A 114013-nucleotide genomic window follows, 5' to 3' on the forward strand; every position below is an offset into this window, starting at 1 on the left:
CAATATGTGCGGTTTAGTAATTAATTACGACGTTAATTAGTGATTTTTATTATTGTTTGAATGTATGGTTCGACTTCTTGTGCAACTAATGTCCGCCTCTAGGAATAATCCAGCTGAAGGAGTAGAACTATATAATCTGCGATCAGGCGATTTATGAAAATTCCCGGAAACTTAAAAATTATCACCTCGTAAATGACACCATCTACCCGGGCGAGGTTCACAAACTGTGCAGATATGCAAAGCGCAGACGTGCCTCATCGTCTTTTCTCGCCTGTCGTTCACAGCAGTCCATCCCCCGTAGTGGGTTGAGCCGTACAAATAAGCACCAAGTCAAACCAAACCAAATTGCTGTGTCGTTCGATAGGCCCTTTCCGACAATGGAAGAAAAGGCGGCTGACGATACTAATGTATTGGACACCGAACTCTCCCGTACCGTCGACACCTCTCGCACGCTAGACGCCTCTCGCACGCTAGACGCCTCTCGCACGGAAGAGTCGTCGCGAGGAAAGCGAAAGCGCCGTCGTTCGAAGCTAGGTAGGAAACGCCATGGCGACACAACCGCTGCGGCCGGTTCAGTGGTCAAGGACACGAGAGGCAGGGATCTCCGGGAACAGTCTTCAGTTACATCTACCGAGAAGAGCTGGAGCAGCAAGCTTGAAACCACGGAGAAGTCCACCAATCCAGAAGAAGCCAAAGAACGGACCCGGGACAACTCGGCGCCGGTAAAGAAGCTGCAGGGTGCCGTGGAAGGCGCTCAGGACCCCGAAACGGATCGCGCGGCTCAGGCTCCATCCTCGTCGGTTACCGTCGGGAACGCGGAGGTCCCACAAACGAAAGCGGTGGAGTCTGCGGCTCGAGGCCATGTTGCCCAAACGCCGGAGGTGAGTGCATGCGTTATCATTGATTAAATGTATATAAATGTATCTGTGGAAGTATACGAGAAAAGCCCACATTAGTTTCTTGCAAAGGAACACTACAGCTCGCACGAGAACGTCAGGCCTTCAGCTTTCTCACAGTCTATCTCACGACAATATCTAATGAAATCACGAATTATCATGATGAAATTAAATTGTGCCAGCGTAATTTGATCGTATGCCGCTGAAGGCTACATTGAAAGGAAGTCACGTTGATAGTGAATTTTCATAGCGTCAAATCAGTGACACTCATTAAAAAATTGAATTTAATCCCTGGTTCAAAGGACATGCGCATGTTAATTATTCCCAATAATAATAATAATAATAATAATAATAATAATAATAATAATAATAATAATAATAATAATAATAATAATAATAATAATAATAATAATAATAATAATAATAATAATAATAATAATAATAATAATAATAATAGTCAAGGCATTTATTTCCCAATTTCTCGAGGAAGTTTTTCGGGCCGCTAATACCATCCACAAATCTACTTCTACCTATCATCCGCAAACCAATCGCCTTACTGAGTGCTTCCACCCTACGCTGTCTGACGTGATTTCTATGTACATCCGTCCTGACCACACTGAGAGGGATAAAATTCTTCCTTTCGTGACATTAGCATATAATACTGCTATTAAACGGACTACCGGCTACAGCCCTTCCTTCCTTGTGTATGGACGATCTCCTTCCACCATATTCGACAGAGAATTATTTTTAGCACCTTCTTCGCCTAACGCGTCGCTTCCAAAAGATTTTGCTGCCCGAGTTGCACAGTGCCGTCAAATCGCCCGGCAAAGCATGGAAGCTACCCAAGCTGAGCGCAAACGTCACTGCGACAACAAATCCCGTGACCGAAGTTTTCACCCTGGAGACCAAGTCCTACTTTGGACTCCAGTCCGCAGTCCAGGCCTCTGTGAGAAGTTCCTTCAACGCTACATTGGCCCATACACTATTGTGCAGCAAACATCCGCAGTGAACTATCTCGTCCGCCCAGTACACTCCGTCCCTGACCGGTGCCGCCGGAACGCCGAAATTGTTCACGTCTCGCGGACGAAGCCCTTCAGTCCCCATTTAGATAATCACCAATCTACGGCCAGGCTGGCCGCTTCCATGACGGGGGGAAGTTAGTGTAAGCACTATTACCGTACTTCGTCGTTTTCATTTCTACATAGCCATCATCATCTTCCCTGTTCTACTTCTTCGCGCATGAGCTGGGGGGTTGATTTTTTTGTGGAACAGCGCTGGACAACTTGGTCGGTCTCGGTATCATCATCATATACAGTGAAAGCTCGTTAATTCGAACTTCAATAATTCAAATTTATGGATAATTCGAACTGTACGATTTGGTCCGGCCAAGCTCCACAGAAGTCTATGTATAAAAAAGTCCGTTAATTCGAACGCGAGAAGGTTCCCTCACGGATAATTCGAACTACGCTCTCCTGGCACACGGCCAGAGAAACGCGCTTACTGCCTACACACAAGGCTGTATTGCCTCCGAAACGGAGAGAATGGCGAGAGAAGGCAAAATCGGAAAAAAATCTAACCGACGCGGGGTCAGCCAGAAGGCAGCGGCGGCTGCCGCCTCTCCGTTCTACGATACCTCCGAGCAGGCACGTACCCAGGGGGGGGGGCCGGGGGGGCCCGGGCCCCCCCCGAAATCAAGTGGCATAGCCCCCCCCCCCCCCCCCTCCCCGCCCACGCCACCACTCCTCACACATTCCTAAAGCGCCGCCAGATCAATGTTGAGACTTGGCAGCTGTTCATCGGTCAGCATTATGCTGCCTTTTTCACTCCTTTTCGACAGAGAGAGAGAGATAGCACTTTATTTACACCCGTCAGAGAGTATGGGTGATCGGGTGAGACGCAGCTCTCCCTATCACCGTCTACCTCCCCCCTAGACGTCGGCCGGAATCAGTTGACTTCCGGCGGCGGCCTGGGCTTGACAGAGAGAGTGTAAGAGTGGGGTTGAATATTTTTATGCAGAAGACGAAGATAATGATAAATAGCCGGGCAAAGGAACAAGAGATCAGGATCGCCAGTCGGCCACTAGAGACTGTGGAGGAGTATGTTTACCTATAGGTCAATTAATCACAGGGAACCCTGATCATAGGAAGGAAATTCACAGAAGAATAAAAATAGGTTGGATCGCATACGGCAGACATTGCCAGCTCCTGACTGGAAGCTTTCCATTATTATTGAAAAGTAAGGTGTGCAATCAGTGCATTTTGCCAGTGCTGACATACGGGGCAGAGACTTGAGAGCAAGTTAAGGACCGCGCAAAGAGCGATCGAACGAAGATTGCTAGGCATAACGTTAAGAGAGAAAGAGAGTGGTTTGGATCAGAGAGCGAACGGGTATAGACGATCTTCTAATTGACATAAAGAGGAAAAAACTGTAGCTGGGCAGGTCATGTAATGCGCCGGTTAGATAACCGTTGGACCATTAGGGTTACAGAATGGGTACCAAGAGAAGGGAAACGCAATCGAGGACGACAAAACACTAGGTGGAGCGATGAAATTAGGAAATTCGCGGGCGCTATAGAGTTGGAATCGGTTGGCGCAGGACAGGGGTGATTGGAGATCGCAGGGAGAGGCCTTCGTCCTGCAGTGGACACAAAACAGGCTGATGATGATGATGATGATGACGACGACGACGACAATTATGATGATGATGATGATGATGGAGGTGGTGGGCCCCCCCCGAAAAAAAATCCTGGGTACGTGCCTGCCTCCGAGACTTCTTGCCCGTTTCGAATCTCGGAGGCTTTTGCAAATCTTGTACAGCTGCTAATGTTCTGTGGAGATGGCACGGCAAGCGCCAAAACACAGCTAATCAAGTACGTCGCAGCTGCGCTTGCAATCAAGAACCAACGAATCAGGGCCTTCGCCACCTTCACATGTTCAGCGCCTTTGCCTCGGCAGTCTTCATCGGTTGTGCACCTCTGTTTTCAGCTTAGGAGGTATCGGCCGTCGTGATTCATTGGGATGGTGTTAGGCCTCGGCTAACGTTCGTTTCGGTGGACATCGGTGGTGTGGCACAGTCGGAACCAGAGTTTCGACTTGAAGGTGGCGTGTGCCCGCGGCACACGCCATCACTTTCTGACACGCCAAGTTTCTGACATGCCCTACTGCTTCCAAATCACAGTGTACTGTTGCTGTGCCTCACTTTCGTTAGTTCGAACTGAAGCGGCTTCCCTTTGCGGTTCGAATTAACGAGCTTTTACTGTATATATATATATATATATATATATATATATATATATATATATATATATATATATATATATATATATATATATATATATATATATATATATATATATATATATATATATAGAGAGAGAGAGAGAGAGAGAGAGAGAGACAAATGCGTTAGCCTTACGTCACAGCTCTGCTGTACCTCTGAGGTTCCGGATCCCTCATTTAAACCCCATTCACCACAACGCAAAGTGTTTAGGAGCTCACTCGACATACGTACGGCCTCTTCGAGGAGCGATGTGCAACCGACGAGATCGATATGCTTACTCTTGCTTACTCAGACTCATCGGCGCTCATTCATGTTCATACCCTTGTCCAATCATACTTTGCACTCATAAATTCTGGTAAATCAATTTGGAGCGAGTACGAGTCTGTGTACTCATGAGTGGGTACGTTGCAACCCTGATCTCTACTGAATCTAAGGGCTTTTCATTATCAATGAAAGGCATATAGACGTCATACTTCACAGATTTATCACCCATCATCGTCATTAACAACAACAAGCACAGCCTTTTTCGTAAACTCAACTTTAATGCTGACCAGCATTCCCGTTTAGTACTATGTAAATCGAGAGCCTGTGGTGTATCTTATGGATTTTTTTCTCTCACAGGATAACACTCAGCGGTGCCGGTATTTCAACGACGTGAGCACGACAGTGGCCCTGACGGCGGGCTTTGCCGCCATAATCTTCATCATAATCTTTGGACGTAACGGCCCCAAGCCCGGCGGGTATCTTACGTGCTACACCGACAGCTGCAACCTCTTCGCGCAGAGGCTACGCGCGTCACTTAACGCATCCGCTTCCGTACCCTGTTACAATTTCAAGGAATTCGTCTGCAACGGGTGGCGACGCCACAACACCTACAGCGTTCGCCAAAACATGACGCTTACCGCACTTGACGCGCTAGCGGCTCTGGCCAACAGTGTCAGTGTGCCAACCAAAGGCCAGACGACTGCCCAGAGAGGCGCAGGCTTCTTCCGCAGCTGCTACGCTGTCCTCAAAAACGACAAGAATGACATCGCAGTAGTCAAGAAGTTGCTGAGAGAAGCAAAGGTCGAATGGCCCCGGCGTCCCACGCAGCCGGACGTATTGCACACGCTCTTCTATTCGTCCATTCGCCTTCGATGGAGCCCCATCTTTAACATCGAGATAGAAACCACGAAGACTTACGCAACGCGGGTCTTCCTGATGCCGTATGAGGATTTCGACCTCGTGGCGCGCAAGTACACCTCCCTGCAAAGATCAGATGCAGCTGAAAGGCGTGCCTATTTCGATGTCCTCGCCGACGAATTTGGTGCGTCTGCAGCCGACCAGACGGTTGTCAGCTTCGAAGAAGTCGAGAACACCCTGCAGGTCATGCTGGATCCACTCCTGGACGCCATGCTGAAGGAGAGGAAGCCACTGGCCATCAGCACCGCATGGCTGTACAGGTCGGGGGCCGATCCGAGCAAAGCGCGCTGGCAATCGGTGCTCGCCTCGTACGGCGTTGAGGTCCGCGAGACGGTCATCTACGAGACAGAAGCCATATCGTTCGTTACGGAGTTCTTCACCCTGTGGGAAAGGTACGGCGAGGCCATGACCGAAATTCTGGTGTCTTGGTGCACCGTGCAGGTGGCCGCACTGTACGCCAATCACCGGCTCGTCACCAACTATTACGGCACACAAGATGCGGCGCTCTTTCAACACGGCGCCTTCTGTCTCAGCAAGGCTTACCTCATCGCGGGTTTCTCCGTGTTCGCTCCGTACATCAGCGAAGAAATGAAACCACCAGCCCGCGGCGACGCAGAGGTCATCGCCCTTTCTGTGCGACGCGCTTTCCTCAAGAGGCTCATGAAGTGGCAACACTACGAGCCAGAAAGGATCGTCTTGGGTGATTGGGATTCTGTGTCTGTCGTCTTTAGCCCTTTTGACAGCGATGCCACGAGCATCGGGAACGGTAGTCGTTCCTACCCGGATATGGGGGAGTCCCTGGCGGAGAACTGGAGAGACGCCGCGGTGCCGCTCGACGTCATGCGATCTGACATGGTTTACGCCGCTCTTAAGCACCTAAAACTGCACGTAGTGCTCGAGTACGACTTTCTCCTCCTGCCATTCGCCACGGCGTTTCCGAACTATCATCCCAATGTAGCTGAAGCCATCAAATACGCCGGCGTTGGTAAGGAAGTGGCGCTAGCACTGAGCGATGCTTTTCTGGACACCTATGCACGCTTCAAGGAAGCAAAAAAAGATATTGAACGTGCCTCCACTTGTATGGCCGGTACGCCAGACTTTGGCAGCAACCTGGAAGCGATCGCGCTTAGCGTCCTTTTCGACGCCTTCAGGAGCGCTTTGGATGACAAAGATGTTCGGCTCGTAGGGCTCAACGACTACACGGCGTCGCAGATTTTTTTTATAGCATCGTGTTACGCGAAATGTCCGGGACGTTCTGAAGGCACTCACGAAGACTGCAATATGGCATTGAGGTACGTCGATGCCTTCGCTGACGCCTTCAGTTGTCCTCAATTAACGTATATGAACCCCGCCGACCGCTGTCGCCTCTTCTGACACCTGCTTGGACTTGACTGGTGTGCAAATTGGTTCTCGAACTTTGTGCATTGCACGCATCAGTGTTGTGTGACTTTAATGCGGTGCAATGATGCGGCAACGTCGAAGAAGAGTCAGTGCGCGGGAAAGAAATACTTTATAATACTGGCGAATGTGTTTTGTCAAGCTGAACGAAATGCTTTTCCGGCTTCGGTTTTTAGTAGTCTCCGGCCTTGCAATATTATGCGCCGCCGGATTGAGTGTTTTAAAGTATATCGCATAACCGAAGGCAGGCAACCCCATTCCGTGCATCCAGTGGCTCGTTGAGAAAACATGTATTGTACGGACATTAATTCTGATCTGACACATACGTGGCATAAACTGGCAACTGCTGCTTATGTCACCGATCTGCAGCTTTGCTGCATACACGACAAAGAGAACCTTTCCAGCGTGTGGTTGGTGTCAATTACACTGTATAACGTGAAAAATAATGGGATGGGGGGGGGGGATAGGGAGGGATGGTGAGTGGGAAAGGGGGCAGGTGTTTGGACATTAATGTGCTTGTTGATTAGCTGTAGTCTTACCGCATTCGTTCGTTCTATGTCATAAAGCTCTCATAGCGCGTATCTACATGCAAATGTTCGGCAGGCCTCGTATTGAACGAACAGTGTCTGTCGAATGACTGTTTATTAAGTCTGATTATTGGTCTGCTAGAATATAGCTTCCTGTCGATAGTTAAACACATTGGACTGCAAAGGGAGATAACCGCCGTTGAGCCAACCAGAGTATTAAATAGTGGGATGTGATTTAAAAAAGCTTGCATTGGCAAGACAGCTTCGGAAATCGGAGGGAGACAAGTACTTGCCATGAGGCAAATACTCCTGAGGTTATGGGTCCGAGTATTGCGATGCATATATGGCAGGGTGCGCGAGACGGTTACTTGAAGGATCTCTGCCAACACCTTTTTGTCGAGCAGTGGCCTTGACGACGACGATGACGACGATAATGATGCATTCATGGGCTGATACGTTCATAGACATAAAAAGGCACAGAACACTTTCCTAACCGTTCGCACGTTGATCTACACCGACACTGCTTGCATATGCCAGGTATTTCAGCGAACACTTTCAAATATTTTTAAAAATTGCCTGTGGCGGATAGCACAATCATAGTCCATGCGCGGGTATTACAAGAAGAGGCGGTCATCACTGGTATAAACAATTGAGGTGCATAATTGATCAATTAGGTTTTAGCTTATTATCTTATGGCACATATTGCAATTTACAAATTCTAGCCGGAGATTTCGCAAGGCGGATCCACTTCTAATTAATTCACAGGCTGACACCACTTTCGAGTTATTAATTCCCAAATTGTGCGGATAAATGCATTTGCGTTCCAGTTAATTTTGTACTTCAATGCATAAAGGTACGTTTTGTTAAGAAAGTAAGAATGACAATGCATTTTCCCTACAACTTTGACAGCGCATATCTCACAAATGGCATCATCCACATGATTCTATTCAAGCGGGTATAATTTTGCAGTCTCACCCACTGGAATCTGTAAATTGCAATATGTGCCATAAGGTGATTAGCTAAAACCTTAATTAGTGAGTATTTTGTTTATTATTCCATTATGCATTTCAATTCTTCGTGCAACGAATGTCCGCCTCTTCGAGTAGACTAGTCCGTGGACTGGAGTTGTGCTATCTACCACAGGCAATAAAAAAAAGTTTGAAAGTATTCGCTGGAATACCCTCTGGCCTCTATATCAACTCCCTGTGAACATTGCGAAGCAACTGAAGAAAGTTTAAAAATCGGCAGACTTCCGCAATTTCTCTGACATTGAGCTCGTTCATTTCAGTGAAACAGCAGGAGGCCGTCGTAGCTGATACCGCTCTCTTGTGAACTTCTTTGCGACAAACACTTTAGCTCCTCGTCCACTATAGCATTGCGTGTTGTGGCCTCCTAAATGCATACATAGATGTCACCACTCACAGAATCTGTGGGATAAAACGCAGCGAAATTACCAAGCGCATGTTGCGTGATAGCGGAATTTTTAGCGCTTAGCCCTATTAAAGCTGCACCATTGCCGCAAGGCCACGAGTTCGAATCACAATGGCGTTATTTATTTATTTATTTATTCATTATACCCTCAGGACCAAAGGCATTACAGAGGGGAGTGGGTAATAAAGCTTACAAATACAATAAATACAATAAAGTGAATTTTGTTAAAGCATAATTTCAACATTCTCCAAATTAAAAAGTTGTTAGTGCATCACGAAATCGTTGATTATCTTCAATGGCTTCGATATCGGGAGTGAGGCGGTTCCATTCGACAGAAGTCTGGGGAAAGTAGGACTGAAAACAAGCTTTAGTTTTGCACTTTTTGATGCCAACCTTGTGCCGATGATCAATGCGATGGGAGATGTATTCTGGTGGTGAAATAACATCGTCATGTAGCGTGACGTGATGATATACCTTGTGGAATAGAGTGAGGCGACTAATTTTACGGCGAGATTTTAAAGATGGGAGAGAAACGTTAGTTTTCATGGCTGTGATACTTGCAGTACGGTTGTAATTTGAAAAGATGAAGCGAACGGAGTTACTTTGTATTAGTTCGAGAGAAGATAGAAGATTTTCATGCCCAGGGTCCCATATAGATGACGCGTATTTAAGTTTAGGTCGTATTAGTGATTTATAAAGTAGGAGTTTTATGTACGAAGGAGCAGCAGAGAAGTTGCGACGTAAATACCCTAACATGCGATTAGCGTTATTGGTAACGTATTCAGTATGGGCATTCCATGTTAAGTTTTGTGATATATGTACGCCTAGATATTTATATGATGCGACGGAATCAAGAGGAATGCCATTAAGAATATAAGAAGGGACAGTGTTAGAGCAGCGAGAAACACATGAATTTACATTTGTAAATATTTAATAGTATGCGAAATATATTTTAAGAAAATAAATATTTAATAGTATGCAGTTAGTATGCGAAATTTTCTTTTAAGAGGAAGCTTTAGCTCGACGCCAGCTCCAATTTGTCTATTAAAATACATGTACAACGGCGAAATGCTTGCCTGACACAACCGTGGAATCGAGTTGAATGATGTTTATTGCATTTGAAAGAGAAAAAAAATTGTAGCAACTCTAGCAAGGAAAATTAGACTACGACTTGGAATTTTCTGATAAACATTGCCAGAAAGTGCTAAGCTAGAAACGAACAAAGAAAAATAGAACCATGAATTCTACAAATCAGTAACTCTGCACCAAGACCAGATGTCGCAGTTCTGTAAGCTACGTATGTTAGAGGCACCGCTTGATCTTCCGACAGCGTTATCGATTACGACTTCAGGTCGATAATTGCGCCTGTTGGTTCAGGAAGTCCATGGCGAGAATGACGTCTCGTGAACACTGTTGGAGGATAACGAAGGTGGCAGGGTAAGTCCGGTCATGAACGGTAATTCTTGCTTTGCATATTACAGTCGGCGTAATGAGGTGTCCTCCGGCGGTACGAATTTGAGGGCCTTCCCACGTAGTCTTAACTTTTTTCAACTGGGCGGCGATGTGTCCACTCATGACGGTGTAATGAGCCCCTGTGTCAACTAAGGCGGTGACTGCGTGACCGTGGAGAAGCACGTCGAGGTCGCTGGTTCTTTGTCTTGCGTTACAGTAAGGTCGTGGCGTCGGATCACGGCTGCGTCGCGTTGACCTGTGGCTAGAACGTCGCGTCGTCGTCTTTCATCAGCGTGTTCTTGGCTGCCAGACTTCATCGGGACGGCGGTGTGTCGTCGTTGTTATGTCGTCGAGGTAGTTTTTTCGGTGCATTCGTCGGCGGCGGAGGATCTTCGTCAGTTCGATGAACAGCGACCGCACCTGAATCGGTTGCTGCTTTTAGTTTTCCGGATATGGGCTCACGGACCGGCCCCGGGCTGGGCCAGTGTATGGACGTCGCTGCGGCGATAGGTAGCGGCCTTGTGACGGTGAACGGCACGGTCGTCGAAAGTTCCACTGAGCGGCGGCTAGGTAATCAGCGATGTCACGTGGGCGCTCCCCAAGCTGTGGACGCGGCGGTTGACGGCGAACCCTCTCAGTCCCAAGTCACGGAATGGGCATCGGTGATTCACATGGCCGGCTTCACCGCAGTGATAGCAGAGCGGGCGGTGGTCGGGGGCTCGCCAAATGTCGGCATTTGGCTCGCCAAATGTCGGCATTAAAGGGCCCTGGCGCGGTCGTGGAGAGGGGCCTTGACGGCGTGCGACGGCCGCGTAGGTCATCGCTTCTCGCTGGGGCTGCGGTAAATGAGGTTGCACCTCAGGAACTCCAAGCGATCGCTGAACCTCATCTTTCACGATGTCGGCGATCGAGGCCACTTGAGCCTGCGACGAAAGCAGGACCTTGCGCAGTTCTTCGTGCACAATGGCCCTGATGGTCTCTTGGAGTTCGTCGGAACCCAGACCTTGGATGGCGCACTGCGGCGTGAGCCCCTGGCGGTTATATTGCCGGGTGCGCATTTCCAGACTTTTCTCGATCATCGATGCTTCTGCAGAAAACTCAGCTACTGTCTTCGGTGGGTTACGAATAAGTCCGGTGAAAAGTTCTTGCTTGACGCCCCGCATAAGGAAGCGGTCTTTTTTCTCCTCCGACATTTCCGGGTCGGCGTGCCGGAATAGACGGGCCATCTCCTCCGTGAAGATCGCGAACGTCTTGTTTGGTAGCTGCGCTCTGGTTTCTAGTAGAGCTTGGGCTCGCTCTTTTCGCACGACGCTTCTAAATGTTTGCAAGAGGCCGCTTCAGAACAGGTCCCACGTCGTTAAGGTGGCTTCTCGATTCTTGAACCAGGTCCTGGCGGTGTCTTCCAATGCGAAATAGACATGTCGCAGCTTGTCGTCGCTGTCCCAACTGTTAAACGTAGCGACCCTCTCATACGTCTCCAGCCAGCTTTCCGGGTCCTCAAATGTTCAACCGCGGAACATCGGTGGCTCCTTGGGCTGCTGCAGAACTATTGGGGCCGCTGCGGCTGCCATTGAGGCTCTCTTCTTGATCGTCTCTGGACGATCTTCTCTGACAATCTTCTTGGTCGTCTCTGGTAGAATTCCGTGTTCCGGGGGCAGCTGCTGTAGCCGGCGGCTTGCTCGATGTTCCTGGACGACTATGGTGTTGTCTTTGTGGTTCGGGTTTGGGTTACGGCTTGTCGGGGGCGTCCGGTACATGAACGTAAAGCACCTCCACCAGATGTCACGTAGTAGTGACGGCGAAGAAGACAGCCAAACTGTGATTATAGAAACTGGCGTTTTGTTGGGTGAACTTGTGCCCTCAAAAGCAGGTTACACCGAAAGAACAAATATAGCGGCGAATACACTCGGCGATCTTCGAAAATCTGATCAGCGGGTCAAGCTCGTCGGCTTTTATACACCCGCAGTCGTCGAATGTGCCAGAGTAATCGCTGGGATCCGCGTGCCTTGCACACAGTTCTAAACCATTAGCGTCGCGCATACATGCAACCAGATTACGCAAGGTTGGGTGATAACAGACAGCGGATAGAACCATCGATAACGTTCCAGAAACTTCCGAAACATGCAGGCGCCTCCTGCGCTGTGCGATAACATTTGTTAGGTGGTGAAACGTGTCGCCCGATAAAGACAAGTATACGTGTCGGCGATCAACTACGGGCTTTCCAGAAGGTCCACGATTGTGCCATAAGGCTGGGCCTGATGGTGCCGACGTGGACGGGGGCGGCCTGGATCTGAAAAGACCGGGCTTCAGGACTCTTAATAAAGTTTTGTGAATGAATGAAATGAAATGAAAGAATGCATCTTCATTTATTATTATTATTATTATTAATTTGGTGTTATTACTAGCGGCGGAGTGCTCGAAGCATGCTTCACCTCCACTCTGGGTCGGCCGGGTATATCCCTGTCTACGGGATCGGCAGATGCAATTTTTGCACATCCAGAAGGAAAATGCACGGATACCAAGCCATAAACACGTTCGCTTTAAAACTGTTTCAGGGGCCCTTTAGGGCATAAGTACTCAGATAAGGATGTCCAAATTAAAGAGCTTAACTATGAGTATCAAGAAACAGTTTCTATGCGATATCAATATCAGGCTTAAGACGAATACTCAATCCTTCACCGTTACGTTAATGCGCCCCCTTCTTTAATGATGCCTACTCACATGAGGAATGGAAATTCATTACAACGAAATCTCCAGTAATTTTCCAGGACTTCCTACTTATAAATTACATGGTCACAATATTAACGGTTTATTTTCCTGCGTTTCAGATTGGGGCTGTCCTGGTGCTAGCATCGTATGCGACGTTCTTTAGCACAGCCGTTCTTTAGCATAGGTAAGCCGTTCGGTTTGTGCACAAGCAATGGAGAACACAACTGCTGTCACTGCCTTGCAAATGTATCCGCAAGTAAGACAAGACACTTTCCATCTAGCAGTTTGAAACTTAAGTTTTTGTCCATTAATTGAGTGCATGAGGAGGGCCGAGGGAAAACCTGCGTAAGCAGCCTGAGAAGCTCCTTGTTCCCTAACTACATCGGCAGCAGCTGTCAGCATATCCCAATAGACATATCAAGGCATCGCAAATAGAAACATATAGCATATAGAACATAGCATATAGAACATGTATCTTTTTCGTAAGCAATAATTCATTTTTTTTTAATTCGAAAGCATGCCCTTAGGCATAATACAAAAGATGTTAGAAATACACGAACAGATTCGACTCGTGCAAAAAATCTAGAAGTGAACGATGATGGGGTCCATGAATCCAACGTTCAAGGTCGGGTGGGCGGCCAGGCCGAAGGCCTGTTGCCCGGAGATGGCGGAGACGGCTTAGATGAAGACCTGGGCACGTCCATAATAGGTGTGTCACTGTCACATTTTGGATTCCTGTGTTGCAAAATGGGCACGATGAGCCGTAAGGACCATGGTATTGTTGTGGCCAGAGAGCGGTCACAGACGGGGTGAGCGCGACCCCGACACGTAGCCTCCTTAACGTAACCTCCTCTCGGCGGGTTAACCCGCCAGGGAGGTCTGACCCACACGGAGGTATGAGAGCTCGTGTGGTACGTCGGAGGTTTTCCTTTTCCCGGATCAGTCGTCCACAGGCGTCTTCAGGAAAATGTGGAAGTGGGTATGTTGTAATCTGTGGGTGGGTTGCCATATCTGCTTCAAGGAGACTCGGCAGGGCTGCTCGAGGCACCCACTGGACGCGTATGAGGATATTCGTAGTGGCAACAAGACGGTCAATGCTATCTGACAATAGGGTGGACCGAGATACCCTACGTATGTCGTGGATGGCTTGAGTCGAGTCTGTGCGAATGATGAGTTGAGAGTATCGAGCATCTTGAACAGTAGGTAGCAACGCGGCCAAGCCGTCTCGTATGGCAGCAAGCTCGGCTAGGTAGGCCGGTGGTGCAGGATCGGCAACATACGAGCACGTTTGGCCTGCCTCTGGTATCAATGGACACACGAGAGCTGTGTGAATCACGGTGCCATTAACACTGGCATCAGTGTATGCTACAAGAGTCGTATCGTCTTGGTTGTCATCGGCGCGATGAAGGCGGGAAACATGGGCATTCGCCTGACGAGGAACCGGGCTATACAGACGACCAAGAGGCTTATTGTCACTTAATTGTACCCTTTCCCACGGAGCTACATCGGGTCTCGTAGATGCTGGATTTTCTATTTCGTGCCCCATGTACCGGGCCAGTGAAGCAGCCGAGCCGAAATATGATGGCTCTAGGGTGCGCGCGCACCGACGTTGGTGTACGAGGTCGTCAATAGTGTTGAGTTGGGACTCAGCCTGTAGAGTTGGCAACGGAGTGAGACGTGGTAATCCCGTTATGGCCCGCATAGCTTCATTATTAATGGCCTCAAGGCGAGCCCATTGTGCCTTCGTGAGATGATGAAACTGGGCTCTGTAGACGAGTCGTGGTTGCAATACAGAACGGACCAGAAGGCGAGCCATGTTGGTGCTCGCTCCGCCAGATTTCTTCGCAATCCGACGTATCAACTGCATCGTTTCTGCGGCCTGTTGCTTTGCATTCTTGACCCATGGTCCCGCAGATCCGGAGGAATCCATTTCAAGGCCGAGTACACGGAGAGTTGCAGCCTCGTGTAATGGTCGCTGATTCACAATAATTCATTTTATTGCTATTAATCTCACAGAAAATTGAAGAAAATGAAGGCAATACGTTACTCACGTTTACCTAGCATTCTCTGTACTCAGGGGCGGTGGACCCTTGGCAGCCTAGCCCCGGCGACCAACAGCAATAACCGTTGGACAAATAAAGTTTATTCCATCCTATCCTCTGTACTCAGTAAACATGCAGACGCATTATCACTATTAAAAATTGCATATGCTTTACACCCCGTTCTCTATTCAATAAAAACACAAGTTTATAAATAGTGTTGGACTACGAAGTGCGCTTTATCTAATAATCAGAGTAGAAAGTCCCGGATATTGGGCAGAAATAGAGCAAGAGAGAGCCGGGCTGATTCGTGGTGCTAAGTAGATGGGGTTAAGCAAGTCGATCACAAACCAACGGCAATAGTTTATAGGTAGCTGAAATATCTACGTCGCAGCAATTTAATTACGGTCGATCGCAAGGAAAAGAATACTTATATAATTTACAAAATCGTGAGATATAAATGAGCGACAAAAGACATGTATATACAGTAAACCGACACTACATCGTGATACATAAGGGATCGTGCCAAAAAAAAAGGAGAAACGTAATGGGCAGCGAAAACTACGTGACCAAATTGCAAAAGCGTTCTTGATCGGGTGAAGTGTAATTTTCCGCCAGGAAGGCAGCCAGTCTCTTCAGTATCTGAAGGCGGCTGTACGAGCCATAGCCGCACACGTCGTTGAAGTCCTCGTACTGAATGTTGTCGGCAACAACGTTGTAGTACAAATCGGTGACGTTCCGCTTGGTCTGGCACAGCTGCATAAAAGAAGGAACAAATAATTGCGTTGTTCTCACACAATGGGGTATCACAAACGTGGAGCATTAGTGGCACACATGTGAACCAAAATAATGGTTGAATATGATTTCCACGGGACATTTCCCAGTAATACGCCCATGTAACTTATAGTCCAGACATTGTGTTGCCAATGCCTGTTCTTCTCGTCTCGCTCGACTTTGCGCTGGTATCATGCTGCACAAACCTAAACCAACCTAGTATACCATCTAATAGCATCAATCCTTATTATCAATCGGTAGTAACAGTGGACTGATATTTGCTATTTGGACTAGATGGTAGATTCTAAGTTCGTGAGAATAACTGATCGCGTGCGAGTGCTTGAGTGGTCTATTTGATATTGTCGCAGATCACAAAGTACAGGGACTTTATTGCGGCAAGTCGCCGTAACGAGTTGTGCTCAAAATGGACGTGCAGGATGCAGGCCAGCACAAAGGAACTTCTTTGTCTTTTCTTTTTCGTGCTCGTACTCTCGAGCAAGTCGTCTTTGTCGCCATCAGGGTGTAGCTGGCACAAATTGTGACGCTGCATTACCCTCCCTCCAGAGCGAGCATCGTCGCGATGCTCATCAAATGGTAGTCGCTAGACTCGATAAACAGCTTTTAGGTGTCCACATTATTCAGGCAGATACGGCTTCATACGCACCACGTGCACTATCTCCGCCACTTGTGGACGGCGCTTGGAGCTGCATGAAGCATCACCCACGACCTCGTATATCACGTTGCTGATATGGCGCAGAACCTTGCAGGGTCCGAAATATCGGCGTAGAAGTTTCTCAGAGAGGCCTCGGCGTCGTACCAGATACCAAACCAAGACTTTTTCTCAGGGTGTATAAGCGACAGATTGGTGGTGAACATTATATCGTCGAGCGTCACGTTCTTGCTGTGTAATTATTCTGACGAGCGCGAGCTGTCTTGCTTCCTCGGCGCACCAAGCGGATTCTGCGGCATCTTCTTGTGAATCATTGTAGTCATGAGGCAGCATAGCTTCAAGCATCGTAGTGACTTTTCTACCATGATTCAAAGCAAACGGCGTTGTTTAGGTTGTTTCCTGGCGTGCCATATTATATGGGAATGTGACGTGCGGAAATATTTTGTCCCAATTGTAGCGCTCCACATCGACGTACATGCAAAGCATGTCTGAGATAGTCTTGTCGAGGCGTTCTGTGAGCCCATTCGTTTGTGGTGATAGGCTGTCGTCTTCCGATGCGCTGTGCCACTGAGTGTGAGCACAATGCGAAAAAGCTCAGCTGTGAATGCGGTTCCTTTGTCGGTGATGACGACCGCTCAAGCACCGTGTCTCAGGACAATGTTCTCGATAAAGTACCGTGGCGTTTCAGAGGCAGTGCCGCTCGGAATCGGTTTGGTTTCCACGTATCGGGTGAGATAGTCCTTCGCGACTATGATCCATCGGTTGTCGCTACCAGATATTAGAAAAGGGCCGAGAAGGTCTACTTAAATTTGAGGAAACGCTGTTTTCGGTACGGCAACGGGCTGCAGTAGATCAGCGGGTTTAGTCGACGGTACTTTGCGTCACTGGCACTCAAGGCAAGTTCGAACGTAATGTTTCACCTCTGCTGCGAGCCTTGGCCAGTAGGATGTTTCTTTGAGTCGTGCCAATGTTCATGTGTAACCAAGATGGCTTGAGATGGCTTCATTATGGCAGGCTTGCAAGATTTCATGGCGGAGATTTTCGGGAACTACTAGCAGATAGCTCTTCCCTGTTGAAGAGAAGTCTTTCCTGTACATAATGCCATTACGCAAACAGAATGAAGGTAAACTTCTTGAAAATAATCTAGACACATTCATAGCCCATCGGTTCAAGAACTCTATGAGTAAGTTGAGCTCCCGGTCGTCTTCTTGTTGGCGAGAGATGGCGGCCGCATCAACAACTCCTAAGAGACCTGCGCATTCATCCTCGTCGGCGCTCGGCGGTGCAATCGGTGGTCTCGAGAGGCAGTCGGCATTTGAGTGTTGCCTTCCCGACTTGTAGACTATTGTCAAGCCGCATTCTTGAAGCTGTAAGGTCCAGGCGTGCCAAACGTCCAGAAGGATCTTTCACATTGGTCAACCAACAAAGGGAATTGTGGTCGCTTACGACTTGAAAAGCGTGGCCGTATTAGTACGGACGAAACGTTACGACTGCCCATACGACAGCCAGGCATTCCTTCTCCATGGCTGAGTAGTTGGACTCAGAACTTGACAGTGTTCTGCTCTCATAGGCAACTACTCTCTCGGCACCGTCTTGCCACTGAACGAGAGCAGTGCCAAGACCCACGTTGCTTGCATCTGTGTGGATCGCTATTGATGAATCTTGGTCAGAGTTAGCGAGCACAGGCGGAGTTTGTAGACGTTGCCGTAAAACGTTGAATGCCGCTTCTTGCTTCTTGCTTCTTTCTCCCCATACAAACGCAACATCTTCTTTTGTGAGGTGGGCGAGTGGGGAGGCGACGTGAGCACAATCCGCGATAAATCACTGGTAATAGGCGCAGACACCCAGGAAACGTCTGACTGACTGCTTATTCATTGGCCGTGGGAACTTTGCGACGGCTGCAATTTTATCCGGATCAAGCATAACACCATCTTGACTCACGAGATGACCTAGGAACTGAAGTTCTTCAAACCCTAAGTCACATTTTTCTGGTTTCAGTGTAAGCCCCACAGACCAAATGGCGTGAAGAACCGACAGCAACTGTTTTGGGTGTTCTTCGAAAGTGGCAGAAAAAACAATTACGTCGTCGAGGTACACCAGAAAAGTCTTCCACTTTAGACCCAATGGGACAGTATCCATGAGCCTTTGAAACGTGGCTGGGGCCGAGCATAAGCCGAAACGCAGTACCTTAAATCCGTAAAGTCCACTAGGCGTCCCAAAAGAAGTCTTCTGTCAATCGCGCTCATCCACCTTTATTTGCCAGTATCCACTTTTAAGGTCCATAGAAGAGAAGTAACGCGCATGCCGTAGCCTGTACAAAGAGCCATTGATCCGTGGCAACGGATAAACATATTTCTTCGCAACGTGATTCAACTTGCGATAATCAATGCGGAACCTCAACGTACCATTTTCCTTTTTTACAAGCACTACAGGTGATGCCCAACGGCTCTTTGATGGCTGTATTACATAATCCTGTAGCATCTTCTTGACCTGTTGCTGTATTACCTCACGTTCTTTCTGAGCCACACGGTACGGGTTTTGTCGAATGGGGCTTGCTGTCTCCTCCGTGATGATGCGATGCTTTGTCAGCGGTGTTTGTCCTACTCGCGACGTAGATGAGAAGCAGTCCCTAAATTCATCGAGCAGTTCCATAAGATGGTGTCGTTCTGTTGGTGGTAAGCCCGGACCAGCGTCAACAGCGGGTGTACATGGTGTTGCACGAGCCTTGGCTTCTTCGTGCATGGCAAAACAGTCTTGAGCATGGTAGATTTCACCTAAGTATGCGGCAGCGGTGCCTTTACTGATGGGCCGACGTTCGTTCGTGAAATTTGTCAAGAATCCTCCGCACGCCCGTCGACTAAGCTGACGATGCCACGGGTTATGGCTACACCTTGGCGGAATAGAACGGCAGTCACATGTTCCGTTTCTGCGTCTTCGTTATACTGTGTGCCGCAACTGACGGAAACATGTCTGCATGATAGCGGCGGAATGCAGACGTCCTCGTCAATGACACGTAAGGCTCGGTGTTGGGGTTCTGTGCAATGAGTCGTGCCTTCTTCAGGGAAAAATGTTACTTGGATTTTGGAGTTGGCTTTCTAGAAACCATTCCAACTGCTGTGGCGCCTGGTTACCGGTCAACAAAAGAAAGGTTGGAGGACGCGTACGCTTCGCCTTTAGGAGTGGAACGCGATAACATTAAAAAACCCATGACTCTTCTCACGCTACCCAGCAACTACACCATATGTAATCGTAATGTTTACCGGCGAACGCTGGTTGAGAACGCTATTCACGAAGGCGAACTTTCTGGTAGAAACGTCTTTCTTGCGTGGGCCGATCCGGAGGTTGTGCACAGCCGCGCCAGAAAACTTTCATAATTTCCAGGTTTATGTTATTGCTTCGCACATTTAACATTTAAGTCTCAGAAGATTTAACAGAAAGGTATGCACTGTCGATGTTTTGTTGCGCATTTCTTTGTGGGCTGTCATTCTCAAACTTCCGAGGAATAACTTTGTCAGAAATATAAGACAATTAAGGAACGAGTAATGTTAGTGATTGAATGGTGTGGCAATATAACCCGCATATACCTCCTGTAATATAGGAAGGCATGGCATATACATATACCTAAATATATGTTACCGGGATGTTGGGAGTATAGAATATTATGTTTACAATATATATACTAAATGAGTCTGGCTGACCACCGACAACCAGAAGCAGCCAGCGTCTCGCGATCGTCTTCTTCCTCTCTTCGTTCATTTTTCCGTAACAGGATCTCCGGGTGGGAAAACGCCGTCTTGTCGCATGGTAGGTAAAGAATTGCGAGCGAAGTATGGCTTCAGCCACGAAACGTGGACGACGTCAACAGGCGTCGGACTTGAGGATGTATTAAACTGTACCGGCGCAATCTCTTAATTCACGTCGTTAAGTTGACGTAGGACTTCATAAGGCCCTGTGTAGCGAGAAAGAAGCTTCTGGGAGAGGCCGACCCGATGAGATGGTGACCAAAGGAGCACCCAAGCACCTGGCGCGAATTTAACATCGCGATGGCACCGGTCATAACGCTCTTTTTGTATAGGCTGCGAGGCTAACAAATGAGATCGGGCGACTTGACTTGCCATGTGAATGCGATCAATTACTCACGAGCGTACTCAGTTGCAACATGTGGCACAGAAGGGAGGATGGTGTGAAACGGCAATGTGTGGTCGCGACCATACAAAAGATAAAAGGGCGAATATCCTGTGGTGTCATGTCGGGATGAGCTATACGCGAACGTCACGTAGGGCAGCGTGGCGTCCCAGTCGTGGTGATCGTTGGAGGCGTACATCGGCAGCATCTCTGTGATTGTTCGGTTGAGACGTTCCGTAAGACCATTCGTTTGTGGGTGGTTTGTGGGTGGTTGGGTGGGCGTTTGTGGGTGCCATTGTGCCACTCGCTGGTGGAGCCGGCGTTCCCTGGCTGCTTCTATTTCGGGGGCACAGGGAAGAAGTTCTGTTTGGGAACGTCGTCGCTTCCTGTGTTCAACCTCTTCTGCTTACGGAGTTGGCTTTCTAGAACCAATTCCAACTGGTGTGACGCGTGGTGTGGGGATTAATTTGAATGTGAAACCAGAGGTTATCCTATTTGGAGAAACCGAAGTTACTCGCTTCTGACCAAGGCTCGCTCCTTATACTTCGTTTTCCGTTTCTTCCTATTGAAAATGACTTTGGGTTCAAATTCTGTAGTTGCAGGATTATTTGCACGTAAATACGAAATCCACCCAAACTGTTGGCACGTTGCCAAAGATTGATACTCGCTAACCACGCTACCAGATCTTAGGATCGTCGTATAGATCTTAGGATCGTCGTAGAGGACTGAACTCTTTCGTTCTAAATTCGTCTTTGTTTTTTTAAATCGAGATCAGATATGATGCCAGGGCAAAGTGGGCAGGGGACGGCAAAGGAATGCTCTCGCATTCAACATACTTATTCAATTTAGTGAAGACTCCTCAGAGCGATTCTCCTGCAGTGGAGCTGCGATTGTTGCGCAGGCAAAATATTTTCTGAGCGAACGCATGGGCATCACTTATGCACAATAGTCTCCACTTGTTAAACAAGCATGTATTGTCTTAGGCTGCCTAAACGTTTGCTGTATCGATTCAGGTGAAGCAATATATTAATTAGCCAATGTCCTAACGTTCGGTCCACTTCAAAATAATATGTGGTTGTGTATAGTAACCCGCTTCGCTCCATCACGAGCTCTACATTGCCATGTGCATCTGCCGACGTACTGTTTATTTCTTTTAATATTTCTATTGTCATAGTGCGCCGCATATGATGACCTTTCTGCGCAGCTATGAATTATTAAGCTGAAATTATGTTGATGATGGCATTTGTAAACTGTGTTTCCGAACATACATGCTTAAACAATCTCCACCATCTGTTAAACTCCTAGCTTATTATTTTCTAATTCGACCGAAGCTCCAGTAGGCCTGCATTGCCTGAGACCCGTACTCTCAGTGCAACATCAACAACTGTCAGGTTTCCTTGTCCGAAACACGTCGAGGTATGAAAAAAGAGCGGCCCACGGGAAGCGTATTCGGTGCACAACCACAACCACCGCTGTTACTCTCTATGTTGAACCGATTAGAATGCCGCCAAGGATGACAGACAGCAGGCAACATCGGGAGGCAGCGACAGACACGTGCTCTAACCACGCACGGCTGCCGCCATGCGTTGTCTGCGCTACTTTCGCGTCTTAAGCCCAAGTGTGTTCAATGTTGATTTTTTTTATTTACAAATACCTCACAGGCTCCATGTAGGAGTAATATGTGAAGAGGACTAGACAACAATTTTCAACAAGAACAAGGAAACAAACAAAATAAATTCAAGAACAAGGTATTATACAATGGCAAGATGTAGCAGATATTGTGTAACATTGTAATAATATAATGACCCTCATGAGTTTTTCTTCTAAGCACAGACCAGGCCCTCATCTACACTCTCTACTATTGCTATCTAGGAACCTACAAAATGTATAACAGGAAGCACCTGATGACAGTGCGGCCAGACATTAGCGAGCACTCTCACCTTGAAGCGAAGTGTGGAGGCACTGTCGTAGGTGTAAAGCGTAAAGTCTGGCTTGACATATGAAAACATGGCCTGGAAGGTGCTATCGATGCTGAACGTGTCATTGTAGTTCGGGTCTTCACAGGCCTGTTGAATCAGAACGAGATTTTTGCTCAGAAAACTGTGAGAAATGAAAATATTGTCACGCGCTAATAAATGATTCCGAAAGATAAGCTGCTAAACACTTAGTTGCGCGTATGAACTGTCCAGATTGGTATACAGGGGGAGGGAGCCTAAACGACTCGCGCATGCGTCGTGCGCATGAGCCACTTCTCCATACATTTCTAACCAGTCCGCACGCTGCGACACCAGACGAACATAGCAAGCTGTCTTCTGTTGGAGTAGACAGTGCCATAGTTAACGGGCAAGCGGAACAATAAATCGACATATAGTGCTGAATCGTCACTTTGAAACACTGTTTGCAATCATGTGGAGGGAATAAAGTCGCTTATGCTGGAGGGCACTAGGCCCAGACTCACTTGACTTCTATTTCGCGCATAAGTCTATGCACCGATATGTTTGCGCAAAAAAGAAAAGGAAATTTGAATGTACATTCTTGCAAGTTTTTCTTCACGCATAAACAATGAGCTTGATGCGAGTTGACGGTGTAGTAATCTCTGACGACTGAATGATGGTTCGCCTCCTGTCTCATTTTTTGCACCTTCTCACGCTTACCACGCCTCAATTCACGGTAAGAATAGTGGTTTTGTTGTTACGCTGATGTAAATTTTTGGTACAATCTATGTTGAGCTAGCAATCTAGATTACTGCAAAATAGAAACGTCCATTTTTACTGTGATATGAGGCCAGGCAAGCAAGAATAGACGCAAAAACCAAACTTGGGTGCCTATAAACAAACCTTTATACTGCGACATAAGCCTCTGGTTAGCCTCTGGAAGGGCGCCAACTCTCTCTGTCTGATTTCTTGTGAACGAGAGATCAAGTGTATTTGGCAGCGTCTATGGGGATGTGTTCTGTGATCTTTTATATTGCTGGCATCATCTTCATCTTTCTTGATAAGACCTCAGTAAGGACGGCGCATTTTATTCATAAGGTTCAATTAATTAGGTAAACTTCGATGCCTCCTATTTTTTATGTAAGCACACCGTTAAACTTGACTATATTGTTTTGCAAAAATCCAGGAAACTGATGGGGAAATTTCTTGCTCACATTTTGCGAAAACGGGCTAGGGAGCTCGAGCGCATTACTTATAAGCAGTAGTGCCAGTTTGTTGGGCTCTACTGAAAACCATAGCGCAAAAGCCTTTGTATAAGTCGTGATGTGTGTTCTGTATGAAGTAGCCAACTGATCAGATAGTGAAAGCGTACGCTTCGATTTCCACCTGACACGTAGAAACAATGCGTGTTTTTGCTGCATGCGAGCTTTTGGGCAATGCCTGATTTATTGACGGCTCTAACATATTGTCGAAATCCATTGAGCCCGAATCACTACGATGTTCGCGTTTTGTTACTCATGTTTTTTTCTGCACACTTCAGCGTTACTAATTCTGCTTCGAATATAAATATCACAACGCGGATACTTTTTGTTTACACCTTGCTCAAGCAATATGCGAATAATGAACGTGATAGTAAAAGTGATAACTTAGATGACTTTTAAAAAACCGTTTTTCTCTAGGAGGCTGTTTCCCTGCTATAATAGCAATTGCACAACACTCTTATGAGATGGCCCGATGTGCCAAAAATTTACGCATTATTCAATGTGCCCATAGCTTTAATATACCAACGCAAAACTTCATTTCAAACGGTCTATAAACACACACACACACACACACACACACACACACACACACACACACACACACACACACACACACACACACACACACACACACACACACACACACACACACACACACACACACACACACACACACACACACACACACACACACACACACACACACACACACACACACACACACACACACACACACACACACACACACACACACACACACACACACACACACACACACACACACACACACACACACACACACACACACACACACACACACACACACACACACACACACACACACACACACACACACACACACACACACACACACACACACACACACACACACACACACACACACACACACACACACACACACACACACACACACACACACACACACACACACACACACACACACACACACACACACACACACACACACACACACACACACACACACACACACACACACACACACACACACACACACACACACACACACACACACACACACACACACACACACACACACACACACACACACACACACACACACACACACACACACACACACACACACACACACACACACACACACACACACACACACACACACACACACACACACACACACGCACGCACGCACGCACGCACGCACGCACGCACGCACGCGCACACACACACACACACACACACACACACACACACACACACACACACACACACACACACACACACACGCACACACATACACACGCACACACACACACACAAACACAACACATACGCCCGCATCCGCATAGCTACCACTTTGCTGTTATCTAAACGATCAAATTTCTTCACTATCTAACGCATGTTTAGTCTGGACTGGTTGGATTATCTTACTGCATCACGCACAAGCGCGCACAAACATACACTCACGCACATTCACGCGCGCGCCCACCACAAATGCTTAAATTAACAAACTGCGCAAGTCAAATAATACTTACCCTGACAACCTCACCATTGCGCTGCTCTGTCATTATGCTGAAAGACACATGCTCGCGTACTGACGCTTAAACGGCTCAACGTAGTACATAACCTGCATTCGTCAATGTGCTGCATTCGTCAATGGTGCCCTAGCATAGAATCACGTGATGCAAATACATATGCGTTCACTGAGGCAGTGAATAATGTGAGCTCGAAGCAGTGGGGTCACATATAGACCTACCAATGAGAAATGCTTTTGCGTCAGGAGGAAAATCAATTAAACATTGCTCACACTTACTTCGACAATGCTCGATATCTGATCTCGCCGGGGGACATCTCCTCCCGTTGCCGTCGCGCACTCATGACCGAGAGAGTAGTTTCCGGGAGTACCTGCAAGCTTGTCCGGGTACTTGGGTACATACCACCGGCCACCCATACCCAGGGACACGGCAAACGCAGTTGCAGTGGCCCACTTGTTCTTTAAGGTCGCCAGGGCCGATATGACTCTGACCTGAGATGAGCCAAGGCGGTGATACAAGTCGACGTCAGGACGAAGGTAACGTTGCAGAAGTGGTGAGCACCTTTGTCTCATCGCCACAGCGCAGTACGGTTGAGGTCGCGACAAAACGTGCGCACCGTTAAACTAGATGCGTCTGTTATAGAATAAAGGCAACGAAGGCCCGGCGATCTTCTCAACGGCAGGATGTACAAATAACAGGATTGCTCTTCACGGAAACTAGAGAATTCCTCCGTGTTCACGTTTTCAGCGAGTCAGAGAAGCCGTAGCAGCACTGTGGGCCAATCAGATTTGACAAGGTGACAAACTTTGCACCTTTCGACGGTGTTCCGGAACAGAATTTTATGTCAGACGTTGTCTACAAAAGTGGTATACATGAAGCACGCACGAGTCTACTAAGCATACGTAGAAGGGATAATGGCCCACCAGAGTGCGTTTAGACGAAGAAAGCAAGAAAGCGTGCCGAGCATTTGGCAAGTGTTTCCAGTGACAGGCTCAAAACCTATGGACACTAGATTGCTTCGGTGAAAGTAAATGGCGTGGCCGGCTGCGTGCCGCCCAACAAATTGCTCACGCTCAAATTGCTTCCTTTTGAACAACACATGGGTATGCACCAGGCGCATAATCAGTGTGTTACCCGGTTTCTTCCAGGTGTAAACGCTTCCTTTCGTGCAGTTATTATTCATTATAAAATAATGACCAATGAACAGCTTAGATGTGTCAGACGTAAACTGAAATGCATTTATTGCCAGGTTGCGGTTTCTTGCAAAGTGGACATGAACCTTCAACTTTGAAAGACTAACGGTTGGGCTAGTTGCTTTTGCAGTCATCATTCTGGAATTTATGCTCTGAAACCACAATCAGTGTTCATCAAGCTGCGTGTTAGGAAATATCATTGGGTCGAATTAACAAAGCTTTGCTTTCACGAGGGTTGCACGACATTGTCTTGTATATTTCGATAGTTTTCAAGCGTAGATTGCTTCAAGCGTACAAGCTATCTGCTAGTGATCAATCTCTAATTCATTGCTTTTATCAACATGTCGTCGGTGTGAGACGCGTCCATTCTATCGGAAATTTCTTTAATGTTATTGCCAATTCTATAGCGAGAGTTTTTTTAACCAAATGGCGCGCGCGACGCCAATATTGTTGTACTACATTCACGGATACTCGTGATCACCAGCCACTACGATAGAATCTGCGATGATACGTGCACAATAGCCCACAGATGTGATGCGTCAGATCAGGTTTGATGATCGACGACAATGCTCACCGCCAACATTGCGACGTCAGTGTTGCTTGTCTTGTTGGTCAGGAGTTTCCATGCTGTTATGGCGGTGTTGGATTCTTCGCAGTCACTATAATATATCATTGTGATTGGCTTAAACCAATCAAAGTCAGCCGACTGGCTCGAACTTGTTTTGACTTTTCACGTGTGTACTGCTTCAATCTTGTCACTGCTAATAAGACAGGCAAGTTTCTGGGATGTGCTCAGGAGATTGTTGAACCATAGAGCGGTCAGGGGTCTCTTGTGGACTGAGAAAATATTGGCGCAAGGAAGCCAGCCACGTGGGCCTCAATGGCGGCCTCTAACCGTGAGCAACAAATGATCATGTTGATGGAGGCAATGCATTGCATTGCCTCCATCAACATGATCATTTTGTGGGCACAATGTACTCTCCTCCTGTGTCCAGCCCAAGGAGGATATATCCTTGGTCCAGCCCCGTAAACAAACGCTTACATTATTTTCTGAGCTAACCCAGAAAAAAAATGAGCTAAAATAGGCTACTGCAACACAAAGCTCGCTTCAGGTGAAACCATATGTCGTGCGTGTGATAATGCTGTTATGCACTGGTCCTCAAGTAAATCGATGCTTCGCACTAGACATACTGCTGCATCGTCAGCGACCACAGCAGTGTTGTACTTTTCAAGTGACACGAAACGAGATGGCAATCAAGGATCAAAAGGGAATGAAGAAATTGCTATGTGATGCTCAATCTGTGCATATTTGCTTAGAAAAGCAAAAGACGCGTTTATGGGAACGAACTGAAGGAATGTACTCTCTAACCACATAGAGTTTATGGAGGTGCTGTAACAAAAATGGGCTTGTGAAATCTTAGCAAGCGAATACTTTATAGAATCATAAAAGGCCAGTTGACAATAGCAAGTTGACTTGAAGATATATTGTGCCACAAGAATTTAGTTGAATTTGGGGAGGATGCGAATAGTTCTGGAGCTTTCCGTGTGTTCTTTTGGCTTGGTAACACGTGTATTGTCGCGGTTGGTGGCGAGATTGACCAGGCGTAGCACAATTTGAGGTAACTCAGTTCCATAAGTTTGACTCGCCTTTGTACGGCACTGAAACCAATATTGACTACTGGGAGCAGATGCAGTAAAAAACAACAACGACAACAACAAGGCAGCCACTTTCTGAACACCTCATTAAACATCCGAATTACTACACAATCAGGTTTGTTTTCTAAATGATTAAATTACGAAGTCTTTCCATGCGACTATGATCTAAAGATATCCGCATGAGCAATAAAAAGAAGGAATTGAATGTTAATGGCACCCTAAAATTGCTATGGTTTTAATGATACACTATATTTGTACATACATACATTTATTTACTTTTTAGATGCACCCATTCTAGTCTGCAAAGCTTCATTAGGCACTTAAAATTTTGATCAAGTGAAATCACTCGTAAGACGCATTACAATAGGTTTATCACGTAAAACAACAAAGATGGAATCCTAGCCAAAATCCCATTCGCTCTATACGACCTGTCAGTAAGAAAAAATTTACACCAAAGTTGTTCCTAATAGAAACAGCATATTCCGAGAGAAAACAAAATGTGCATGTCATCAAATATATCAAGTCGTCATACTCTTCTTTTTTGTTTTTTTGGCTGCCTTTTCCTATTTGGGTCAACTATAAAAAGTGTTATGGACAAAACGAGGCGCTAGCCAACCAAACTTACCAAGCGAATGGGGTATGTATTATTCAAAACAAAAGGCTCGAGTAGCTCAGTAGAGTGCAAGACTGGAGGCACGATGCGACAGTCCTTGATCCTGATGTCGCTGTAGGCTACGTATCCAACGGCAACAAGCAGATCTACGGAATAGGTCCTGCAAGATAAAGGGAAAGCACCGTGAGCTGTTGATGTCGATGCTCTCAAAGCTATTCGGGTTATTTTTCTTGCACTTGAACTTTGAAAATCGATAATTTGAAACTGTCTATATGCTGATCCGAAGCAAGGAGATGGAAGATAAGGATGAACAAAACATTCCATTATTCAATGGTGTCCCTAAGCATCCTGAAATGATACCTATGAACTAAGTGCGCATAGTGCCTAAGAATGTAGCGGCATTTTCACATTGAACATTCTTTGCGAACATCCGAGACCCAAAGTCGTGGCTGTTTTCTTCTGAACTCGCTCCAAGAGGTGTAGTAGTTCTCGAACAACACTGTACACATTGTTCAGATATTTCAAAAATTGTGTCTGGGTATATTCGAGAAGAAATTTATATTATTACGGATGAATTAACATCCCTGAAATCATGACACTAGCACGAAAATATACCACAGTAAGTATGATGACGCATTGTTCGCTGCCAAATTACTGTTGCATTGCTGAGAATAGCTGATGCTTTGAGGAGAATAGGAAAATGGAGCGAGTCGGTAGCTGCTCATGGTTGCAGGGGTAGCGCTGAAGTGACACAGACCGAAAGAATAGAAAAAAAAAACGAGGAACAAGCATTTGCCCTGCAACTACGAACTGATGCTTGCTGATGGCATTCCTACCTCAAGCAGTCAGCCTAATTTTAAAAATTGCGTTATGTACTCAGAATTACAGTTTGAACAAGATACGGTAAGCGTTTCGTTGTTCAATATACATATATGTTCACGGGTCTAGTATGATCCTTACATTAGCGCTTCCGCGACGTCAGTGGCCATCGACTCATAGATCAGCGGGTAGTGAAGTAAGGTGTGGCTGGGCCGATACTCCGGGTCCACCTTGTCCCTCATTAGTTTGGAAATCATCTGCGCCAGTAACAAGGAATAATGGTTACTACATCTCAGTGGAATGGGAAAAGCGTCAGAAACTTGCATCATAAACGTACATACTCAAATTTTCCAGAGGCTCCCTACATTGCTTTCTCATTTTGAGGCAATACATTCAATATCACAACATACATACACAAAACTACGGTGTCCTGAATTTCGAGATAACAAAAGCAGCAATACTCTATCTGTTCGAATGATTCGCGGGAGCATGGGCTAAAGAAGGAATACGCAAGGACGTATAGTCCATCTCACAGCAAGGCAAGGTCCTCCGCGTCGAGTTAGTCAGCGCTCGCTTTCAGACGTGGCTTAATCGGTTGAACGCCCGCATACCCGGAATCATGCGAGCCTCAGCGGATGCAACTTCGAATCAGGATAGCGCGCGCGGAAAGTATTTTTTTACAGTAACGTTTTGTCGCAGCCTAACGCCAAATACACCGCATCGCACTGTGTAAGTGGTACTTTTGTTTGTTTGCGTTCTGTGGCGTGCATACCAGGTGTCCGCGACCTACGATTGCTCCTCACAGAAGCCAATAAAATCATCTAAAGTAGCCCCTTCCTTGTAAGGTTGGTTGTGCTTTTATGGGTATTATATCGTTTCACAGCAAAACTGTACGTGACCCACACCTCGGGATTTCTTCGTGACATGGTCCATCAGCGGAACGCGCTACGCGGCGAAGCCAACTTTCTCACGAACGCCCTGTAGCTCTCAATCTATATTCGAAAAAATCATTGTGCAAGAGCCCGTTGAGATGACTCTAACATTACGCCGGCTTTCATTCACTTCTCGCAGTTATTAAGTTTACTGCGGAGTTGTAAACATTTCGGAATTGCCGTCTGCCGTCAATACACGGGTTTTTACGGGAAGGTCAATGCTACAAAAAACTGCTGTAACTGGTGCTTCGCCCATACTATCTCAAACCAAATTTTATGACGTTTGACTGCTCAGACGAGTAAAAACTGTGGGGATATTTATCTCAGCCTGTATCATGGATGACTGTCAGTCATAGTTTGACACCAATAGCATGATGCGGCTGCTTCGGCATTCCAGCTGCATCACAGACCCACTATGAAACTGACAGCCCTACGCGTCTGAGATGAATCTTTATTGCACACGCAGGTTTATTTAGAAGCGATGACCATGTCACACCATCACATGTCGCGCCAAAAAGAAAGAGAGAAAATACGACTGTTGTCAAACATATGCACCTATGTAGAAGGCCTGACAGTACAGGTTTTCATTTGTGCACTCCAGAAACACAAGAAATACACAGGCTCTTTTGCGGAAGTTGGCTGTATTATGCACATATGGTCTGCAGGGCGGTGTAATTATAGCACTAAAAGATGCTTTAGAATGTTTGAGAACTGTCAACTTCGGTCACTGCAAAATAGCACTAAAACATTTCCAGTTCTTCCGGTAATAAACACGAATGGAATGTGCACAGAAGCTGCCAACTGATATGTCTTATTTTAAAAAATAAAAAAAATTCAGGTTCAATACATTTTTGCTACTTCACCTGACGGTCCTGAACATATCAAATCTTCACGTAAACGTTTGACGAAGCTCGTAAGAGGGGCCCACACGTAATGTCTTGCTCATGCATCCTCCTGTCATTGCCCCTGGTTGAGTTAAGAAGGAAGTTTGTTCGACCACTACCAAGCCACAGCACAAAGTCATGGTCTTGCCGTTCGTCGTCATATCATTGTGATCATTTTAACATCGTGCTCCCATCTGCATCACGTTGTCCTCACATCGTCGCCATCACAGCATCACCGTCACTGACGCGTCTTCATCTCTTGTTGTAATGCAGCCGTGGCACCAGCAACGTTGTCATGACAACGGCGGCTGACCATTACATTATGACAATGTAATGGCCACCCGCCGTTGTCACACCATCGTCATCGTACTGTTGTCAACGCTTGGGAATTACCAACCCATGATCGTTATGTAGTAGTTGTCATACCTTCGTCCCCGCTCTTTGCGCACAATTGTGTTGTATATTCTGTTCAAGATGTTTCGCATGGCATACGTAATCATTAAGGATGGGTTCCACCTTAATTTAATCGAAAATATACTTCTTGAAATGTCGATCTCATAAAATTCTTGATAGAATCGACACATTAAATGAAGGCAAGGAATACATTCAGAATGCTATATTCACTTGGTGAACACACAATGTTTTGATTCAGGTTCAAAGTCGGGTTTTATAGCGCCAATAAAGTAAAGAAAGAAAACGTGAACGTCCCAAGCACAACTTCCATGTCCTATAAATTTGTAACGAAGCCGACTGCCAGTTGGTATGCCATTTAGTCAAATTCCAAGGCGTCGCTTCGTCTGGTCTTATTTAGTGCGGCCTCACAGAGTGTGCCATCCGGCGGCGACAACCCTATTTTTCTTGTTGTGAACTTCTAAAATTGCTTGCGATGAGATCTGAATCTTTTTCACCGAAAAAAGGAACAACACACGTGGAATTGGTGAAATATAATAGCACGTTTTATTGCGGAATAGCCAAGCTTGTCCACCGTAGACGGTGTACGAAACGTATCCGGAAGGTAAAGTAAAGGTAAAGAGTAAATACCAATATTAAAGCCGGCACATCACTCCACACGGATTTCATCTTAACGGCAGAGCGCCTAGTACTATCAAATCTACATGTTCAAAGCACATACCATAATAATGCCATTAGCAATCGTTGTGAGTTTCTCACACCTTGCAGTAAGTTTGTGTATTTACCTTTTTACCGCCAACGTGGGTCATTGGATGCGTGCCACTACGTGTGTTCTGCACATCAATTAACCTTTTTGACGCCAACTTCGGTCACTGAGTATGTGTCACTGTAGTGCACTATCTGTACTGACAAAAAAATCCCTTACACTACTCCGGTGCTGTGCGCAGTTCAGTCCATGACCGCTCCATGCGTGCAATCCAATCGAAACCACGCACCAATTTGGCAGCCGCAGCGCTACATGTCGAAGCTTGTTTAGCGGGAAGCGCGGGAGAGAAACGCTGCTGCCTACACATCTTACACATGACGCGTTTCGGCGGTGGCAATACGGGATCTCGCTACGTTGGTTCAATGCTAATCGCATTGACGTCAACATTCATCGTGGTATGGGTGCGGCTGAAATTGTTTTCAAGGGAACCATCCGACCTTTCTTGTGCATGGTAAATAAAACATATTAGATGGAAGACGTTTCTGTCGTTGGCATTTTAATCAAATATTGCGAACTTGGGCGAAGTAGGAAACGCTACAGTAGCACTTTACCCACTGCCTATACACTTGTAAGGTGTGAATGCTCCTCTGTGAACCTTTCGTTTAAGGTGTTAGCATTCATAGGGTGCTTCACGTGTGTTTCGATCCCTCTGTTTTAAGCAACTTTCAACAACAAATCTACACGATTTTTCACTTGTCCCCATGATGACGCATTGTAAGACTTTCGACCGCATTTCTTACTGCTGCCGAGCAAATGCTGTATTACCAGAAGCCGGGATCGCATTCGCTAAATTTTATATAGCGAACGTCAAGCACTTATCGCAATAAAATGCTCACAGACCGACAGACAGACGACAAGTTCAGTTGTGCAATTCACGTTTTTAGTGAGCACAGTGACTTGGGCTTCTGAGAACACGGGAGAAAATTTCAACCGTCAACCGACGCATGCCTTCATAGACGCTTGTTGACTCGCAAAGCAGGCCTGAGTCCACCGGTCACAAAAAACTCTGAATTTTCATGCTAGTATGTTGTTGCAGCGCGTCATTCCAATCATGATCTGAAGCGCGCACTAGAACCTTCAAAAGAAGCAGTTCATTTCTGATTCCACGTCAGTATACCAAAGAGGTGTTTTAAAACCGAAAGGCGTTGTACGAAACACTGTTTTCTCCGCTACTTAACGTCACGCGAGTTACGACATCCCACAGGAAAGTTCGGCTTTGGCTCCGCATGCAACAATATTGCTGCCTCGATTCGTGGCCATTGCAATAAACAGCATTTGAATTCTAAGATTACCTATAACACAGATTAGCCAGGTTTCGACGTTGCTGGGATTGAGCGTTGAAATTCAATTATGAATATCTCGAAGTAGGTGAGACTTTCAAGGTAGGGAATAAAGTAAGACTGCGATAAAATGTGATTGCCTCCAACTTTGCCATATAAGCAACTGCTTCCAAGGCTCCATCTGAAGGTTATTCAACATTTCATGTTAATTATTCTTCTAATACTTACTTTACTAGCACTCAAGGTATATCGGCCTCGCCGAAGGATCTACCTGGAACACCGCCACGCTCCCTACGCCCATAGCTTTTCTTATTAAAAAATCAGTATGGTTAAAAACTGTATAACAAACAAATCACTGCACCCCCTGCCACAATGCAAGTCACCATATTATTTACGCACTGCATGCCCGATTTGTTAAGTATCAAGACCTGCAAACCCAATGGAGTTTCGTTAGTTCAGGGAGATCTCAAATTACGAGCGATTTCACACCCTGCTATTGTGATCGCACCGCATCGCTACCTCAATTGTTCCACCTACGCCGACAGTGCATGCATCTTCCTCAATATTCATACAACTATAGTTTAGCACATAGAAAGTAAGATGTCTAGAGGCGGATGACAGCTTGACAAATACAAAGTTACGAACAAGTCCTCAACATTGCAACTGTACCTTTTGCCACAAATTTAGTATTGAGAGCCTCGCCCTGCCGAATTTCGGGAAAATTTTTATCAACACTTCTGTGCAAGCTCGTAGGCTCTTGTTGCCTAAGGCATGAACCCTTTCTCTCCCTCAGCTACTCTGCATCATTCTGTGCAGCCCAGGATCTGACTCTGCTCTGGGGTCAGTGGCTCTGAGGTAACAAGAGTGGACTCAGTGGCACAGGCAATATTTTTGCGAACGAACGAACAAACGGACATTATTTATTCATTTAAGTATTATCATTAAAACAGTGCAAGAAACGTGACGTACAGTGCAAGCACTATTGAGGAGCCGACAGGCGGTATTGGAGCTCCAGCAAAATAACTTTTAGTATGTAAACAGTTCAAGTGGTGTCTGCAGAAATAAATCTGTCGTTTAGTGTAATTCCTTACGAAGCACTTTTCGCAAGTTTGATGGAAGTTTCTCAAGAGCAACTTCAAATGCAAAGCTTAGAGCAGTTCTCAAGGTAAGGTGTGGTAGTCCAGTTCATGTTCCTATGTTCCAGCCCATGTCCCAGCCTACTTCACTTCCCTCGTTTCGTACCTATCCGTGAAGCAAAATCCATGTTTGTTGATCACTTTATGGAAATTACACAAGTATGAGTTTCGTACAAACCTGAAGGCCTTTTGCTGATTGCGTGATGTACTCGATAGTATTGCCTTTCGCTATTATTGCAGGTGTGTTGACTTGTCCGTAGTGGTAGACCCGGTTGGACCACAGCTCATTTAAGTACGTCTTCGTTGTCTGCTTCGCAACCAGAGCAGTCATCCGCATGTCGTTTCTGCAAAAACTTCAGCGCCAAAAAGGACGTCATTTTGTTGAGATAAAGTTGCTTGTTCCAGTAAGAATACGTTCATCTGGGTGGCTAAATAATATATTTGCAGATGACTGCGTTAGGTATCGCGAGATAAATAACCCCAATGATGAACTCGTTATTCAATCTGATTTAACCAAAGTTTCTGAATAGTGCAGTAGATGGTTAATGTCGCTTAACATAATTACATGCAAGTGCGTGACATTTTCACGAAGCACTATACCTCAGTGCATTCATAATACAGAAATAAGGGCATCAGACTCGGGCGCGTGTCTACATAGAAATATCTCGGTGTTTACGCATCTGATGACTCGTCATGGTATACTCACGTTGACTACATCATACTTGGTGCAAATCGCACTCTCGGTTATATCCGACGTAATTTTTTCCGAGCTCCATAGCGCCTAAAATTAATCGTTTCATTCGTCCGAAACTCGAATACACGCGCGCAGTTTTGGATCTGGCTCACCGCACTCTCATTCAATCTATCGAATCCCTTCGGCATCGATAAGCCCGTTTTATTATCTCTAACTATTCACGTACCACCAGTGTCTCGCAGATGAAATGATCACTTAACTTTTCTTACCTTCCAACTCGGCGCTACATCTCACGTCTTTGTTTATTCCACAAAGTATTTCGTCCCCGTTCTTTAAATCAGCAACTCATTTTACAACCAATGTACGTATCATCCCGTAGCGAGTACAGCGATAAGGTCTCTGTTCTTCATTGTCCCATTGACACGTCCCTGCTTTCTTTTATGTTAAGCATTTGTTCTGTGTGAAACCACCCTGCCTATTCTATCGCCACCTCAGCCGATGCATCATCAATCAAGACCACTGTAACCGATCCTCTTTGTAAATGACTCGAATGTTCCTGTTTTTTTCCTTGTCTTTTTATTTCCGGCTGTTTCTGCCTGCTTATGTTATTTGTCCTTATAGGCTTGAATTCTTTTGATTTTTTGTAAACCATATACTCACTCCCTCTTTCATGCCCATTGTGCCCTTAGAGTACAATGATAAATCAATCAATAAATAAATAATAAATACGTCGCAGCTAAATCAGTGCGCATAACGCGAACACCCGGCAATTTTGTGACAAGAGCGCGCAATTTCATTTACAGCAAGCTGCTCCACCAGTTAACAACATCCATTACGACGCAGACACAAACGTCCTCGAACCTCTCCGCCCTTCCATATTGTTATGAGCTGCTAAATTCAACAAACTGACTAAGTGCTTGAAGTGAGTTGCCTAGATTTAGGTGACTCGAGCTCACCTCAATTGACAAACGCTGACTGTTAATACCCGAATTTGTATGTAGCGTTCGGAATGCGTGGTTACCAATTCTTTTAGAGCGCAACTTGCATGCTCCTGCGGTCAGCGTCGGCGTAATCGAGCGAACGAGCGCAGGGAAGGTTGAAAAAAATGGCCAGGCTTAGCATGGTTAAGCCAAGAATGCGTTGCATACTGCGCGAGTTGGGGCCCAGCTTTTCCTCCGGCTGTCGTGACGTCACGTCACGTGGTTGCGCTAAAGGTCAATGGTGGCTGCCTGGCCGCGCCCAAGGGCTGAACTGAGTGATTGCAATATGCAACGCATAAAAACGAACTCGGAGAGCAGCGAAGAGAGGGCAATAGCGAACTCGAAGAGTAAAGCGGAGGAGGAAGCTGCAGTGAAATCATGAGGCAGAAAGCGGAGAGTATGGCGAAAGGGTGAGGAAAAAAAAGCAGAGTGCCGCACTGGATCACGAGATCGCGCTGTAACAGCCTGTGCCGTAGTGCATGGATGACGTCATTGCTAGGGCATGTGGCGAGCGCTGTGCGAACACGTTCACCGATACAGTACATGGAAATAAAGCGCTGACGTGTGTTTCAGCCCCACATTTCATGTGCTACTTCGCCGGCGCCGCCACCGCTAGAGAATGAGCATGATAATGCGTTCCGCGCGAGACAAGTGTTCCCATGTTCACGCATTTTTCTGAACAACGAGTGACGCAACAGGTGGAATTCGAAACACCTGAAGAGCTGCCGTCGAATTTTGCATTAGGGAGTGCCGTAAGCATCGGTGATTTTTTCCTTCGAACTTCTTTTAAATTGAACAAGCTTTCTGTCATTGTGTATGAGAGCTACGCCTGAGTGAACACTAACGTTACTTTCCTGTCACTTGCGGGTAACTTGCTTGTAACTGGCCTAATTCTATATAACTTTACAAAAAATTTATCAACCTACTTTTTACGGTATTTCCACGCGTGACAGGAAGTTCATCCACTGTTCTCGGTGAAATACAGGAATTCCATTTTTTTCTGTTTGGTGAAACTAAAGGCCAGGTAGCGGGTGACATGTAGGGAAAGGTCCAAGTGGATGGGTTTATGGCAGGGCTTAAGATACATTATTAAAGCAAGCCCTCTGGAGGATAATGAGTGCATTTTACAAGCTGCGCAAAATTTATGCAGCAGCCCTGACGTAACTAAAAACGCCACCTAGATGAAATAAAGCACAGACGTAGAAAAACACCTGCCCAATTTAGGTGCAGTGTTCAGTGTTTGTGAATTGAATGCAAGTTTATATTTAAAAAGTGCTTAACATGTCCTCGAAGCTGTTACGTGATTTTTTTACGCTACGATGCCCAGTGTCCCGAGGCACCCCAATACGTTATGGACGTTACGTACACAAAGTATTTTGGTTTATTATGTCGCCTGCAATAAGTTGTATAATAAAGCTCTCCAGAGCATATTGTCGCAGTTCATTCAACACAGATTATTCGGCTTCGGGAAGTGTCCTTGTACACTGCAAGCACATACAAACAACGAAAGCAGCCTATATCGCTCTCAAGAATCCAGCCCTAACTAAGGAAATATAAAATGCTCCCCTGCGAGTGACGCCGACGCGGTGCACTTTGGAGTATCTTCCTTAAATGTCGATTGCACTACCCCAGCCACATAGGCGACTGGCTGCAATTAGAGGTGTACTACATGGTACCATTTTTACTTTCCATACAGTGCCTAGTATTTCATTGGTGTTACGGCCCCCGAAGAACTCCGCGCGTTATTCGAGCAGCTGCATTATCTGTTTGGTTCATCCTTTTCCTCTGCCTTAAGCCGACTGCAGACCGATGAAATCCAGGCACCGCTCCCGATTTTTTTTTTTTTTTTTGCGAGCAAGATCACCATACCCCGTTTTGCTGCTACGTAACGGCAGCACATTTTTTTCTAGGACGAAACACGAAGATAATTTTGATTACTTCTAGTCAAGCTTTTCGACCAATACTGTAGCATAACATTAAAGTGTATTTTATTTTAAAAGTGTACTTATTTTTTTATTTTAAAAGTATATTAAAATGTATTTTTTCCCATCATTCCTACTTAAGAAGCGCTGCCATTTAGCGGGTGAAAATCAAGTTATGGAATTTCTACAGCTTCTGAAGTAAGTGAAAACACTCCTTTGTATGTGGGTGTGTTGATTCTGGTCCTACTGCCGTCTACTTTAACTACGGGCATCTGATAGAAGTAAACTGACTATTACAAGAGAATCGGTAATTAGGAAACGAGACTATATTGCTAATAAAAAATGCATTGAAAGCTCAATGAGTGACGCAGTACGATGGCCATATTGTGTGATGCTGAGGCAATACCATGGTTGGTGCACTCACTCGTGGTCGATTCCGATGCCGTACTCCGTTTCGTTGTGACTGCTGGCTGTCTCCAAGAAATACTTGAAGTCAGGAAGGTATGGGGGACTCAGCGTGTTGCCGCCAGTCACGAAGAGAGAGTTGAACGTGGTGATGGCGCACACTCCGTCGGCGGGAAAGACGAACGTTTCGCGGGAGAAACCGTAACGCAGGGTGCACAGCAGCCTACCCACCAGCAGCGATTTTCCTGCGGACGACGCACCAACAGCACGACGTAAGCCAATGGAGTCTTTTCTCACCAGAATAGAGAAATATTTTGCCTACCTAGACGGAGCGAGCTAACGTTCTCATATAATATTAATACTACATACCTGATGTATGCATATACAGGGTGTCCTAAGTAACCTGTGCCGATACATTAAAAATGAAAAGCGCGTCGGAAGCGAATTGAGTCGAGCGCATACTATTCCACTGGCCTGTAGTAACTCAGGCAACTTTCTTGTTTTCCAAATAACTCACTAGTTGTTTGATTACCCAACCATTTAGTTATTGACTGAGGACCCCAAGTAAGATAAGCAGATTTGTAGCGCACCTTCAGAAATCACCGATAGAGTTGTTTCCTGTGCGATACGCCTCACGTAATCCTCTCTTCCGGGTTTCAAAGAAAGCCCGCAAAATATGAAAAAAAAAACCCCTTGACGGAGCGCTTGCGCAGTGGTATCGTGCTGCTCTCAAGCGCGCGTTCGGTTTACAAGATCGGCTGCATCGTAACTGTAAACTGTGAACAAGTGTCGATTCGATAGGTAGATTCATTTCTTCCCATATGTTAAGCTAAGTAAATGCGTAATTTCTGCCATTGTATTATTCTTGGACATCGAATAACCAACCTGGGTGATCCGAACACCTGAAAGTGTTGTACTAATGCGGACATGCGCATTGAAGGCTAGACGTGTGAACGAACTATATCTGCAGGCGCAGTTCTGTTTCGCTGTGATCCAATGACATTATTTCTGGCGATTTTTTTCTTTCGTAGCCAGGTGTCTTATTTGTTGAAATGTCATACACAATTTTTCATTGGTGCTTGCGTTTTATACCACTGCTAGTAATCGCATGCAGTGTTCTAACCATCAAATCTCCCGCTTTTGTTTTGTTTTTTGTTCCCTTTATGGGTTTTGAGAAATTAATTGATTGCATTTTTGACGAATGCAAACAATACACGTGCTGACAGCTTTAGAATGGAGAGTCGACTGGTTTTATTAAATAAAAAGGCAAGTTTGCTGAGCGGCTGGGGTGGCGCATCAATCGGGCTTCCGCCTCGGTTCCAAGAAAAACCAGGGGGCAATGACCCCTACCGCGAGGCACGGCGAGGTAAACTGGATCACGGAGCAAGGGTCAATGACCGAATCGGCAAGTAACGGTCTTCCACTCATGTCTGCGATGAATGGTATCATCCATGCGCTCGAAGTTAGCGGTAGCATTGCAGAGCCCGAAAGGCATAACCTTAAACTCGTTCAGCCCATCGGGAGTGATGAAAGCTGTGTTTGGGCGCTCAGCCGCAGCCATGGGAATCTGCCAATAGCCAGAGTGGAGATCCAGAGCCGAGAAGTATTCGGCACCTTGCAGACAGCCAAGAGAATCATCGATCCGAGGCCATGGGTAGACGTCTTTTCTTGTAATCCTGTTTAGGCGGTGATAATCGATACAAAACTGAACGGCGCCATATTTTGCCCACCCGAACGACAGGTGACGACCAAGGGCTTTGAGAAGGCTGAACGACGCTGCGCTGCAGTATGTCGTCCACTCCTTCCGTGACAACCCGGTGCTCTTCTGCGGAAACGTGATCCGCACGCTATCACAAGGGGGCATGGGAACCGGTGTCGGTAGCATGAGAGACACCTGTTGTGCGACTCAAGCATGATTCGGTGCAGTCGAACGAAAAAAACAACTCGTTCAGTAGAGTAAGAAGTTAGGTGCGATGAGACGGTGAAAGGTCTACGGCGACGGCGTTGTCGAAAACTGCTGGAGGCGGTGTTGATGAGACGGGAGTTATGGCGTCCAGGTGTAAACGTGTGGCGCCATCGTGAACGTCAAGGTCTTCAATACATGTGACAGCTTGCACAAATCCTAAAGTCTCACCGCGCAGTATGGTAACTGGATACCGGTGTGGTTTACAGATGGGTATCAAAGCGGATTCAGACCTAACAGTGAGGATGGCTAACGGTATAAATAAGTCCTTGCGATGAGCAAACGTGTCAGATGGCGGAAATGCCACTGTTGAGTCTGGCACGCCATTACAGAATAAAATCACAAGCACCGACGTCTTCGGAGGTAGATCAGTATCAATTATCAATGAAGATTTTGTGAACACTAGGGTTGGTGCCGAAAGGGCCACTTGCGCGCGAGAGCAATTGATGATGCCACCATGACGTGACAGGGAGTCCCCCTCGAGGATGAGATCATGAAAACAGGAGGGCAACACAAAAAACTTGAGGACGTGCGAAATGTTCCGGGTGACTACACGGGCTTTGCATACAGCTGTAGGATGACTGTGTTGCGCGCTAGCAGTGCGGAGTGCCATGCGAGATGCAGAGTTCGCGACTTCTTTCAGCTTGCGACAAAGATTTTCATGAATTACAAAAACGGCGGCCCCGGTATCGATAAGCGCTTGGGCGGATACTCCCTCCACATGGACGTCAATGACATTCTGCGGTGAAAATTGAGGCCTTAGAAAGTTCGATGAGCTTGCAGTTCTTACCTCCGGAACTGCGCTAGTCAGTTTCCCTCGGCAGTAGGTGGCCGACGACGCATAGGTGACAGCGACCGTCGACGTGGAGAAGAACGGCGACTGTCTGAATCGCGGTCGCGATCGCAGGGTCCCAGCGGCGAGTCAGTGGCATCTTGGCATCGCATCTCAGCAGCAGGTTTTGGCGCGTAGGGAAACTGGTCGAAGGCGTCTCCGTGCGAGGACATGTTACGACGACAAAAGCGCACAACGTGACCAGCAATGCCACAGGCGAAGGAAATAGGCCTATTGTTTGGCGTGCGCCACGCGTCGGCTGGGGTGACTGCCGTGGAACGGGAGCAGGGGGAACGCGGTGCGTTGGTGTTGGGACGGAATATGACGGTGGGGGTGGCCATGCGACAGCGGCAGCATAGTTGAACGCGGAGGTGTGTCCCGCGACTGGTATTCGGCATAAGAGAGCGGTGCCGTCACAGGAGCTGGTGGGCGAACCGGGGCAAGTGCGTGAGATATTTGGGCACGAATGGCTTGTTGCACGGCCGTAGTCAGTGTTGAGACTGGCTCCTGGGTGGGAGGGAGCCGCGACAGCTGGACGGCCACTTCTTAGCGAATGAAATTCTTGAGCTGAAGGATGAAAGTAGAAGGATCGGTATGGGGCCAGCGGCAAGTGCAATGGCCGAGACCGAGTCAGCCTGTGGGATGTTTGGCGGGCGATGTTACGTTGGCGACGCAATTCACCGAAACTGACACAGGTTGAAGAGTACGGCAACGCTGGTTGCACTCTTGGCCAGCAGCATTTGAAATGCGTCGTTCTCAATACCCTTCAGAATATGGTTGATCTTCTGGTCCTCCACCATCACTGGATTAACATGGCTGCAAAGATCCAACACATCTTCAATATAACTGGGGAAAGTCTCGCCCGGTTGCTTTGCTCGCTGGCGTATACGCTGTTCGACGCGTAGCTTGCGTACAGTGGGGCGGCCAAGCACTTCGGTGAAATTTGTCTTCAATGCGGACCAACTCGGGGGGAAATGTTGGATTCGTGATTCTTAAACCATATGCTTGCGACGTCAGCAAGGTAAAAGATGACGTTATTCTCTTTAGACACGTCGCCCTACTTATTGCGAGCGCTTACACGTTCGTAGGAGGAGAGCCAGTCTTCCACGTCATATCCTTCGGTCCCGCAAAAGATGGTCGGGTCGCGCTGACGGAGAACGCCAGTGCAAGTGACAGGGGCAGCCATGCGTACAGTCGGTGCGCAGGTCGCATGAGGTCGCAAATTAAATAGTTTAATGTGAACTCAAAGAAGCACGAGGATCGCTGTTTGACTTCATCCACGTAAGGGTTTGATTACTCCTGCAAAGACGAGTGTATCACGTGACGCGGTTCTAACCAACCATGGACGCCAGTGTCTCATGTATACCGAACCTTACAAGTTTTTTGTTCTGGTTTAAATTTCCTATTCGTTCTTTTTTTTTCTTTGTAGTATAGTACACACTGTCGCCTGATATATTGAACAAGTGGACACGGCGGCAAGCGGCACTATAGGTGGGCATAATAAGTGGATACTCCCATACGCTCGCCAACACTCACTCGCATTCATAGTCGCTTCCATTCAAGCTGACCGACACCAATTCCCGCTGATACTCGCCTCCACTCACCGGTACTCAGTTAACACAGGCTTGCATGCCTTAACTCTGTAATATGATGCGCAGTCTGATGCCATTAAAGGTCCACTTCGCCCTGCGCTGACCGAGTCACGCGCATGCGGTCAAAGACACGCACGGATGTGTTCGCGTCTTTGTGTGTGTGTTCCTGTGTGTGCGCGCGTGTGTGTGTGTCTTTGTGCTTATATATACTACGTCCACTCGCACTCGATGGCTCTCACTCCTGCTTATGCTCACATCCATTCATACTCTTAGTCACTCACAGACACTCTAGGATGAAGCCTGTGAAATGAATGTGTAGCGTGTATGAGGCATGGGTGTGCGGTTGAATGAATACGCTGAGCTAAAGCGGGAACTTCGCTCATTCTGCACAGCTCACGGGGTGCCTTGGTAGTTCGCGTCATCGTCGTCGGGGTTGTAGCCGGGCTCGTAAGGGTGGCCGTAGAATTCGTGGTCGTCGTCGGACTTGGCGTTGTCCTATGGCTCGTACTCCCGAAGGCTGGCCACGTGTGTGTTTCTGTGTAGGAAAATAAAACAAAAATTGTAAATGGGGGCACTCTTGTATATATGAAGCAAATTGTGCGGGAACCATCGATGATGAGTGTCAAGGTAATCAAATTATATAATACTTCTTTCATTATTGAAGCTATTCGCTTCGTTAAGAAAATGGCGCACTTGAAGGCATATATTTGTTACAGTGAAGATCTTGCGTAGCGTTTCTTCTTTCATTGCATAATCTCGTAGAGAACAGGATCCTTAACAAGTTCATCTAAAACCGTAGTGTATATCGCTACGCCTATAAGCCGGTTTTTCGTGTGGGCGTTGTCTTCAGCGGTGCTGACTCCGGCGTGGACGGCGACTGCCCTTCCCCTTTCCTATAACGCCCACCGGGTGAGGGAGCAGCGACAGAAGAGGAGCGGGGTGGCTTTCCCGAACGCTACTATCTCTGCATGCAGAACTTCAGGCGTCTCAAGCTCTAAATCGCGATCCGCAAATTGGTTTCGGCAGTGCACATGCCCTTTGCACGGGTGCCTCTTCCAAGTGATGAAATTACGACTACCGTGAAAACGAGCGCTAGAGATAACGAAACGCATTCCCTTTTAAATGTTGTGTGTCATAAATTGAAGCTTATGGAAATATCAAGTTATTGTCACGTGCAATTGTACGGCCGCGCGTATAGACATACAAAAGAATAAGATCATTAAACCTTAAACGGTTTTCCTTGCAGCATATGGAAGAGCTTGCAAGCTCTATTAGGACACTAAGCAGCTCGGCGGCAGCAAAAGTAGCATGCTCGGTCAGGTGTCACTAAATAGAATAATGTCGCTCAGAAGTGGTCTCTATATGAAAAGCATCACCAAGGGCTATTGGATGATCCAGCAACAATGGGGATAATGCTCGAGCTCGCTACATCCATAGATTTCAATCAGACATATACGCCGGCCATTCTACGTGTTCATATAGATGTGACGTACGGTGTCTGCTGCATCAAGCGTGTTCCGCGCAATAGCGCCGAGATAGCACTGAATGTTATCCACGAAAGAAAGCAACAAAACCACATTGGACCACGTACACTATCAGTCGATTGATTTACATGGAACGCAGCGAGGAATGTTTCTTATAAATGTGTAAAGTTGAGCGGGACTCAAATGCATTGACTCAGTACGCCAATGTCCTGAACATTTCACACATGCGGGACGTACCGTAGCCAGGCTTCTCTCTCGCGCTTCTCTCTGAACACGCTGCCCCATCTAGCGCCACCACTTCGAAGTGCTTGCGAATAACTGTGCATGACCTGCGAGATGGCGTAGCCTCCGCGACCATAAAGATTCGTACAACAATTACTAGAGGGAACTATGTCGCTGCAATTGCTTAGCCACCATGAGAATAACGGGATGTATACGCATTAGTCTAATCTTCGTGCTTGTGGTTTCAAGCGTTCTTGCGGGTTTCTTTATTACGCTTTATATGCCTTAATTGTCCTAAATTTCAGGGCAATCTATACTTTTCGAAGTGCAGAAGACGCTGCGAACACGCAGAATGGCTACTAATTGCAACGATGTAGCTTGTCGAGGTAGGCCAAATCGACACGTGCCAAGCGTCTCAAGGCACTGGCTTTCGCGCAATAAATTCATAAAGGCATTTTAGGTCGTTTGTCGGTGCATGGGCCTGTGGCGTAATAGTTCCAATATCCGGCATCTGTGCTGTTAGTTCTGCGTTCAAATCTTGTCGTCGGACAATTTCAATAATGTTTATTATAGCAATTGTAACACATTACCTTGCTGAAAACGTTCACAAAGCCGTTCAAAGCCAGAAGGACTAGCTTTAGGCTAATCTCATGTACTTGCCATAATTAGGGTCCTGGATGAACAGTCCCCATTGCAGCTCCCGTAGACACTAACGCTAGGGTTCCCTCTAGTGGTTATGGTATGAAACCTTATGCCCGAGACTGTATCGGTGGCGCGCTGGTGCGTAAAAGCCGTGTACAGCAGCAAGGCTTCTCTCTCGCGTTTTCTTTTAGCCACGCTGCGGCAACTTGTGCTGCAACCGCGAAGTCAGGGCGCTGTCTCCGACATGCATTGCACGTACGTGCTTGCGAACACTAAGAATTAATCCTTCAGTTCAAATTGGAACTCATAAGTGCAATGTGCTAAGGCGCCCGGCTGCTGTGCTTGGGAACACATGTGTCGTTGGTTCGATTACGTCCGAGAAGAAAAAAAAATGAATTTCTTTTTTTTGTTGTTGTTGTTGAAAAGCGCCGTGAATGAGGTTAGACGCACAGCCTTCGGATGCGGCCCACGTTTCTAGACTGCCTCTACATTAAGACCTTTATATAAAGATTTTTAGGCTGCCTCTATATTACCTGCATCTTTAGAGTGAAGCCTCAACGACGAAACCCTAACAGAAAGATCAAGAAACAGCACGCCAAGCAGTGCTTCTGCGAGGGTAAGTGCGCCAAGCTTAAAAACGGAGCTTGATAGACAAATATGTACCTTGAACAGTGCTTGTGGGCTAAAGAGTTGCCTCTAAAGAGTTCGCGGTTGTGATGAATTATATTTTGTGTCGGCATGTAGTGCAACCATAGTTTGTCGTTTGAAGAGTAATTCTTTCCAATGTAAAGAAATCATTTTTGTTGTGTTCACACACTTCTTACAATGTGCGATTGTTGGGCCCCGCATGAACCACCACACCGAGTCAGCGCTGTTAGCCTCGCGAAACTAATGCTGTATGCGCTCTAGCAGAAATGATTAACAAAAGTAGACGGCTGCTTGACCTTTGTGTACCTACACAACAATTGCTGCACGAGGGCGAACTGGAAAGCATTGGCCGCTATTTTTTACTTGCCAACATAAAGGGCTTACAGGTAATTACAGATATGCGTACTATTCTAAGTACCTTATACTATTTCACAAAGTTTACGCTGTGGTTGACTGTCTCCCAATGTAGATTGAGCATCGGCCCGTTAGTATCCAATAAATCAGGGATACACTTGTATGGGGCCTTTTCATTACTGTGAATAATGGTGCTGGGTTGAACATAAGCTGCAGTAATGGCGCCTCGCGTTGCCGCGTCTCGTCGGTCGACCTCGAAAAGTCGCAGCTCCCCTGTGGTAGCGCAGACAATGCCGAAGATCCGTGGTCCCCGGCCTGCAACACCACCGTAATTTTGGTGGCTTGGCGGAACGGCTGTCGCCGATCGTCAGGCGGCGTCGATTGTACTTTTGCTTGCCGCGAAGAACACACTCGTCAGTTTGCACTATCTTCCCGGGGCCAACGAGTGAGGGTCACGCCTGCAACTCGTCCCTCACGACCACACGAGCATAGTTCCTCCGGTCGGTGATGGCGCGCTCCGACAAAGGAAACAAGTCGCCGGTCATCTCCTTCAACAGCAACACTTCTACGCTTTTGCTCACGCAGTACGTGAGCCAAATCAATTGCCGCCTGGAGGACGTTCGGACTTTCGGACGTTCGTTCGGACGTTGGGACGGCCGGGGCGGTCCATGTTGTCGAACTCAGTTGCTTTGCTTCCCTGCCGGTGCAGTGCATTGGTACCGTATGACTACGACAACTATTTTCGGCACCTCTTGCGCCGGAAGGCAGCCCGGCGTCCTTTCCGAGTCTTCCTGTATATTGTGACTACTTTTCCTTCGCAGGTTGGTTGGTCCGGGTTGAACCCTAGGTCCATACAGATGCCCCAGTACTCCGATGACGCCGTCGAACCCGGCCTGGCGCTGCAGCGCGGTGGACGCATAGCGCTTGAAGCCGGAGCGAGCCGAAGTGATCGCACTATCTCTTAATGCGCACCCCGGCCACTCCTATCTGCGCTCACAAAGCGTAATATGCCTGTCACGCTGCTCCACAGATGAGGGTCTTCGCCTAACTCATCACATTGTCATCACACTGACGTTTTGGAAAGGAGAAAATGACGCTGAAACTATCCGTCGGTCATTTAGGTGGACAGATCCAGACAACCATATTGACGCTTGCTGCCGCTGGATGCAATGACACAGGCTGCTGCTGCCACCATGTTCCCGAGTTCCACTCGGCGGTGTTTCACAATGTACGAGTGCGCCGCGAGTTCGCCTGTCAATCAAAACCATACGTCACACTCCGTACGAGGCATGTAACTCGTATGCCCGCACTCACCATGGTTGGGCCACGCCCAACTTATTTTCGGGAAAAGTGATGCGGTGTTGAGCTGCGAGGCATATCTTGACCGCCGAAATAGAACACGCACAACGCACTGTCGTCGGTGATGCGCTGAGCACCACTATCAAAAGCAAAGCGTAGTCTGTCGCTGGCTTATGCAGCTATCTTCTCGGGCTTCGATGGCCCCGGAGCACGGTTTCATTGTCTGCACTGTGGCGACATAGCACACAACAAATAATTATCGGCACGTTACTGTAGCTGCTTGCAAGGCGTCGATGCGCCGTGGTGTACGACGATGCTGAGGAGTGCGTAGTGTTCTCGAACGACAACGTATCGCAGCTGTATTTTGAGATGGCTACTCCGCCACCAGTGATGCTTCGGAGCCGCTGTGGCGCCAACACGGTCAGCTTCGGGAATCGCTTGCTTTTAAAACCAAGTGCGATGGAATTTCTTCGTCACAGGCGCTGCGCAATAAACACTTGCACCACCTCCCTCCGTTCGAAGTCTCATTTCATAACTTCACACACGAGCACTCACAAGCCTAAATATCATTGCTGTGGTGTCGTTACGATACCCCTCTGCAATCGTTGTTAGCTCCGGCAGAGGCAATCGCCAAGCACCTTGGATTGCGAAATAGACTCAAATACTGCGTGTATGCGCACGGAGGCACCTTCACTGGGCAAGCGATGACATGCGAGGAAATGTGTCGCTGAACAGCACGCTCTCCTTCGTATTGCATCGAGGAGGCATAGTGTGCACAAACTGATCCACTGCGCTGCATACGGAGCCTAGAATACTACACCACCGCTTTGAATCGACAACCGTTGCTTGTTTCTCTATGGGTAGAGCGTTGTTTTTAGTTGGTAAATCGGCGGCCTTAATAGCCTCAGTGAAGCTCCTGCGGTTAACAGATATGTCGCGGCGCTGCCTTCCCATTCCCCTAAAGGATAAGCGATGATCAGATTATTGTCAAGACTGACCATATTGAGAAGAGCGCAGCAGCACCCCTGGTGACTGCTCGCCGTATGAACTCCCTCGTGTGTGCGACCCTCGAGAACGTATCTGTTTGTGAGCTTCCGCCTCACTGTCGCCACTCGAGACAAAAAGTGCAAGCTTTAATAATTCGCTCAATATCTGATTGTCAGAAATTTATAGCATTCAAAACAAAAAACACATTGTTTAAGAAAGAAAAATCTTTAATATTTTAGTTGTGTTTTAACGTATTCGGTTGAAGGAAACTGTGGATGCAAGAATCTCCTGCATGTGCCCTGTTCGCATTCGGTGGAGGACAGAACGAAAATGTCCGAAAGAGGACGTATGCTCTTGCGTCCGGGAAGGGCCAGGCAAGCGGCTCATTGCAAGTGTGCATATAGACAGCCGGACAGTCATGTTATTGCTGAATTGGGACAATACGTTGACAACAATTCGGGGCGCCGGCGCGTTTCTTTGCGCAGCCTTAGACGCGGAAGCGGTCTGCTGCGCAGGGTGCGATTATGTCGTCATATGCGAGGTTTTCTCGACATCTTTTTTTTTTTTGCCGGCTGTTTTTCCGCATTCCATGCCAATCACTGCCTGCCATGTACCAAACTCGGGTAAAATTTGGGCGAACGAGAAACTCGGCGTATCCTGCATAGCACCTCTGCCTTTGGTTTCATAGTTACAAGTTTATGCACGATCTATGTTATATGTTAGAATTAGTGTTCTGTCCTTTCTTCCCTGCTGTCCCGAGCATCATTGTTTGTTTGGTGTATCTAGCTCCATACGTTCTGAGTACTTCTTGTTAACCTGAGCCCATACACCGTCAGGATGCGCACTGCTTCTACCACAAGTTAGAGGAGTTTCTCACAAATACAGTACATCATTAAACAGACTGGTAACCAGGTTTCATGGCTCCCCCATTTTTAGTGTAATGGACCGCTACCGGTCAGAGTGTCCAATCATGAAGTGCTAATGCGGAAAACGCGGTGGAACATTTTTTTATCCGAATTTTTCAATCTGCAGCGAGAATTTAGTCGTTCATTGGATATATGCTGAAAACGGTAATAGGTGAGTGCAATAGCGATTATACGCTGGCATTACAGGAAGGCAGACGACAAGTGTAGCCACAGCTGTGACAAAGTATGATTTTGTTTATCTAGTTGATTTCCCTGCGATTCATGTTTTCCGAATGGCTAAAGTATTTCTGCGCTAATAGCTACGTGTTTTCGTGTTTTCCTGTCCAAGTGCTTTGATATTTAGCTAGTCAAAATGAAACCAATCGGTTCGAAAACCAAACGACGCATTTACACGTGATACTGTGTTCAGGCGTGCTGCCGTACCCACGCGTGCGATTTTAGTTTCCGAAGCATAGAATAAGCCTCCTCTGTCTACTAATGTACCAACTGCAATTTTAAGCAACATTTATGCTGCATTTAATACCAGTCGACTTGCATATAGTATCTAGCAGACTACATCCGAAGTAGCAACATTTCGCCGCCAGGCTTCGCCACTTACTGGTTTTTCAGACATTCCTTGCCAATTTGAAATTATAGTTCCTACTAAATCGCGAACAGCGTGCTGGATTCTGCCACTATAAATCGTGGTCATTTCATTTCTATCAACGTCTCGCAACACATTCTTGCCAGTTGTCAGGCCCTTTATTTCCATTTATTACTACCAAGACCTCCCTATAGTAGGCAATTCAATGAACACTAACGTGACATTCTAGTAAAAAAAATGCAGTCGAAGGGATTCTAAAAAGAGAGGTTATTTCTGCTTTGTCAGTAGGTTACATTTCTACAATACCTGGAGTATCACTCTTATCTGTTATAGAAGAGTAGAAGAGGTTATCTAAGCCAGAAAAGGCAAAAACTATAGGCACTTGGGGACTCGCCCTAAATATTTCCACGTCAAATCGCCGCAACCTATTAGACTTTGGCGGCCTTTGCTCATGCGTATTTATTCCTTTCTTTCGGTAAAAAAATGTCCGCAGTGTAATTAAAATGAAACAAAAAATAGTCATCTTTCTACTGAAATATGACATGTTAAACATTCTAACATTTAACAACACCCAAAATGCAGCAAAATTACTCTGGAATCCACGACGCGACACTCACTTTCGGGCACCGCGACTTCGGCATGTAAATAAAAAAATTGAACTCGAACCTTCATTTCTTTTTCAAATAAATACACTGCAACACATAAATTTACGCAGATAGAGTTCTCATTGAATGTTTTATCCGTCTTAAGTGGTTTACGCTTTGTTTGAGTTTCCTTAAGCAGAAAGCTATCAATTTATCCGCTGATCCAGCAGCCTGCTATGTAAATGCGTCGTGCCGATGTACTCATTTTTCATAGCAAAAGCCCGTGCGCCAGGAACAGGCTTTCACTTCTCTCCATTGCTGAGGTTGGAATAGAGTATTATGCGGCGAGGTCGTATGGTCCGTGACTGCAGTGGCCATACCTGTAGCAGTATTCTTTGTTATAGTCACACCTTGTGGAACCGCCAGTCTGTCGATATTGGGACCCACTTCGTCGGCCATAGAGATGTCCATTTCGTTGCCACCTGCAAGGACACCATTGATGACAAAAGATGCGCGAAAGCACACGGGCGGCCCTACCAGCAACACGTCACTTTGGTTTAGGATCGCCGGCACGCTTGTTTTTAACTAAGGATAGAAGCAAGGCGCTTTTATCTAATTTATATTGAAAAAGACGGATAGACAAACAACCACACAGGCACTCATCATCATTTCATAAGGCACAATGGTGCGGAATTCGCAGAATGAGGAAATTAAACGAAAACAATAATTAACTAATTTTGTTGTTGATTTTGTTGTTTGTAGCCGTGAGTCGAGCGAGTACGCGTTTGTCCTTCAAACATGAAGGGAATAGACAAGAACGGCACCGAGAGCGGCGCTGCTGCGCCGGCGTTGAGAGCGCCGCATGCGGAGCAAAATTCTATTAGCGGTGGTACCCCTCTCCCATCTCTCGTTCGCGCTGCCTTGATTGCCTCCTGCACTGCGCGTGTTTGGGCACGTTTCGCGCCGCGCGCGGTGTGTGCGCGTGGACATTTCCTTCGAAGGGCGGTGTACAGTCTCTCTCACATTTAGGGGAAAACTCGAAGCGCAGCAGCTCGCGCAGATGCTCGAGGGCGGGATCTTGAACGGCGTCGTCTGCTACGGCGGCGCACGCTGGCCGCATTGTCGAGAAACGTTCTACTGTCAGGTGCAGGGCGCTGATCACATCGTTACTGCGTGAAAGGAGCCGGTATTCTTTGCTAAGCGTTGCGCGACGCCCACTGATACGCCTCGAATGTAAGTTCATCGCTGCATGGCAGTCATAGACGACGTACTGATTCCATACATTCTTGACGGCCCGTTTCTGGAAGGCGACTATATATTCTAACGCGATAGGACGCCGATCCACACTGCTCGTGCTGTGCAAGAACTGCTAGAAGAGCGCGCAGTCACTCTCTTGGAGCGGCCGCCTCAATCCCCGGGCGCCAACATCATTTAAAATGTCTGGGGCTCGTTGAAAGTATCGCTGGCGCAACATCCCCTCTATCAGTCGCTCGAGGATAGGCTTCGATCCACCATCGTCAGTGACTGAGACGTGCAGCGAATGAACACATCCCTGATCAAGTCATTCTACACTTCACTGCCTTCCAGGATGAGCGCTGTCATCGCTGCCGCTGGGGACATGACGAGATACTAACTGAAGTTCCGAGCGTGACGTGTCCAATTCCCCACCGGCGGGCAGGGTCTGTCTAGTGTAGCGAATGATTATCGAGAAAAATCACTTCCAGCTCATTGTCTGAACCTAAAACTTTCATTTAATCGTATCCGTTTGTTTCATCGTGTTCGACTCCCATTGTTGAGTGCTGTTTTCTTTTCGAGCCAAACAAAGACTGAGCACGTTGCGCGCACATCTTGGTGCGTTTTGTCGCTGCTCATTACGGTAGCACACACAGTGAAGAAATATACGTGCACACGTGCAGTACTCCGGCCTTTCGAAATAACAAATGAACCATGCTGTCAAAAGAAGTTTGTGGAACTCCATTATCGCCAATGAAGGATCAGAGTTTGGCGACGCACAACGTTTAGTAAAGAATATCAGCTCAGTTCCCGCAGTACCGATAAAATCGGTGCACTGCCCCTGACAGTACCACGCTTCCCGAAAATGCGGCCAGCGCCCGCCGCCGTAGCAGACGACGCAGATCACGACACCGCCCCTCAAGCGTGTGCGCCTGCTCGAGCTGCTGCCGCCGCACGACTCCATTGCTTGCCGCATCGCGATGCAATACGTTCCGAGTTTTCCCCTTAGTGTGAAACAAACTGCACACGCTATATTTGCCTTTAAGAAGATCGGTACGCTTGACGATTATTTTGATGGCTGCAATGCGGCGAAAGGGCAGCGTCTGCTTAACCATGTAAGTGACGCTGAGCAGGTAATTGGAAACGACATCGTATGTGCCGCCGGAAAAATCGTCAGCACATACGATGCGGCACATACATACGGCACCTACGAGCTAAAGTCATTTTTGCAGTTTCTCACATTATGATTACCCGCCGTGGTTGCTCAGTGGCTATGGTGTTGGGCTGCTGAGCACGAGGTCGCGGGATCGAATCCCGGCCACGGCGGCCGCATTTCGATGGGGGCGAAATGCGAAAACACCCGTGTGCTTAGATTTAGGTGCACGTTAAAGAACCCCAGGTGGTCGAAATTTCCGGAGTCCCCCACTACGGCGTGCCTCATAATCAGAAAGTGGTTTTGGCACGTAAAACCCCACATATTATTATTATTTCACATTATGATTGCTACAAATCCGTGTTGTATCTGATGGCGACAACGGATTTCTATCGACACTGTGCGGAAATAAACAAGATATATCGCTGCATAGCACAAGTACGACATGCGCACACAACTTTAACTAGTACGTCTCCTACAATATGGAATAGAGGCAGCAATGTAGACAGCTTGGCCATTTTTTAACAGTACTCAAGAGACGGAAGTTGAAAGTATTATTAATCATTCCTGCTTCAGCAATGCCGGCGCGACCAAGACGCGGGTGTGTATCGTCCAGTAACCCGATCGATCGGTGCAGTGGTGAAGCGGGAATGAACTCCGGTCATGTTCAATGCATCATGCACATATTCAATTTCTCGGCACGCGTGAACTTCGGTTACTGCTAGCGCATACAACAGACGTGGTTTCCATTCTTGGGCAGCGCACACACAAACGAAACACGAGAAAGAAGACAGGACAAGCGCTCGTTGAACTTAAAGTTTTTATATGAATAAAAGGATTATGTACCGAGTAACTATTAAATTCACGTGGGTTACATATAGAAACCGTCATACACTCAGGAGTGATCAATGAACGAGCTCGCTTCGTTTGCCAGTTGTTTACTTCGCTCGGCGCACCGCAGTAATCCATGTCTGTCGTCTGCTTCTTTCTTACCATTTTCTTGTGAATCGGCATAATTTCACTGGTGGCATCAACCTTTTCATGTTTACATTGCTGTCGTGACAGTTAACAACACAATAATAATTTCCGGTCATCCGAAGAGGCGCCGTCGCAAACATGAGACGTTTCGCGCGCAGCGCGAACTGAACGCGGGCGCGACCGCGAAGGGAAGCGGCGACGGAAACCACCGTTGGAGATGAAATCGTGCCGCCAGGGGAGAAACGAGCGCTGGCGTCTAGGATGAAACTTGGCGTGCGGTCGTCTATACTCTCGTTCGCAGGGAGTGCACGTTTATTGTCGACCTTTGCTGGAGGGAACCTAGAACTCTAGAACTGTGGGTATGAAATTCGTGCAATATCAAATTACACGGGACACGATCGCGCCTGCGTATAGAGTTCTTGGTTTTTGAAGGACCTTTCAAACACACTACACTCTGGTTAAATAAAGATAACAGCGACCACAAAAGACTTCGTGAGGTTACCTAACCTTACTAAATCTTTTATTGTTGGTGTTTCATTTCACCATTTTCCATCTCGACCCTACGGGGTTCCGCCACAACCTCAATTGCACTTATGCACTCGACGACACCATTCAGATTGACATGCATGTACATCCTAAGTAGGGTCCTGTATTGTATTTTTTCGACTTTCGGGGGGTCAAAATTGGGTGTTATTTTTTCAAAGAGGCGAACTGGGGCAACTCGGATGCTTTGTGGCCTGGCATGAAAATCGTGGAGAAATCGGCGCTTTTGTTGTCTGGCAGGCCGAAGTGCAGAACATACAGATGAGAAACAAAGCAACATTGGTCTCCTTTCGGACACAAACGAAAGGAAACGAATTATCAAAAACAAGAAATAAAGATGGATTCGGCGATTGATTCCTCATATGGTTCTCTGCGCTTTTCGCCTTTTTTTAATCAAAGATAGCGAGTACAAAATTTTTGCACATGGGCATGCTTTACAGATTTGGTGTTTTTCCTTTTGTTGCAAGCCACTTTTGGCGTACAGCATTGAGACCATTTCTGTATTTATCCTGGGGGGGGGGGGGGACCTTCTGGGCCTTTCGTACTTGTCTGTCGTCCTCCTGTTTTACTGTTTCTCAATATATATTCCTGCAGTAAAATTAATAGAATAATACGCACACGAACCAGTCACCCTTCTCTGAACGTAACGTAGTTCGGTAAGCATCCTCTCCACATCTCAGATAACAGTATCAATGCAGAGCAACGTTAGCGCTGCGTATACTCCTCCCATGCATCGCAACACCGCAGTTTACATGTCTGCAAAGTGCGTGTAATGCGATACATAACAAGCTATTGACGTATTAATGTAAACAAGGGTGCTAAAATATAAACAAGCTCTCATCCAGTAAATTCTGGTAATCGCTGAGTATCACATAACTTTAAATACGTATGGCGGTTAGGTGAAAGCGAGGCGTGTACAGTGTTTATATACTATTGGTATGTATAGTATATCTTGACTACTTGATCTCAAAAGGGGGCATCATTCATTCGTTTTCTAACGCCTCCATTTATAATCATCCTTTTCTCAGGAGCACACTTCGGAGGAAAATCTGGTTAAGACCGATCAAGTTTACCCTGGGTGAAAGAAATCAGCCATTATCGGGTTTTACACGAGAACGAAACAACCAATGCATATGCCGACCGTCATGGTGGGGTCCCCTAGATTACCAAAGGGAATAAAATCACCACTCATTTGTTCTGCGTTAACTACACGCAAGAAACAGTAAATGAACTTGAGTCTTGCACAAACGGAGCTTGTCCCAAGTGCATTCTCCAGCCCCTTATTGCCTCCACTCCTTCCCCGTTCTTCTACATTATTTTTTATTTATCAAGCCGACGAAACGTCTAGTGCATCCGGTGGTTCCTTGAAACCCTAAAAGAAAGAGCTTAAACATTGAACTAATTCTCATTTGAAAGCCTTATACTTTTTTACATCAGAAGAGCTTTGATATGTTCCTGGGTGACAAAGGTATGTGGTTTCCTTGTAACCACATTTCGCAGCAATTTTCTGATGCCAATGTACAATACGTTAGGAGACATTGGTAGCATACGGCACACACTCACCGTTTGAGAGTAGAATAAGAATTAAGATGCCCGTGGTAATCAGGAGAAGCAGGGTCAACGCCAGGCAGAAAGTAGCCAGCATATCTGCCCTCTTCTGCCTACGATACGAAAAAAAAGCGAGGCAGTGTATCAAAAAATAGCAAAGCGATCTACGTACTATCTTATCAGTTTGCACTTGTGGAGCGCATAATCATCAGACTCCTGCACATGACCGAGCACGTGACAATAAAGAGGCCCCATATACTTGGGTCCCTAGAGGAACAACTATAAAGAAAAGAATAATTGTAGCCGTATTAATAAATTGCCCCTCTGCAGTACCAAAAACCACTATTGCTGTGCAAGGAGGATCATTATACCACAGAAGGTGCATTAACGAAAGAAGGCTGGCGACGCCGCCTTGAATTTCCCGCCCCAACTCACCATGACGTCGCAAATTTTATTGCTGTCCTCCCGAAACTAATGGCGAATTAGGCACATGGCACCGGCGCGCCCCCTGTGGCGACGATCATTGGATGAAATGGCGCCCAGGTGCGCATCGGTGCGATTTGCCGAATTCGGCATTAGTTGCTTTAAATCGCTGATGTTTAACGAAATCGTATTCTAAGAATGTCATTGACTGAGCTTAGCAAGAGTCTAGTTCCTTTATTAAGCAACAGCGGCCAAAATAGAAAAAAAGATACGTTGAAATCCGTCGCGCCGCACCGGCACCGGGTATTCTGCGCCAAGTTGCAGAACTCAAACATCGACCTTCACCTTCCTCGCGAAAAATCGGCCTAACATCACCCAATGAACAACAACAGAGCACCGAAAGGATGCCTGCTCAACTCCTGTAGCGTTTCACCTTAGCAACCCTTGAAGAGTGCATGCAGGCTAGACAAATACACAAAACAAAGATGCTGCACGACGTGCATCACAGAGGGCGCTTTTTCTTGGAGGTGTGCCATTTGGTGCGAAGTATTACCAAGTAACGTACGCGAACTACAACGTACGGTGGGACACCAATAAATCCTTGCGAGGACCGCGTTCGGATGAAAGAACACTCGCGAGCAGTTACCCGTCTCAAAGCAAAGCCCATAAGCGCGGAAACGCGATAAAAAGGAAACAATCACCCAAGCAAAGAGGAACACCCGTCCGAACACTTTCTGCAAATGTTTCGCTTGTGGGTCCCGGTAATGTGCCTGCAATGGTCCCTAAATGTTATCTTGATGACGCTTGTAATTCTGTCAGGGCAAGCACATATAATCTACACCACTCGTCAGGCACGCTCTTAACGACCCAGAGCGGTTGCGCACGTAATTTCTTAAAACTGCTCATTAAACTACTCACTTAAACTACGCACTTAAAACTATCTTAAAACTTTCTTAAAACTACTCACTCAAAACTAACGCATTCACTGTGAATTTTGCCAGCACACCATTCATAACGTGACACTTATTTTCTCCAAACGGACAAAGTGACTCGTTGAGATAAATAAGCCCGCCCGGGAAACGTATATACCACGGAGCTCGTATACCGCATGGGAATAAGGAAAAACGAGGGTTTACTAGTTATGTGCACAGCATCTAATTAAGTAGGGCACGTAAAAGTTTACGAACACATTACGAACAACATGTCCTCAATTTTCTCTGCATGGGAACTCGGTGACTTTTACAGTTCTCTTAGGACTGTCGAAAACATTCCGGATAACGGCGGTATGACAGTCTAGAATGCTTGAAGAAGTACTTTTCTACAAATACACTAATCAACCTACCTGAATCAAGCGTTCATCATTCATCGCTCACAACTTGCGTGGTACTTCAACGAAATATAAACAACCTGCCTCACTTAGTTCACCAATAAGACCTGGGAAATCAACTGCACGCCTATAATGAAAACTATTTCTGACAGGCAAATAACCTACAGATTTGGAACTTTTAGGAGTCATCCATAGAATGGCTCCTGTCATATTTTGTCCTCCCAGGCAGCTGAAAACTTCGTAAGCATTCCTTACAACGCCCATAAACAGGCCGAAAACTCGGCTTTAGAGAGTTTCATTCAACCTATATTTCACGTACATATCAATTTACTTGCAGGTCGGCCCCAATATTTCCCACATTTTAATCAAAATATACACTTCGTAAGTAAGTTACGTTTTGAAAACCGCCAAACCAGACATAGAACATTTTCAGTAAGTGCTTCTGCAGGTTTTTATTCGTTAATCCACGCGTCAGCTGAAATAATCCAAGAGATACAGATATAAACTGAGCCCCAGACCATTTATTTATGTGTCACTCAATTAATCCGAGCGCCAACATACGTAGTTATCTTCAACACCATCGCGAATAGGCCGCGTTCCAGTGAATTTAATTCAAGCTCCAGCAGCTTTCATCCAAGTCCTAGCCCATTTAATCTATAGACGAAAAACAGCGGTATTGCGAATTAAAATGACTGGAACAGCGGCTTATGGTGCTGGAAGACGACCGCATTAATTTTTGTGGTCGCTGCTAGCACTTCTCAAATAATGGCAGCGGTATTTCGCATGAAAATAAATGTCACCTAATGGTCAGACTTTTCCGTGTAAAACCGTAAGGTTTTTGAGAAGTGCTTTTTTTTTACATGTTTCAGAGACTTTAAAAAGTGCATTTATTGAAAACTTGGCACTAGTCAATTAATTTATTCATAACCGTCAAAGAATTTCGGTTAATCAAGTACACGGCTGATCGCATTCTGGCACAAATTTATTGTCTACTAGCGGACGACTATCAGCATTCCTTTCGGAGGGGGGGGGGGGATACTGTGCAAGTCATTCTGCGAATCTCACATCAATGTATCTCACAGTATATTTCAGCGTTTTGATCCCTCATTTAATTTAAAGCACGCACTAATCTGTATCGTCATTCACTACTACTTTTGGCACAATACCATTGGAATAAACTACCGAGGCACATTGTATCTGTCATAAATCATGATGTTTTTGCTTAGAGATGAAAATTTTGTTATATTTCCGATTATTTCTGTGTTCAGCGCTTACTTGCTAATGTTTTTTGCGTATATAATTATGTCATCGTATCGTACCAATGTTGTTCTTTTTTGTACGTTTGTTATTGTAACTGGCTCCCTCCCCCCTCGTGTAACGCCCGAATAGACCTTTAGGGCTTGTGAGTAAACAGAAAAATAAATTTTCAGCCCCGGAAAATCACTGGCGCGTCTTACAGGCAAAATTAGCGCGCGCTAAAATCGAATGAAAATAATTTAATTAAACTTGCTGAAAAGTCCATTTTTTATTTCGCGATACCTACACAAAAATTATGCAAGAACCTGCCCTTCCGTTTACATCTAGCAGGAAAAACAAGCCATCACGTTTACGCATAAAGCTCCTTACCCAGCCGCTTTAGGGCTGTCTCTTCTTTGTAATTGCACATTGATAATCACCTCTATTCTCCTCAAGCATCATACCACAGTTACTCACTTTATAAATGTTAGTAGCGACGACAAAAAACTAGTGCTGTCTTCTTCCGCTTACTGTATTTCGGCATTTCAGCCACTTTCATGCGGAATCTTGTTGCTCTCCTTGCACAGAATAAAATGACGCGAACTTAAATTTAGGTTGTTGGAGCTTGCATGAATGTGTCGCCACTTAGCTGCCACAAGATATATACGCGCCGGCAACGAGGTTAAATATTTTGGCGCTAGGATTAAATGTTCTGCACTTGAAATATATAGTATGGCACTCAGATCTTTTCTGTAGCACTCGGATTATTTCAGCTGGCGATTGGATTGAAGTAAGCAGGAAAACATGTAGCCACAATCACAAATTTTCCATAAAAACGCTGGTGCTCTGGTGACTCCTTTATGCACTTACACTTAAGCATTGCGAACAGCAGTTACACGGTGTTCTACGTTGGCCTTCTTTGTTCAGCTTTTTCTGCGAGCTTCTGTTCAATCTCTTGCTGACGTTTTTAACAAGCACGCATCCGCTCCAAGGGCCCTATAACGTAAAACTACTCCAATATGTCTTTATTCCAACCTCGTGACGTCTAATTTACGCAGCCGTTGACGCAAACATCGAGCGGTGACCCGCAGTGTTGCCTCAACAGCCCAATCAAACGCTCTCCTCGTTTGTAGGAGACAACCTCTCTTTGCTTTCAAAACGAATAACATTGCCTACATTGAGCGTTTTTTCTTATCTAATTAGCTGACAAGAGGCGAGGAGCACGCTCAAGTGTAGAGGGTTTCGAGTGTAGAGGGTTTCCGCACTTCTGAAGTGAACGGAAAGTGCTGTTGAGAGCACTCCGCTAGAAACATGGGCAAGGGCTGGCTGGTTTCACCGTTTCTCCAGTGACCATACCACCAAACAATTGCTTGGCTTTTCTAAGATTGATAAAAATCCCTACGAACGGTTGGGTACCTTCACAATATTCCCTAGAACGCTTAATTTAACAAGAAAGTTAAGAGAAAACGGGTGTTTTAATAAATTTAGCAGTTGTTCATTGATGACAGCAATTACACGAGTACCTTTTAGCAACAATGATGGCGTCCATGCTCAAGGCATATTGGTATGGTGTACTGGAATTGGGCAGCGTATCTTCCGGCGGCGAAAACGTGCTTCTTTGTGCGATGACGGCTGGGGCTGCTGGAGCACGCCGGTCTACTGCAGCGCCACCTGTTGCTGCAGCTTGGATTCATTGCTGGCAAGAGGAAAACTAATGGTGGAACACAGGGCTTCCGGGATTCAAAAGTTATGACTGTCGCGGAGGTCATGCATGTACGTACGGAGCTCGCTGATTGCTTGCTGTGGTTTTTCCTGCCGCGTTCGCACATTCTTTATGTGCACGGGAAGCACTTATTTGTAAATATCTGTGTGCGTGCGTGTGCGTGCGTGTGCGTGTGCGTGTGTGTGTGTGTGTGTGTGTGTGTGTGTGTGTGTGTGTGTGTGTGTGTGCGTGTGCGTGTGCGTGTGTGTGTGTGTGTGTGTGTGTGTGTGTGTGTGTTTGTGTGTATTTTTTCAATGAAACCTGGCGACCGCCTTTCTTGCTGATGAAACATGAAAGGAATCTCATGCAACCCACCAGGCACAGTGCAGGTGCTCCCTCTGGGCTTCTTATCATCGTGTGTTTCGAAATACTAAAAACATATGCGTCCCTACCGAACGGAACGATTAGAGGAGTGTTTGTCTTGTGCAACCGAAACGCTGAGCAGACGATTAGGAACACTGCATGATCTGTAGTTGGAAACGAGCTAGCTTAGAAGCCATTATTGATGTATCGTAACAGTTTGTAGTGGTTATTTTTGTTAATTATATTCTTTTGAATTGTTTTGAGAGTGTTTTTATTTATGAAAGCAGGAAGTGTTGCACAACATGTTTAGATTTCGCGCGTCAGGCACGCCGGTGGATCGCAGCGCCCTGCTGGTGGCGTCATCGCAAAAGCGTCTCAGGTTCTCCCGTTGTATTGCTGTACGGACGACACACTGCCCCATTCCAGTACACCGTAATATAGGGGCCCGGACAACCAATATATTTGCACAAGCATACTTACTCGTAGAACGTCAAACCTAAACGAATGAAGAATGAGAAAACGCAGTCGAACAGAACACTTTCCCATATACGGAGGTAGTATGTCGTGATATGAGAAACGCTACACTACATGATTACAGCTTTGTAGAAGCGGCTGCAAATCGACTCAGACGGTAGAGAAATAATAATAATTAGACAACTGGATTTGAGCAATGGTGACGCTGGCCATCTTTACGTTTCGTCCGCTTTCCGCTCTACCGAACAAAGTTGGTAACAAGCCTCGACAGTGCAAAAAGTAAATGGCCATAAAAATGTAAATCTTCCTGGCATTATTATTTGAGTGATCCGATGGTAACCTCCGGTTACGGAGCAAGTTGAGCAGTTGTGTGCGTAATCCACGAAACTACGTTGATTATAAATAATTGATCTTGAGTGGCTAAAGCATATGAGTAGTTTGGATGCCGTCTTCTAGGTTGTGTTGCTGAGCGAATATATCGTTATTAAACAAGGTCCTGTAAGAACTAAGAACAAATATTTTACAATTAGGCTCTCTCTGAAAGCGTAACTGACGCGGAAAAACGTCGCCGCCCAAACCGCTTCCAGCCTCTTCTGATATTGTCATCAATGATATGGCTCGGTGAGCATGTTCCTTGCGGCTAGACGACTTTGGATCTTTATTCACGTTGTTTTCACGAAGGCAAGCCGTTTAAAGTTGACATTTCAACGTAGCAGCGAATGTACGCTGCCCAAAGCTTGCTTGTTCAAAGAAACGATGCTCGATTCAATGATAGTGCAGATTTAACAGGTCGTTGCCCTTAAGACTTGCGCTGCCGCCGATGGAAGATAACAAAGTTGAACCACATAGCAGCCTCTCACGGGGCCGTGGCGATCAAGGACGGCAATACTAACGTCACAGGAGCTTTATTTTTATTTGTTTCCTTTCAGAAAAATATAGTGCTATAAGTTCAGCGTCATTCGTTCTGGTCCCGTAAATTTAAATATGCATTTACATGATCTCCAGGTTGCGTTTCTTTCCAAGAATAGGCGTAAGTAGTAAAATGTTCGCTCTCTCTTTCTCTCTCTCTCTCTCTCACACACACACACACACACACACACACCCACCCACCCACACACACACACACACACACACACACACACACACACACACACACACACACACACACACACACACACACACACACACACACGCATGCACGCACACACACGCACGCACACGCACGCACACGCACGCACACATACACGCATCCATGCGCACAAAAACGGTCACACTACTGTTCGCACGCGTGCACTCTGAAACACGAACACAGACGTTCGCATGCGTACACATGCACATGCGCCCATGCATGCACCTCAAGCACGGAAGCGCACGCACACATGCACTTGCACGCACTTACACGCCCACGCACACGCATACGTAGCATTGCACACACGCCGAAGAATTCTCACACACGCATACACGACTAGCGCTCATGCAAATGCAAATACGGAGGCACACGCAGGCGCACACATACACGCGATGCGCATACAGCCATACGTAGGCACGCTCAAGACGTGCACGCGCATAATCACTTTCTACCGCCTCGGCTGTCTCTCATAAACCTGTGGGTGCAAACAGAATGCATAACACTCCCTCTACCATTACCCTTCCAACGCCAGCTCTATTAAATCGCGTTGCATTTTATATTTGGCGCTTTTTTTTAGTGTGTCCTCTTCCGGGAGGGTGCAAAACGATTTGCTCCTGTCGTGTGGCTGCGCCGCTCATCCCTCACCAAAACATTGCTTGAACGCACCACCAATGCTCCGCCTATAAGTGCCATTATTGTATATGTTGTTAGAAGGGGCTACCTTCTCGCTGTAGATAGTTGAAACTTTTGCATATTCAGGGGACATTCCGAAATATATTTTTTTGTTTACTTTTTTTCCATTGAGTAACACTTTTGCATTGCCGCGATGTTCCGAAGAAGAATGTCCACAATTTCTGGACATAATTCTTCTGTTCCTTCTCGTGATCACGGTCCCCTGCTAGTAATTCACCTAGATATACGTACGCCATCGCAGACGTTGAAGGCTGATTGGCGATCCTGAACTCTAGTTCCTTTGCCAGGTTATTGAGCATTATGTTTGTCTTCTGCATATTAATCTTCAATCCCAATTTCTCTTAAGGTTCTCTATCATTTTTCGCAATTTGCACCCTGTGTTGTTGAATCGGACAATGTTATCTGCAGAGCGAAGGTTGCTGAGATATTCGCCATTGATCCTCACTCCTGAGCCTTCCCAGTTAATAGCTTCAATACTTCTTCCAAGCAGGCAGTCAAATTTGTAGAGATTGTGTCTATTTGCCCGACTCCCTTCTTTAGAGGTTTCTTTCTACTTTTCTCGACGAGAATCAAGATAGCTGTACAACCTAGATATTTTCCAAAATGTTCACGTATGCCCGATGTACTCCTCGATTACACAGCAAATTTTATCGTGACAAAAGCAAGCTGATTAGTGGTTCTATCCTAAGCGCACGGGATGATAAGATTCTCGCAGCCACGAAAATTGTTTCCTTTGTTTAGGCAAGCCCATATTTTTTGTATCTATAGAAGAAATCGCAAGAGGAGATTAAAGTACCGAACATCACTACTGTAGTACATACATTTGCCTTTACCATCGTGCTCAATATTATTTTTAGACATATGGGTGTCTGGCCTAATGAGTTCTTTGGAGAAATGTTTTCGTATTTCATTTCGCATATACTTGCGCAATATAGAATGAATCAGCAATAAAGAAATCCTAGGCGATGTCTTTAGTATATTGTCAGTTAAAAGCATGTATGAGTGTTACGCGATGCGGATTACCTAGTTGACTCCATCTAAGAACTCAAAACAATGCACATCTGTCTGGGGTACAGGTTTTCAAAAAAATATATTCTATTCGCATAAGCTATCAAGCCGAACACGTTGATTACCCAAATGTTTAATCCAATCTACAGGACAGAATAAGTCTACGCGGAACTTCTGGCACCCTTACTGTGCTGCTCTTGAATAAAGATTATTGAATCCAGTATTCATTGACCACAGTACTGTACCTAGTGTCCTGATGCAGCGCCTTCTTCATTGCAGTGTTAAACTTCTATTTGTACTACAATGACCGCGAAGGCTACGCGACATGGTCATAGCCACAATGTGTACGTTTTATCGCCCTGCTGACACGGTTCCCTTTAGCTATTATTCAAATCATCCATTCCCTAATGGCACATTGACATGTGTACATGCACCGCCATGGAGCACCAACTTACCGCTGCCGCTGGGTTGCCGAACCAAGAACGGAGCTGAAAAAAGAAACAAGTGCACAGATCAGACAATGTTCTGCGCTTGAAGAAAACATTTTCACCTTCTTGCACTGCATATTGGAGTGAATAAAAAAACGCGCATGAATCACTTGGATATGAGTATCTCTTACAGAGGAAAATCATGTGATTCGCGTACAGTAAACTTCTTCGTCCGACCTACTACATCGGTAAGCGTGGCTTGGTTTAGGCACTTCTTTCAAGTATCGGTGTCTAAATGTTGTGGAAGTAGAAATTCGGGTCGCATTGCGCATGTGGCCCTTGAAGTAAATTTCTAAAACAAAAAATAAAATAAAGGGAAATGGGATACAAGGTGCGTTTTATTGTTATACCATCAGCGCTCCGTAATTTCTTTTGCCGTAATAGTTAAAAATGGCGCATTATGAGAAAGTAGGTAAATGCCCCTGTAGAAGCTCCTTCGCATGGCGCCGCATAATTCAATTTTCTTGCACAGCTTTCACGTTGTTAAATATTCTTCGTTCTAGACATTACAGTAAATCACGCTATCTTATTGCTCACAGACTGATTCGCAATCCTCTAGTCTAGAACAAATACTACGTATGACAGAACGAGTGAACGGCTAAAGGAACGCGGAACAATGGTTATTCTCAGTTTTATATAAGAACAGCACAGATTAAGTGAACACTTCCAGTTTCTTGTATACCTACCTCTTCGAGCTTGGTATGGGATTCTCTCTGAAAAGAAAAAAAAATGTGTTAATGGCGCAAGATACGATCACGCAACAGATAACTATACCATGTAAGTAGATTATTACTTCTGGGTTTAAAAGTCGCAAGAATGTTTCGCTCAAGCAGCTCTGTAGCCATGGTTGTTGCCCATAAAAGTTATCGAAAGTATGCTGCCTATATTGTCTCGTTATTCCGGCCTTGCGAAAGCGGTTATCTAGCGACGCCGTTGAAAACCAGCACAACTGCTGAAGTGATTATGCAATGCTTTAAGATTTCGTGATAGTGTCAATCACTTTGTGGCAGCTATGGTACGCCGCAGTTGGTTCCGCTACTACGCTCGCTACATTCGAGGCCACGAATAAATCCAAGCTCGACATGTGCCACGTGGTTGGTTTATATGGGTTGTTGTAGCAGGCCAGTCCAAAGTTGTTACTGGCAAACGACAGAAACCAGTCATTCTGGGGTTTCGCAATGTCGCTTATAAAGTCGCCGACTAGTAATAACATTCCGATCCTCTCGGGCTTGGCGCTTGCGCTGAGCCTGTTAAGAGAGAAGTTAGTCAATTTTGGCAGCACGCCGCCGCTGGTGGCTTTGCCGTTTCTTTTCCCTTTGCCGCTCCTCGTATTCACGCTGTCCCTCCTAATTATGCGTTGGCTGCGCATACCGGTGCTCCAACAAGAATAAAATCAGTTGTTAGGCTGGTTCTTTCATATATGAAAGGCTCGTGACGTCACTCCCAACGTCGCAATCTGCCGTCGCCGCGGCAGCTTGCGCAACTGTGATCTTTATCCGGTAGCGCCTGCGGCGATCGCTGCGTGCTTCACATTGGTAGCGGGAGCACGTTATCATCAAATATGTGGTTTGGATATTTGTTTTGTGCTTGTTACTTACTGAAACGAATTTTGTGCTGCTTGTGGAATGCGTGATACGAAAGAATGTATGGACTTTTAGGTTGAATTGTTGAAGGTTTTTTTTTTTTGGCGACGGACGGTGGCTGCGAAAAATCCCTGCCAACTAGAGGGTAACAGCTTTGTTATAATATTCTCACGGGGACGTTAGCATTATAGACCTACTGTATTTACCATATATATACAAGCAGAGTCAATGTAGTTAAGATGACTGACAAGTAACAACAAGCAGCAGCCAGCGTCTTGCGATCTTCTTCCTTTCTCTTCTTTTATCTTTCTGTAACAGGACCCGCGGGTGCTGAAGTGCCGTCTCGGCGAATTTTAGGCGAAGAACTGCGAGCGAAGTATAGCTTCAGCAGCGAAACGTTCACAATATCAACAGGCGGCGGACTTGAGTTAGGATCAAATTGAAACTGCGAGATCTCATAATTGACGTCGTTAACTTGACGTAGGACTTCATAAGGCCCTGTGCAGTGAGAGAGAAGCATCTGGGAAAGGCCGACCCGACGACATGATGACCAAAGGAGCATCCAAGCACCTGGGGCGAACTTAACATCGCAATGGCACCAACCGTAACGCTCTTTTTCTATATGGTGCGAGGTTAATAAACAAGATCGGGCGACTTGACGCGCCATATGAGTGGGATCGATGACTTCACGAGCGTACTCAGTCGTAACAGGTGGCACAAAAAGGAGGATGGTCTCAAACGGCAATGTGGGGTCGCCACCACACAAAAGATAAAAGGGTGAAGATCCTGCGGTGTCATGTCCGAACGAGTTATACGCTTATGTCACGTAGGCCAGCGTGGCGTCCCAGTCGCAGTGATCGTTGGAGACGTACATTGACAGCATCTCTGTGAGTCTTCGGTTGAGACGTTCCGTAAGACCATTCGTTTGTAAGTGGAAGGCGGTGGATAGCTTGTGCTCAGTGGCACAAGAGCGAAGGAGGTCATCGACAACTCGAGACAAGAACGAGCGGCCGCCGTCTGTAAGTAACTGTCGAGGTGCACTGTTATGGAGAATGACATCATGGAGGAGAAAATCGGCGACGTTTGCTGCGCAAATAGTTGGCAACGCCTTTGTTATCGCGTAGCGTGTCGCGGAATAAGTAGTGACGGCGATCCACTTATTCCCTCTAGTCGTCGTCACAAAAGGGCCAAGCAGGTCAAGGCCTACAGGAAAGAACGTTTCAGAGGGAACTTGAATTAGATGACGTCCGACAGGTGGCAGGGGAGGTTTCTTCCGGCACTGACAAAACTCGCAAGTTGCGACATAATCACGCACGGAGAGGTAGAGACCCGGCCAGAAGAACTGGCGTCGTATGTGGTCGTATGTACGCAAAACACGAAGGTGTCCCGCCATCGGTGCATCTTATGGTATTACCGTCGGTGCAATTATGGTACTCCCTAATGCGATATTCGAGCAGAGCTGTATATTCATTTCGCGATATATTGTTTGGCGTGGACAATCTGTCTCGTGCGGCACGTTCCAATTATAGCCAAGTGCGACGGGACTGCCTCGCTAAGTGGGAAATCGCGAGAGCCAACGTGTGTGTGACCTATTGGCGTGATTCACAGCAGCCGCCGCAGCCAGACCTCCACTCATGCAGCGCTTTGCTCAACAGACGAACGTGCGCTACTCTGCCGCCATCTCATAGCCATCGTCGCCGCATAGTCCTTCTTGCGCGGCAAGACACTCCTGTACTTTCCCTCTCGCGCTCTCTTCGCCATCACCGTCTTTCACCTCCTGCTGCACTCTGCGTTCGCTCTCATCTTTCGCAGTGCTCACAGCCTCGCTCGATTACGAGGTACGACGCCGATGTTCGCCGCAACAACGCGTGCCTAAGAGCTAAGCTTTAGGAGGCCAAGAAGCTTCGTTTATAACCGAGGCCTTAGGGACGGCGGTGCCATGCCATTACCGGGATCGGACCACCCAAGTCTTTCATGGCACTGTCTGCGGGATCTGCAGCTCTTAAGCCGACTTCTAAAGTCCTCGAGAACAATGTCATGCGCTGATGTCAGAATCGGCACTCATGACTTTGCGAGATCAGTCCACTTGTCTGCCTGATACAAAAAGGCATCCGTTGAATATGTGTCATAATACAGAGAGTGCCGGCACTATACCGTGCTTACGAGCGCCTATAATTATTATATCACTGACGCCTGCTCACTTGTAGTGACGACGGAAGAAACGACAAAAGAATACCAACTCACCGCTCATGGCGCCGATAATGGCTCAAGGTACAGAATAGAAGGCGATGACGATGATAAGCTTTCAAAACATGGCATGTACCCACAATGCGGGATGAGCGATGAAAGAGGTGGTTGTCGCGTTACGCGAACATAATATTTCCAGGAAATAATAAACAACTGTAAAATAAAAAACTGAGAGCCAACGACTAGTATATAATTCAGAAGCGCTGACAAACTAGAAAAGAATGTCTTTGTGCATGCACTCTTTTTAATAACTACAGAAATCACTGATTTACTCATTTATTCAATAATGTAAGCGTATTCGTGCCTATATAAGAAAGGGCATACGAGGTACAAGGACTCCATGTTAACGAATAACAAATAAAAAGGCATTATACGTTGTAAGCATAGATGACAATAACAATAAAGCAATAAATGGACTACACATCTGAATATTTCAGCGGGCATATCAGAACTTTAAGCATGTTGAAGATAAAACAAGAATGCAGTAGTAAAAGGTTATGCACTGTGCGAAAGCGATAATATGAACAGAGACAATAAAAAAGAAGAAAATGAAAAATTCGTTTGAACAGACGAACGTGTAAATACAAGCGCGATGCAATGTTCTCGCTTTTCTTTGCGCACCAAACAAAAGCGGCAAAGTGCAGTAATTCGAAATAATATTCCAGATGAGGCAAAAATGCGCCAACTGATTCAGCATTGACAACATCACTGGGGAAGTAATTCCACATTTCGATAGCTAAAGGAAAGAATCAATACTTAAACATGTTATAGCGTGTGAGGAAGGGGCATCTACATTTGTCGTGATTATTTCTACTCGAGTGACGCTTCGTAGTTTTCAAGTTTTCGTCTTTATTGATATTTACTCAATTGTGGGAAAAAAGAAAAAAGAAACCTTTGGCAGGTTAGCTTACGCCGGCTAGCTAGAGTTGCGACATGGGCAGGCATACGGAGCGCAGTAACGCTCTCTTGCCTTGCATACTTTGCATGAACAAACCTAAGTGGCCTGTTCTGGACTTTTCTGACATGTCGGTCAAGTGCTTTTGGTGCAGGTTCCTAACCATTGCTGCATATCCTAAGATGGGTCTAATTAGTGTTTTGTACGCGATTAGTTTCTCTTGGGTGAATGTATGAACTAGTTCGCACTTCAAAAAACCTAGCTGTTTAAATGCTCATCTAGATATGTGATCCATATGGACATCCCACTTTAAAGGCTCCGTTAACGTGAGCCCAAAATTCAGTATTCACCCGCTTGATGTCTGTACCGAAAATTGTGTACTCAAAATGGAGAGGTGTTTATGTATCAGTAATCCTAATGCGCATTGTTTTATGGGTGTCAATTTGCATGCCATTTTTATTACACCAGTTGCCAATCTTCTGCAATGATTTCAATTTTACTTGGTCTACCACTTTACTAGCCTGAGTGTATATTTCCAGTAATTATGATAATTACAATAGAAAATTTCAGTTGAGCTGCATACGTGTTTTTATTTCGCGATATATTGGCTGGCACGGACAAATTATCTCACTCTGCACGTTGCTAATGGATGGCAATATGGCGCAACTGCCTCACTAATTAGGAGATCACGACAGGCGGCGCATGGGCTCGATTCGCCAGCAGTCGTTGCAGACAGACGTCCGCTCATGCAGCGCTTTGTTTCCGTAGAGACGACGCGCGCTACTCTGGCGGCGACTCGCAGCCATCGTCGCCGCAAAGCCCGTCTTGCGCGGCACTACGCTTTTCTTCTCACGCTCTCACTATACCCTCCTCCTCCGCTTTTCTTTTCGCGCTCTCTCCGCTATCGCCGTCTTTCACCTCCCGCTGCGCTCCGCATTCCCTTTCATCGTTCACTGCGCTCGTTCGCTAGGTTACGAGACAACGCCAACGTCGACATTCGCCAAAGGAACTGGCGCCTAAGAGTGACAGTTTAGTATATGTATGACGTGTTCTGTGTTAAGATAGTTTTCTCGGTTTAATGTTAGCCTTGGGATTATGTGGTACTCTGAAATGGGCGTGAATGCATCGCGTTTGAAGTTATAATTGTAAACTCTCACTGTCATTTTCATTAAATGTTGCCATGTGATCAGCGGCTGCCGGGCGGTCTTCAAGCTGCACGAAGGAGCCTTTTGCCCTACGTTCCCTCTCCTTTACTAGTTTGTAAATGCGGCAGAAAATGAAACATTTCAAATGAGACCAGCTGAAGAATGATTACACCTAAAAAAGGAAAAAAGAAGGATCATTGAACGATTTCGAATGGAAGAAATTTAGAAATACGATATAGGTAGTAAGAAAAACAGGAATCAGTATTGTAAACAGTTCGTAGCTTGAATGAAATCGCACAGAGCATTCAAACAGATCCGCATCGCTAGAATATCATGGCAATGCCTCAAGTGGGAGTGGTATCAAAGCACTTATATTTAAACCAACAGTACGAATCGGAGTTGGCTGGAGCCTTTTTTCTTGCGTAATAAACCAGCAACAGGACAGAGAAATAAGGACCAGTAGATAGAATTTGCTTTCAAAAATTTATTAATGCAGTAAGAACCAGGCTGTACCAAGTTGTGAAAATAAAGGTTTGTGCGCGGATACGGCAAAGTAACCGTTCGTAGAATGGGTAATGGAGGATAAAAAATTCTCAGTCTTGCATTTCTCCTGCCTATTGTTTCCGCCTGTCTCCTAAGTGGGTGCGCGTGCGTGCCATAGTTGAGAATCAGCGTAATCCCGAATCCAAAGTATTTGTCGTCCTTTCAATGGGTATTGAAACTCTCCATGAACAGGGTAATGAAATGTTGAATATCTGGAGACATTGAGGCCAGCAGCAGGTGAGATAAACATATGCCAAGTCCAACACGCTTGGTTAAATTAAAGTTAAGCGAAGCTTTATTCTTGAAAGCTTTCAAGTAAATGATATGCAAAGAGGCAGACAATGCGTATGTTTTACTTCAAACTAAACGCCAAGTAACTAACTATTCACATTCCTTTCCCATTTTAGAAGCTTTGCGCCGTTGGGGCTCTCGATAACGGGCATGTTCATGCCCTGCTTAGCACTTCCCTGCATGTCCAATAGACGCCTGCAAAGCAAGACAAATCTGTTTGGCTTTCAGAGAGCTAAACGACGAAAACTGCGCTGGCGCTCCAGTCCCAAAGACTGGAGTTCTCCTTTCTATAGTGGAGCTTTCTTTGCATATTCTCTCGATTTTCCGGGCGCTGCTGCTGCTGTCATGGCCTGGCCACACAGGTGCCCCTAGGTTTCTTGCAGCACCCCAAGATGGCGCTCGTCTCCGTGCATTGCACCCAATGTGCTCCCAATGAAGAGTTAGTTTCTTGATTCACGGTTCACTACTGTGTTCTTCACATTCACCGTCACTCCAACGGGACAATATCATATTGGATATGGCTACTTCACACCGGCAGCGGGGGTGGTATGGAATCAGAGCTTCGCCGATCGCTGTTCGCTTATGTTGCTGTTCCCTTCTGTTCCAAGTGCGAACGTTTGCTTCCTGACATGCAGAATTAGTGGACGGTGTACACGCGCTCTGCATTACACAGGCTTTGGCCCTTTATCAGACGGCCTCCCGAGCTTTGAGGATATCGGCTGGCGCTTTTTGCGTGAACAGCAACGTGGCACGATCGCGATTTTGCTTATGTCCATGTGGCAGTTGCGCCTAAATTTCGCAGGCCATGAGCTAGCGTAAATACAGCGGTTAAGGGACACGAAGAGCGACAGCGCGATGTAATCTGCGCTTTGCGAACACTTTGTATGCGCTCAGGGTGATATTCTACTGTGCAAGCTTTATGGCTGCGTCGGCGACGTGGCCCCTGGAGGTGCTCCACCTTGGAGGCCACGCTGATGAATTCGCTGGGTAGGGGGCTGTCTACGACTAGCTACCAGCAGACCACGGCATTCACGCGTGTGCCGCCCGGTCGCGGTGCTTTCGTACGAAACCTCGGACAGCCCCCGATTTCTATATCACGTGAGTGTTACGTGCTCCCTTGTCATGGCTAGTCAGACCGGAAGCCGCAGACGGTTTGCAGAGAGTCCGGAGCTGCATAGTCGAAGAGGCCTATTGTGGCAGTAAGGGAAGTTACGTGGTGTTACATCAATACGTTCGTTTTGGCGGGGGCGATTCAGATTGAAGAGTCACACCGGGACCTTAACAAACTCGTATATTTCCACACACAAAACGTTCTTAGACTTCTGCAAAAATAACTTGTGGGTATACCTCGGCTTAGTATTTTTAGTTGTTCTTAAACACATGCACGCACCACAGTTGTGCCCTCCGTTCCTACTGTCTGGAAATTCGGAAGCTGTATAATAGAGAATGCGCATTACGAACCGCTTTTGTCAGTGCCGCCATTCAACCAATTTCACCTTGAAGCGAAGCGTGGAGGCACTGTCGTAGGTGAAGAGCATCAGGTCTGACTTGTCATACGCAAACAGTGCCTGGACGGTACCGTCAATCTGGAAGGTGTCGTTGTAGTTCCTATCTTCACAGCCTTGTGGGAACAGAACGGTAATTTGGCTCACGAAACGGCGCGAAAATGAATCTTTTAGCATTATTCGAGGCTAGGGTAAAAATAAATCATTTAGCATAATTCAAGGCTAGGGTAGTAAACAATAGGACCCAGTGTGTGCAAACTCGGTATGTATAGAGCCTACGACTCGCGCATGCATCTATCGCATAAGTCAAAACTCCACCACAGGCTAACCAGTCCCCCTGCTGCCGACACACAGCAAACGCCAGGCTGTCTTTTGATGTAGTCGAGAGCGAATAATTTAACACTTAAAAGAAACACTTAACCAGCTTATTCCGGCAAAGTGTGATTCATAAACACTAGTCTCATTTATTTGGAGGGAAGTATCCGCTATTACTAGGGAAAATTAGTGGCAGACTTCTCTTTCATATCGCGACTAAATCTTCGCGTCCATCTGTCTGCGAGAAGCACGAATTTCATGGTGTTTTTGTATTTGCGCTGTTTTGTCACAAGAAAACCTTTCAAAACAAGCTAGGTTAAGTATTTAGCTCTAGCGCAAATTACATTTTCCTTGCTCATAAACAATGAACCAGTCGCAAGGAGACGATACAGTGATTTTAAACCTCTGCGAGACACAAGGACGCCTCCCCACTCGTGTTCAGTTCTTGCGTCTTTTCTCGCTTACCCGGCATCCTCTCGTGGTAAGAATGCTCATTGTTACAGTAACGTAAATTTCTAGCACAACTCAACCAGAAGAAAGGGGGGTTAACCGAGGGGCCCGATATTTATTAGTCCCATGATAAGAAGCCAACAAACACTGACACCAAGGACAACATAGGGGATTACTTCTGCTTAATGAATGAAATAAAAAAACCATGAAATAATGGAAATGAAAGTGGATGAAAAAACAACTTGCCGCAGGTGGGGAAGGATCCCACAACCTTCGCATTTCGTGCGCGCTGCTCTACCAATTGAGCTACCATGGCGCCATTTCCCCATCCACTTTTTTGGATATTAATGTAAGTAGAAGCCTGAGAGTGTTAGCCAGCGCCACTACTCATAGACCTTGGCGGCGGATATGGAACATCCTTTCTGCCGCAGCCGTCACGAGAACGTGATCCTTTTGGGTGAAGGCAACCAGTCAATAAACCCGCACATGCTACTTGAAGGCATCAATGTTGCCGGATTCGATACCCTCGTTATGTAGTGAACGAGACGATAGGGGGGTTAACCGAGGGGCCTGATGTTTATTTGTCGTATGATAAGAAGCCAACAAACACGGACACCAAGGACAACATAGGGGAAATTACTTGTGCTTAATAAATGAAATAAAGAAACCATGAATTAATGGAAATGAAAGTGGATGAAACAACTTGCCGCAGGGGGGGAACGATCCCACAACCTTCGCATTTCGCGTGCGATGCTCTACCAATTGAGCTCAAGCACAGCTCAAGTATTCTATACTTGCCGGAATGGCCGTTTTGTCGGTACAGAATAGCTAATATGTTAATGCAAGTCAAGTTAATCCGTACTGGCAAGAATGACCGTTTTGTTAGTACAGAATAGCGTAGCATGTCGGTACAGGTTATGTTACTATGTACCAGCCAGAACGGTCATTTTATTATTAGAGACTAGAGCAGCTTCTTAGGGCAGATTAAGCTGTACCAGCAAGGATGGCCGTTTTGTTAGTACTGAATAACGTAGCTTGTTAGCCCAGGCCGCGTTAGGCTCTACCAGCGAGAATGGCCGTTTTGTCTGTACAGAATCTCTAGCTTGTTAGTGCACCTCAAGTTAAACTGCACCGGGAACAATGACCGTGTTGCTGGTACGAAATAGCGTGGCGTGTAAGCGCAGGCTATATTGTACCTGCAAGAATGGCCGCTTTCTTAGTACAAGATAGTGTAGCTTCTTAGGGCAATTCATAATAAGCTGCAACAGCAAAAATTAAATTATGGGGTTTTACGTGCCATAATACCGATCTTATCATGAGGCCTGGCGTAGTAGAGGACTCCGGAAAAATTTGAACCACGTGGGGATCCCTAACGTGCACCTTACACGATGTACGCAGGTATTTCGCAATTCGTCCCCATCGAAACATGGCCACCGTGGCCGGGATTCAATCCCGTGAGCTCGTGCTAAGCTGTCCAGCACCATACCCATTAATCAACCAAGGCGACTGCTGTAACACCAAGAACATCCATTTCTGCTGGTACAGATAGACGTAGCTTGTTAGTGAAGGTCAAGCTAACGAATACTAGCAAGAATGGCTATGCTGTTTGTGCAGTGTAGCGCAGATTCTAGTGCAGGCTAAGTGAACATGTCCCAGCATGAATGGCAGTTTTCTTGGCACAGAATAACATAGCGTGTTGGTGCAGGTTGAGTGATCTATACTTGCAGCAACGGCTGTTCTATTAGTACAAAATGGCGTAGCTTGTTAGTGCAGGTTAGGTTAAGCTGTACCAGCAAGAATGGCCGTTTTGTTGAAAAAGAGTAGCGTAGCTTCATGGTGTAGGTTAAGTTCAGCTGAAAAAGTACGAATTGCCTCTTTGTTGGCACATTGTGGTGCATTTTGCTTGTTAAGGTCAAGATGTGTTCTAGGAAGAACAGCCATTTTTTTCGTTCAGTGTAGCGTAGCTTGTTAGTGCAGGCTAATTGAACCTGTGCCAGCAATAATGACCGTTTTGTTGGTACCGAATAGCGTAGCTTGTAAGTATTATGCGTGGATTCGTGATACGCGCTCCGGGACCCGATAGATGGTTTCAACTACCACTAAGGAAGAACACACATGTGGAACGCACTACAGGTAGACATGTTTATTAACATTAAAACATTCACAGAAAAAATTGCACTAGGCAGGTCATGTAATGCACGGATTAGATAACCATTCAACCATTAGGGTGACAGAATGGGTCCCAAGAGAAGGGAAGCGCAATAGAGGACCGCAGAAGACTAGGTAGTACGACGAAATTGGGAAATTTGCGGCTGCTAGTTGGAATCGGTTGGCGCAGGACAGGGGTAAGGAGATCGCAGGGAGGGGTCTTCATACTGCAGTGGATATAAAATAGGCTGATGATGATCATGATGAGAAGTACCGTAAGCACAACGAGGTGGCCCGGCACTTTAATCGCGTCCTCTGCGGCGCTTCCAACGTTGCTTCGTTTTACTAACAATTGCTTTTCAAAAAAAAAAAACAGTTATCTTTCTTTGTGTGTTGTGCAGACTTCAGCAGCGACAATTAAGACTCGCTCGATGTGCGCACTGGAGGGTTGGGCCGTGTCGTAATGTACTCGCGACAATATCATCGTTACTCAGCATCTGGCTCCCCTGCGAAGCACAGCGCTTCATTGCTGGCGGGATTTGAAGAAGACGAGCCTGGTTGGGCGAATAAAAAGCTGTAAAATAAGCTGTCCGGATGAGTGATTTATTTGTATTAACGTCCTGAGTGGCCGCCGTTGTCGATACATCCCGGCACCGTTTCCATTCATCGGCCAGGATCTGGTTGAGCGTTAACGCCAGGGAACAAACGCTGAGCTCTCTCGGGTGTGCTCCTCTGAACATCCCCGTCGCCGAGGCTGCTGCATGGCACGATCTCAGATGCCTTACTATAGTTCCCACCTAATTCAGGTTCCCCAAAGCTGTGTCCCCTGTTTCAGCTTGCCTCGTCAACAAAGTAACTAATTACGTGTAATTGGTGATTGAAACAAAGTAGTTGGATTACAGTCACCATTAAGAGTAAAAAAGTAATCATTAGATTAGAAAACTACAAATGTAACAGATTACGAGTACATGTAATTCGTTACGTACAAGTCTGCTCTAGGCATTTTAATTCTGTGCAGTTGACAAGCAGACCATAGAAGTCTAGAGGCATCCCCATCCTTCTCCGAGTGCAGACTTGGTTTTGACTCGTACTGAGCACGCGCTGGTGGACGAGTCGTAGCCCTAGCTGCAAACTTTCATTCCCTCTTTCATGCTGCGAAATAAAATTAAATAAAGAAGGAGTGAAAAGCTCGTTCTTACTTAAGTGCCCAGCAACTGGCTCAGCCACGAATGAACATAACTACGAGACTGGGCGTACAGCGTTCGGCGCCGCGTTTATCATTTCGAATGCGCCTAAACAGCGTGAAAAATCGGCATTTCCCGAAGTAGGACAATTGTCTGTTCTCTTTATTTAATTTTGTGGCTGGCACCTTCTAACTGTGTGCGCAACGTTACTTCAGTTCAACTCATCACCGTCGAAACCTTTCAGGTGGTAGCATTTCATCCGAGTCGTCGTCGCTGTCGGCGATGAGCATGACCCACAAGAACCCGATGAGGCCGAAGTAAATGTTGTAGTGGCTGGGAAATCCCAAAGCGCCCCAGCTCTGTAACTTCGCGAAGAAGTCGTTCGTCACACCGGGCCCACGCCAACGGGCCTGCCACCACGCCGCCGGAGAGCTGCCTCTGATCCCGGCCTTACCGAAGCCTGCAGCGTGCACCAAGGCCTCAGCAGCCGACGCGGCCACATAAGCTGCGACTGGAAGCATTGGACGGTCGCACGTTTACGAGGCAACAAAGAAAGAGAAAGGATAGAGAAAAAAGAAAGAAAGATCAACAGGGGATGGGCGAAATTCTGCAAGTACGCGTCCCCACACATCTTTGCTTCATCTTCAAGTTTTGCTCGGCCCAAGCAGAGCGGCGCACGTCGCCCTAGAAGCGGAAATAAAGGGTATAGCCATGAGCCCGTACCGCTGTCCCTGCCACAGTGTCACCTTCACCAGAGAGTTTCTGACTATGTTACCTAGAGGAAGAATTGGCGCCGTGCCGTAGTTGTATGCATGGGAATGCCGGGATGGAGTGGCTACGGATGGGCATCATTTTCGCAGAGCCAGCTCACCTTGAAGGCACGCCTGGCAAGGACCGTTCTGTCTGTCACAATGGTTCATTCTCTAATAAACAAAGACGTAAAAAGCGGCTTCTTTTTTAATATTACACGAAAACACTTTTGATTCAATCATCAGGACCTGTGATTGGATGTACCTTTATATGAAATGTAAAAAGAAATGTGCCATCGGGCTGGTACAGTTGGAGCGTATTTGCGCTCTCTTTGCGACTGTTTGTCGTCTGTTCGTAAGCGCTTGCTTATGCACTGAAGGTGCGTAAACTTTACTGAAAGATGTCATACGGGTGTCTGAAAGCATTCTATGAAGATCTTATTTTAAGAATGCTTTATCTGTGTGGAGCCATGATGATATTTTTTCGTTAAGCCGCCTTCGAGACACAAAGCGTCCAACGCCCATATCCCGACATCCCGAAGTCGGCCCAACGCCCGTCAGGAAACGCGCACAGAAAAGGTGGCGCCAGATTTCTCCCTATGCAGTATTGCGAGGAACTGTATCGTGCTTACTATATATCCTTGCTGTCTGCAAGCCTATACCTCCTGACAAATGATGCCCTGAGTGGGAGGTCAGCCATCTTATGTAGGGCGACTTAATAATGTACAAAAGCCTGCATTCTGTATTTCCCCTCCCCTCTCTACCCACGCATAATTCATAATTATACCCAAATGTCTGGTCGCGCCAGCTAGCTACACAGTTCGTCAATTCAAGTGAGGTGGATAGTCCTATGGGCTCGTTGGCAGGTCGCCTTCTAATTTGCTGTAGCGCAGACACAAGGGCGCGGACACAGACTGCACATGAGACAACACGCCGCGCTACATGCACATAACACAGTGACGGAAGACAGTGAACAGAAATACGATGTTAAGCTGCATAATTAAAAGGCCACGCTTCTGCAACAGCAGAATGGCCAATCCTATAGTAACAGGGTACTTGGTAAGCCAGAAAAGGCTAAAAAAATAAAGTACGGGCTGTGACGCTGGCCTGAATGTCCCCAAGCTCTTCGTGATGTCATGAATTTTGACAGCATCCACTCCGGTCCATAACGCGCTTCATACCTAGCATTAAACGCTGTGGAAGCTACACAAGAAGTCCGGTAATCAAAATATATTACTCCGCGCGCTTCACGGCCAAATATTTTGGCGCGCGTACGTGTTCGCTTGAGCCTGATCATAAGGTTGCCACGACGAAAAAGGAAAACGATGAAAAACCCGAAAAGGAAAAACATCGAATAGCAAAATGACTGAAAACACCGTATTAACAGCCATGTAACATAGATAATTAATTCCTAATGATTAAACTTTTTTTATCTATTACTGAGCCTAAATAAACAGCAATTTTATGTAATTGCTGGTAAAGAAATGAACTGTTTCTTGGAGCAAACGCAACTACTGCGAGACGTCTTGCTAGGTTCCATAGCATTGCTCGAAATGTATGAAACGAATTATACTTGATCGCTTGGAAGTAGAGAAGGACAACATTGCATTCAAAAGGAGCCAAGGGCTGAATCTCGCAAGTTTTGATAGCTTTTGATACGTAAGCGTGACCTGAATATGAGAAAATACTCCGTAATCTTTAACGTCACAATGAGGTACCTTAGTGAGGCGGCACTCCATTCAAAGAAAAACAGTTTGTTATAAGTTTTCTCCTGTATTAACAAACTTATACCGGTAAAATAGATGAAATTTTGAAAAGACACTTCACCGGTTCTAAATATAAGTTTGATGATCCTGTTTAGTGTCTCTTCAAACCCGCGATTATGGGACTTGTGTTAGGTTCCTCGCGCCTAAATTAAAATTTTGAGGTATCAAACGTAGAACATCAACAAATGATACGCTGGCTTCAAAAAAATAATAATAAATTACGGAGTTTTACGTGCCCAAAACCACGATCTGATTATGAGGCAAAACCACCGTGGTTGCTTAGTGGCTTTGGTGTTGCGCTATTAAAGGTCGCGGGATCAAATCCCGACCACGACGGCCACATTTCGATGGGGACGAAACTAAAAAATAAAAAAAAATAAACCCGTCTACCTAGATTCGGGAGCCCGTTAGAGAACCCCATGTGGCCAAAGTTAATGCAGAGTCCCCCACTACAGCGTGTCTCATAGTCGGATCGTGGTGTTGGCACGGCAAACCCCCTAATTTAATTTTATTTTAGTACGAGGCGCGCTGTAGTGGAAAGGACTCCGGATTAATTTTGAATTTGCACGTGCACCTCACTCAATCTAAGTAGACAAGCGTTGTTGCTCTTCGCTACCATCGAAATGCGTCCGCCTCGCTCGGGATCGAACGCGCCACCTCGAGCAGCGGAAAGTCGTAGCCACTCAGCTACCACGACTGGTACGTTGGGCTTTGTGTGGAGTGAAGCCGACATATCGACTTTTCATGGGATCGTAGTTCCTTCAACTCATTAAGCATCTCAAGCCATTCTTTGTTTGTTTTGCCCGGTGTGTGCCTTGTGGACAACTGCATCACTAATCTAGTCACACAGCGCGCAGAAAGCTCACTGGAATTGAAGAAAAATTCTATAAAACGAGCGGAAGCCCCGGACGGGGGCGATAGTCGATAGGAATTCTATTACTTCGTGTAGTTACTAATAGAAAAAAGCTAATAGAAAAAAAGAGTTCTCACACAGCACTCCCATCTACTACTCTTTGAACAATGTATTTATTTATACTGCCGTACAGTTTAAAACGAGGCTGCTTTGTTAATTTATTAGTTCAGTGGAGAACCTAAGACCTCATATAATCAAATTGTCTCAAAGAGTGTGGTTTTTTTTTACCTCTGTATGTATAGACATGATCCACACACCTACTTTGTACCACCCTTAACCAGGACCGTTAAAATTTGTTGAAATAAAACTGTACTTCTAATCGATATAACCCCGTTCAAAAGTCGACACAAAGTTTCTTGCACTCTTTGGTTTATACACATTTGGCACTTGTACCACATGACTTCGATAATCATCATCATCATTGTTCATCTGCCACAAATGGTAATTTTTCCTGGTTTAATGAAGCTCAGAAATAAATGTCACCGTATTTTGAAGGGATCTCATTGAAATATTCCGTGCGCTTTTCGATAGACGACAGTTCTCATGTACTCCCACTTATAACAGAGTAATAACATGGCTGCAACTGCAAGTGGAAAGTGCTGCTTTCTGAGGAACAAAAATGTTTCATCATATCGCTTGACAATTTTCTATAATCAAAATGGCATGACTTTTTTTTTTTCTAAATCCTGATACGCTCAATACTATTCCCACGGAAATAGCGGGGGATTGGTGAGAATCCTTACGAATTTCGTGATGACGCAACCAAAAAGCTCGTGGAACACTTACCGCACCATGGTATACAGAAACGTCTCAGTGCGGCATGCCGTGCTAACCATCGCGGCATGAAGCATCGATAACTAACGGGAGGGTTGAAAGGTTGTGGTTTGGGATTAAATGGAACCTATTTCCAATGTGTTTTGCCTCAATGGGTGTATCTTACGTAGTGAACGACTATGAGGATGCATGAACGTAGGCGTCTGTTTCTTTGTTGAACATAGTTGATCTTCGGTGCACATCTTTTCTCAGTTGAATGTATGCTGTGCTATCTCAATTCAAAGATACTCTTTCGCTCACCGCTTCTGTCGATGAAAATGAATAAATCTTTTCTTTAAACATTTATGTTAGCTTTGAAACAAACTATCATTGCTTTAGTAACCTCCACAGGGGCTCAGCTGGAGCTACGGCGTTCTGCTGCTGAACACGATGTGACGGGTTCGAATACCGGCGAGACGGCCGCTTTCCAATGTGATTAGAGCGCAAAAACGTTCGTGTGCTTAGATTTACAGGCACCTTAAGTATGCCCCGCTGGCCACAAATAAAATTCTATTACTACAGCTTTTCACGTGTAGCTGGGTCTGCAGTGCTGGACGTGAAACCACAAGACATCGCGGGCGTGTAGAAAAACAAAGAATCAAACAGCCAAAAGAGACATACTAACAGGCAAGCAAACATACAGACAAAAATATCAAAACAAACAAACAAACAAACGAACCGGTTGTGCTAATAATCTACATATTGGGTCACAGCAAAAAGTTGTCAATTTATCGCCAATTCTGCGTCCTGTCTTCTTAAGCTGTTGTCCCGCCTGCGTCCTCTTTCTTAACCATGTATGCATACGAAACATCAGGTAGTCTAGGAGCCTTCTGCCTTCTGTTTCAAGTCACTTACCGAGGCCATAGATGTACAGTAAGTAGTCCATGGGGCCCCTGAAAAGAAGCAAAGTCAGCGTTAATCTTTCACTACCTACCATCTCTCCACGCGGCATTGTCTGCACACCGGAAAGCTATCTACGATGTCTTTCTTTTATACCCACTGAGAAGTAAAACAATCGACTTAATCCGGGTCAGCTTAAGTGCCAGAGGGGTTGATTTTTAGTTATTTTTGTTTGATAAGCCTTCTTTCTTATTTACTACGAGAACAATGACGTCTTTTAGTTTATGTCCACACTACAAAGAAAGTTGACTGGCCGTAACTATGTGAAGCAAGGATCGTGTGAATTTCCTGCATGTAAAGACAACTGTTGTTTCGCTAAGTATTGCCTCAATACTAGATGAACTGACGACAGAAAGACGAGGACATGAAGGCACAACAAGATGTACACAACAAGCTCAAACTTTCAACTAAGTTCATCCCGGAGACGGAACATACATATGTGTGAAATTTACCAAATAGACTGAAGTCTCCACACATCTTTTTACTTCCTTGCCGATAACTCCTTACACGTGGCCTGCTCAACATACAACAACAGGTCCCACTGAATATCGATATAAACGTATCCTCTCAGAAGTCAAGTTCACTTTGCGATTAAAATAGTTGATGGCATGCTAACACAATTTATCTCACGTTTTTCATATACAATGCCTCAGGGTTTTCTCGGGCTAGCTTGTCCTTGTTTTAACAATGCAGTGTGTGGTCTAGGTAGGGGTTACAGCCCCCTCTTTTGCAGTGGTAATGCAAGTGGTCACCGCAATGGAACCGAGGGCGACAGGTGGCTGCGAGATAAATGTGGGAGCACCGGAAGCAGCTGCACCAGTTTGCCGAGGGAAGGCTCACCGGTTGATCTGTGAGTGTCGTGGTAGTGAGGTGTCGCTTTTAATATTGTTCACATATAAGCAAACTGCTCAATATGTAAAACTACTCAATTGTGCTGTACAAATAAATGCTGTCAGGTTTGCCTTGTCTCCGGAAACCGCGTATATGCAAAGAAGAACTGCTGCAGGTTATACACGTGTCTGCCGTAATGGGTGTCGTCAAAATATTGCATGCGCTAAGTAAATCATGTTTCACTTCTAATATGCGTTATTAATGGTAGCTATGCACTGTGCTATACGCCCCGGGACTGTTGTGACGGGTAGGCTTTTTTGGTGAAGGCATGTGTAGAAGGCACTTAAAGCCATGTCTTAAAGCCTCTGTGGCGTCGCGTGGCAGGGCTAGTTGTAAACCAAAAGGAAGGTTGAGCCTACTGGATGATTTTTGCTGTCCGTGATATGCACACTCTTCGTCAAAAGTGTACGGGCTATGTTGCCTGAGACCACTATGCTGGCTGCAGGCTGTTCAAGAGTGTTGCTCTGATATGCCACAAGTTCTAACGCTTTGAGGAATGCAAACAATTACAACACTCGCCAACCAAGGGTCTGGATAGTCATGGGAGCTGCAACACAACCGAACGAGATATATCGTAAATACTAGGAGTAGCCCGTACACTTTTCACAAAGGCTGCACGTTATGACGGTTGGGCATATCTGCGTAATTTTCTTTACTGGATTTATACCACGCTACTAGACTTTACAGCCAATGTGTGTCACGATGATCTGCACGCTTACCTTTCAAAAGCGAGGGGACCTTGAAGTGCTTAGCGCTGGGCGTTAACTCACTCTCCCGGCCTCACCGCTCTTGACTGCCCTCTAGGAGTCAGGTGACCCTTCCCTGCACACACGGACGGTAACACGGCTGGAGATAAAATTGTACATGAGCCGCGCGAACGCATTCGAGGTGTAAAGCCCGAGCGGCACTGTTTCAAGGCTGTGTCGTCGTCCTGAAAGCCGCCCTTATAAGGTGTCCCATAGACTTCTTGCGGAGTACTCCGCCGTTGCAAGGAACACATTGACAGGAAGGAGCGAAAAGCCCCTCGATGCTAACAAAGAGCGCCTGAGCAGCATACGCAACGATCTAGAAATGGTCAACGACTCGCACCCTCTTGAGAACAGGCGCGAGTTTCAACGGCTGCAGGATATAGCCGCCGCTCTCACGGAGACTACAAGGTGAGAAAGTGAAAGGTAATTTCCCTACGCATAGTTGTACCACTGCACCAGAATCAACATATTTATGCAACAAAGTGAAGGAAAAAATATGCATATATACCGTTCGTTTACCAATGACAGCAATCGTTGCCGTCGCAATTCATGTGTCGTTACAATGAGCGACAATAAGAGGGTCCGAGTTCCTTGTTTCTTTGTTAGCCCTAACCACACGAACTAACGGGAAATGAGGTCAAATAAAGCAGGGAACATTATTGTTACGTTTAATTGAAATGTACTTATAGTAAGGAAAAGAGAAACGAAATTGACGAAACAAACTCGCTGCAGGTCGAAGCCCAGCCCACATCTTTCCGCAAAACTCGTGCAGTGCTCTATCAATGAAGCTACTACGGGGGCCACCCTCAGGAGATCGCGTACTGCCCTGTAGGTGAAAGCAAAGTGAGCGGCCTCGACCAATAGTGACTTTGGAGCTGACTTGGAGAAAACAAGATGCCAGAACGGTAAGGGGAGAGAGGCCAAGCATCGAGACATTAAAGCAGCCGAGAATTCCGTGGCAGGCACGCAGGCTTACCGAGTTCTTGTTCTTGCATCCAAACGCTGGCTCATACCCACTGCAGGGATTGCCCAAGAAGCTGGTATATGCACGTCTTTGTTTATTAGGGTTATAACAAAAATTAAATTTGCTTCCTGGGGTGCTACACTGCTACCCGCGTTTATACCCAATAGACACGTGTAAAACTTGCGGACGGAGAGCAACACTGCGACACATGCTCTGGGAATGTGCCGGCAACAAAGGTAATCAAACCAGCTCCGTTCGCGACGAGTCCATAATCGCGTCCGTTGCCAGAGTACGGGAAGGCTCGAGCTCGCTTCTTCCCGACGCCACCCCGTATGCAGGAGCCACCGGGGACCTTCTCCGTCGGTGCCGCCGCCGCTGGGAGGCGGCTCTCAAAAGTTCCGAGCTGGCAGACCAGCTCTGGGCTGCCCGGCAAGCCGAAGATGCCGCCCGAGTCCAAGGACTTTGAGCCGCCACCTGAGGCCACCACAACAAAAACTGCCGGACTAGCCTTTAATAAGGTTTCTTCTTCCTGGGGTGTTGACATTGTCGTCGTCTTAGTCTACAGAGCCCACAGCCTGTAACTACACAATAGAAGGCTAATCTAGAAAAGGCTAATTAACCTGACCGCTAATGGTTTGCTCTCTCTTTCTTTAAGGATGAGAAAAACGCAAGATGTGGGAACTGAAAATGTTGACCTCAGACCCGTAGGCGGATCTGATTAATAGAAATAATAGATAAACTGAAACTAATTTTTGACCAAGAGATATTTACGGTCTGATTCACGGGAAGCTAATCAGGAATTATCTGGTTGCTTCACTAATCATTATAAACACGCGTATACAAAGTTTGGCTGTAGGTTCGCCTTATATGGATGCATAAGTGCGGTACGCAGTAACATGTGTTTACCTCGACCAAGATGAACATGCCCTTGTAACTACAGTATGAGCAGTTCTCAAGAGTCAAAAGAAAATACGGCGAAATGCCAGCTCAATAAAAGAGCGTACGCGGTGGAACTATCGCCCTATCATTTGCCAGGAGGGTTCTTAAAGGTGTGTCATATTTGAGCCCGAACAATTGTTATTAATTTGTACCAAGTCGATTTGAATAAAGTTTGCTTCTACTGATGCCTACTATAGAGGACTCGCCCAGAGTCGGAAGGAAATAAAAATAAAGGACAGCTTTGACTGCAAAGAACAAGGAACATTTGGGCAACAATCGAAAAAACAAAAAATAACATATTGTACAAAGAAGTTAGCAAGAAAATTGCCGTGAAGCGAGAAGACATTTTTTCAATGGTGGAGCAAGATTTCGTTCTTTGTGAGGTGATTAGAAAGTGAGCAAGCATCTTTATAAGATGGTGAAAGAAGAGTCTGGACTTTAAAAAATACAATTCAAGCTGTCATAATGCTAACTGTAGTATGTTCTTCTTTTCTCCTCCTTAAAGTGAAGGTATCACTGCCGCCATGTTGAGTGTAGTTCAGATTCTCCTACCAGGCTACGCCACTCGGTCGCGTTTTGAAAAAGGGGGAAAAATCTGCTCTTAGCCGTTGTAGCATGCTCCGGTCTGACCCTGTTGCGACGCTGGCACAGGTGATCTGCTGTAAGTTTCGGAGCAAGGCCCCGCACACTTCCGCTTGACGCATCGTTCTTAGACTCTCTTGCGGCCATAGCCATAACACAATGTGTAAAACATGTTTACGTACCATGTCGTACTGCACCACTACAATTAGTAGCTTCTAAGTGACGTGCGTACCAAATGAAAGCGAATAAATTACAGCGTGTAGCAGATTCACGCCGCTTCCTGCGCGTTAACCGAACGCATGCAGTTCTCGGATGGATGGATGGATGGATGGATGGATGGATGGATGGATGGATGGATGGATGGATGGATGGATGGATGGATGGATGGATGGATGGATGGATGGATGGATGGATGGATGGATGGATGGACGGACGGACGGACGGACGGACGGACGGACGGACGGACGGACGGACGGACGGACGGACGGACGGACGGACGGACGGACGGACGGACGGACGGACGGACGGACGGACGGACGGACGGACGGACGGACGGACGGACGGACGGACGGACGGACGGACGGACGGACGGACGGACGGACGGACGGACGGACGGACGGACGGACGGACGGACGGACGGACGGACGGACGGACGGACGGACGGACGGACGGACGGACGGACGGACGGACGGACGGACGGACGGACGGACGGACGGACGGACGGACGGACGGACGGACGGACGGACGGACGGACGGACGGACGGACGGACGGACGGACGGACGGACGGACGGACGGACGGACGGATGGACGGATGGATGGATGGATGGATGGATGGATGGATGGATGGATGGATGGATGGATGGATGGATGGATGGATGGATGGATGGATGGATGGATGGATGGATGGATGGATGGATGGATGGATGGATGGATGGATGGATGGATGGATGGATGGATGGATGGATGGATGGATGGATGGATGGATGGATGGATGGATGGATGGATGGATGGATGGATGGATGGATGGATGGATGGATGGATGGATGGATGGATGGATGGATGGATGGATGGATGGATGGATGGATGGATGGATGGATAGATAGATAGATAGATAGATAGATAGATAGATAGATAGATAGATAGATAGATAGATAGATAGATAGATAGATAGATAGATAGATAGAAGTGTCCTGGCCCTACCTGGAGTGGCACTCGCGCCTCACACCATGTACTGAGTTTTCACACCCTGAAATGCCGGTCGGTTTAACATTCCTACTGCACCCATCGGAGGCTACACGATTGACATAGATCTTAAGGCTTAAGGCTTAAGAGCATAGTTTTAGACTAAATATTCTGAAAGTTCTTAACGGGAATTGATTGATCGGTCCATTGCAGCAATGTTAGACCTTGGCATAGCGCCTCAGTACCAAGAAACTGGTGCTCTTTCGAAACTGCTTGTTGAACTGCTTCAGTTGACTTCTTCGATGTGAACATCCCTCGTAGAACTGGTCGCCTGTGGATGTTATATTAACTGCCATGAGCAGTGAATAAGCTGAATAATCGTACTTCCTTCCTGTCAAATGTTGATCAAAGTTTAGAATCACCGTTTAGAAAAATGGTACAAAGCTCCTGAGATAACTGCCGTCGTAGTGTGACCTGTACTGTGAGTAGCACGCATTTGCGTTCTCGGCTATCCTTGTATATACAGCCTAATTACACGCTGTAATTTATTCGCTTTCATTTGGTACGCACGTCACTTAGAAGCTACTAATTGTAGTGGTGCAGTACGACATGGTACGTAAACATGTTTTACACATTGTGTTATGGCTATGGCCGCAAGAGAGTCTAAGAACGATGCGTCAAGCGGAAGTGTGCGGGGCCTTGCTCCGAAACTTACAGCAGATCACCTGTGCCAGCGTCGCAACAGGGTCAGACCGGAGCATGCTACAACGGCTAAGAGCAGATTTTTCCCCCTTTTTCAAAACGCGACCGAGTGGCGTAGCCTGGTAGGAGAATCTGAACTACACTCAACATGGCGGCAGTGATACCTTCACTTTAAGGAGGAGAAAAGAAGAACATACTACAGTTAGCATTATGACAGCTTGAATTGTATTTTTTAAAGTCCAGACTCTTCTTTCACCATCTTATAAAGATGCTTGCTCACTTTCTAATCACCTCACAAAGAACGAAATCTTGCTCCACCATTGAAAAAATGTCTTCTCGCTTCACGGCAATTTTCTTGCTAACTTCTTTGTACAATATGTTATTTTTTGTTTTTTCGATTGTTGCCCAAATGTTCCTTGTTCTTTGCAGTCAAAGCTGTCCTTTATTTTTATTTCCTTCCGACTCTGGGCGAGTCCTCTATAGTAGGCATCAGTAGAAGCAAACTTTATTCAAATCGACTTGGTACAAATTAATAACAATTGTTCGGGCTCAAATATGACACACCTTTAAGAACCCTCCTGGCAAATGATAGGGCGATAGTTCCACCGCGTACGCTCTTTTATTGAGCTGGCATTTCGCCGTATTTTCTTTTGACTCTTGAGAACTGCTCATACTGTAGTTACAAGGGCATGTTCATCTTGGTCGAGGTAAACACATGTTACTGCGTACCGCACTTATGCATCCATATAAGGCGAACCTACAGCCAAACTTTGTATACGCGTGTTTATAATGATTAGTGAAGCAACCAGATAATTCCTGATTAGCTTCCCGTGAATCAGACCGTAAATATCTCTTGGTCAAAAATTAGTTTCAGTTTATCTATTATTTCTATTAATCAGATCCGCCTACGGGTCTGAGGTCAACATTTTCAGTTCCCACATCTTGCGTTTTTCTCATCCTTAAAGAAAGAGAGAGCAAACCATTAGCGGTCAGGTTAATTAGCCTTTTCTAGATTAGCCTTCTATTGTGTAGTTACAGGCTGTGGGCTCTGTAGACTAAGACGACGACAATGTCAACACCCCAGGAAGAAGAAACCTTATTAAAGGCTAGTCCGGCAGTTTTTGTTGTGGTGGCCTCAGGTGGCGGCTCAAAGTCCTTGGACTCGGGCGGCATCTTCGGCTTGCCGGGCAGCCCAGAGCTGGTCTGCCAGCTCGGAACTTTTGAGAGCCGCCTCCCAGCGGCGGCGGCACCGACGGAGAAGGTCCCCGGTGGCTCCTGCATACGGGGTGGCGTCGGGAAGAAGCGAGCTCGAGCCTTCCCGTACTCTGGCAACGGACGCGATTATGGACTCGTCGCGAACGGAGCTGGTTTGATTACCTTTGTTGCCGGCACATTCCCAGAGCATGTGTCGCAGTGTTGCTCTCCGTCCGCAAGTTTTACACGTGTCTATTGGGTATAAACGCGGGTAGCAGTGTAGCACCCCAGGAAGCAAATTTAATTTTTGTTATAACCCTAATAAACAAAGACGTGCATATACCAGCTTCTTGGGCAATCCCTGCAGTGGGTATGAGCCAGCGTTTGGATGCAAGAACAAGAACTCGGTAAGCCTGCGTGCCTGCCACGGAATTCTCGGCTGCTTTAATGTCTCGATGCTTGGCCTCTCTCCCCTTACCGTTCTGGCATCTTGTTTTCTCCAAGTCAGCTCCAAAGTCACTATTGGTCGAGGCCGCTCACTTTGCTTTCACCTACAGGGCAGTACGCGATCTCCTGAGGGTGGCCCCCGTAGTAGCTTCATTGATAGAGCACTGCACGAGTTTTGCGGAAAGATGTGGGCTGGGCTTCGACCTGCAGCGAGTTTGTTTCGTCAATTTCGTTTCTCTTTTCCTTACTATAAGTACATTTCAATTAAACGTAACAATAATGTTCCCTGCTTTATTTGACCTCATTTCCCGTTAGTTCGTGTGGTTAGGGCTAACAAAGAAACAAGGAACTCGGACCCTCTTATTGTCGCTCATTGTAACGACACATGAATTGCGACGGCAACGATTGCTGTCATTGGTAAACGAACGGTATATATGCATATTTTTTCCTTCACTTTGTTGCATAAATATGTTGATTCTGGTGCAGTGGTACAACTATGCGTAGGGAAATTACCTTTCACTTTCTCACCTTGTAGTCTCCGTGAGAGCGGCGGCTATATCCTGCAGCCGTTGAAACTCGCGCCTGTTCTCAAGAGGGTGCGAGTCGTTGACCATTTCTAGATCGTTGCGTATGCTGCTCAGGCGCTCTTTGTTAGCATCGAGGGGCTTTTCGCTCCTTCCTGTCAATGTGTTCCTTGCAACGGCGGAGTACTCCGCAAGAAGTCTATGGGACACCTTATAAGGGCGGCTTTCAGGACGACGACACAGCCTTGAAACAGTGCCGCTCGGGCTTTACACCTCGAATGCGTTCGCGCGGCTCATGTACAATTTTATCTCCAGCCGTGTTACCGTCCGTGTGTGCAGGGAAGGGTCACCTGACTCCTAGAGGGCAGTCAAGAGCGGTGAGGCCGGGAGAGTGAGTTAACGCCCAGCGCTAAGCACTTCAAGGTCCCCTCGCTTTTGAAAGGTAAGCGTGCAGATCATCGTGACACACATTGGCTGTAAAGTCTAGTAGCGTGGTATAAATCCAGTAAAGAAAATTACGCAGATATGCCCAACCGTCATAACGTGCAGCCTTTGTGAAAAGTGTACGGGCTACTCCTAGTATTTACGATATATCTCGTTCGGTTGTGTTGCAGCTCCCATGACTATCCAGACCCTTGGTTGGCGAGTGTTGTAATTGTTTGCATTCCTCAAAGCGTTAGAACTTGTGGCATATCAGAGCAACACTCTTGAACAGCCTGCAGCCAGCATAGTGGTCTCAGGCAACATAGCCCGTACACTTTTGACGAAGAGTGTGCATATCACGGACAGCAAAAATCATCCAGTAGGCTCAACCTTCCTTTTGGTTTACAACTAGCCCTGCCACGCGACGCCACAGAGGCTTTAAGACATGGCTTTAAGTGCCTTCTACACATGCCTTCACCAAAAAAGCCTACCCGTCACAACAGTCCCGGGGCGTATAGCACAGTGCATAGCTACCATTAATAACGCATATTAGAAGTGAAACATGATTTACTTAGCGCATGCAATATTTTGACGACACCCATTACGGCAGACACGTGTATAACCTGCAGCAGTTCTTCTTTGCATATACGCGGTTTCCGGAGACAAGGCAAACCTGACAGCATTTATTTGTACAGCACAATTGAGTAGTTTTACATATTGAGCAGTTTGCTTATATGTGAACAATATTAAAAGCGACACCTCACTACCACGACACTCACAGATCAACCGGTGAGCCTTCCCTCGGCAAACTGGTGCAGCTGCTTCCGGTGCTCCCACATTTATCTCGCAGCCACCTGTCGCCCTCGGTTCCATTGCGGTGACCACTTGCATTACCACTGCAAAAGAGGGGGCTGTAACCCCTACCTAGACCACACACTGCATTGTTAAAACAAGGACAAGCTAGCCCGAGAAAACCCTGAGGCATTGTATATGAAAAACGTGAGATAAATTGTGTTAGCATGCCATCAACTATTTTAATCGCAAAGTGAACTTGACTTCTGAGAGGATACGTTTATATCGATATTCAGTGGGACCTGTTGTTGTATGTTGAGCAGGCCACGTGTAAGGAGTTATCGGCAAGGAAGTAAAAAGATGTGTGGAGACTTCAGTCTATTTGGTAAATTTCACACATATGTATGTTCCGTCTCCGGGATGAACTTAGTTGAAAGTTTGAGCTTGTTGTGTACATCTTGTTGTGCCTTCATGTCCTCGTCTTTCTGTCGTCAGTTCATCTAGTATTGAGGCAATACTTAGCGAAACAACAGTTGTCTTTACATGCAGGAAATTCACACGATCCTTGCTTCACATAGTTACGGCCAGTCAACTTTCTTTGTAGTGTGGACATAAACTAAAAGACGTCATTGTTCTCGTAGTAAATAAGAAAGAAGGCTTATCAAACAAAAATAACTAAAAATCAACCCCTCTGGCACTTAAGCTGACCCGGATTAAGTCGATTGTTTTACTTCTCAGTGGGTATAAAAGAAAGACATCGTAGATAGCTTTCCGGTGTGCAGACAATGCCGCGTGGAGAGATGGTAGGTAGTGAAAGATTAACGCTGACTTTGCTTCTTTTCAGGGGCCCCATGGACTACTTACTGTACATCTATGGCCTCGGTAAGTGACTTGAAACAGAAGGCAGAAGGCTCCTAGACTACCTGATGTTTCGTATGCATACATGGTTAAGAAAGAGGACGCAGGCGGGACAACAGCTTAAGAAGACAGGACGCAGAATTGGCGATAAATTGACAACTTTTTGCTGTGACCCAATATGTAGATTATTAGCACAACCGGTTCGTTTGTTTGTTTGTTTGTTTTGATATTTTTGTCTGTATGTTTGCTTGCCTGTTAGTATGTCTCTTTTGGCTGTTTGATTCTTTGTTTTTCTACACGCCCGCGATGTCTTGTGGTTTCACGTCCAGCACTGCAGACCCAGCTACACGTGAAAAGCTGTAGTAATAGAATTTTATTTGTGGCCAGCGGGGCATACTTAAGGTGCCTGTAAATCTAAGCACACGAACGTTTTTGCGCTCTAATCACATTGGAAAGCGGCCGTCTCGCCGGTATTCGAACCCGTCACATCGTGTTCAGCAGCAGAACGCCGTAGCTCCAGCTGAGCCCCTGTGGAGGTTACTAAAGCAATGATAGTTTGTTTCAAAGCTAACATAAATGTTTAAAGAAAAGATTTATTCATTTTCATCGACAGAAGCGGTGAGCGAAAGAGTATCTTTGAATTGAGATAGCACAGCATACATTCAACTGAGAAAAGATGTGCACCGAAGATCAACTATGTTCAACAAAGAAACAGACGCCTACGTTCATGCATCCTCATAGTCGTTCACTACGTAAGATACACCCATTGAGGCAAAACACATTGGAAATAGGTTCCATTTAATCCCAAACCACAACCTTTCAACCCTCCCGTTAGTTATCGATGCTTCATGCCGCGATGGTTAGCACGGCATGCCGCACTGAGACGTTTCTGTATACCATGGTGCGGTAAGTGTTCCACGAGCTTTTTGGTTGCGTCATCACGAAATTCGTAAGGATTCTCACCAATCCCCCGCTATTTCCGTGGGAATAGTATTGAGCGTATCAGGATTTAGAAAAAAAAAAAGTCATGCCATTTTGATTATAGAAAATTGTCAAGCGATATGATGAAACATTTTTGTTCCTCAGAAAGCAGCACTTTCCACTTGCAGTTGCAGCCATGTTATTACTCTGTTATAAGTGGGAGTACATGAGAACTGTCGTCTATCGAAAAGCGCACGGAATATTTCAATGAGATCCCTTCAAAATACGGTGACATTTATTTCTGAGCTTCATTAAACCAGGAAAAATTACCATTTGTGGCAGATGAACAATGATGATGATGATTATCGAAGTCATGTGGTACAAGTGCCAAATGTGTATAAACCAAAGAGTGCAAGAAACTTTGTGTCGACTTTTGAACGGGGTTATATCGATTAGAAGTACAGTTTTATTTCAACAAATTTTAACGGTCCTGGTTAAGGGTGGTACAAAGTAGGTGTGTGGATCATGTCTATACATACAGAGGTAAAAAAAAACCACACTCTTTGAGACAATTTGATTATATGAGGTCTTAGGTTCTCCACTGAACTAATAAATTAACAAAGCAGCCTCGTTTTAAACTGTACGGCAGTATAAATAAATACATTGTTCAAAGAGTAGTAGATGGGAGTGCTGTGTGAGAACTCTTTTTTTCTATTAGCTTTTTTCTATTAGTAACTACACGAAGTAATAGAATTCCTATCGACTATCGCCCCCGTCCGGGGCTTCCGCTCGTTTTATAGAATTTTTCTTCAATTCCAGTGAGCTTTCTGCGCGCTGTGTGACTAGATTAGTGATGCAGTTGTCCACAAGGCACACACCGGGCAAAACAAACAAAGAATGGCTTGAGATGCTTAATGAGTTGAAGGAACTACGATCCCATGAAAAGTCGATATGTCGGCTTCACTCCACACAAAGCCCAACGTACCAGTCGTGGTAGCTGAGTGGCTACGACTTTCCGCTGCTCGAGGTGGCGCGTTCGATCCCGAGCGAGGCGGACGCATTTCGATGGTAGCGAAGAGCAACAACGCTTGTCTACTTAGATTGAGTGAGGTGCACGTGCAAATTCAAAATTAATCCGGAGTCCTTTCCACTACAGCGCGCCTCGTACTAAAATAAAATTAAATTAGGGGGTTTGCCGTGCCAACACCACGATAGTGATATCCACTGTTATTCCATGTTCCCTCACTTCTCGCCGTTTTATATCGTGCAAGGCACTTCTAACTTCATCGCTAGATATAGAAGGAGCCTTTGTAACCTCTTCATTACTTCTTCGAATGAAAGTATCGTGATTGCTCTGAGTACTGTACATGTAGATATGAAGGTCTTCCTTTGATTTACCATATCTTCGAAATTGCTGATGATATTACCCTGTTTATCTTACACTTACACTTACAGTCGACTTTAGCCACGGTATATACAGGGTGCACCAGCTAACTAGGACCAAGATTTTCAAACAACCTATGCGTTCTTCAGAACAGAAATCGCGTGGATGTTGTTAGCGTTTATCCAAACTCACAGTGCCATTTTTGCTCGTCTTTTTTTTTTAGTAATTAGCCGAGCTAAATTATTTACTTTTTAAATATAGCTTGAAACGTTCAAGCGTCAATAGGAAGGTTGTGGAGCTTCACAAAATTGCTCAACCCAGGTACTTCCGACGAGATAGACTTAGCGTGGCCGTTTTTATTCGGGAAAAACGAAAGCCTGCGGAGTTCAAAAAATACCACCGTGACAACGCACTCTGTGCGCCCGAATGCGCAGCGATTGCAGCGCTCTCATGAGTGATTTGCAAAAACATCGCCAGCACCGCGCCTTCCCTTCGCTTACGAGAAAGGGCTTCAACCTTTACTTGGCTCTGACATTACCGACAGCGGCTGGCGACGGCGCTCCGAAAAAGCGCTTTGTCAGCAGCCGCTCGCGCCTGTCGCCGAAGAACGCGCCGTCATCGGCCGTTTATTCCGATATGACGTGAAGAGCAATTTGTTTTTGCAGCGTTCAAGTCGATGCGGAATAGAAAAGTACACACAGAACATGCATCATACATCTGGAGCCTGTGCGAGAGAGAGCATCATTTGTTACAACGCCGCTTTTCTTCCAAGCTGTGCAAGCGGCTAGATGCAGGTGAGCTCGACTGTCTGTTACTGTCGTGCACCGCCACCATTACGAAGAATTTGTTTGCAGTGCCTAAAGTATTCCGTACTCAAGCGAGCAGCAGGCGAACATGGTCTTATCCTTAGGAGCCGCACGGGGCGAGAAGTGGAAAGCTGCCAAGGTATACCGAAATTGGCAATGTGGGGAAAGGCCTATAACGAGAACACAATTCTGAGGAGTCACTTGAGGCTAAAAGAAACAGGTAGCTTCAAGAAGACGCGGCACAGAAAGGGGACAATCAGTGAAGAGGCTGAAGGAGATATTTTGGCTTCCATGACTGCAAACCCTCATTCCAGCGTGCGTGATGTGAGCGGTGAGGTCGGCATTTCAAAGTCTTCAGTGTCAAGAGTTATTTGGAAGGCTTAAATGCATCCGTATCACCTCCAACTACATCAAAAGCTGCAAGAAAGAGGCTTTGAATGGTGGCTTGATTTCTCAAATTCGACACTTGTCAACAGTGACGTAATACCGGATTTTGTTAAGAAAGTGCTCTGGACAGATGAGGGAACCTTCTCCAGATATTTCCACGTCAACATTCGTAATGCGCATTATTGGAGCGGTACAAACCCGCATTGGGTGGCGCAGCCCAGACCCCAGTACCCATGGTAATTCAGTATGTGGTTGCGATATATTTGACGGAAAAATAATTGGCCTCATATTTTTTTACCCCATGCTCACTGCTCAGCGGTACGTGAACGACATCGTGGAAGTCCCAGTCCAAGATTTTCGCTGTGATCTTCCTCTTGCGTTTTTAAAGCGAACTTGGTATCAGCATGACGGTGCACCTCTCACAGCAGCAGCCTTGCCCGAAGCTAGCTTGACGAAGCCTTCAAATGCCAATGGATCGGGCGGCATGGACCAGTGGCATGACCTGCAACGCCACCGGACTTGACACCTCTTGACTTCTTGTGGGTACATGTGAAAGAGCCGGTGTACCGCAAATCTGCAACTACACCAGAAGCGCTAAAGGCAGAGATTGCTGAGGCCTGCAGCGAGATATTGTCTTACGTCATCAAAAGGCTACATCGGACGTGCTGATAAGGTGCCAATACTGCATTATGGCAGAGGGCGACTTGTTTGAACACATGCTTTAAACAGAGATCACGGCGAATAAATCTCCGCCGTCTGTGTGAAGCTTTTGTACGACGCGGAAAAGGCACGTAAGTAATATGAAATTACAAATTCTCTGCCGACAGGGAACGGACAGGAAGTTAAAAAGGAACCTTGCGTGTCAGTTTACAATTCTTCCTTTTGTGACAACCAGTGCAATTCACACAACGTTATCAAGTTTGTTATAATGCGTGTTTCCTTGTTGGGGTCTTCTTCACAAATTCGAACTCATGAGCTTGTCATTTTTCCTCCGCATGCATTCTGCTAGCGTGAGTGTGCAATTATCACCGCAGAAAGGGGAGCCGCGCTGTATTTCAACTGCCGTCCGAACCCACTGGCGTTTATCTCGGAACCAAGCACAACGCGAAGCTCTATCGTGGGCAGCGCGAAAGGCGCGAAGCAAGCGATGTTTTTTTACAAAGCGCTGTTAAGAGTGCTGTAATCGTGGCGCATTCGGACGCACAGAGCGCGCTGTCACGTGGTATTTTCGAAACTTCGCGCGCTTTTTTCCCGAATAAAAACGGCCACGCTAAGTCTATCTCGTTCAAAGTGCCTGGGTTGGGCAATATTTGTGGAGCTCCACAACAGTTTATTGACGCCTGGACGTTTCAAGCTGTATTTAAACGGTTAATTAATTTATCTCGGCTAATTGCTCAAAAAACACGAGCAAAAATGGTATTGTAAGTTTAGATAAATGTTAACAACATGCATGCGATTTCTGTTCTGAAGAACGCATAGGGTTTTTCAAAACCTTGGTCCAAGTTAGCTGGGACATCCTGTATAAGCGGAGCTCTCATGCTGTGTGATCGCATCACGCAGGATCTCACCCAGCCATACCGAACTTGGGCTGTTACTAGCCATCTCCTACCTAGCTGTTAGGACTGCCACTTCAAAAGGTATTTATGCAAGCCCCTTGGAGACCTATCTGTCTGTGTGCCACATCAGATGACCCTTCAAAGAGGCTTACGTGTACTCACTAGGAAGGATGCGGAGGAGTCCCCCCAGCATGTAGTCGAAGGACAGGTGCACATGCAAGGCTAGCACGCCCGCTGGTCCCGTGGCCACGTCAGCCGGAGGACCTGTCAGATGGAGCTTCTCGTTTCTCACGAACTCTTGAAGCACGTTTTCACTTAACACCTCAGGTCCTATAAAGCGCTTGATGCAGGAGTGCAACAGGTAGGCGGCCTTGTGGTGAGCGTCCATCGGCAGTAGTGCTGACGCCGAGAACAATTTGATGTTCTTCTCGGACAGGCGCTTCAAAGGGCATTGCACCAGGAAGGAATGAAGAGGTAGGAAGGTCAGTGCTGTTCCTGGCAATTCATTCGAGATTTTGCTATCGCTTCCGGTCGCTCGGTTAATAGCGGTGCTATCACTGGTTGCGAGCCTCGCGAATAAGTTCGTTTGCGAACTTATTCATGTTCGCAAACTTATTGTCATGTCAATATTGCCTTTGCGTAAACACAGACGTTAATATTTAACATGTTGGCCTCCTGATACTCCATGCGACATTTGTCATTTGGTGGTCTTCCAAATGGAGCTCCCGCATGTTCTTCGTCGTTTGCGACGACACAAAAGCCTGTGCTAAATTAACGTAAACTATTTTGAAAATCTTACGGCAAGGAGTTGCTCAACCAGTGCCATACAGTTCTGCATGTATCGAACTTTACGTCGGCGGTAATTATTTAACGTAATCGCCTATGGTTTAATTTTGAAAGGGATTGAGGCCGATGTGTAGTATAACGTGCAAGTGTTGTATGTATAGCGGCTTCTGAAGGACCCACATTGCTTACGAGCTGCTTACGTTTAGGCGTGCCGCTTTTGCGCTTCAAAGAACATTTTTACTCCAGAGCCGTGTTCCCTCAACGTGAACCATTTACAGTGCATAGGCAGAGTAATCGCTAGCCCTTCACAAAGGCAGAAGGCCCATCTTCGTAAGCTGAGTGCCCATCAGACGACCTCAGAAGTTTCCCGACAGTCGTATTATCTGTTTAAGGGTTGCGCTCAACAAAGCCCGTTCTTTGACGAGCCCGCCGTTCTAAACACTGCCAAGCCAAGAGTTGAAAGCAAAGGAGAAAAAAAAGGAAGAAGATTAACAAAGTCGGACATCCTCAAGCACTTCGCTGAACGTGACCAGCATGCGACGTACTGAACATGTGCGTCTAAGTTTGTCAAGAATATTAGGAAGAAGATTAACAAAGTCGGACATCCTCAAGCACTTCGCTGAACGTGACCAGCATGCGACGTACTGAACATGTGCGTCTAAGTTTGTCAAGAATTATGCTCAGCTGCCAACCGTTATCATGTCGTACTGTTGTTCTGCAAAGGTGGTATCATGCTCAAAGCGTCGGCGTCCACAGACGTATTCCTGGAAGTGGTCACATGGCGACACCACGGGGTTGATGGAGTCGCGCAGCTCCTTGGCCGTCTCCGCACACGCCGCTGTGTAGCAGACTATATCGTTGGGCTGGTCATGGAACCATGCCTGCGCCTGGTTTGGATGCGGGACTGGGGCTGCTGATGAAGTACGCGAAGTTGTCGAGGGCGCCTGTTGAAAAGAGAAATTAAAGAGACAGCAAACCATGGTTGAAGGGTCCCTAAACGTTGACCTTTTATTGTTTGAATTTGAATTTATTCTCTTTGAACGAAATATACAGGGAAGGAGTAGCCACAAATATCTACCGAGATCAGTAGCTTTACGGGATGGCTGCCCCTTTGCGCAGCAGCAGCAATTTACAAAGAGTTTTCGTACAAATGACTACGTTTACACACATGTCCAGACGATGACTTCACAAGGGAACATAAGCGTTTGGCAAAAATACATTGCAAAACTTCGCATTAATGAATAAATAAAAAATAAATATATACATACAACATAACTCACAGAAACTCATTTCGCATCGTTTTTTTCTTCTTCTTTCCTTTTTATAAGTGCGACACATCTACAAACCCTTTGACAAGATTATTGAGTAAAGCTGGAAGGGGAAAAGGTATTACTTGTTTTGCATAGCTGCTTTAGGAGTAGTTATGTGCCTAATATTGGGGCTACGCGTAGTGAATGCTTTAATACTATCCCTTAATTCGGAAATCTTGATGTGAAAAGAATTGTTCTTCTTTCTAGCCGAGCAGTATGACTGGAGAAACAATAATTATAATAATCGTTTACATTTATAACCTTAAATTGTTTAAAGAGTTGCTGCGTGTGAAAATCATATGACACGTTTTCAATTATTCTCATCAACTTCTTTGAATTAGGAACAGTCGGTTTACATTCGTTTTTGTTGTTGTTCCCCTTACTACGTGTGCGCAGGGTACCTAAGAAAGGGCTAACGAGTTATGTGGTACTAGTTTTATACGTTAAAGCATGATACGTCTACATTTTTTTAGCACAGCCACAATATTGCACAATTATTTATGAGTTTCGTGGATATAGTCATCCCAAGACTGTGTCTGAAAAATATACGCCCAAGACCTTCATGCGTACTACTATTTCAATCACATTATTACAGAGTGTAACCATCGGCAAGTTTATAGCCTTATTTTTGGTCTGAAGATTATTGCTTTTGTTTGGTAGTATCAATAAGTAAGGACTTGCATTTTGTCCATTCTAAAGACAGCGGCATTGTTCCATCAGAGATGCTTTCTATATTGCCAGATGTCTTACCGGTGATTAAAGGTGTACTTTAATCAACATAGCAAATTGGAGGTTACATATGAATTTAAGGTAAGAGAGTGTAGGTCATTAACGTAAACACAAAATAAATGTTGCCCCGATAAGCTGCCCCAGGGTACTCCCATCTCTATGCATTTAATATCTCAAAGAGATGCTCCTACTGATACGTATTGCTTACGATGCCTCAAGAAAGAAGCTAGTCGATCACACGCAATGCCGTGTAAACCGCATGAATGCAATTTATCAAGTAGCATTTGATGCTGTGAGGAATGAAAAGCTTTAGATAAATCTGTGTATACTGTTAATGTTAAGTTATGGTCTGCGGAAATTAAAAAAAATTATTAAGGTGATACCTTATATATCTCATTGAAATGTGTCCTTGAACGACTTTGTCGCCAGGAAACGTTCAGCCATAGCCGTACACTCAGGACCGTACAAAAGATGTCGCAGTATCGCTCGAAAGTCGAAGCATCGGTTACGATGGCAAATCAGTTGGGGACAGCTATACGAAGAAGGATAGTAGTTTTATTGGCCGTATAAACTGGGAAACATTCGCTTACTGACTGAATTAACAAGCATGGTGTCAGCGCGCGCAAGCAGGCATGAACACATCCCACTCTATGAGCGGGGACAGTCATCACACTCGATAAGCGCGGGCAGTCGCTGTCAAAACGCTGGTGTGAGCAAGCGTGGCAGGCAGCAGCCAGTGAAGTGACCGTGCGGTATATCGCTTCAACACAGAAACGGCGAGAACACAGCGCGCACGAAGGTACGAACCGCCTGCAGGTACCTTTCAAGATACGGTGCGCGTGACGGCACGCGGACGTTCAAACTACGCATTTGTTGGCGGAGTCCCTTCCCCAGCGTTTCTACCGCTCATAGACCGGCCACAGCCTCCGCCATTTGCGCGCGCCGGCGCGCGAATATCTTGGATGCCGGAGAGCGGCGCACCCGGTTCCTTGCAACCGCTCCAGATGGCGATCGCCTCCACCGCATCATGGCCTACGAAACTGGCTGCCTTTCTGCCACAAAGCCCGCCTTCGTGCAAAGCGCTCGCGGTCAGCGTTTCCCGGTAAACATTAAGGCTACATGCGCTTTAGTTGCCGGGAAGCATGAGAAGCAGTCAGGGATCTTTCAGTGTTATCGCGTTCCACTTTTAAAGGCGAAGCTCAAGCGTCCTCCAAATTTTTATAGGTCTTGGACTTTATACGGAACCTCACGGTCACGTTGACGTTGACAACACGAATTTGTTTTGAGTGTCCATGTAATTGCTATCGCAGTAAAATATCACGTGGTCACAGAGACTCGCTTGTGCCAGTGCTCGCGCGATCGTCGTCGTGTTCCACAGCAGGCTTTCGCCTTCGTGTGTTTTAGGCGATAGCTAAGAACACCTGGGAGTCTTTTTCAAGCGAAGCTTCTACTGGCTCACGAGTTTCGCTGGCATATGGTTACGCGAAAATGCAGTTGGTGGATGGTAGTGATATCATTATGTCAGGGAGAATATTTCAAGAACAGGTGCAAGTTCATTCACCTTACCAAGCAAATCTACACCAGGTGTCACAAGAATACCTTGAAACTCGAAATTAAAGCGCCTGCTGCCCTGCTCTAGTTCGTTGATGGCTTCCGGTAACAGCATCTGTGTTTCGCTTAATCGGGCTTCGTCAATGTTATGTGGTCTTTTCTTGAGCCACTCTATATCCTTTTCCTGTTTGTCTAGGCGTTTCATGACGCCAACAAAAGTTTGTGATATATGGTGAATTGATTCTTCTATTCCAAGAACATATTTCCTAAGCTGCAATAGTTTCTCTACCTTTTCTCCCATCATCGCTAGCTACAAGGCAACATCGGCAGCTTCGGGTGCTGAACTTGAATTTTTTGCCGATACGCCAGCGGATTTTTCTTCCCGACAAGATTCGCGCGTTCATGTTTTTATGTGCGTTTCACTTTTCGAGCGCAGCATCTTTTGTGTCAAATTGCTACAGCTTCTGGAAGCTGTTGAACCAACTCGCCCACATCAAGCTTCTGCTGTTCCAGTATGGAAAATGTTCTTGCACTCATTTATTTTTCATTTATTTTCAATACTGCTGTTCTCCTTAGAGAGCGTGGCAGTTGGACAGTACAATAATTCATCTGTACAGCGCAACGAAAAAAAAGTATAGGTTACACACACAAAATAAACGACATAAGCAGCGAAAGTTATACGTACTATACAAGTAATACCATGTTAAGATCAAGCGGAATAGTAAAAAGAAAGAAAGGAAGAAAGAAAGAAAGAAAGAAAGAAAGAAAGAAAGAAAGAAAGAAAGAAAGAAAGAAAGAAAGAAAGAAAGAAAGAAAGAAAGAAAGAAAGAAAGAAAGAAAGAAAGAAAGGAGAAAAAATACAATAGGCTTTGCGAGAAATGACTAAGGAGAATAACGACAGCACAGATACCACTAGGGGCAAGTAATAAAACAGAGGTAACTAAAACTTCGAGCGTTTGAGAATTTTTATGGTAAACGAATAACCTGTCGTAAATGAGAAGGTTTATTAAAATTTCTTAACGAATAAAGCAATCTGTGGCGGTGTCCCTGCATGAATAGGTACTCTTATACACACACACAGCTTTTTTTCTTTTTGTGGGATAAATTCAAATAATGATTCAATGTTGGTGGTAGTAGCATCGAGTTGGTTCGATTCTGCTATGCAAGCGGGGGAAGAAAGAATACTTAACGTGTCATTTTTACAGACGTATTCTGTCAATGTAAATACAAGGTAAATGCTAGACTATTAGGTTATCCTTTTATTACATGTTAGAAAAATGTTAGATTAACCTTCTGAAAGCCTCGCAATGTCTCTTTTACGCATACAAGTGTGCTGTAGTCGCAAAAAAGAGATATCACGGAACCGTGGTTTACTCAATTCTCTCGCAGTTCAAGTCCGTCGCGACGAACGACGTCACGTACATAGGCGTCCAAAGATGCGCTGAAGAATGCTGATGTCATGCTCTGCTGAAAGCTACTGATTGCTCTTAGCAAAAGCTGGGCCCAGAAGGCCCTGCATTCTTGCAAATAGCGTCGTTAGTATCATGTGATGAAGTATGAGATACAGCACTGTACGCAAACTGTTTCCCTACGACAGTGTAGTAACATTGACAAAATTGCATGTTATCTTCTGAAGTTACATTGTAGGGATCGACATCGAGAAACTGCGCAGTATGTCGTACTAGCGTATTCCAGATTAATTTTTACCATATGGAGTTCTTTAAGATGCAATATGAATACATGCACACAAGCGTTTTATGCATTCCGCTGCTATCGCAATGCGGCCGCCGTGATAGGAATCGAACCTGGGACTTGGTCTTCAGCAGGGGTATGTCATAGACACTGAGCTACCGCAGCAAGTCTATACTGTTTTTTTAACTTTTTATGGTAAATAGTTGACTACAATTTACCGAATCTGAACGTGCAGTTGCTGTGTAGAGCTTCCTCGTTCATGCTCCGTCGTGTGCCGCACTGTATACCATGAAGTACGGAATATAAGCTGAACGTGGGAGGTCATATCTATAAGCTTCCTCTTCGGGTTGAATTTCGTTTGCTTGCGGTGCCGGCGCGAAAGCTGTTTTACGCCTACGTGATTTCTGGCGAACGAAAGGATCTGTTCTCGGTGAACAGGATAACCTTGGCCCATCAATATATCACTTCATCCTACTTCAATAGATCACGCTAACAACCCTTTATTATGCAGATGGTGCAAAGATAGAAGGTGAGACAAAATAGTAGCACACACAGTTATTCATTTACCGTGTATCTACGGATATAGCATGCGTTTTGTGTGGCACCAACCAGCTTAATTGCCAGTGAGTGCCACAATTTCATCTCAGATTAGGCGTTTCTTGTAAAGACTTTGTGCTTGCAGCTGTGAAGTTTAACTGTGCATTCTCGCTAACTGGCTCAAATCATTGTCGTGATCTGGTCCGACAAAGCTTCCTGCACTCATTTGAGGATGGTGTCGCGTCTATGAATTCTACATGAGACTTGTGCAGAGGAAGAACTCCAAGAAGTAAGCCAAGACCTGTGGTTGAGACTCAACTCAAAACATCGAAACATGTCCACTGCTCGCGTATGCTGTTCCACTAATCTCAAGCAGTCCGCCTTGTAAAGGTGCGCTAATCGACAGGGATGCGTTTCAAGAGTCGGGAGAAAATGCAGAAAAAAAAATGTGGTTGAACTTGAACTCTGTGTAAAAATCTAGGTAATGTTTCAGCCATGACGAATGCGGGAGGACATGCCACAGATGGCCGGCTTTTTAAGGGTTCGATAGCATTAATTAAAAGGCAATCTTCATTAAAAAAGTTAATATGTGTGTTTACAAGAACCCAGGCAGATGTCGTGAAACTAAATAAAAAGTGTCATCTCGTAGTTACTGCCTGAAACATGGCAACACTTGTTTCAGTTAAAACTTGTTCAAAAATATGTGTTCTTATGTGTTCATGTACTCGATAATTTAACCCCGTGGATTGATAACGGGATAGGCCGTAATAACATGAGCCTTTGAAACCGACGGCCGCATGATGATAATGATGATGACTTATTGGCATCCTCGTTGAAACGAGGTGGCGATAAGTAGCCACTGAGCCTGCTCGAGTTACTCAGGTGTGGTATACATGCTTGTCATCATAGCATTTGTGTATACATATCTTTAATATTTTTTCTCGTCCTCAAAACTTTTCAATCTACCTTGTACTGCTACCTATGCCTGTAACGAATCCGGTCGTACCAATCTCTTCCCTGCTTTTTCTCCACCATTACTCCAAACGTCTCTTTCTTATCTCGACTGCTGAAAGGTTGATGCTTCCGTTCACTTTAAATCCAAGCGCTCCCGGTGCACGTTACCTAGGGGTCTCACAGGATGAATCCCTTCGCATTCCATCAGGACGTGATGAGTGGCTTCTCCATTTTCGATGCAGCATACACATGACTCATCTAGTTGCGAATATTTGCACCGGTATGTTTTTGCCCTTGGCAACCAGCTCGAGCCTCAGATAGCAAGGTACTTCCCTTCCTGTTATCGTACAGATTTTCCTTTCTAATTTAGTTCATGTTCTTGTAAATCTCCATGGCCTCTTTTTCTTTCTCTTCTTTCCACCCAATTCATTGTCCGTATTTCTCTCGATTTCTTTCTCGTGACTCCTGGTTGTCTATTTACACTTTCAGTTACCTTCTACTTGGTTGTCATCTTTCTTGACCTCTTCCTCCATTAGGTGTCAAAAATTTTCAGGTGCAGATACTTGTATACAGATATGCAAAATATATAGAGCAGCGCCACCCCTTGACTGATATGGTGACTTCCCCTATGTAATGGTCATCGCAATACTCGAGATGTAGTTTCGTAACCTTATGCACTGAACGTCTCCTCAAGGACAGTGGAGTCGAGACGCATTCCAATGAACAACTTTTCACAGCATGAATCAGCAAGCAGCATTGCCGAAGCTAAGTCACTGCTATATCTGAGGGGCGGAGCTGGAGTCCAAGGAGGTTTACAAAGACGGATAACAAGGAATTCGAAAAGAAAAAAAAATTACGATAAAACAAAAGGCAGTGCTTCGATTTGTGAGGCCCGAGCCGGATGCCTGAAGACATGTAGGAGTAAATATTGGCACCATGAATGAGCACGCGTCTTCTGCAGAAAAAAAAAAAAAACCGGAGATGATTAAACACATTACAATGAACTGCCAAGATATTCGCCCAGCCAGAACAGTAGAAAACTTCCACCTTCCAGAAGCGTTGAGATTCAAATTTGATGAGAGCGTTAATGGATCAGACGTCGAAATAAGTAAGAGACGTTCGAGTACTGGTGAAAAAAAAATAACGAAGGTAAGAGATGGTGGCAGGATAATAACGGGCGCGGGTAACATTATTTCGAGATAGCGTAAGACACCAGCGTTATTTGAAGGAGATGCAATTAGAAATCGTCGCCAGGTCGGGGAAGAGCTTCTCGCCGTTGGTAGTTTTGCGTACCTGGGTAACGCCCTACACAGGTTCAATGCTCTGCAGGAAACTTTTCTTTTTCGTTCCAGCACTCAGACTTGTCGAGAACACCACACACAGGGAGCGCGTAATCTTCGTACTCACCGGCTCGCCAGCAGCAGAGAACGTCAGCAAAACGCCCAGGGAGCCCAACAGGCAGCCGGCGGTAATGCCAGCTAGCAAGGCGAGAGCCAATCCGGGCCAGCTGTTGTCCTGATCAGCAGCCTTTTCTCCCTCCTTAGTGTCGGACGCCTGAAATGTTGTTTGCATTGTGCGCTGCAGTTACGGTTCATCGCGCTCGTCTTTTTCTTTTTTAATTCGGTTTACTTTTCTCAGTTTTTATATTGAACAAATATTTCATCGGTCTTTATCGGTGGATATACCGTGTGTCCCAGCTAATGATAGCCAAGCTGTCCAACGAAACAAATTCTTTAAAAAATGCAGTGAAAGATATAAATGTAATACTTACAGTATTTGGTCGACAGAGGTCTGACGACCGAACACCGTAGGTTTTGTAATCTTATCTTGCATCCTGAATATTCATTTTTTTTTTCATTGAACAACTTGGCTAAAATTAGCTAGGACACTCTGTATATACAGCGAAACACGTTTTGATCTCTTTGGGTAATACAGTCACAGACAGAACTACCACACAAGAGAGGACAAGACGACAGACAAGCTCAAACTACCTACAAAAGTTTGCTTTTACCGAGCACAGTTTTATACACTCGCACAAAGTCCCCACGCATGCGCAAATAATTACCTCTTAAAGGAAACAAGTTCCCCATCGGAAAGGTTAACAGATGGGGTGCTTATGCACTCGGGACCTAATCTCAAAATATTTTCAGACTCATTGACTTCTCTTGGGAGCTTGCCATGCATGAAACGTTCAACGGTGCATGCGCTGAACAGTAGTTCCCATCTACGGGGTCCCATCCACAATCAATAGCAAGCCACCCATCACATGCATTTTAACATTGTTATTCTGTTCTGAAAGTCTATCATTAAAGCACGTACCTGTCTGTCCCATATACTCCTTACCACAAGAGATAGGGATCATATAAATGTCCCGTTCGCCCAATATGACGTTGTTACAATAACAGGGCACGAGAGCACATTCATCATCAGCCTATCTTTATGTCCAGTGCAGGACGAAAGCCTCTCCCTGCGATCTCCAATTGCCCCTATTTTGCGCCAACTGATTCCAACTTGCGCCTGCGAGTTTCTTAATTTCATTACCCCACCTAGTCTTACGCCATCCTCGACTGCACTTCCATTCTCTTGGCACCTGTTACTTAACACTAGTAGTCCACCGGTTACCCATCCTACGCATTACATGGCGTGCCCAGCTCCATTCTTTCTCTTAATGTCAATTAGAACATCGGCTATCCCCGTTTGATCTCTAATCCACAGCGCTCTCTTCCTGTCTCTTAACGTTGCGCCTAGCATTTTTTCGTTCAATCGCCCTTTGCGCGGTCCTTAACTTGTTCTTGAGCTTCTTTGTCAGTCTCGAAATTTCTGCCCCATATGCTAGCACCGGTAGAATGCAGTGATTGTAGACCTTTCTTTTCAATGATAGTGGTAAGCTCCCTGTCAGAATCGGGAAATACCTGCCGTATGCACTTCAACCCATTTTTGTTCTGTAAATTTCTTTCACATGATCAGCGTCTCTTGTAATTGACCTAGATAAACGTGCTCCTTCACAGACTCTAGAGGCTTAGTGGCCATCGTAAACTCTTTTTCCTTTGTCAAGCTATTGATCATTATCTTTGCTTTTTTTGTTTGCTCATCTATCTATGTATGTATAGATGAGTGGGCGGGTGGATGGATGGATGGATGGATGGATGGATGGATGGATGGATGGATGGATGGATGGATGGACGGACGGACGGACGGACGGACGGACGGACGGACGGACGGACGGACGGACGGACGGACGGACGGACGGACGGACGGACGGACGGACGGACGGACGGACGGACGGACGGACGGACGGACGGACGGACGGATGGACGGACGGATGGATGGATGGATGGATGGATGGATGGATGGATGGATGGATGGATGGATGGATGGATGGATGGATGGATGGATGGATGGATGGATGGATGGATGGATGGATGGATGGATGGATGGATGGATGGATGGATGGATGGATGGCTTGACGGTGGTGGCATGAGGAAAGTCAGATGACGAAGCAGTAACGACAGCAATGGAACGACCACTGTGGCGTCACAACCACAACCCAGTGATCCAACTTGTCTACCAGCTTGGACCACGAGGTGGTGGTTGTAATGCCGTAGTGGTCGTCCCATCGTTGTCGTTACAGCTTCTTCATCTGACTTTCGTCATAGCGTCGTCGTCACGCCTTCTACAGCCGACTCAGTGTCCCAAGGTGTCGAATAGCTTGGGCCACCAGGTATGTGTTCGTGATCGTGATGTCACTGTGGGGATTGCATCTTCGTCATTCACGCATTGTCATCGGGCTTTCTTCATACCGTCGTCACGCCAGCATCATAATACAGTCGTCATGCATTGGTTGTTATACCGTCGCCGAGAGGCTTTGATGATCATTCCATTGTTACCGCTACAGATTCAGCCTTAGACTCTCGTCATGCCACCATTGTCGCGCCGTTGTCGTCATACAATATTCGCGATGCAGTCATCCTCACGCCGTCGCCGTCACACACTCATCATCATATTGACCTCACACCGTATTCATGTCGCTGTCGTTGTCGCCACTGCCTCGTCGTCATACGGTCGTCATTATGTATTCGTGGTCATACCGTCGTCGGGATGCCGTCGTGGCCGTTCCGTTGTCGTCATTCTAACTTCGTCATCAGACTCTCGTCTTGCCATCGTTGTCATGCAGTCGTTTTATCATTTTTATCACTTCAGAAACTTCATTCCTTCTTGGTCATTCTATCGGAATCATGCTGCCATCACTCAGTCGTGATTACGCCGTCGTTGTGAAACGATCGTCGTCATTGCCTTTACGTCACACAGTCACTGTCACGCATCCGTTGTCATACAGTGGTCGTCATGCTGTCGAGTTCGTGCTATCGTCACTAGTCGCGCTTGCTCATCCAGCTGTCCTACCGAAGTCGTCACACCATCACCGTCATACACTCGTCATCTCATTGGCCTCATGCCGTCGTTTTCATGTTGTCCTCGTGTATACCATCGTCATTATTTCAGAATCGTCGTCTCATTATCGCCATGCCATTGTCAACATACCGACTTTTGGCCGTTCCGTCGGAGTCATTCCTTCTTCGTCATAGCATCACCGTCACTGCGGGGTCGTCATGACGTAATTCTTATGGGTGACCTTGGGAAGGAAGTGCCTTATAGCAAAGTTGTCCGGTACCTGTGGCAGTGTATGCAGCATGCAGCCGAACCAACAGAAGTCTCAAAATGACCACCACATACTTTAAGTTAACGTGCCTTGAGCAATACAGTGCGTCGCTATGCTGGTTGAATGCTAATCGCATTACCGTCGACAGTCATCGTGAGATGGGTTCTGCAGTAAATTTTGATTCGTCAACATCATTTTCGAAGTCTTGATCCTCCTCAACCCACCACTGCAAGATCCTTCCTATAGCCGTATCGCGACCGTGAAGTCGACATCGCACCCAAGTTCATCCTCCAATTCTGGCCTTTTCAAGATTGTCATAATCTGTTTAGGCGGCCCTTCCAGCTATATAAGTCGGAACAAAGAACAAAGACGCACCTTCCCACTCGGCGCCCTTGAAAACCTGCGTATGCTACTGGTGCTTCCAGACACTGTTGGCGAGGAAATGGTTCCACGAGGCGGGAGACACGCCCTCCTGTGTCTCGACGCGTCCACGAGATCGGTCGGGAACATTTGAGTAACTCAGTTAGTCGTGCATCAAATGGTTGAAGAAAGTAACCTTTTTCGGTTAGAACAGAAATCGGCAAAATAATCCTGGGACATACTTATCGGGAGCGGGGGTTCGATTTAAATCGAATACACTGAACCCTACTTATGGTATAGGCTGCCTCGTCGCAAGCGCCGGCTTAACGATTGGCGTGAGGCTTTCCTCCTAATTTGGGCCACATTGTAGCCATAACAAATCTGGCCGGCGTTGGAATAAATTTTATCGAGGTCATTAATGAAGCGGACACATGTTAAGCTATTTTGAGGTCTTGGAAGGTTTTAAGACTCGGGAGTGGGTGATTTCTTCGTTATGTTGCTATGTAGCACGGATACGGCTCCTTATCGTGAGCCCTGAACTCAGTCACTGCAACTTGCTGTAATCATCGCTGCAGTGAAAACAAACACGTATGTGTCGCTTGGGAGCCTTTTGCACCCTAATATGGAACAACTCCGGTTATGTAATGTCATTCAAGTGAGGGCACATCTGTCCGCAGCATTTCACAAGTACTTAACAACCGCATTTTTTTTTTCATTTTGCCTCAGATAAGACGCAGTCGGATCATTGGCTTCTCCTTATGAGTGATCTACGTTACGAATGGTGAAAGTTCCTTCACAGCTTGCTATTGAACGAAAATATCGGCGAATTCTACTACGCGCATAGCGAGACAACGACGCTGCGGAGATACATGCCGCAAGATAGCCATAATAAGCTTTAGCCATTTCTATATCAATGTTTGCTGCTTTACGCACTCATGCAATTCTTCCACAGCGAGCACACAATTCGCAATCCTGCTGGAAAACATTATAGGTTACCTCATCAGCTGTAGGGATCGTCATCTTGAACTTCGTTTCCTTTTCCTTGAATGATGGCACTTACCCGCTGCGGGTGGATGGCTACAATTCGGATTCTTAAGATGGAAGGTACGGTGTCACTAACATCAACATAATTTTTGGGAAGAAATGAATGGGACATTATGTACACAAAACAAATCTTGAAAGTCATCCTGAAGCAAGTAAAATATATTCCACGGTTGAGCTAGCATACCTATGGCAGTTTCTTAAAGAAGAGGCTCTCAGAAAAAAAAAATGGCACGACTGGGAAAATTTACACCAATTTGCCTGGCCCCTGACTCTAAGATACATCTCCTTGAAAACTAAAAACGGCGACATATTGATAACAAGTAATCGATCGTCTTTGTGCACAGATTGGGCAAAAGGGGAGGGGGCCACACCAACGAGTCGGAGATAAAAGTTTAAGGCATGTATATCCCACGTGATCCTTTTTTTTCCCTTTTCTGCTGCTTCATGAGAGTTCTGCGACCTTTAGCAAGTACAGCTGCAGCAATATTTTTTTAAGACGTGTTCATGAGTGATACGCCGAACCATCCTGTCTTAAAAACAAAAAAATTCAGTTCATTAGACTTCCTTGGCACAGCAGATATATTGCCTCACAGGAAGTGTTTCCTTTATACCAGACTCTGTGGCCGAACACCTCTGCTTAATCTTATTCATACATATGTCTGGTTTGACTCTTTCCCATCAATGTCATTATTGCGGTAAACCCAGAAACCATGGAACAATTCTTTGCAGAATGTTGAAGGTTTAACATGCAAAGAAAATTACAGGCATAATCCCCTGTGGGAGTTACCTAAATAAAATGATGCCTAAGCATTTGCTACGAATCACCTGCTGTTTCGTCATCATATGTTGCTGTGCTTGGTATAAGTGCTAGAAACACTACGAAAGAATCGGGAAAGGAGAGGTGCGATTACAACACCGAAATGCTAACGGAGAACAGCATGCGACGAAGAAGAAGAGGTGAATAGTAGCAACGTTCAGGGGGTATACACCATCTTTGCAGTGAAGCCAAACCGAACCAAAGCAATGTTCACTCATGTAATATGATGGTGCGTTTGGATGATGCCGCTGTTTCCTGAAAGATGAGCACTGCGCGATGCGTGCTGCAATACGTGACGTAATTCAACATCACCTTTGGTAGAACTCGTACGTAGACGTGGTCGACGAGGCAGCCTCCTCTCGATGCAAACCATTATCAATCGTCATCGACCGTACCTGGCGGCTGTTACGAATGGCACGGCCGCGCGGGCCCTATATTGAAAGCGATATGCGTTGCGGGCAGATGGTGGTGGTGGTGGTGGTGGTGGTGATGTTGAAGCAGGCGGGGTTAGCCTGGCATACATAGCCGGCAATTGTTCCGCCTGATCCTCTTTGAGTTGAGATCAGTGGTGTGTCACCAGGTGTCGATGAGCCCCGTGTCTCGCAGGAAGGCTATCAGAAGTCGTTGCGCTCTCTTCCTCAATGCCGCGGGCCCTCCGGGGAAAACAACATCTTCAAAGGTCCCGTGCGTGAGACCGCTTTTTTGTAGGTTGTCGACCATTACTTTTCGTTCTGTGTCAAACTGAGGGCATAGCCAAATGAAATGCTCGATGTCGCCAATGTCACCACAGAAAACACAGAGTGGGGAAGCGCGAAGCCCAGTCTTGAATAACCAAGCTGGGGTGTACGCGGAGTCGGTCCTGATGCGGTATAAAAGCGTCGCTTGTTCACGTGTAAATCCATGGGTCACACAGGATTCGTGCGGATTCTTGAACATCTCTCTAAAGTGAAGGCGGATTGCACCCTTAGGGTTTCGAAAAGCTTTTGGAGCTTTCACCTTTGGGACACATGTCAGCGCTAGGCGTGCAAGAGCGTCAGCTTCCTCGTTCCCATCAATTCCTACGTGTGATGGAATCCACTGAAACCTTATGTTAAATCCTTTGCTCGTTAGGTCGTCGATCAGTGCCAGAGATTGCCTTGTAAATTTCTCTAGAGGTAGGCCCCGATGTAATCTCTGTAATGCTGACTTGGAATCCGTCAGCACCACGACATCTCGTGCAGAAAAGGCCCGTAGTTTCCGCAAAGCCGCGGTGATTGCGGCACTTTCGACTGTTGTAGAGGAAACTACGCGATCCAGTCGGCCAGACCATGACACATCAAGGGATGGTATGCAGAATGCCGCTGCACAGCTATCTGTTTGTGCGCACACCGAACCGTCTGTGTACACTTGTAGATGGCTTTGAAACACAGTGCTCAAGTGGTCCAGCACAATGAACTTGGCTTCGGCAGTTGAAATGGTGCGTTTCGTCGGTAGGTGGGGTACATTGAGGCTGCAGGTAACGTCCGGAAA

The 114013-nt window shown here is 46.1% G+C and overlaps 3 protein-coding genes and 1 long non-coding RNA gene across 6 annotated transcripts; 2 read left to right on the top strand and 2 right to left on the bottom strand.

The window, feature by feature from the left end:
• Positions 1-318: 318 nt before the first annotated feature.
• On the top strand, positions 319-7191 carry LOC139059697 (endothelin-converting enzyme 2-like). The gene is made up of 2 exons (XM_070538130.1): positions 319-881; positions 4797-7191. The coding sequence occupies exons 1-2, from the start codon at positions 378-380 to the stop codon at positions 6729-6731; spliced, it is 2439 nt and encodes an 812-aa protein (XP_070394231.1). The 5' UTR covers positions 319-377; the 3' UTR covers positions 6732-7191.
• Positions 7192-15256: 8065 nt separating this feature from the next.
• Positions 15257-73631, bottom strand: LOC139059262 (uncharacterized). 2 transcript variants are annotated; one of them, XM_070537441.1, is made up of 14 exons: positions 69146-69183; positions 66005-66031; positions 65286-65318; positions 62007-62022; positions 56491-56588; positions 51401-51502; positions 43689-43826; positions 38924-39149; positions 35082-35256; positions 29636-29751; positions 28688-28835; positions 25492-25704; positions 22423-22548; positions 15257-15669 (listed from the first exon to the last, which is right to left on the bottom strand). In XM_070537441.1, the coding sequence occupies exons 1-14, from the start codon at positions 69150-69152 to the stop codon at positions 15475-15477; spliced, it is 1620 nt and encodes a 539-aa protein (XP_070393542.1). In that variant the 5' UTR covers positions 69153-69183; the 3' UTR covers positions 15257-15474. The 2 variants fall into 2 exon arrangements, with proteins under 2 accessions (XP_070393542.1, XP_070393543.1); XM_070537442.1 differs by lacking the exons at positions 62007-62022; positions 69146-69183 and adding an exon at positions 73519-73631.
• Positions 73632-77773: 4142 nt separating this feature from the next.
• LOC139059699 (uncharacterized) lies at positions 77774-111684 on the bottom strand. 2 transcript variants are annotated; one of them, XM_070538131.1, is made up of 5 exons: positions 111640-111684; positions 107034-107180; positions 99546-99797; positions 98230-98506; positions 77774-78135 (listed from the first exon to the last, which is right to left on the bottom strand). In XM_070538131.1, exons 1-5 carry the CDS (start codon positions 111661-111663, stop codon positions 77849-77851), a joined length of 987 nt encoding a protein of 328 aa, XP_070394232.1. In that variant the 5' UTR covers positions 111664-111684; the 3' UTR covers positions 77774-77848. The 2 variants fall into 2 exon arrangements, 1 of the variants encoding a protein (XP_070394232.1); XR_011514312.1 differs by lacking the exons at positions 98230-98506; positions 99546-99797; positions 107034-107180; positions 111640-111684 and adding exons at positions 82721-82758; positions 84376-84478; positions 85382-85423 and having other exon boundaries at positions 77996-78135.
• On the top strand, positions 90263-93080 carry LOC139059698 (uncharacterized). Its single transcript, XR_011514311.1, has 3 exons — positions 90263-90376; positions 91280-91382; positions 93000-93080. It is a non-coding gene; the product is annotated as an uncharacterized lncRNA (long non-coding RNA).
• Positions 111685-114013: the final 2329 nt, after the last annotated feature.

Source organism: Dermacentor albipictus, chromosome 4 (assembly GCF_038994185.2).
Source record: "Dermacentor albipictus isolate Rhodes 1998 colony chromosome 4, USDA_Dalb.pri_finalv2, whole genome shotgun sequence".
NCBI classification, from domain to species: Eukaryota; Metazoa; Arthropoda; class Arachnida; order Ixodida; family Ixodidae; genus Dermacentor; species Dermacentor albipictus.

Excerpts from the sequence above, each read along its gene's own strand:
- LOC139059697 (XM_070538130.1), top strand. The coding sequence starts at position 378 with ATGGAAGAAAAGGCGGCTGACGATACTAATGTATTGGACACCGAACTC. Across the intron at positions 882-4,796 it reads ATGTTGCCCAAACGCCGGAG|GATAACACTCAGCGGTGCCG; the intron begins GTGAGTGCATGC and ends TTTCTCTCACAG.
- LOC139059262 (XM_070537441.1), bottom strand. Across the intron at positions 51,503-56,490 it reads TCTTATTCTACTCTCAAACG|GTGGCAACGAAATGGACATC; the intron begins GTGAGTGTGTGC and ends GTGTCCTTGCAG. Across the intron at positions 43,827-51,400 it reads AACAAAGAATACTGCTACAG|AAACACACACGTGGCCAGCC; the intron begins GTATGGCCACTG and ends TTTCCTACACAG.
- LOC139059699 (XM_070538131.1), bottom strand. The coding sequence starts at position 111,663 with ATGACGATCCCTACAGCTGATGAG. Across the intron at positions 99,798-107,033 it reads TCTCTGCTGCTGGCGAGCCG|GCGCCCTCGACAACTTCGCG; the intron begins GTGAGTACGAAG and ends TCTTTTCAACAG. Across the intron at positions 78,136-98,229 it reads ACTCCTCCGCATCCTTCCTA|TCGCAGCTTATGTGGCCGCG; the intron begins GTGAGTACACGT and ends CAATGCTTCCAG.